We start from the raw sequence: 118,694 nt of genomic DNA on the forward strand, positions 1-118,694 counted from the left end.
TGGTGAGGGAAACAGAGAGAGGGAGTCAAGAAGACGGGAAGGGAGGAGCCCAGGAGTGGAGGAGACTGGGGACAGACAGGTTGATTTATTGGACCTTGTAGTTAAGGGAGCTCTCGGCACACACACATACACACACACACCTACTGCATCCAGCAAGAGCGATGAGTGGCGAGAGGTTGGTAATGCTCAATGATGCGTCCGCCGTTCAGTCTGAGAGTGTCCGTTTCTCCAGCCGTGCAGGCAATGGGTGATGTGCCCCGGCAGGCAGACTGAAACACAGCAAGAGAGGCCACAAATTGGGTCAATAAGTCTGGTTCATAAGCAGAGCAGAGCCTTCGTAACAGGCCGCGGAAAATGCTAAATTCAGCACCCACGCTGGAAGGACTCCTGCTGGGGGCAAACATACATATGCAAACAAAGACAGACGCCCCTGAATATGCAATAACTAGATTTATTAAGTTATACAGCAGAACAAATAAATGCAGAATCACATATACCAATAAAAACAATAATAGCTCTGACATGATAAAACAGCATCAAGTAGGGGATATGAAACTGAACGCTGCCCCTGCAATAAGATTACAGCCCATCAGCCCTCAGAAGGTTTGCCGGCGGGAGTCCCCAGTATAATAAAATCAGATTAAAGGACAATCATATTTATTTCTCGTATATACAATATATCACAGTTGCACTGCAGCACTTATTGTGATAGGCTGCAAAAAGGCAAGCATCTGTGTGCTCTTCTACCTCTGAAGTTGACGTTAGGCTGTGTTTAATGAGCTCCCGGTGTCAAGGAGTTGGGAATGTTACAGGAAGTGTTGGCGAGGCTTATTGATTTATTGTTTTCCAAAGAACTTTTTGTGCTTTTGATATTGCCAGCCTGCCACTGGTAATGTCATTCCTCAAATTCTTCCGAGTGAATAAAAGATGGATTGGACTGTTAGTGCGCCATTGCTCTGCAAAAGAATTAAATATGAGGGAATAAAATGAGTTGGAAAGACACTGAAAACGTAAAGCCACCTTGACCTGTCCAACCTGCTAGTTTTTAGTATTACATATACCACCGATCAACACTGCTGGTACGGAAATATTTTCATATAAAATCACACCCAGAGCTGCAATAGAAACATCATTCATCACACATAATGGTATTTATTTCAGAAGTGTGTTCCAAACTGATGGTAGCCTTTCAGGTCACACTGTGGCCTTGAAGTAGCTTGCACTTGCAGGTTGGTTAGCAGGTCGATATATACACTTGCATGAGCTCCCCCTGTTGACATCCACCATTGAACAACTCTGCTCTGTGAGACTGTGAGTCTTGACTCCTACCTGCTGATCCAAGCATGGTAATGGCAGTGGCAGGCCGTGCATTTTACACCTAGGCCTGATAGAGACACAGAGGGGAATGTTTTGTGACTCACTGAAATGGTGACAGCAAAAACGCCAGTTTTTAATCATGAGGAGTAAACCTGTCTCCAAACAGCCGCAGGCAGTCTGCTCATGTGTCCAGTCGGAATCTGCTACTGGAACCATCAACGGACTTCAGCCATTATATGATATTTGTTCCGGGATTTTTCCGTGATTAACATCCAGGAAAACCGACACGTTCAAGACCACCTCTTGGATGGTTCCACTGTGTTTTAATACGTTTGATCATGTGAGATTTCGTCATTAAAAGGAGATCAGTTCTCTGGTGGCTCTGATGGTGGCTCTCATGTAAGCCGTGCCGCACCTCCAGGCTAGTTTATACGTGGCGGAAGCCCTGTTGCACACTCATTTGCCAAGTCTCAGTATCGTATTTGAAAGACAACAAGCATGTCAGAGTAGAATCACACAGCTGCACCAGTGAACAGAACAAAATAAATATCTCAAACATTTGCACTCATCAAGCGCTAAGCCTGCGGTAGCTGCTTGACTGGAGGTGGACAACTTTCTCTGCCTGGTTATCTCGCCGGCGTGGCTGTAGATTTTGAGAAATGCAGCGGCGGAGAACTACACAACACACGCTGGAATCCCACCAACTGTGGTTTCATTGCACTGTAGCTAGTTTGCCCATAAAATCTGTATATGTTTAAGCCACAGGGTTCCGAGAGCGAGACATGATGGTATGAGTATCCAATCACAGGACACATACAAGTCACGTTCAACATGAGGCCAGCTGGAAGGCCTTGCTGTCCCCAACTTGTGATCTGATCGGCTATCGCAACTATCCATCAACTATATGTGCCCGTTCACTCTGAGGGCACCTGCGCCTGCACTGTTGCTGCTGAAGGTCTTAACTGATTTCACCCAACATGACAACATAAGCTTGCTGAATTCTTCATCGAGACCACGAAAGAATCTCAGACAGGAGAGAATCCTGTCAGTCACATGACCAAAGGCATGCTCTTCAGAAAGCAATAGAGAAATAAAACAAACTTAGGTGCCGTTTTTTGTGGCGTTTCCGTCAGATGGCTACGTTCTGCACAGTAGACAAAAGTCGTTATTGCATATTTTTCAGCAAATGTCCAGACCCATGAAAGAATCTGGGTCAAAACGAAAAAAACTAAGCATCATATACATAAACCGAGCTGAAAATATGAAAATAAAGAGCACATTTGTCACTAGAAATGATCAAAACTCAACAAAAGCTTTTAATTGGTTCAACATCTTACAATTGAGAGCAAAAATAGAATGGATGTACGCCTTTTTTTTTTGTTGAGACAGGAGAAACACCTATCACGTGACCAAGAGGGTGCCCTACAGAGTGCAATAGAGAAATAAAACAAACCTAGGTGATGGTTTTTGAGGCGTTTCACTCAAATGGATACGTTCTGCATGGTGGACAAACTTTGTTATTGCGCGTTTTTCAGTGAGACTGGGTTGAAATTTCCTATATTCTCCGAAAAGAATCTGCTGAACACTAAAACTTGAAAACTGTGATCTACATGGATCAGAACATCGAAATGATGTAGTTCTTGATTCAAATGTTTCAGGCATGTCCCACTTGGAGGCCCTGGGTCTGAGCCAGGGCAACAAGATTATCTCGCCACCAGCTGGACAGAAGAGAGGGGAAACCTTCTACTGCTGCTGCCCCTGAGACCTGCTGCTGGGTCTTCAACATTACAGCTAATAAAAGCACTTGTCTACATGTTGTCTCATTTCTGTAGGGCAATATTAGGTTGCAAAACAAGAGATAGGAATTATGGCGTCCACAAGCAAGTCAGTCCGTTCAGCGGCAGAGCTGCAAATGTCGGTATTTTGTACTGTTCATTAACTTTTCGGCTGCTGTCAACATTTGTGATATTTGCACATCCAGAGGGGAAACACCTGTGATTTGCCAGTATTGCGCTCACATAACCAGTGTTATCTTCTGCTTGGTGATCCTGTCCAAGGACAGCAACTGTCTAAACACCTCGTCCCTTAATAATCAGAGCTGGATAATAGATATCCATTTATATATCCAGATTTACCAAATACAGATTCAAAGCCTTTTTGGTGCTGTCAGGAAATCAGGTTTGTCAAACAATCATCATGCGTAGGTTTGATGTTCTCACTCTCTCTTCAGGATATTTTATGTTAATGGTCTTCACTGTTTCCGCCTCAATGAGGGGCTTTTGTTTGTTGTCAAATTTATATTAGTGAAGAATGTGCCACTATGAGTAACTGCTTTCATGGAACGTAGGTGTGATCGGTCGTGGTTGGCGAGGATCTCCCCCCCTCCATCTCAAATTTGTTCAGTGAATTCAGACATTTAGACCAATCACAAGTGACTTTTACAGAAAGACGTAGTTAAAATGCGTGTGTGACCACGGTGTAACTCGCTTTCTTCACAGTAATCCACGTCACAAGTTCAGGTGATTTAGCGATTCCATGAGTCACACTTCCCTTCTGTTCAGCAACTGACGTCTCAAAGCAACGAGTTAAACTGACTTCTTGTATCACAAGAACTTACTCAGGTGTGCAGAACGCGACGATGCTGACAGGTATGTCATCTCCAACAGTCCATCAGTGATCAATCAGATCAGTGGGATGTGTGATTGATTCCATGAGTAAGACTAGTGCATATTATGTATGTCACTGGAAAACTGAGGCAACGGTGAATTGCAATTTCACCTTGTCCATGTATGAGGATTCACAGTGAGTCTCACCTTGTGATACGAGGACATGGTGGGACTCGCTTGGGTTTGTGCAGTTCCATGAGTCAGGCATGCTTCCTATATAAGAATTTCAACTCACTCAGATGTACATTCTGAAGCAATCCCACACCACGAACAAAGGATTCCTGACTCACATTATAATGTGTAGAGGGATCCATGAAAAGATGGACACCTCACACACTGAAAAGGCACACTTCACACTAAACCTAAGAATGTTTCCCTGGTGTCTACTACTAAAGGCAAATTGTTTCTCAGTAACATTGTTTCGGAAAGAGGATGATGGCAGGATGGGAAATCTCGGCCGTCGTACAACACCAGACGCATGATCCGTTCTCTCAAATGTCACACAATTATTAGAGACCGCAGGTTTGGCCGGCCAAGATTGTCAGGCACTGTTGAGGACAGAAATTGCCTATGTGGGTGCATAAGCATTTGTGTGTGTTTGAGCTGGTGTATGCGGTGTGAACAGAGAAGTCATCTTATTTACCCACCTTGGTGTTAGGGGCGGCCATCACCCACCCAGTTAAATGCCATGCAAATGCTGCGGCCGCCGTCTGGCTGCCAATCATGCCGCAGTTGGCATTCACCGCACACAGGCAAAGCGTTTACAGCGTTTGTGATCTTTACTAAATGAGAAATAACCCTGGCCTGTCCATGCCGGGCCCACGTTTACAACAATGCTTTCATCAAATTCCCGCCGGTGGAGCGGCGCCACGTCAAGACATGGTATCGTGTCAGGGAAATGATAAAAAAAAAAAACAAAGGGGAAGAGGGGGCAGTGTGTGGATGGGTGGGTGTCTGCAGAGGGAGGGGTCTAGTCCCACAGAACAGCCTCATTATGATGATGTGATTTACTGGAAAGGCAGCAGTGGCTCTCGTCACTAATACCAGCTCCCTGGAGCCTTGAAACACCGCTTTATTAAACTTTATGAAAGGCTTAGCTGTCCAATTTATGAGCCTGCCTGCTGAGGACATGAGCGTGGCGACGCAGAGGCAACATCAATGCGCTACATCAGATAAGATTACACAGAACAAAAAGTTTTACCCCTGACAGTAGTTTTCTCCCTTGCTGGAATGGCAAATGCAAACATAGAACATGGCTGTTATTCGAGTAATGAAATCATCTTAGCTGCCAACGACAATCGCTCATGACATTCAGAGTCCAGGTTTAATAAAAGAGTTCCAATCATCAGGTTCAAATAAGAATGAAATTAACATGTTGATTTACATGCTCACTTTTCATCATTCCTGCCAATCAAAAGCAGCCGGCTCATTCGAGTCCAAAACACAAGGGGAAGACAGTGAGCCGCAACTTTTCTGTTCCAACTCAAAACAAGTCACATTTCCTTCCCAATTCATCAGATATTTGTACTTCATAAGAAATGGCCCAAACCTTGCTGATCCCTGTGGGAAAACTAAAACTAGCATTACATTTTTTTTAGGCCTAACCTGAACTCATACAATGCTGAACATTTGACCCAGACTTCTTTCTAGTTTTCAGATGAAATCAGGTTGTGCTAGTATGGTCTGGAAAAAAAAAAATGTTTTGCAAACTGGCGTAGCATAATGCTCTTGTGAATCACTTGCTTAATCAATATTTCAGGACTTATGATTATGAAGATATGATGTGATATGAAGAGGAGTTTAAAAAATGGTTATAGTTAATAGCCAATGTGATTCTGAAATATAGCCCAAGGCTATGTTATCTGAGCCAGTAGTCTGTTGCTATTCTCCCCCATGCTTTGCAAAAACATCTTTCATCTGCCTCTAACACGGCATTTAGCACTAGCAAGAACCATGGCAGGGTTCTTGACCGTGGAATGAGTTTGCAGGACGGACTAGGCTTTCAGAGTCTCAGTCCAAAACAGAAACAGAACATGGTGTGCTGTAATCCTTGAGCAACTGCAAAACATGCATTGTCACCAGGTATAAAAAATTGAATTACAGCATCAAGAAGGCTTTTCAAGCAGCAGGAAGACATCCAGCAGTGAAAGAGCAACTGGTTCATGCTCAGGTAAAAGAAAAAAATCTATCTCCTGTTGCATGTCAAATTTTAGCATCAAATAAAAATAGATAACAAAGTGTGTTCTTGTAGCTGTATGAAGGAGCCATCAACCAGCGTTAAACATTAAATAAACTATTACACATTCGATCGTGGCTAAAAGTCATCACAAGTGTGACTCTGATGCTGAATACATTTCAGTCATCAAGAAGTTTAAATAGTGAATACAAGTCACCCCAGCTCATGCCGCAAAGACGTTGAACTTTATTGGACAAACAATGTATCTTCGCATCTGTGTTTGAAAGCAACATTAATGGTTAAAATACCTGTAGTGCAAAAAACATTCTGTGATTTGCCCAGCTATTTTTTTTTTTTCTCGCAGAGATCACCAAGATGACAGCTGTGATTACACGCTGCTTACAAAGCCGAGCCCATTCTACTCCTGATGGCAAAAAACACCTCATTAACTCCCATGTCTCGGTTGACATTCTGTTATCACAAACTGACAGACACGCGCAGATAAACATGAGCATTAAATATTCGCTAAAGTATTTGAGTTGGCAGAACAACAAGCAGACAAACAGGCATACACATTCCACGCTCGCACATCAACACTGATCAGAAGCAGCAATTAGTGCTGCTCTGAAAGAGAAGTCCCACACCTCCACACCGTCGCACTCTGGCTGCAAATCCATTCTATCTCCTTGCACCATCGCTGGTCCATCATCATACGAGAACATGTCAGGGTCACACACAAATACATGAAAATTAGAGCAGCCGATATATCAATAAATAAGTTGGACTTTAATTGTAAAAAAAATAAAAATAAATCAATTCATTATAGACAGCAAAATAAATTCAATGAATTGTATTTTAATCACATATTAATACTCGACCCAATCATTTATTTATTGTTCTTCCATGCTAAACGCAGTCTTGTGAGTCTCTTTCATCATCTTGTCTTTTCTCTTGTTATGGGACAAGATTTGGAGGGTCTGTTTTAAGTCAGCTCATGTAGGTTTTCATTTAAGAATGCAGGATAAACAGTCATTTGACTCAATGTCTTCCTCTCATTTGAGGTTTCAGTGAGTCTTCAGTCTAAACATGACTTCCAAAAGATATACTCTCCTACTCCACCAGGGGGCAACCATGAGGCATCCCGCTCAGTTGTACCAAATCCTCTCAACTCTGCACCATCATAACCACCTAAACCTTAACCACTTTTGTCTACATTTAATTCAAACAAAACAACTAACATGGAGAGTTAACTTCTGTGTCAACCAACGTCAACTTGGCTCTCAGATGTGACAATGCATTGGTAGCTGAGGACAGGCTTATACAGTAATGTAGATCTTGCATAACATCTTTCTTTTCAGCTCTCACAAAACCCCTACTGACCAATCTCACTTTACTACTCTCATAGTATCTCAGGCCCAGTGATCGCCTTTATTGACACTTCCCTCAAACATAAGCAAATATCTCATTGAATATCTGACCCAATATTATTATCTGATATTTATGTCTATTTAATTAAATATCTTTGATCACGCTGGGATAGATATTGGGAAAGCACGTGGGTCAGAAAAGAGCCAGTAGTTCGGGAGCTCTCTCCGTTCCAAGTATCTTTCAAAAATCTGTGGATCCAGATGGTAATCCCAAATATTCACCTCTACTCCACACCATGGAAATTTCCTGAGATTTTTGGATGAGTGCATAAGCTATAAAATAAACGGTCTCGACATCAATAAATCCTGTCCGAACAAAGTGGTGGACGGCCTGAGTGACGGAGGGCAGCCATGGCACAGTCATCTGAACGCAATAGCTTGACAAAAACAAGGTCGGTGACTCAGCATATCTGTGCACGTTGACATTGTCTCATGAATGGAGCAGAGTGTTGAATGCGCGCTGGCTAAATGACAACAGCGGTGAACACTCAAATCAATGGCGCTCTTCTGCTAATTAATGACAAGGCTAATCGCTACGACGGCTTGTTGCTCTTTGGTTCAGATAAATACTCCGACAAGTGAAGTGCTCTAATTATCCCCAGCGTGTTTGCGCTGGAGCGCGCACTGCCACCGCCGCTCCGAGCGCCTGCCGAAAGAGACAAGCTAATTAAGAGTGAGTTCCCCCCTGCACGCTCATTAATAACATAAGAGCAATTAAGAGGAGCCGGCAGAACATGGTGCATTTGATGCTAACAAGATTATCCTCTCCGAGCAGCCGCTTTATTAAGGAGAGAGAAGGGAGACAGAGGACATGTCAGGCAGGAGAGGGCTGTGTGGTATCTTGTAAAGACTTCTCCGGATTATAATAACAAACAGCGTAACGTTGAATATGAATATCCAAAATGAGAGTTTGCTATATGCGGGAGCAACAGAGGAACTCTGGTGACGTATGCCAGTTGTGAACAGCCAAACTCGACAATCCTCACCCCAAGTCCTGGACACAGGCGAGTGGTGAAATCAGCACTCTTTAAAGCGAATATGGTTTTTATCATGCCCACGCCATGGTGCAGCCTGAACTATCCTCAGAAATGGTGAAGAAACATTCATGGGTTTCCTCAAATCCAGGGCCCGGCAGAGAATGTACCACATGTGCCAAAAGAAGACGGACAATCCACAGTTGGTGCAGTTCAGCATTATGGGGTCTGTCTTCTGCACCTCTGTCACCTCTGGTTTGGACTACAACGCTGCAGAGATGACTATCTATACACAGGACTAACTAATGGACAGGGCAGGCGGCTTCACTCCACACTCCTCCGATCCATGGGCTCTTCCCCACAGTCCCCTCTGGTCAGCGCTGCAGAGCAATGAAGCCAACAGAGCATCATCACCAAAGCAATATGTGCTCTGAACAGTTTCAGTGCATTCTACCATTGCACACTCATAAATCTTGTCACATATCCAAAGTCAAAATGCTTCCTGGCGAGTCCTACTTGGCGAAAAAAGGTGGTTCTGGTAATTGCTGCAGAAGTATACAAGGACTGAAGGAAAGAAAACAACTCTGCCCTCCTATATCTTACAGTCCATGCTGTATCTATACAACACAGAAGCAATATGTGTGTGCATGTGTGCTTTGTTTATCCTACTTTGTGGGGACCAATTCTTGACGAAACACTATCCTTGTGAGGACTGTATGACATTGTCAGGACATTTGGCTGGTCCTCTCGAGGTTAAGCCTCAGTTTGAGGATGAAGACTGGGCCATTATAATTGGGTTTAAGTTTGGTTCAGAGTCATGGTTTAGGTGAGTCATTTGTTGTGGATGGTTAGGTTTAGGGAAAGAGGCTGGGAAAACCATTATGTCAATGAGAAACCTCACAATGTCCCCACAAGGATATAAAAACGTGTGTGTGTGTGTAACAAACTGTATAAAGGATGTCAGTCACGGTAACTTATCATGCTGCAAGCCTGGAGCTCTTGACAAGAGACTCAATCAGCAGCACTAATGCCTGCCTCTGCTTCCTCTGGCTCTGCCACCCTTCTTTGGTGTCGACTAATCTCCACTGTAGGATGTAGAGAAGCCATTTGATATTGTCTTCCCCGGTGTTTTTCATTATCACCGTCTTACTGCAGCCTGCCACTGGCATTACCTTGACATTAGTGGGCTTGACAGGATGAGAATCACCACAACTTCCCATCTCTGCAGCAACCCTACTCACATTTCAAAGCCTGCCTGTCTCTTTATCTTTCACTTTGTTTAGGTGGTGATGCAGCAGGGTCACGGCCAATGTTTTGTGCCGGAGTCGCTCAACGGCTGGGCGAGATAAAATTGCATTAAGTCTGTGATAAGAGCACTGACTTCGTGAAAGGTTGAAACCAATTTGACCTTTCACTTCTTGATTTGTTTGGTCTACCAAATAGTATTTGGAATTTAGAAACATGCCTGAACTGGTGGAGATTGCATTCAGTAGCCTGTTCACCATCTGCCTAGTTCAATTAGCCATTACCAGTTTTGACAGAAGTGAAGCAATGCAAGGCAAGATTCAACCACTGCTTGTACGGCAGCCCGTTGATGTATATGTCTCATGAGTGGGCAAATATGCGTATCAATTTGAAAATGTATTTCATAATGAAGTACACAACCTAAACTGCTTAGCCGAGAGGCAAACCACAAGCATCAGAGATCACACAACAATGTCATCACTGGCTAAACGCAATAGAATAATGCAAAAAAAAAAAGAGCTGGAAACCACCATACCTCCAGCAATAACCTTCAGAAACACTCCCAGAGGCCATTTCGAACACAAAATTAAACAAAAAACACTGACGATTCTCCTGACTCAAGGGTGATGTCCTGACCATTGTGACCTGACATCAGATCACAAAATAAATTGCATCAATATTGATGTGGAATAGAAATGTGACGACAGTGATGAGCTGTTTCAGGATCTCGCTATGCTGTTTAGCCTTGCTCTTATGAGTCATGGTAAGATTATTACAGGTGAACAATGGCGCTGCTCATCCACTGGAGTTGTAGATCAATTGAATTGAGTGTTTTCAAAAGCTCGCAGGTGAGTCACAGAGCCTTGCCATAGACAGCGAGACTCAGACAGGTCAGGTTGCCAAATCTGCTGGTGACCTGCTCCATTAAAAACTAACAATTCCAACACTATAATCTGCTTATGGTCTAGAATTTTGCCATCTGAATTTCACGAATGAAATTGTCCCGCTTGATATGCCTTTGGACTTCGTGGACTTTTTCACTTAAGTCCACTTCCAAAGGTTTTTTTTTTCCCAGTTTACTATTTTTCAGGACAGGGACCTGTTGTAAAAGGTGGAGTCACTGTATCAAGCTAGCCATTGACAACACTCTTCCTCTTTCTGTGACAACTATCTTCTCTTCCCTGCAACAGCATAGACATTGTGGAGTGTTTTTCATGCCCTTCCTACTATAAAGCGCTGTCCTTCCTAATATACACTTCAAATGTAAGAAACTATTTTAAATATGAAGGACGCTGGGACTGTGGGATGGAACGGTGGGCACAAAAGCTTCCGAGGGCTGTAGCAGTCAGGGCCATGATTTGTGGATTTATTAATTTGGAAGAGTCAGAGATGAAGATACTGAGTTGTCGCTGACAGCTCATATGGTGAGGTTGGTTGGTGAAGATGGTTTGGGAGCATCATGGACCAAGAATGTTGGTGAAGGTACCTGACAAAATGATTTAAAATGAATCCATTGTTTTAAAAAGAATGATAAAAGAATGAAACATATATTTATTTTTTATTTTTTTATTTTACCCATTGTTTTTGCGTGTCTGTCGACATCTTCTGTTGCCATGGCCTGTCATTTTAAACATAGTCTGTCTATAGCAACTGTGGAGCTTCAATGCAAACTCCAGGTCTGCCAGCTTCACTGCCGTCTCTCTGAGAAGTTCCATCCTTCAGTACACCTGCCGCACTTCCTGCCTCAGGGATCCAAAGTCAACAGCACCAGTCAGACTCTCCCCTGCTTTTGGTTCTGATATTTGCTAACAGCCAAAATTACTTTTTGGACAGAGCCGTTTGGGATGTCACTGAAAATAATAACTCCTGGATCTAATTTACCTTGTGTCCCGCTCCGAGAGGCAGTGATTTCTTTTCATTACATTTCAAAATGAAAGTCAGAACACAGTCCAAAAAAAGGCGGCGAGGATCTGAGCTCACCTGTGTTATAAATACCTTAGAAGAGCTGTATTAAATCTATAGAGTCAAACACCACTTGTACAAAATGGACTGCCGCATAATATAGATGCGCAGCCTGATAGTACGATGAAAGGCGAGCAGGTTAAATGGTTCAGGTCCCACTTATGACACAGATTCCTGCTCAGATAGCGTTTTGGAACATAAAAGCAGTGAAAGAAGAGAGCTACACTTATACTTCATTGCCCACTCCACCTGCAGTTTCTGTTTAACTGAGAGAATATTAAATACACTTTTGTGCAGATCTGCACATGAAGAAGAACAGTTGAACAGATTCAGTATTTTAGAGCAAAACCTGGTGGCCACTGGTGTTCATGTTCCATGGTTTATCGTAAGAATTTCTTATCTTCATACAGGGGTAGACTTCCAGGAGAAAGGTGGAATTGGAAGTGTATTATCCCAAACACCCATTTACTCAATTCCGAGTGTACTGAAGGATGATTTCAGTGTACAGCACTTCATGCCTGGTAACACGAGAGATGTGTGGCTAAACAAGCAGTTCTTTCCACCTGCATCAACTTCTCATTCTTTGACAGTTTCTAGATTTGTTGCCAGCTGTCTCTGATCGCTAGGAAACAGCTTGTGGAGTGGCAGGGCTTGAATACATTTTTATTGTTGGGTCACGATAACAAGCTTTGGAAGTTTTTAGTGCACTTTTAAATTTTCCTAAATTAAATCTTAAGCCATCTACATTCATTTATAGCACTTACAGGCCTCATAAAATGCCTTGTTGGGCCGCCATTTTTGTCAGGACAGTCAACTAGATGGAATTCATTTTCGTCCACTTATCTAAGTGGTTCTACTTTGAGCTTCCTCCAGATTTGCTGTATCATGGATTAGTTTTAGGAGAATGTGAGGAAGTTGTGTGTCTAATGGAGACGTGGGCTTCAGATATGCCTCACTGCCATGGATCACAACCACAAAAATAGTGATATGAGATGATGCTGCAAGACGCTTCGAAGCATTTGCGAATGGTTTCACGCAAGGATCGGCGCTCAGGGTCTCAAACTCCCAACCTGCAAGCCATCTGTGGCCAGCTGGATGCAGTTCCCCAGCCATGAGGTGTCCAAGTATAGAATGGGTGTGGCCCCAACAGGCCAGTCCCTCTTTGTCCAATGTGAGATGGCTAGAAAAGAGCGTATAAGTAAATTCCCAGAGGAGGAAAATGAGCTTGAGTGCAATTATAATTCTGCATTACAGGTGCAGATACCCATTGATATATTTGAATAGTTCTTTTGTTAAGTGGTAAGATATTACTACATAAGATGTTGACAATATGGTTAGACTGACACAGGAAAAAAATCCTGAAGGGCCGTTCAGTCGTGCAGTGCATGCTGGAAGAAGCCTCAAGACAGGAACATCAACCAACATGGTATTCAAGACTGGCACCATGAGCGCGATGCACATTTGTGGGGATGACTAGTGATCATGTGACACATGGTGTTCGAAACCCACTTTGTGTCATGTATCTGGTGCAGGCGATCTTTTGTAAAGCCTTTTGTTGGTCTTCAATTGGGCTGCATTTCAACATTTAAGTAATGTGAGATTTAAAACATCAGCATTTGTAATGTGCTTAAATGCGTACCATCCGGTAAGTGTCCAAAAATATCCAAAAAGCATCTATGATGTGCATCACTCCCCACGGTTTGTGGCCCAGGCTCACCGAGACTTTGCCTGTGGTGCCATCGTGTTTAGTGCCTGAGACATCATGTGGCTTCATGTGCCTGGTTTGAGGTCCCTGCTCTACAGCGTGCTTCATTTGCTCTATGGCACCACCAAGTGGACAATAAATCTATAACAGGTAGCAAGAACAGGGTTTTGGTGTGCAAAGCGTTCATTATGAGTGCATTTGCATTTTAAAAAAATTGTGATAGCGTCTCTGTTGGTACCGTCGAAATGTTAAGAACATTTTATCCCATCTTGTGTATTATGTTTTGCATGTTCTAATTTCATTTTTTGTGTTTCATTACTGATCACTTGAGAACAATGCGGTGACACAGTTTAAGTCTGCAAGGTCAGTTGGCCATGGCACACATCTGGCCAGATCTCTGACCTTTTGAGATATGGTTACTGGGAACCAGGAGGATGTGCAAGAAGAAGAAAAAAACTGAGAGAAAGAGAAGTTGTTGATTCCTGCTGTTGTCAAGTACAAATGTAATTTTCACACCACAAAATGTTTTCACTTTTGATGACAAAGATGAAGGCAGAACTATAATTTTATTATGACCGCAAGCCGAGATTAACGTCAGCCCAAGCACTGTGGAACATGAAACGCGGATATATTATTAGACAATATATGTATTCATGGACTGCTGAGCAGTTGCACAGAAATTTATTTATGTACGATATTTCGCTATTGGGGTTCATATGTGGATAGATACCAGCGAGAAGTGATTGTGACGCTACTCCACTTTAAGGAGAAAGAACCTGAGCCGCATTCGAAGGTCACAGCACCTTTGTCATCAAATAAAACGTCGAAGTGTGATGAAATTCTTGATGAAGACTTCCACCTAGTGGTTAGTGACAGTAAAACATATTGAAGCATTCAGCCTCTAGCCCTTAACTTCAGTCTGGAAAACACATGGCTAACCTTAACCAGGACTCCGAACCTTAAACCCAATTATAATGGCGGATTTATTTTGACGTTTTCAACTTTAAAACTCTATTGGTCCACACACACACGCACACAAACACACAAGTCATTAAAACAGAAATCTACTGACACCGGGCCTTACACCCACATCACTCCACTGCACGCACACTGACTCAAAAACATTTCAATACACTGCGCTACCAGACAAGACTAAAACACACCCACACTAAAGCGAGGCCCCACAAGGTCTGTCGTATGATATGATGACAAAGTGTCACAAGTGTAGTTGGGTCATTTTATTTCACTTCAGCGGCTTCAAATATAGGTGTCAAACATGGCCTGAACTGCCTTGAATTCAAACCCCAACTTGAAGGTGAAGCTAATAACTGTCCCTCAGCAGGGGAGCGGCACCAGGATGGCAGCTTCCAAACTTCCAGATGGAGGACGGACTCGCTCACCGTGAAGTCGTCCCGACACCCCGCTGGTGTTGACTTCCTACTCACAGCAGGAAGTGAAGTCATGTGAGGTGACGAGACCTTCAGCATTACCATTGAGCCGACAACAAAGCCTGAATACTTAGACCTGTTGTGTTGTTTCCATGAAAATCTCAGGTTTAAAAACAGAATGTCAATAAATTCTCCAGAGATTTACAGGAATGTAAACAAGAAATATTTCATATTTACAGTACCAAATCATGAAAACTTTGAGAGGACAGGACACAGAATTGGTATTAGAGACCATATAGGGGTTCAAGCGTCCAGATCCAACATATCCAAAATCTGAGATGGAAGGTGGCCCAGGATGCAGCTGCTCACTGGTGGTTCTTCTGGAATTCCTTCATGAACGCAGCCAGAGCTTCAGTGTCCTCAATCGTAACAGCATTGTAGAGAGACGCACGGATTCCACCGACTGATCTGCAGGGGGCAAAGGTGGAGGTTTGTGAGGGAGACAGCGGAGATACAAGAATTGACGTCCTCAACATGAACACACCTGTGTCCTTTCAGTGAAATCATTCCCAGCTTGGAGGCTCCATCCAGAAACTCCTTCTCCAGAGCTTCGTCTCCTTCTTTCTTGCCCACCCGAAATGGCACGTTCATTCTGCTGCGACACCCAGCCTCCACTGGACACCTGATGCATTACAGGATGGGGTCATTCAGAAACCTCAAAATTTGTAAACTTCAATTTTCTCTTGACACCAGCCCATCCATTTCTATGTGTCCTGTTTCCTGTTTTTTCAGCACACATGAGACATGCACACATGAATAAATTGCTGTATGAGAGGGGAAAAAAACTGAACAACACTGTGGGGGAGACATATCAATGACTGACAGATCATAGTCACATCCAGCCCAGTGTTGTGCTGCACTACTGATGAGAAAACTGATGGACGATACATTATTGCAATATACATAATGATCAGCCCCACTCCAAGTGAATAAGCAGCAGCTTTAAAAACAAACAAGAGTGGGTTGAGTTTAGTCTATAACCATAGCAGCGTTAGCCCAGCTGCATCTTTGTCATTGAGAAAAAAATATAGATTATAAATTGGATTAAAAAAAATTAAATTCAATTAAAATAAATAAGATACAATAATCTGAAGAAGTCCTTCATATTAATTATGAATTTTGCTTCCTTAATACACAGCTACAATGCTTCTGACTGTAAGGCAACGTCCTGGCTCGCCACTAGATGTCCCCATCCACACTTTTGTAAACTTACACATAGAAGTCTTCAGAAGTGTTGATGATGTCGTAGATCATGGAGGACTTCTGCTTGTTGAGTGTTTCCATGGCTGCGCTCCCGCCATTGTTCTTGATCCACTCAAGAACCAAACCCATGATGTAGATGCTGCACCAACACAAGTGATGAAGATGTTACATTTGTTTTGGCCCCTCAAAAGTTAAACTAGTTTCCAACCTAAAACAGGGCGGCGTGTTGTACAAAGAGTTCATCTCCGCCTGAACTTTGTAGTCCATGACGATGGGACACTCTTTGAGGGCGTGACCTAACAAATCCTGGCGAACAATCACCACCGTCACTCCGGCACAGCCCACGTTCTTCTGAGCGCCAGCATAGATCAGACCAAACTGCGCCGACAAAACAAGAGTTGGCACAGAAGAACCACACAACAGCTGACAGCTGAAATTCACCTTCGACACATCCACCGGCCTGGACAGGAAGTTGGAAGACATGTCGCTGACCAGTACAACTCCATTTGTTTCGGGGGTGAAGTTGAACTCGACGCCGTGGACAGTCTCGTTGCAGCAGTAGTAGACGTATGAGGCTGAGGGGTTCAGAGTCCAGCTGCTGGGGTCCGGGATCTCTGCAGCAACACCACATCTAGCTTAAACAAAAATACCCCTAACGCCAATCCCACAGCCCCAATGCCCCGACTATTGAAACACAACCATGTGGAAACTGAGATCCATTCAACAGGAGGCTATTGTGGTTACGTAACTGCCATGGAGGCAGCGGGGTAAAGTTGGGAATGATAAGGTCTGACAAAAGCAATAACTTCTCTGTGCCTTAATTGAACGTGAAAACTGAATAGAGGATGCCAAGTCAGGAATGAACTGCACATTGTATTAGATAAGAATGTGTTCTCACTTGTGTAAGCATCCAGTTTCGGGTGGATGACATTGACTTTGCCATATTTCTCAGCTTCCTTCGCAGCCTTCGCGGACCACGTGCCGGTCACAATGTAATCCGCACTCCTGTCCTCCCTCAGGCCGATGAGGTTAAGGGGGACCCCACTGAACTGCCCGGACCCACCCCCCTGCAGGAACATGATCTTGTAGTTGTCTGGGACATTTCTGAAGGTTGAGAAAAATGCAAACACGTTAAATAATTCATCCTCATGAGAAAAAGTCAGGCACAATTTTGACATTGAAGCTGCTGGCTAAGGAGTATAGAATGTGTCAATTCATTCGTAATATTGCACATTATTTACCCTAAAACGAGACCATACATTTTCCTATCAGATGTGCTACATGTCAACTAGTCGTGCAACACTCTTACCACTTCCACTTGCCGCTGACTTCAAATGATATGTAACATAGCATCAAGATTCAAATCCCACCTCTGCTGTTAAAACTTGAACTTGATTCAACTCAAAAACACTCACAGCAGCTCTCGGACCAGACTCTCTGTTTTATTCAGGATCTTATTGAAGTCTGACGATCTGTGGCTCATCTCTAGTGTCGGACGAACAAGAGGGCATGATTTAGGGACAGATCAGCTCAGCTCGCACATTGTGCCGGACACTTACCAAGGACACTGATGCCAAGTCCGCTGTAGCTGAGCAACTCTGCCTGAGCTTGAAGCAGCACCTGTAACATGGCACACAGCCAACATGGTGAGTGATGCAAGAGTGCGCACTAACTTCAGTTTAATTAAGAATTTCACATCCTAATCCTCCTCATCCTAACTTCCAGGGCTCTGAACACTGCAAACTAAGACAGATAGGTGTCCAGGGTTGTATGCCACGTGGAATAGAGTGGCATGTTTGACATATTAAAGGACAAAAGTGAATTATAATGTATGTTTGTGTGACTAAATGTTGAGGGTACGCAGTAAAACAGGGAAATACGTCCTGTCAAAAGCACGGCGTAATACGTGCAAAGAAAGCAACAAATAACCCAGTAATGTCCAGCTGACATTTATTTTGACCCTAAACCTAAAAATCCTAAAAATTCCATTGTTTTATAACCAAAGCAAAACGATTTACTGCCACCAAGCGCCGAGACCGGCGCGTAGCAGACACACAAAAGACGTTTTCGACTTGAATGAATGAGGCTGATGCAACTCGTCGCTGTGTTTTCAGTCCCGTTGATCAGTTAACAAACGCTGCCCTCACCAAACACCAAGCGACCCGAGTTCATAACAGCCACCAGAATAAAGAAGGTAACGCAGCGCATGCGAGTTCAATGAAGATATTTCACACACTGCCGAAATCGAAGTCGAAATCAAGAATCGAAAACGGTGTCTTGCACTGTTCGTGGTCGAACATGCAACCCAGAACGTGTTTCCTAATAATAATAATAATAATAATAATAACAACAACTAAAAATACGAATAACGAGAAGAAACAAATTATGTGACACCATCCGTTTGTGCAGAACATTGTGCGGGGTCGCTAACAAGATCCGCAAGCCAACTCACAGATTGTGGCAGTTTTGCAGGTCCGGCTCCGAAGTTGATGGTGCGTTTCGTGTTGTTGTGCTCCATTTTCAAAAACGGATGAATTTGTGAGCAGAAATTGCCTACAACAGTTGGCGTTGTGCTCGCGCTCCAGCTATGGTCTGCTCTCCTCCGACCTCAGCAAGCCAGTCCGGTACATGACGTGGTGCGTTCAAGGGTACGCGCGAAGCTCGACATTTTTCATACACGCTGCCAATAACGGGGTAAACGAGAGTTGTGCGGACGAACTCATACCTGACGAATAATTGTTTTACCATAGCAAAAGAAAAAACATTGTGATTTCTATAAAACGAAATATTCAAACCAAACATGCTATAATATGGTCGTGAAGAAAATTCGATCTAGGTGTATTTTGACCGATGCATTGTTTAAAATTTAAACAAGAAGCGCTCATCTTTATCCTGATGTCTTTGTATGAGGACGTGTTCATAATAACACTGTGTATGTAATCGTGTTTTAACTTCAACCGGCAGTGCCTTAACGCAGCACCAGGAACAAGCGTAGCGTGGATTTGATTGGCTGATGTCACATGCGTCTTAAAGGAACATTTTCATAAGCTTTTTAGGAAGCTTGCTTATTTGCTACAGAAGCAACCAACAAACACAAGCACACATGTTTGCATTGCTATCCCCGTGGAGACATTGTGAGGTTTCTCATTGCCATTATGCTTTCCCCAGTCTCTCACCCTGAACTTAACCCTCCAACCCTCACTCACGAAACTGTGCGAAGACTTTGGGGTAACATGGATTAACATGGACAAATGAGAAACTGAAAAACAAGGATCAGTATGTTACAATTTTATTCAACGGCATTTAATAACACAAAAGTCTATTGTATTAGGGGTTGGCCAGATGACAACTAAACACTACTTACACCTTAAAAGTCCAATAAAACCAGCTCTTGAGTCACTCTCAGACATAGGCTACAGACTCGCAAAGTTGTTTCAGGGCAGCGCAAGATATATCAGATTGTTTTCATGGACATCTTCTTCTCTACGTGTACGTGTAAATTAATATGACTGGTGGCATTGTGTGCGCTTGGATCCACCACCTGGACGACCAGTGTGTGTCCTCTCATCTCCAGAGCCAACAATAAATAGCAGCGACGTTCATACTGGCTCAGAACTCTCGACGTGACCTTTAGGATACAGATGAAAGAAAGTGCATCTCTGCTTCTGCTCTTGGACTCTGGTGATCCATCTCTCCTCTGTCCTCCGTGTCCATTTGTCTCACCCGGACCCTGCGATCAGGACGCCACAGAAGCGCAGCAGGGAACGCGTGTTTGAAGGCTTTTTTGAAGTTGTTGCCCATGAATGCGTAAACCAGTGGGTTGACGGAGGAGTTGCAGTACGACATGCAGTGACCCCAAATCTTCAGCTGGGAAACAGGTATATTAATGGTGATTTATTATTATTAAGCTCAAGCACCAGTCATACTCGGCAGTAATCATTGGCTTGGCGTAGCCAAAGGTTAATAAACATATGGTTAAAAATGCATTCAATCAATTCATAGAAAATGATCAAAATGAATTGAAAAATGAAGGAGGGATGGCAGTGGCACAAAGTGCACAAACACGACAGTATATGATCCCGATGAGCAGGACAAAGGTCATCCCGACAAAAATGATGGAGTCATTGTGATGGATTTGACATGAACTTCCACTTGTTTGCCTCAGCTGGACACTACCTTGTAGAGCATGTAACTGCGGTGGCCAAAGGTCTGGAGCAGGATGCAGATCTGGATGGGTCCCCAGCAGACAAGGAAGAGCACCACCATCACCACGACCATCCGGGACACTCTGGCTCTCACCGCTGCTGCCCGCTCTGTCTGAACCTGAACCTGGAGGAACTTGGTAATGAGACAAATGCGACTTGACAATTCTCAGCAAGTGGTCTCTTGCCTGGTAGCTGCTGTCCACCGGGTTGACGCTGGTCTGTCCCATGCGCTTTAGCATGAAGGCATAGCACACAGTGATGGTCAGCAGAGGTAGCAGGTAGACGGCCAGGAAGCTGTAGATGATGAAGACTCTCTGCAGATGGACTGTGGGGAAGACTTCACTGCAGTAGGTCTGAGGGCCAAACCAGTAACCCTCCTCCAGTCTTTGGTAGACAGCCACTGGGATGGACAGAAGAAGAGAACCTGGAGAGTCACAGCGAGGAAGGTCCAGATACTAGTTGGATGGATGGGTCATCAGACGGCTGTATTTGTGTATGTGTGTTTATTCTCCTTGTGGGTACTGTTTATTGACAAAACACTATCCTTATGAGGACCATATGACTTGAAGGGGACATTTGGCTGGAACCCAAGAGGTCCAAAGCTCAGTTTGAGGAGGAAGACTTCAAAATAATTAAGTTTAAGTTTGGTTCTGAGTGATGGTTAAAGTTAGCCATGTGTTTTGGATGGTTAGGTTTAGGGGGAGAGACTTTGGAAGACATTATGTCAATGACAAACCTCGCAATATCCCCACAAGGATAGAAACACAGGTGTGTGTGCAAGTGTGTGTGTGTGTGTTTGTCACCTATCCAGATGGACACAGAGACAGCCAGGGCCATGCGTGAGGTCCTGTGTCTCAGCGACTGAAGAGGATAAACGGTCACATAGCAACGATCAACACTCATGGCTGACAGAGTGATGCACGTAGCCTGCGCAGTCACCTTTAACACACAAACACAAGGAGACCATGGAACAGTGGTGATAACAAAATCACAAGTACATTTGACTTCAAGGATGAAGATGGCAGCATGAGAGATGAATGGCTATTTAGGAAAATGGTGTTCGTGGTCCATTTGAGTCAGTTACTTTGAAAAAATGGGCAGATGAAGGATGATGAAGGACTGACATTCGATGAGTGAAAAGATTAAGATATGAAGAGATGGATGGGGTGGACATGTTGGACTGGAGGAAGAGAGAAGTGAATGGACGGATGGATGAATACATAGGTGGCAGAAGAATGGAATATGTAGATTGATGGATGGGCAAATGAGTCATGGATGGATGAACCAATACTCGTAGATATACCAACATTAATGTGGAATAGTTGCTTGTCTGTGGATAGCATGTACAGGTGTACCCAAGTTGGTATTGACACAGAACAAGTGCACATGAATGATGAATGGCCAAACACAGCTTGTGGTAGCACATATGGTTTAGCAGAATCTCCTGGACAGTTCAGTTACTTGCTGAAGGTAGTTGACCAGTCGGCACATGAAGTCTCCAAAGATCCAGCTGGGCAGCGGGTACAAGGAGGCAGTGAAGGGAACGCAGCAGACCAGGAATAGGATGTCAGTCGTGGCCAAGTTCACTGAAACAAGCAGCATTGATATACTCGAAATTGAATACTCAAGTGTAGTGGCACAGATAGGATTGATGTCTCTTGTTTGTAAATAACTTTCTCTATTTAATTTCATCAAATTAATACTGTGATGAGCATGAGAAATCATGGCAGCAAGTTGACTGAAGAAGTCCAGCTAAGCAGACAAAAGAGAGTGGGAAAAACAGCAATGCATTGTGGGCTTTTCTGTCAACTGAGAAGTTGTTTTTTACAACAGTCGCCAGCTCTCTGCACTGTTTGTGCTTGTCTTCATGGCAGCTGCTAAGGCTGCCTGTCATACCATAGCAATTTCACCAGAGACCGTGGTCAAGTGTGGATGGCTCTTTGGGCAGCAGAGCCCACAGGATGGTGGGAATCCACGTGCAGGTGAGGCAGCAGATGATGCTGCGAGCCGGTAGCACCCGGCACTTGATGCTGGTGAGGACTGTCATGGCACCTCCAAACCTAAAGGTGTTGCTGTGGGCTGATGTCATTCTTCTGCCTGTCAGCTTGAGCTTGTATCATCTGACCAGGTCGTTGCTGACCTTGTATCCCTCAGCTGCACTTTGAGGGGTGTTAACTCCCTGCTCAGTTGACGTCTGGAGGTCTTCAGTCATTTAAAATGAACAGTTCCAGCCCAGCCTGCCAGTCACAGTGGCTGATCATTTCAATATGAATCATCAGCATTTTCAGTTCTATAATAATACTTGCATCTGAATTTACGGAAAAATCTTTCTTTTAAAATTATGAGGAAAGTAAAATAATACTGTCACATATAGATTATATTTCCTGTGTTTCACACCATTTCTAACAATCCCATATAAAACATTCGTTGACTATATCAAATCATTCAGTCTCCGCAGGCACACAGATAGATTATTTCATAAGACAAGAGAACATCATTACCGATGTAGAAGTTGGTGACCGTCTTCATCTGCTGGTGTTTGGTGACCACGTGAATTACCAGCGAGTTTCCAATCAAGCCCACCAGCATGATGAGAGCGAAGAAGGTTGGGACCAGCCAGGCGTCCACCAACAACGGTGGTCCCTGACCCTGTCGACCCAAAGAGCTGTTACATGTGGACTCACAGTCTGCACCAGGATTGAGGTAAAGGTCCTCCATCGCCCCTCAGAATAACACCTGAATGGGAGAAGAAAGAGCGAATGTTGGAATCACTGCGAAGTGCCACTCACTCACCGTATCCCTCCGGCCTTTGTTCCGGACGTCCTGGTGTGACAGTGAGATGAAAGGATGGTGCCATGTGTGCAGAGTAGACCCGCATGTGAGAGACTGGGAGATGAGGAGAGGAGGGTGAGATATTGAAGCCAGCTTCATCATTCACTATCCAGGACTAACATATGATGACATGCAACACTTGCATATACTTAGACAAAAACAGGACAGGGGTGACAGAACCGATTTTGATCATCAACGTCTTATGTAAAAGACACTGAGAATAAATCAGTGCTAAATTCGCCAAAGTGTTCCGATTGTACAGTAATATATGTAACCTAAAAACAACAAGTGTAGAAAATTAACCGACTCAAGCAACAACAACAATTAGTTATACTTTAACATTATAATTTCATTAAAATATTTCCTCAAAGAAGTACATTTATTTATTTACAATTATTTATTTTCACTTTTCAAAGTACACTAAACAGTTCCTTAATTATATAATGTTATAAGAATCTATTTTTTATTTATTCATACATCCAGCCAGTCAGATAAAATTGAACACCTAAAGTATATAAATATATTAAAGCTGATGCACATGAATCACTGACAGGTGTGAAAATGTCAAACAAACTTTAAGTTCACAAAATAAATCAATAAACAGAACATCTAAGGCTTTTCTGGAAGGGGCAGCGTGATGACTTTTATCGCTTTACTTCATGAGGGCTGCCAAACTACAGAGCACCTGGAAAACCCACAATAGTCTCAGAGATATGTTTACAACGGGAAACTACATTAATATACTCAAAACTGTAGAATAAGATGAAGCAACACTAAAGAGTCATCTGTTTTGTTGAGAGAACTAATTGCCTTTATGCTGTTACTGATGGTTAAGTTGGCAGAACAGGTCGATCCGTAACGTCATTCTGTCATTATGCACATCAGTTTGGAGCTGTGAACAGTCCTAGTACCACAGTCTGACCTCAGATGACACCAAGTACAGGTGTTCTTCAGAACCAGGAAAGACAAGTTTTCTTTTCAGAGTATAAATAATGTTTGAGTGGGATCCAAAAATGCAATAATGTGCCCACACGGCTGACACATCACCAAGAAGAAATCCTTTACTGTCCTCATGCTACTGCAGTTCATGCTACATCATTCATATGTCAACACTACCCAGCATCTTATTAGAAATCTGTTTATCTTACCAAGATAAATAAGGAATTACTGACGTTCGCTTGCTACATCCAGCTAGTCCAGTTCAGGCACAACGCTGCCACCCTTGTGCTTCTTCAATGCTATGTTTACAATTAGTTCCACTGTTTCTGCTGCGGTTAGAACATCCTGTCCATCTCTCACACTACTATTAAGTGCCACTTGTTTTTACTACTTTTACTCTTGTTGGTGAGCAGTGGCAGCAGAATTTGTTTGCTAGTACAGTAGTTGTAGCAGTGGCGACAGCAGGGTGGGCTATGTACTGTAGTAGCAGCAACAGGCAATTGAAGACAGTCATTCCTGCATATTTTTTTTATTAAATACACAGCCATATTACACATCTCACATTTCTACAATCTGTACACTCTTCCGCTGAAGCAAAAATGACCCAAAATAAAAATCACACCTGACAATCCTTTTGTGCGTCTCTGTGTGTGCGTGGTTCAAACGTTGATATAGATATATGTATACACAAGCATAAATATTTAGAGTCATATGTGAATGACGTAATAAACTGAAAAGTAGTTTCAGGACTCTCAAGCTTCACCGTGACAGCTGGATAACTCACTGACATACAGTGCTCATAAACATCTGGTTAAAATGAGTCTAAAATAAACTTCCTCCTGATCTCTGGCTGGTTCTGGAACTCTACCTCCTGCAGTCAGTGCAGCGTTTGGCAGTGAAGCAGGAAGGTAAAATGCGCAACTTTATTAAAAACACTTCAGTTCAAAAGTCCTTCAGGGTCGGATACAGAATAAAAGATGCATTTATCGCTGTCTCATGTTAAAATCAAAACGCGGGGACGAAGAGGTAAAATCTGGACCAAAGCATGATCAACAGTGTGCAAGGAAGAGCAGTAGTCAGAAGAGAGGAGCTTCCATTCGTCTGGTTCAGGCCCACTTGTTGGTGCAGCGTTTGGGACATTGGTTCAGATATTGAAGCTCTCGCCGCAGCCGCATGTGCCCTTGATGTTAGGGTTGTTGAAGACAAACTCGCTGGACAACATGGACTCTACAAAGTCCATCTCAGTTCCCAAAAGAGTGAGCTGGGCCTTCTTCTCGATGAACACCCTCACACCTAGGAGAGCAGAAACACCATCACTGAATGAAGCTCTAATGCAGGTCACAGATTCATAACACATCGTATTGCATTATGATAACTGTGACTTGAACACTGATAATCAGTGACAACATTCAACAGTAGTTCAACATCCCAATAATGAGATCAGGCATCATGCTTTTTTCTTGCAACTTGCCAACAGTGCCAACTTTAATAGAAAGCAAGTCCTGTTGCTTGCTCCTGAATTGAAGTTTCACGTGGACTCTCATAATCTGTTAAAGTAAACACTATAATCACATAGCCATTCAACAGAAAGGATGGATGGGATTAAGTGAACTCCACATTGATCAGAGCCGGACCTCTGATCGGTTGTCAGCACTATAATTTCATCTAAACCTGCTTAAAGATTGTAATTATGCTTCAAATATGCCTATGAAGTCACTTTACTGATTATGCATGAAAACTAAAGAACCAAAAAAATTGTTGGTAGTGAGAATAACTTGAGTAGTGCATTACCATCTTCATCAGTCAAACAGAGAATAGACGTGAAAACATAAGCTCGCAACTTTATACAAGTAATCCAATTTACGACCAGGATGGGTTCCGACCAACCGGTTGTAAGTCAGATTGGACGCAAGTCCAATGCCATTCAAAATAGCTGAAGCGAGGGTTATAGGTGCTACTGTAATGGTAGATGGCTGTGTGAGAGTGAGATGCTGGGATACTGTGCTGCCGTACGCGATGCTGGGCTGCTACGTGCTGCGGTGCCAGACGTTGAATGGAAAAATACATAAATATAAGCACCTGCTGCCCTCTGCTGGCCGTGGTTGTAAGTACGGGTGGACGTAAGTCGAGCAGGTCGTAAGTCGGATGTTACTTGTATGTGCGCCTTAAACAAAATAAATAAACGAAGGACCAGCATATAGCTGGAATTCTGATTTAATGTGGAATATACCTGCCTGAATATACTTCAAAACTTCTACCTGTATTTTGGTTCAATTTGACTCACAGCGCAACAAAGGTGTATTTATTTACAGATGACATTTGATCTGTCAGACTGCCCCACTGCATCTAGCCCCCCCCTGCTTTACTGTGGTATGTGTCCAGGGCTCAACTGTGGGCCAAAAGAATACTGTTTACATAGCATACCATACATACCGCGCACCTCGAGCTGACACCTGGGCAGCCTTTAACCCAGCCTTACCTTAAGACTGAAAAGCAGAGAAGGAAACTGAGCTCACCGTCCTGTACCACTTCCTCATCAGATTTGTCCTTCTCCTTGGTGTAGTCCAGAGTGTAGGTCAGACCATTGCAGCCACGGGTTCTGACCCCAACCTTTAAACCAATCTGAAAGAAACAGTGACCATATCGAAAACTGGATTTCCTTTCATAAGCTGCACAAGAGACTACACATGATTTTTTAAGAACATACATTTACAATGCAAAGACAGGTTTGCAGTGCAACCAATGTATTTCATTTAATAATTTCTGATTCATTGTAAAAATGACAGAAGAGTAGTGAACCTCGAAGAACATTAAATTTCCCTAATAAGCAGACAGGGCATCTACATATGTGATAAAAATCTTTGTCCATCCTAGCTATTCCCTATGAAACCCTGATCTTCAGCTCTACTTCAACAGAAAACATCAATACGCTCAAATTTGGCAATACTTGATAGCACAATATTTTATGCCAAAGTATCACAATACTTGATTGCGTGATCCTGTCTTTATTTTGTCGCCTATATCAATATTTATTACATACATACTGTACTTGGATATGCTGCAGCATTTGTGACACGTTTAATCCTTGCGGAACACTTTCTTTTTGTACGCTGGAGTTATTTGGTTGATGCATGGAGCGATTCACTCTGTTGGAATGCGAAACTTCACTGAAAGTCTAGCTGCACTGACGGCTGCACTGACGTCATAACAATAAACTGCTTTCACTCGCATAATATGGTACTGCATTATCTGATTTTCCCCCTGAAATGATGGCTATCTTGTGCCATATTGTTGGAATGAAATATTCTAAACAACTTACATATTCTGGCTTGTTCTGTAACAAAGTCCTAATCTTGTTGACAGCAGCAGGAGTCTGAGAAGGGGAAAAAGAGAAAACATGTCTTGAGAAAGTATCTTGCTGTGATGTCGGGATTAGAAGCTTTGAAGTTTACTTTTGTAGGACCCATGGCTGATTACATATTTTCCAATCAACGTTCACGAGTGAATGTTCTCCACGAAAAGTTTTTTAAAAAATGGACATTGCTTTATCAGGAGGGCACCACCCGCCCACCTGCTTTATCTCACAACAGCACTTAAAAGACCAATTTTAGGCTGATAAGGTCCTCACAGCACTCAACCACTAAGACAGAAAACGCATTCTATAATATTTCCCAGGCCTCTAGAATGAAAACCATCTAACGCGTTGTTATGAACTGGAACTGTCAGACCTGGATATATTGAGATGGAACTCTTGTGAAGAGTACAGTTTTGATGATGGTCCTTATCCAATACTGTGTCACGTTCGCTGGACGAAACAATCCAAAGCTAACTTTGTCTTAGCAAAGAGATTGAGAATGTTTGAGGTCTGTCATTTAAAAAGATGCTACATTAGTCATTGCAAAAACCACAAAACAACTTATCCCAATAAAATGAAACATTAGTTTGCTATATATACAAGATACATGAGATGGAAGCCTATATAAGTTGACGTCACAGCTAGTGAGTTAGCAGGACAATCCGTTCAGCAACACTTAAGATGACGTAAGCATGACAATTACAACAAACGTATCAGAATTTTAAATGCAAAAAGAAGAATCCAGTAACAATCGCTCACTTACTAGTGTCAGCGCGGCTCTAGTTGCGAGTATTTTCCGTTTGCTGACCGCTCGGACGGTCGCTCGCACCATGGACGCAGACATGTTGCTAACAGTTGAAAACAAACTGGCCCACGCATGCGCATGGAAAAGGACAGGGAACCGCCCATTATGCCATTCTTGACCAATGACAGCAGCGAAACGCTTGATAGCCATGCCAGTCAACCAATTATAGTTGTTCTGTCACAGAGACGCTTATGTAGTCACCCCGCTTGTTGCGCAACACATTAAGAACAAGATGTAAATGTCTAATTTCGTTTTCTAATTTGCCACTCATGTAAAAAAATGTACCGATCAAATATTGTCATGGGTGCACCAGGTGTTATTCATCTTCAGTATTAGTAAAGGCAATTCCACACATATATATAACATTCAGAGGCCAATGTCAGTGACGTCATCTCTATCTAATGATGGAAGAAGGCCAGTTAAGTGTATACTGTATTCGTAGTATCCTGCACATACTATTGTCATTGCATGTTTACCACCAGGCATTGTGGGGACTGTTTGATGTGACCAGGAGTCAGGAGAAGAACAAAACAGCTTTTGCGATTTGACTGGCGGTTTAATGACTCCTTTAGAGACGTTACAAATGGCAACAAACCATTTCTATCGCTTCTATAACTCACAAACTCAGGTTTCGTTTACGTCAAAAAGAAGGAAATGCAGTGGAGGGGCATTAAATGGAGACTTTTTTTAAAAAACATGATTACATCAAGAACACAAACCTTTAAAATCATATTAAGACATCACAAATGCCAGAGACTCCATGTTTGAAAACCGATTTGTGTAGCTTCCTTCTAGACAAAAACTAGCAGCGACTTCATTGGAGGGTGCGGACACTTACAGTGCAACTACCACGTGGCACGACTCCAACCAAAGACAAATAATACATAAGCAGTAAGTAAAGGTAAGAAATCAGGTTGGCAATTCAACACAAATTCAGTCGTTAGTTCTAATAAAAGAGTCAGTGTTCCAGAATCCTGTTGATGGGGTGAACCTGAGTGCAAGGACAAGCACATAGGGGCATCGCAACAAAATACACTGCCACCACGATTTATAAGCAGATTTAAATACAGATTAAACTGCTTAAAATGGACTAGTTAAAAAAACCGGTGGACGATTGTTGGTAAACATACAACTGGCAATGTGCATTGCCTTTTTAAAACAAATGGTTTAAAAATCTCATGGAAAAGGAACAAAACAAAAAATGAAACACATAAAAGGCCTATGTGGCTTCAAGTCATCATGTCGTGGCTTTGGCTTTTTAAGCAGGCTTCTAATGGCCTGGCAGTCCCAGTCAGACTTGGGGGTTTCTGGACCCACGCGCCAGTCCAGGCACGAGCAAAGCCTCTTGTGTGACATCTGTGCGTCCAAGATGGGTCCTGCTCATTCGGCTGGGCTCTTTCTGTGAACGGGGCGTTCCAGATTCCGGCAGGCCAAACTCCCTAAGGTACACATGGAAGCAATTTATCCCATGTTAATGATCCCAACTCAACATGAAATACAGAGGAAGAGAGAATGGCAACACTCACTCTCTCAGCCACACAAAGAATTCAATTAACAAATTGCAGATGGTATCTCAGTCAACACAGGTGCTGTGTGATATCTTTTAAATTAGGATTCAATTAAAGTATTTCCTGATTGTAGAAGTCCAATTACAGGTTAGCCTGGCAACAAGTATCAGTATTATAGGATCTTGCGTCAAAATGAAGTACGAATCAAAGCCTTTCCAAAAAACATGAAACGCATCAAACAGATGCTGTCACAAAGTTAAGAATTCCCAATTTAGCAGCACTTAGAAACAACTACATCAATTTGAAGGGTCCTCAAATGCAAACTTTTTCAGTGTTACTTTAAGCACACTTGACCCGATTCAATTGGATGTGGCGTCAGATTGTTGTGTACCTGCTTGTGGCCCCAACTTCACATTCTGCTGTTGCCTCCTATTTTTGTCCTCTTGAGAGGGTGAACCCTGGAGGACAAAAATGACGCTTAGGAAAACTCAGAAAAGACTTGTGTGTCCAAAAGTTCTCACCCTTGGCCTTATGATTCTCATGGGAGCTGAGGAAGTAGAAGGGAAACCATCCAACTTCAGATTTCCTGCCAAGAGAAGGCATAAAAAGAAAACTGATGCCTTGACTCATAGGTTAGATGATCAGTCCGAATTTCAGAGGAAAGAATCTCCAACTGACCAGCAGGACCTCTGTACAGCTCACAGTCTCTCTTTATATGGGCAGTCGAGCCACACAGGAAGCAGCAACGCTTCTCAAGTGTATCTCTCATCCTCCAGGGGTTTTCAGAGTTCTCAGAGTCCCTCCTCTGCTTGGACCTGCACCAAAGTCACAGAGAAGTCATTGTTGAGGAGCTAGAAGAATTTGGGTGCAACTGCACCTGAATATTCACCGCAAGCGTTTAAACAGGTAGCACAGGCACAAGTCAAAGGTTCGAACACACATTCTCACTGAATGTTTTTTCCTTATTTTCAGGATCCCATGACAGTTTACACGAGAGCATCAGAGCTATGAATGAGCACATATCGATAGTGTAGTAAACAAAAAAAAGCCTGAAATTACTCAAAGCACGTTTCATATTTCAGATTCTTCAAAACAGCTTCATGAGGTTGTCACCTGAAATGGCTTTCCAACGGGTGACTCCATCATGCAGCTCATGAAGAAAGCTGTGGGTTTGCAGTGCTGCCAACAAAGCTAATGAAAGCTACTTTAAGTCGTCAAAAATATAAAACCTATTTAAAATTCTCTCTTTTTTTTGTCTTTGCAACATAACCCCATGTATCCTGCTTCATATCTCTCGTCTTCAATATGTATCTACAGAGTAAATAGTAGTCAAAATAAAGAATAGAAGACTGAATCGAAAGGCAGGCCCAAATTTAAATATCTTAAATATCATGTCGAAGACTGAATGACTGGTTATTTCAAACTCCTGAAATCCAATCCAATTACCTTTGCATGACTTACATTTCTCTGCATGATATAACATTGCTTCCGATGAATCAGTCAACGTTTCTTCTTCAATTCAGAGATTGAAAAATACCAGGAGATTAAATCTCTTCAATAGATTACATGTCATGGCCACAAGCATGCACGGCACCTGCGAGATCATAACTGAGCTAATCTGTTGTTGAAAAAAACTCACTTCTTGCGCAATGGACAGTCCTTAATGAAGTGACCGATCTTCCCACAGACACGACAGCATCGATCATTAGGAACCACTTCTCCCTCAGTTAAGAGGTCTGGGTCAAAGAAATACTCCTGGAACAAGCGACAACAATAAACAAGGTGAAACAGGAGCGACTGCACTCACAGCTATTTACGCTTCAGCAGCGCTGCAATTACACTACTGTGATGATGGGTGGTGCCAGAGCGCTGGCTATTGTGAAGCTCAGCCACAGTTTTGTTTATCCAAAGAGAAAAAATAATGGATTCAAATATGACGGCGAAGAATTTTAGTCCAGATTTTATCTTCTTACCTAGTGAAAACACGACTAGATATGACTCTCCTTAGGACTTAACTCATCCGAAGAGGCATCAAAAACGAAGTTCTCAAGCCAGTACTCTGATAGGAATACAGCTATTGTGTTTCAACCGCCTCAAAGAAATGTAAGAAACAGAGATGGCAAACCACAGGCAAACCAAGTTCCTTAACCTTGTCTCAGGTCAAATGTGTGTCTAGCTGCGCAGATACCATGTGAGTGGGGTACTCCTGAGGAAAGACTTCAATGGGTGCTCCGAACACTGATCTGGCATTGATGAAAGCCTTCATGATGAAGTTTGTCACTGTGTTGACGAAATAGGGAAAAAGAGTAAGAAGCAAGACTCGAAACAAAAAAAAAGTGGCATTCAATAAATTAGCGTACTTTTCCTCGATAGACCAGCCCCAAGATTATGATTCAGGTCAAACGGATCTGAAACATCAAAACAGTTTGTTTTCCAAACGCATGATTTGGTAATATAAGCATCCATGCAACATACACTTGTCAGGTTTGCAGTTATTTCACATGTAGCTCACCTCCATGAAAGCCATACCTTCAATCACGATGCATTTGGAGGTCCACTGCTTGTGGAAGGTGGTCAGACAAGCGTGCTGTCGGATGCAGATAACATGCTCACGGAAGTTAAAGTCTTCGGTGTAGAAGCGGAGCAATCCAAGCCACAGCTCTCCCACCGTCTCCCTATTCTGTCCAAAACTGGGCCAGCGGCTTGGCTGTCCAGTCAGATAATTATTATTATTATTATTAAAATGTGAATGAGCAGGGACAGAGAGAGAAAACACCTACAAGGGATTTCAAATCGTCAAAGAAATACACGTTCCAACCGTCAACCAACACCTCTGGTTTCTTTCCATCGTGAATCTGCAAAGGAAAACCAAAAACATACATTGTTTATATATATATATATATATATATATATCTTCAAAATATGAGCGATGATTTTGAATACCTCCTGCAACACTGGAATAACTGGAGGGTTTCTCTGCTGAAGGAAGTAGAGCACCATCAGTGTGTACGCATAGGATGACAGACTACCACGTGAAGCATCACGAATGTCGCACATCTGCAAAAAAGAAAAAAAAGTGTCGATACAAGATGACAGTTTCACAATGTGTTTAGAGATGAGCTAGAACGATGGCAATCACCTTAGCAAACACCTTCATGACATAGCACAGAATCTTCACCCTCTGGTCAATGGCAGCGTACAATGCCAGCAGGTTTGTGTTGTGCAACGCCTTCAACAAAAACGTGTGGTCAAACGACAATGCAGTTTCTGACTCTGTAGTTTGTAATCCATCATTCTTAAATTGAAGTCGCAAATGTAGTTTTTAGAAATCTACAGTCCAGATTATCTCACACATACAGGCCTAAACCTCAATGCAAAGCAGATAGGATGGTGGCAGAATATGTTCTTTTATATGAGAGCAACAACGAAAGACAAAGCTAATTCCAACGGAGAGTACCAGAGTGTTGTAGAGGCTGATGTCTCCCTCTAGACCAGTGTCCATGTGCAAGAACTTCACTATAGGCACTTTGGCAGTTGTGATTGGCAGGATGTTCTTTAGGTCTGTTGGAATTGATTGAAAATCATTTATTTTTATAAAGTCCAGCTTAAGAGTAAATGTTGTTCTCACCTGGGTGTCTTCGAAGGAGCTTTGCAAGATTCTTTATGATATTGATGCAGTCAACATCCTATTACAAATGTAAGCCATATGACATAATTAAATTAAGTACATCTAACAGCCTTCTTTATGCATTTGTCTCAACAGGAAAGAATCATCTCACTTCCATGGTCTCCTGACCCTCCAGCACCATGCAGATGTCCAGGTCACTCTGTCTGAAACCAAAGCCATTTTTGGAAGACCCAAAAAGTTTGAGTCTGGCACCTGCATGCAAAACAAAAAAAAAACAGTCATGTCTCAACCCGTGTATCATAGTTTGTAAAACACTTTACCAGAAAATTGCCGTCTGACAAACTTCTCCAGATCTTGGATGATGTGTTCCCTTACTCCTAGCTCCAGTTCGTCCGGAGCAAAATCCACTGCAGAGAAAGCAGAAAACAGAACGCCAGTGTCAGTCAAACCATTTTGCACTGAGGACAATCAAGGATGTGTATGAATCTCGCAACAGTGTTTTAATTCGACTATACAAAGAAATGGAGGGTCCACAGAATGCTATCTTCTTTGCGGGAAAAATAGCCTACACTATACTGCAAATTTGCTTGACTTGATAAAATGGTGACATAAATGTCAATTGAGAAATAACATTTTTCTCTCCTAACACGTGGCACCAGCATATGGAGGTTGCAGGATCAGAGGCCCAGAACAAGGGTGTATAAAATGAAACTTCAACAGGAAGCAACAGTATGAGGAGGTAGTAAAGTATTAGCTCAAGTAAGAGAAAGATAGAATGTGGAGTACCTCAAGGCTCAGTTCTAGAACTCAAATACTAATAGTTCATACTAGATCATGATGTCTGAACCACGGGCTGTTTGCAGGCAAATCTCATTGTATCAACAGTGGAGAGGGTTTTTTTGACAAAACTGAAAAGGAAATGGAAAAAATGGTCTATTCAAGCGGCCTGACATCACAGACTGAACAGATCAAATAAGGGTAGAGTAATGGGCAGGCTTATTTCTAGAACTAAATTGCTCAGAAATAGATGATCTCTCCAACTCCAACAACAAACATTGACTAGACTTTAGGTGACATATTAAAAACCTATCAATGTTATTTAATGGTCATAAAAATGTCAAGTGTACGAAAGAGAAAGTAAAAGAAGAGATTGAAGTCAACATCCACTCATTCATTCATAATTGTAGAACTGGTGGGTGGTGGCACTGGTACTCACTGAAACACTGTTCACAAACACTGTCAATCGTGGAGAGAAAGCTGGGCGTCATTGCTGGCAAGGGTTCCAGTTGAACCTTCTTGAAGTCGTCCGGGCAGTCTTTCCTCAGATGTCCATCACGCTTGCAAATGCTGCAGACCACCATCCGAGGCTGAGAGACATCAAGACATTGAAGCACCATCTTATGGGCTCAGCTCAGTAACTGTATTGTTGGTGCTGGCCCACCTTCCCTCTTGTCAGTGCGTGTAAAGTGAACTCAAACGACCGCTGGGCTGGTTCTTTTGCTGTAACTTCATTTTTGTCAGCATCAACCACAGAGGAAGGCGACACACTAACAGGGACTAACTCCTCTTCCTCCTCATCTTCATCCACAGAACCATGCGTGTCAGCTTCGGCACCCTCCTTGTCTGACAGTCTTGAGAGCTCATCCACCGGGAAAATCTCTTCTTCCGTGTTGACACTATCCAGGTGTTCTCGGGTACAAGTTTCCAGAACCTTGTCAATCTCGTCTTCAGACAGCATCATGTGGTTGTCCGTTCCCATCTCTCCATCACAGTCACTATCCTCCTCCACCTCTTCTTCAATAATACAGTCAGAGTCTTCAGGACCGTTTTCAGTGGCAGAGATCACCTCAGTCGAGTCGGCCTTCAGTGACAGTTGTTGCTGTGAATCACTTTTGTTGCTGACGGCTGAGGAGTTGAGCGGCAACGCAAAATACTTATACGAGGTTTTCAGGCAGTGGAGGACGTAGTCATACATCTGCTGACTGTTGAGGGTTCGAGCCACATTCCTCTTTACAGCAAAAGGGTCTAGACACAAAAGCCAAAAAATATTTTCATTGTGACATTGAAAAATGACCTGTAAAAACCTTAAAGGGGCCCTGTTATGCTTTCCCATGGTTCAAACATTATCTACTGTTGATCATTTTAACATCTTCATCTCTTTCTCTTTTTTCAAGTTTGTCACACTTAAACATCGCAGATCACAAAACAACGTAACATGAAAGGGGGGTGCTCCAATCAATTGGTAAATCGAAAATACAAAACTGCGCTGATTTTAGAATTTAACCCACAGAGCTTTTGTAGTGTGATTTTTAGGCAAATGCACATTCCTCTCTGTCATAACCAAAATCAGTGTGAGGGAGATTAGCATGTATTTGCCTTTCCAGACTCCGCCACGATAGCTCAGTGGACTAACAGACAACTCAGCAAACATTTCCCAGTAAACAACTTCACAGACATGACCTACATTCCAGGTCCATCACACAGTTTCAAATCCATGTGCTGAACTGCAAGAAACATTCCTCGGCCAAGTGCTAAGATTTATGACCCCCTGAGATCTCTGGAGTTCATCTCAACATGTACAGTAGTCAAGTGGGACTCGCAATGACAGCTCTATCTAGTCGTCAATCGAGGAGGACTGTTAGCCTTAAGGAACACTTTGAAGGAGGACTGTTACCAACGTTCAGAAACAAAATTTTGGGGAGAACCCTCTTCTTACTGTCAGACACCTAAGTTGGTTTCATTCGGAGAGATGCTCATAAGTCTCTTTTTGCAAGTCCAAGTCAAGTCTCAGGTATTTGATCATGAGTCCAAGTTCAGTGTCAACCTATTGACAAACATTCAAACAGCTGTTACGTTTTGTTTTGTTTGTTTTAAATGTGTGGATGTCGCTAAGAGGTTTTCATGTCTGTGTTCAAAACAACCCTTGACTGTTCACTGTAATGGGAGACTAGCTGAAAATATTGTGTTAACAGTTACAATAAGCACAACAGCTGTCGTACAAGTAGCAACAGTCTGTAATCCACCATTATGTTGTGAGGTTTACGGGAGAGTCAAGACCGACGGGTTGTTTTGATTAAGTTGTTGATCAGAAGTCCGATTTCTGAAACTGTGAATGAAAACGCTGGATCTGTCTTATTTGGATGAAGAGCTCAATGCAGCATCTTTGATTCCACACTAGCTGACGTTGCAGTTGGCTACTCCATTAGTCGCCTCTATAGTGCGCTAAGAATGACCCTCGGGGGAACTGAACATAATGTTCAAAGTCTCAAGTCACTAATAGGTGCGACTGAAGTGAGACTCCAGCAAAGTCCCCCGGAGGAACACAAACAATGAGGTTCATGGATGAAGAAGGACAGTTTTACCTAGATCATGATGGGTTTGTCACGTATTTCAAAACATGAAAAATATGAATGCAACACACAGAACAAGTCAAAGTCAGCAATCTCACTGCCTTCGCAAACTGTCAACACGTTCTAATCCTTCATGATATGATATGATCAACATATCACATCCCCTTAAATTATAACAAGAACAATTATGGCTTACCCTCCACAGCAATACGTGTTTTGGGCCAGTCTTTAATCTCTCTGGTAAGGATGGCTCCAGTCCGCACGCTTATCACATTATCGGCTATGATGAACTCCAGTGAGTAGAAGCGGAGCATTTCAGTCCAGAGAAGACCAACTTCCACTGAGGGCAGAGCTTTCGGAAAGACCAGGGGAACCTGCGAATCATCAGGAACCACTCAGTGAATTATATTGAATCAAAGACGCCTGTGGAAAAACACATCCTGAACCTTTGTTTTATTTCAGGGGTAGTTGTTACCTTTCCCTTTGCACTCGTAGCTTCCAGTGTTTGAGATGACTCAGTGGGAGTGTAAGTCCAGTGCATGTGTCCGTCCTCTACATGAGTGAGACTAAAATCTTGCAGCTTGCCAAGTGAAAATATCTTCATCTAAAATGAAGCAAAATAAGATTACAAAGCGCAATTTGGAGAACATACGTTTTACATGCTCAAGATAAGGGTCACACACCTCTTTGTTCAGATAGGAGGGCAGAATAGGCTTCTTGCGTTGTTGCAGGAAGAAAATAACCATGAGGGCAAAGACGTATGGTGGCAGACCCCCTTCATCAGACCGGTCAATCTGACAGATCTAAACCAGGATGGATCACAAATTATACACGTTTATACAATATAACTGATTGATATATTTTGTGGTTTGGAGAAACAGGTCCAAATATTTTGGAGACTATGGGAGCAAGAAATGAGGGTGTCAAATGGGATGTTATGTGTTGGTAGGTTAGGTGGTGGTTGAGCACTAAGAGGAATAAAGTGGAACACAACATGTTTACTGAAACCAGACCTAATTGGTCTACAGCAGGCTGCCATGGTCTCTTCATTGTGAGGAGAACACTGACGCAATTGTGAACTTACTCTGGCCCAGTGTCTGAATCCCAGAACCAGAGGATGAAGGAGTGGCTCCCGACTGGCCAGCGCAGAAAGGTACGCTGTGGTTTGGAATGCATTTTCATTCCCTGCACTGACTTTGCAGACGAGGCCACTGCGGAGAGGAAATATCCCAGAAAGAGCCAATTAGAATGAAAGTAGTTGAGACCTTTACCTCCGATTATCTGACTAGAACTGCACAACTCCAACTTCCAACTTAATTAACAAGACAAAAAGAAAGATGAGCACCTCTGTCTCTCCCTGCAGATGATGACGGGCACCCGAGCATGAAAATCATCTTCCACATCAACAAAGAGAGCTGTGAGAGGAACACTGCCATCAGATCAAATGCAACGAGAACTTCCCTGAATGAATGACTCACGGGACAAAGCGAGGCTCTCTTTCACCAACAACAAGACATCAGGCTGGTGCATCTGTGAACACATACCATTTCAAAGCATTCATATAACATAGATATAAAGTAAAAGAGCATATGGTTAAAAACAGCACTGGAAGAAGTCATGATTTGTTGGCTATGATACTCGTAGAGGGGGTTGACAAAAATTAAATACGTGCCCTAATACTTATTATAATATTGGTTTGAGCATGCGTTGCTTCAAGAGTGCAAAACCATTGTGGGATTGTAGTAGGAGCAGCAACTTGACCCGCCTTCTCATTCATCCACTGTCACTCACTCACTAAACTTCACTGAGCAGCACTGCAGTGCCACTGTGCCTCACTGCAACACAGTCTCGCTCCTAAGGCATCACATAAGCCACTTATATAGTCGATCAACATTACCGGCATCAGTGGATCAAACATGGTCATTTAACGGATCATCTTGTGTCAAAAACCTATACAGCAACAGAGGCGGTATTTATTGGCATTGGCTCCATAGTAACCGGCCAATGCATCCCACTATTATCACCTAAATGTTCCTGTTATCTGCGTTGATTCTGTCACACAAACAGATTAAATTCATCTTATTAGATCGAGTTTCACTTCTGTCCAGTTGTAAATTGTGTTCTCTTAGTTCAGTTCCAGCAGAGTCAGATCGATCCAGAGTCTGCGTGTGGCTTGGTGCCAGTTGTAAAAGGGTATTTTTAGGATCAATGAAGAAATATTGATAGCTGTCAAGTGGACTTTGCCATTTCATGGTGATGTCAGCCTTCGGCGTTACTTTGGCCGAACCAACAATGGGCAATTTCACCGCAACATGACACGGCAGCTGCACACGAACCAACATCGCGACTTCTACATCTACTCCCCATACAAAAACACCATGTCAGCCCTAACTGAGAAATTTTATCAACCACAAAGTCAGTCATCACTCTCATCAATCTTATAAACTCCTAGAGTCAATGTTTCCACAGGCCAACATCACCTCTGCATCCGCAAGATAATTTGTTAGGCGTAAGAGCCATTAGGGATAAACGTCACATACAGGAGGAGCCTCCAAAAAGAGAAACACATTCCCAACCGTCCCATGTGTGGAAACAGGGAACACTCCCTCAAGCAGAGTACAGAAGTTACAAAACTGTCAAGAGAGAAGCTCACCAAGTGGCTTAAGGCCACCTAAAAGTGCAGGCACTGTGGGAAAGGACCATCTTTAGTTTCGTCCTTCGCAAACTAAGTCTTACCGTCTGTGCCAAAGGACACATACAGCAACGGTATTCAACTGGGTCCTCCACGATGGTGTTGGTTTTTTGTCCAGCCAGTGAAGCATAAATTAATTCACGATACCTCTCAATACAATAAAAAAAATATTTCAATTTATGTGAGAAACATTAGTTCATGGTAAATAAACCACACTCATCAGCACCCACATACTCATGGGACTTCTAAGTTCATTGCCGATACAGTTCAACACGACTGACTGAAACTCTAAGTAACAGGAATCAAACAAAAGATCACTGCCTTTGTTTATCCTGTCCAGTCAGACATTCAGGGGGCTATGCTGCTGGTTTAAATGTCTGATGATAATGGAGCCCTGTGGAACACTGCTGTATTCGTTTTTGCACAAAATGCTATGCATTTTTTATATAATGACATTAAAAATGCACATAAGCCTGCCCAGTCACGCCCACTCTGCTATGACTGGTCAGGAGTTCAGCCTAGAAACAACAAGCCGTCGCTGATGACATGACAGCATGCTGAGACACACACAATTGTGAGCGAGGAGGCAGCAATGATTATGTTTTTCCAGAATAATTCTCAAAAATCAATAAATAATGCTTTTGTGATTAAAAAAATTACTCAGGTCTGTGTCTCTCTTGAGCTTGGGACAAGATCATTTCATGTAGCACTGTGAGTGTGTTGCACATACACACAGAGCACATGCTAAGTAAGATAATAATGTGAAATGCCAAGCAAACATAAATCATTGATTGCTGACCTGCTCTAACACAGATACGTCACAGTCTAATAAGGAGGTAGGCAAGTTCAGAGCTGCGCTGGAGATGTGATGTAATGTCACTGTACTATAAACCTCGTCTTTCCGACAGATACAAAGATTCATATGGCATTTTTATTTCATGCAGACAATAAATGACCCATGAATCTCATATAGGACTACTCACATGTGGTGGAAACTGAATGTCAATGTTGACATCAGAATCCTTAAATCCAAACTTGGTGCAGGATGATCCATACAGCCTGAGCCTGATTTCTGCAGACACGAGGAATGGCATTAATGACAGATTCTTGACACGCAGACGGTGATGCCAAGCCATTGCAGCCAGGATTGATTGGAGTCACGCCAGACTCGCGGATAGTTTACCCGGCAAGACGGACATCAGGAGGTCTTGCATGACTGAGACAACACAGCATCTGTTCTCCACGTCTTGGTCAGTCATCCCGTGATTCTGGACAACACGTTCCAGTGCATCATTCAGGGCAATTATGTGCTCCTGGTCAGGCGGCTGGATCTCAGTCAGCATCTTTAGCTCTTTTTTCTCCTATGAAAAGCAGTTAGTCATCAGCCAACAAGGAAAAATGTTCCTTTTTGTGATCGACATAACAGTCAAAGGATTGTTGCATTCATAATCATAATAAACGTAAAAATACAGGAAAGTATGAATTGATGTCATTGTTGCATTGAACCTTACATCTGAGGTGGAGTCTCATTTAACTGACCTGGAAATAATGACTGATAGTCTGAACAGAACATGACAGCAGTCGTGGACGCTCATTTTAGATAATATTCTCAGTGGCATGCCACAGATATCACCTTAAAGCAGCCAGTTGAATGGTGTTCTTCAAACTCTATTCTTCCAACCCACTCATTTCTGAAGCATCAAACAGCGACTCAGTGAGTTTTGCGTCCTGTGTTGACGATGTAGTGAGCATTACACATTGCATGTTGAAGTATAGGTGTTTCAATGGAGTGAAAAAGTGACAATAAAATATACAGAACAAAATGCAACCTCTGTCTTCCGTTGCATGGCATCAGGTTATGGAGAAGCTGCGTACATACATCTTCCGTTAACCACCGCTTAGACCTGGTCAGGGTTGCGGGGAGTGCTGGAGTCTATCCCAGGGGTCATTGGGTGAGAGGGAGGAATACACCCAGGACAGGTCACCAGTCCATCTCAGGACACACACACCATTTCACGCATGTCCAATTAACCTACTTTAGGCTGCAGGAGGAATCCAGAGTACCTGGCAAACATGCAAACTCCACCCAGAGAGGTCCAAGGCTGGAGTCGAACCCTGAACCTTCTTGCTGAGGGTCAGCAGTGTTATCCATTGAACTGCAGGGTTTGAATCACTAATACATTCAGTTGTGAGCCAACCACACTTATATAAAGCTCAGTATAAAATTGGTTGGAAGGCTTTGGCCTATGGTTCACTGTGCGCAGGTCAGAGATTGACAGCAGCTATGGTTTGCTCAAAAACGAAACATTATGCACAGGGCAAAATGTGAGCAACATGTGAGCAAAGGTGTATGGCACAATTATCATTCTTCCAAAGGCCAAATATCGCTTTTTTTGGCAGTATTCGGCAGCATATGTTCAGCTGAATATTGTGTGCATCCCAACTTCTGACGGTAATGTTTAAGGGTTAAAATGGAAACACAAGTGTCAAACATTTAAACAACAAACTGCAGATTTGCATCACCTGGAGACCCTTCCAAAAGGAAGCAGTTTCTGTAAACTAAGATTCATTTTCTAGTCAAGATGTAATACTTGTAACTGTCGTTAGTTGTCATCTCTTGTTTCTTTCTGAAGAAGCAACTATGACTGTTTTAAAGAAAAAGCAAAAACTAAAGACTTTGTAGTGAAATGAGAGCAAATCAAGTCTTTCAAGAGTTTCAGCAACCTTTGTTCTGTCATGAAGTGTAGTTAGGCAAAAAAAGCATATTTTACCTTGCCAATTGTACAGCCTGTTGTTACCTTGTCATGAGTGCCTTTGTGATGGTAAGATGACATCCAAATTATTCTACTTTATATGCATTTTCTCACCTTGGCCCTTCTCCGGTGTCGTCGGTTTCGGGTGTGTGCACGAGCATCTGGCACATTGTCCAGTAGAATATCACACAACATGCAGGTAAATAGTGCGTTTGGGTTTTTGTGTGACCTCTGTGGCAGAGTGAAGCAAAGAAAGTGCAACGATCAGTGTTATCACATACAGGAAACAATGACATTATACAGTTTACATAACAAAGTAGAGTTTTTATCAAAAAACGTTTGTACCTTTTTTAGGTAGAAGATTTCATCTTTTTTAAGCTCTTTCTCTGCAAGCAGAATCCTTTGCAGCTCCATCGGTGAGAGGGTGGGCTCTTCACCGACATGGCTGCAGGCCTCTTCAAAATAAGAGCTGCGCTTGTTTTGGTTTCGCCATCCTTTTCCTTTAGGGCCACAAAATGAATAATCAGCACGTCCGAAAAATATTATCCATAAAAATGATTTTAACATGGACTGAATTCTTTCCAAGGTCATAATGCTGCACTGTTGCTGGGTTTACATGAAATGAAAGAGAACACTGGACTGTTTGGATAACTATAGCTGCGTGATAAAGGACATCCCTATACAAGACAAAAAATGGACAACAAAGGCAAACAAATGTAGTTATGGAAATAGTAATAGTACTGGATGTAAAATAAAATAGTTAAGACAGAGAATTTGACATCAAATATAAAAGTATTTTATATTATTTGAGTATTATTTTGAACACCCAACGCCCAAACTTCGAAAGAAAAATAAAACTAAAGACTTGAGAGTAATAAAAAAGGTTTTTGCAGGTCAGTGTTATTTTCATATGTGGAGATGAAATATCCCCAGTATGTAGTATAGTTCATGAAGATGAAAGTGCGTTGCTTTTAAAACCATTTCAGACATCATACAGATGGATGGTATTTCTAATCATCAATTCATTTTCCACCACTAATTCCTTGTGGCAAGTGTTGAACATGAAAATCTTTCCCACCTGATTTATGATCACAGTCCTCATGGCCTCCTCTTCTCCACTGTTCTCTTTCTTCATTCTGACCTTCCCCTAGGTTCCCCTTTCTCCAGCTGGGCTGTTGCAGCTGCGGCCCCTCTCTCCAGTGGTCCCCTTGACTTGTCTCCTGATTAGAAAACCAGTGATTGTCTCTTTGTGAGGGGCTGTGGCCCCCTCTGAATCCTCCAGCGGAAAACGGGCCCAGTCCTCCTCTTCTGGGGCTCACCTGAAAGAGGCCACATTGGTTCCTCTGTTGGCCACCATCAGACCTAAAGGCCTGGCCCCTGTTGTGATCCTGGTTTCTCCAGCTGTCCTGCGTATCAGCTCCACGTTCCCTGTTGCCATGTTTTTGCCGGTAAGATCTACCAGAGTTTTCCATAGTGATCTTGTCAAAACTGTGAAAATAAATGGAAGTTAATGTACAAACACAACTCCCAAATTACGCATGGCAAGAAGAGAAAGCGATATAAACAGCAGTCTTCTTTCATGCATTTAATACAACTAATATTTTTTTGATCCAAGGTTTCTTCATCTGTCAAAGTGACTTAACTTACATTCAGATTATTTGAGGTGAAGCATGGCATATTCGCTCATGGAAAAAACGGGACATACCACTGAAAATATTGGTACCAGTCTTGCAAAGCACCAACTACAGTTTAATTTTGGCTTCTGTGAACGCAAACATTCTGGGTTGCAGCTCATGTTACCCGAACTGGGAGCTTGTTATGACTCGGGGTTAGCATATGCTATCATCATAGCTTTACTTTCCAATGGTGTTGTTCGCCCACGTTCACGGGCAAAATCATCTTCCTAACAATATGGGGTCATCATATTAAAACACTGTCCGCAAAAAAAAACATTGAATGCCGTTTGACGTGTCTAGAACTTTGGTATCTCTCTTCTGTTTCCAGTGTAAGCGACGGCTACAGCTCAGCTAACTCGCCGCTAATGGCTAGCTTTATCCCGAATTTGGGTTCTCAAAATGAACCGTCATGGGAGATTATTTGGAAGTAGTGTACCGAGAAGTTCAAATACCTTCAGTTGGAGGACGGTGGGCATAACGGGAAGCTTGATCAAGTCTGACTCCGCATGATTGACTCTCTCACAGGGAGTTTGAATGGTGACGTATTTACGGAAACCCGGAAGAGTCATATTAAGTGCTTGACCTGAGCTCCTTAAAGGACGGATTTATGAAGCACTCCATGATAAAAGCTTGATGAAAACTCTCCTGATGAAGTTAGCGTGATCCCTTTTCCCAAGATGATCGTACATTCTGATTCAGCTTCCATTAAAAGATGAAGGAATCTATTAAAGATAGCGCCTCCTGGTGGGCGTGCATGAGAATGCAAATTGAAGTGATCATTACAAATGATAGGGATAAAGACAAATGAATGACTAGTATGACAGGCAATATGCTACTGTAATGTTGCTGTTTACACACGGGTTTGAAATACTTGACAATTCATTCCACGTTTATTGTATGTCATCTAATACACTTACATTTGGGCTCAGGATGTTTAGTAACGTTCATGAATTTATTTAACTATCCTAATACGCTTTTTTTATTTCATGGTCGTAAATTTCCGTCACATATGGTCATTTCGGGGATAATTGGGACTAATAATTGGTTGTCCTCGGTAACCAAGGAAACCGCTGATACAGGAGCGGGGAAGACCCCGGGAATATTGCGTCACACAGTGAACCCCGCCCACCTTTCTATTCGGCTTCATGTGAGGGGCCAAATCTGTGTTTACTACTTGGCTATGCAGCTGAAGTGGCTGCATAAGCGCCCGGTTCCCAGTTAATGATGACGGACGAGGGTCGGTCCGAGTCAGATGAAGCTGTAGAACCGACCCAGCAGCGAAGCAGGAAGCAGAAACTCATCATCAGAATGAATGATTCTGGTTTCGAAGAAGATTTGGGCTCACCTCCAGAACCGCCTGGCCTCCGGGTACGTTTAAAAGAACAGTTTCATTCTGGGGGTCAGTTTTCTAGTTGGTATCGTCAGTACGGAACCATCGGCTACAGACTTCAGAGAGAGAAAGAGGCGACCTTCCACCCCTGCAGAAGTCTGGCCCGACAACCGCAAGTAGGCTTTTTAGCTTTGTTCGTTTAATGGCAAAACATAAGTAGAGATTGAGTAATATTTGGTCCTCATGTTTCGCCCCGTAATTCAATTCAAATGTCAGTAGTGGTGACGTTGTCCTCTGTCGCAGCTGACGTCCGAGTCCCGCTGCAAACTTATCAGCTGGCTGATTCCTGTGCACAAACATTTCCGGCTGTCCTTTGAGTGCTGCTGCCTGGCGGTGAACATCATTGACAGGTTCCTGGAAACTACACCCGTCGCTCCTGACTGCTTCCAGCTTGTCGGTGTCACTGCTCTTCTCCTGGCCAGCAAAAAGGTGAAACAATCAAAGCAGTGGGGAAAATTTGCTCACATCATTGCGACAAACCTTTTATTAGTGTAAAGTTTATATTTTTAACAACTCTCAGTAGCAACTTTGGTTACAGATTGTATGATGAATATTTAATTTTGTCAAATTGGTCAGATGATAACTGAGATCTGCTCTTCCTCTCCCCCATCAGGTGGAGGTGTGTTCCCCCAGAATCACGCATCTTTTGTCTCTTTGCTGTGATGTCTTCACTCGTGAGCAGCTTTGCAACCTGGAGTGTCTGATTCTAATGCGCCTGGATTTCCACCTGAGCTCCCCGACTCTTGCCTTCTTCCTGGACTACTACACCAGGAGTGTGGAAGAGGTGGAAAGAGACTCAGAGATGACCCAGAGAAATCACTTCTGTGATGTTGCTCAGTTGGTGTGTGAATTAAGCCTTGCCGACTATGCCTTCAACAAATATCCACCATCTTTAATAGCTCGCTGTGCACTGAGGCTGGTCAGTGAAATGACTATGACAGAACACAGACTTTTAGAACCTATCGCACACCCTTTGTTTCGATCAGATGGTGATGAAACAGATAACATTTGGGAGAATATTGCTGAACACTCCATCAGAGATGGTACTTGTCCCATGAAGGAGAACCACAGTCTGGCACAGGAATGCAAAGACAACCTGAAGCTGTTGGTGTCGCTTAATCAGGAGTCGCTCAATTTATTGCTGAAAATGTAATGTGATGTTTAAATAACTGCTGTTGTAATTGTAATCCACTTTGAAGATGCAACGTGGCCGATGCACAATGATACTCGGGGTTTACAACCAATGTTTGTTTTTGCAGCAATATTTTACCTTTATAAATGCACTGCTACTTTACAAATGACTTGTTGCTGTTTTACTTCAATGTATGAGAGCTGTTTTTAAAACAAGACAAGAAAAACAATGTGTACAAAGTTCTTTTCAATGCAGTTGGTTATCAATAAAGCTGGAAAAAATATCATCACATTGTGAGGCAAAAGGAATACTTTGGTTTTAAACACTATGACACATCTTTAAGGTAAAGAGGTTCTTAAATTGGAACAAGAAAAGCATGTAATTGAGGTAATAAAGCTGGTTAAGAAGTAACACAACACGCTACAACATAGTATTATGTAACTGTGATAAAATAATAAAACTACGTTGAATTACTTTTAAATCCAAGGTAATCGAATATGATATAATAATATGATCCAGAGGGCAACAGTGAATATACTGTAGCTGGCATCACAGTAACAGGACAGTAACATGAGGAACACACTGTTTTATAATTCCTCACTCCTTTGACAGAAAATAAGTCAAAATAGAATGTATTATCAATCTCCATTTGTTTCAGAATAAAGTAGTCTCCTTGAGGTAGATATATGCTGCTTTTAAAGGAGTTTAAGGAGTTCCCAGTATTACAGTGAACATTTATCATCTTCACGGAAAACTTCTAACCAGAAGTTCACACCATATACTCGTGGAGAAGACAGTAGCGGACAGTCAAGAGAGTCCTGTTCGGGGCAGAGCAGAAGATGGGACGATTCCAGAGGGTTAGGAAGTGAATAAATGGCTATAAAAGCTATTGGAGGATTGGTGACATCAAAAGATGATTCTATATGATAAAATAATTGCAAGGGGGTGTAAGATGTTACAGGAAGGACAATGTTTAATTCGTTTATAGACAGGACTGGTTATACACCATAAGTCACAGCAATAACATTTATGTTAAAAATGAATAAGAAAAAAAACGGAAAACCTGAAAATAATTGATGTTTTTAAAGGTGGGATCACATATTCTGTCAATACCAACTGAAATGACCTGCCACATGATCTCACTCCTCGGTGAGCGGCTGAAAACACCGCGTGAGAACTCCTTAAATCTGTTCCTATTGTCCCGGCTTTTGTTGCGGCCACAGCCCATTGAGCCGGGGGTCAGTTTACTTAGGCCATCACTAACCGTTGCAGTATTTCAGGACACTGAGCTGTGACAACACAGGCCGCTCCACTCAGGGTCTTTATCTGATAATCCATTACGCGTGGCAGCTCGACCTGCTGACACGGTGTCGACCACACAGGTGCATTCAGCGTTAAGGACCGAGAAGACGCACTTGTGTTTGTTTACGAATGGAGGCATTTGTCATGTGTGTTGTCTGACCTGTCTGTTGTTATCGCCCCTTTTCCTTTTCCACTCTGCTCTGTGTATGTGACGTGGGTGATGGCCTTGACCTTATTTACGCACGGCGTTTCCGGAATTTATTGGGCGCAATGAGGCAGTTTAATATGCGCCTATCTAATGACCATTATGGATGGTCAATATGGATGACCATTATAGTGTTCCTCGAATTCTATTTTGCGCGATTTAACACTATTTCTTTCGTCGTAAAAACACAATAAATGATTGGTCGTTCATTTTACCCACTCGCCTGTTAAGTGGAGAGACAGAAGGAGTCATGGCAGGGTATTTATCCACATGTTAAGGCGGCGTTTGTGCGCGGCACCACTTCCCACCGCCACAAAAACGTTAATCTCCACCAATTTAATCTCCCAGGACGCTGTCATTCCCTGGAGACGGTGGCAGAAGTGCATTTGATTGGACCAGGGCGACGATTTCCGCGCCACGCAGAGGAACAAACCGGGAGAATGTGGACTATATCTGCTAGGAGGGAAACCAAGAACCTTAAAAAGAAAGCGATGCTGCAAAAGGGAAGACAGGTATATGGCTTTTTATTCCGACCTAACTATTAAACCGAACTGCGGCGGCAACTGCTGGAGACACCATGGTATGAGTGTTCCGTGATTTTTAAACTTAGCATGAAGTTAATTTTTCTTCTTTAATTAAATGGCAGGAACTGATGCCAAGAAGCAGCAGCCCGGTCACTGTGTATGTGGAGCTTCCATGCATTATTGAGCAAGGTGAGAACCCGTGACCCGAGGAAAGGCACGCTTCTTCCGTTTTGGAGCAATGTAGACGTGTGCTGAATGACCGTAACACGCAATTTACGATGCTTTTGATCGCAGCTTTTTCATCCGTAGCCTATGACAATGCAGCGCGCATGGAGAGAGACACACTCGAATCTCAGGTGAGCGCAAATTAATTCAGTCATTTTTGTAACGCGCGACAGCATTCAAAATGTCTCACTTCCTAAGATAGAACGTTTCCCATATGTTTCGAACATTTCCAAGGTTAAAAGTCGAAAGAAAATGTGGATGGCTGGGTAAATCTGAGCCTGGTTAATGTTTGACGCGATGCGCTGGAATCCTCCGCGAATGGCATCCTAGTTTACTCATGACACTGCAGGCAGAATACTTGGCTGCAGTGTGCCTTCAAACTGTAGCGAAAGACTGGCTTTTGCTCACACCTATTGACAATGAACACTGCCTTAGAACCACAATGCAGCACTTGGCCCTGGTGGGATTTTCAGGTATTGAATTGAAGCCTAATAGTTTATGAACACTTCATGAGAACTTCCTTCCACACAGGTGAACGATTCTGGTGTTGATGATCAAGATTTTGGAGACTATGCCAAGGACTTCATTGCAGGTGTGAGATCCCAGACATGATTTTTGCATAGACATATGGTGTAATTTCCGGCAACTAATGGACACACGTTCTTCTGTCAGATTCTCCTGCCAGTCTGGAGAACAGCCTCTCTCCAACTGCACTTGTTCCTTTTGAGGGCTGCATCATTCCTCCCTTGACTCCACAGAGGTTCTTCAGTCCAGAAGAGAGTCTGGGGGATCATTCTGCTGAATACCCCCAAGTCCACTATGAAGCACCCTGGAAAGTCATCAGCCACTGCCAGGACAGGGTGTTCGAACATTCCCTGGAGGTCAACCGGCAGGTAAACATATCTATAGCTCCTGTACCAGCTGTTACTTACAGTACTTGATCCAAGTTTATTGAATCTATTTTGTCTAGTTGATACTAAAACAGGTACATGTTTAAAGTGCATGCAAATGCGGGTTACACGCAACATTTGCCATAATCGTTGCTCAGACACAGTCATGTTTTTATGTTTTGTTAGGGCATTTCATTGACTTTCATGCTTTCCCCAGCTTCTCACCCGAAACCTAACCATCTAAAACAAATGGCTAACCTTAACCAGGACCTAAAGCAAACTTAAATCCAATTATAATGACCCAGTTATTTGGAAGTTGTAATCCTCAAATTGAGTCTTAACCTCATGGGGACCGGCAAAATGTTTAGCTACAGCTGGTGATAAACACAAAGCCTTATCGCTATTCCTTCCATGCAGCTTCATGAGACGCTGCAACAAAGACAAGAGGAGATCTACTCTCTCCAGGAGAGAAACAGTCACCTGAGACAACTTGCCAGCAGAGCCAAACATCTGGCCTCTGTACTCGAGGTGAGTGAGTGATTGACCCAAAAGCTTGCCATTTGTTTTTACTTCTTTTAACATGAAAAAAGTGACGTAAACATAAATATTTTCTCTGAATGAAATATTGATCAGCAAGTGGACAGATAGATGGATGAACCAGGTGCGAGAATGAATGACTGGGTAGATGGATACTTTGGTGGACAACAGGATAATAATGTAGCAGTAAGAATGACCATAGTGTCTGTTATTTGGTTGTGAACGGCTGGATGCATGTATGCATGAAAGAAAGGTGAACAAGATTCAGTGCTCCCTTTGGAGTGGATATCTTTGGATGGATGGATGAACGGATGGGTGGGTGGGCTGTTGTCTGCTGTTAGGTGGACGAAATAATAATTGGACGGATAGATGCCATTCATTGTGATTAGGCTTGAGTTTGCGTAAATAAACAATTAACATATTGCCAGGCATGGCCACATCAATCAAACCATTGACTAATGATCCTCATGCATATGTCCATCAGAAGCTGACAACGTCCACGGAGTCAAGTGTTGGCGAGCAGACAAGTCCCAGCAAACGCCGTCGGGTCACAGCAGGATGTGAACCAGAGACGTCTGTCGATGATGTGGAGGACATGCTGAGGGACATCAGCACGCGCTGCAACGCTGTCCTCCACAGCACGTCAGGCGGAAATAGACCGGAGCAGGAGGCGGAGTCTATACGCATGTTCGGATCGTTCTCCGGCCTGCAGACTTGTGTTGGGATGGTCAGCACCGTGAAGACAGATGGAGATGCTGCCGGAGAAGGCGTGTCTTCTTTTAAAACGTCCATCAGAGAACATGGGACCATCAGGACTAAAGTGTTTCCACATGGTCACGTCTTTACCTCCGGTACTCAACACGGCGGGTGCAGATTCCGTTGGGTCCCCAACCAGAGCTAAGACCACAAAGACCCCATCTTTACAGACTGTTGGTGTGTGTCCTCAGATGAGGCCTGCTGAGATGAGGGCAGCTTGTGGGTGGGCGACTAATGCTTAACTTATAATCTGCGGCCATATCAGTAAATGATTACATGATGTCTTCCTCAGGTAGCATGTAAGCTAATCACTCAAGGGTGGTGTCCCAAAAAGGAAGCAGCACTGCCCAATCTTTTGTTTACACTGTGTTTGTGTTTACATGCCTTAAATCAAAACTTGTATTGCCAAACCAAGAGACATGCCAATGTCAATATGAGCTGTTCTACACACTAATGATTAACTTGCTTGCAAATAAAAGTATTTACAGTTTTGTCAGACCCAGTGACATTTTATTTTAGGGGAAAAAAAGATCCATTTAGCGTCAATGTAAATAGATGAATGAGACTGATGTGTATTTTCGATGTTTGAGGAGCAACACCAATTTGAACCCATGACCCTCTGTAAGCAGCAGATACTTCCTCCACTAGACGGCAAGGGTGTTTGGCCTGACCCAGGTGTCTTCATCCTGATGGATTGTTTGCATAACTTTTTCTTAATGCAAACTCTTTCAAGACTCCAATCCTCAGACAGTTCTCAATCCCATCCACCCCTGTGGAATGTTTTCATCCCCAAATGAATTTGACATTCGACTTTCATGGGTTCAGAATCAGACACACCTGTTGAAAGAGTGCAACTATAGCATGACATCTACCGCAACCACTGCAAACACTATTAAGTCTCATACACTTCCTGTATGTACCAGGATTGTACCTTTTCTGGGAATATTGGATAGGTTCATTCACGGCCTCTTCATTTTCGGTGTGACTATGATCCTTGTTTTACTCCTTTATTGATGTATTGACACACAGGTTTATGAATGAATAATTGCATGTTAACACCTACATTAAAAATGTGTAAAGAATGATAGAATTTTCAGGTGTGATAATTCAAAACCGTTCATGCAAAATTGCGCCTAAATGCTCCGAAATTGGTGTCCACTTTCTTTGTAGCATGCGCAGTCCTTTGGGACACCAGCCCTGTATGGACACAGTCACACATAAGTGTGGTACGTAACAAGATGCACCACCACTAGGATTGCTTTTACCTCCACTTTAACACTGATCATTCAGTAGAACACAGCGTTCACACATGAAGTGGTCATTCATTTTGGTTGAGATGGATTAGTTTTATGTTGGATTTTAGATTTAAATAAACTTGTATTCTATTTTATTTAAGCTTAAACTACACTAATAGCTACCATCACTATTAATAACTCCACTATCATATCCTCCACTGTAAGCCACCATCATTATGAAAATGTTTTGCATTTTAGGTAGCATGCCTGCTCCGTCCATCTCGATCTATATTTTACTTCTAAGCTCACAGTAGTTGGATTGTACCACAACTATGCAGAAAATGAGAAAATGAGGTGACATTTCCAAATATTGACCCCGATGTGTCACCAACAGGGACTCACAAGCTGATGTGTCTCTCTTTTGCTAGCATCTGTATAAACACGTCCTCCCCACTCAAGAGTCAGGGAAGGCGGGTTCACAGATGGGCTGAAGTGTGAGACTTGGTGTGACCACCCCTGTTGGTGTAGGCATAAGCTTTGAGGGCTGTATGTGTGCCTGCAGCCGTTTTTTTTTTTTTTTTTTTAGGAGAATGAAGAATCTCAAGTCACACACCTGTTTAAACCTCCCAAATCTGTTGACTTTGAGCACCATCACTGTAGCAGTTGAAGGCAAGTGGTAACTGAAACACAACATATGTGGTCGTTAAAAAATAAACAAGAAATTTACCTTTTTAACATGTTTTGGTACATTTATTTATTTAATCAACGAAATAAAAAAATCAATTCATACACACACACATATTTTTTTCAAATGCCCTATTTTTTACTTTATTTTTTTGTATTTTGACTTTCCACAAAATGTATATTTTTCTTTTGCTCTTGCAATGTACTTGAATTCACATATATCTTTTCATGTTTTTTTTTCCAGATGTAAGACTTTAAACAAAAAAATATATATACTTGGCAATCTCTATGGCGACTCATTGCCTGACTGTAATCCTTTATTCTGTGTGTAGAATTTCAGATCGATGACTCTTAATTTACGTATTATATTCCAACAATTTCCAACATTTATTCATTTATTTCCAATGCTTCCCCCCTTTTGGTTTTGCTTTGTTACACCCCCCACCGACTCTCCTGGACGCTCGCCTGCAGCCACTTTCCCTGCGAACACATGTTGGTCATTGACCAGAGAGAGTCCGGCTTTGTTCGAGCTGCCAGTGACACATTTGACCGGTTAAGCTACCGCCAAACTGCGGGTGCGGGGGTCGAAAGAAAACACTCACACAAAGAGTTTCTAAGGAGACCAGAGACAAACTCGCGCGGAGGGAGCGAACCAGCTCGAGTCCCGCGGGAAGCACCAGGGTGACTCTTTAATTTTAATTATAGAGGGGAGTTAAAGAGGTGAGGGCTTTAAGCTAACAAGTCAGAAACACGTCCTGCTGCTTGTTTGCTTTTCATTGTCCGGGTCACTTTGAACATGGATCACCATTCACTTCCACTATTTACACGCCGGTAACGTGTCAAAGTTCTTTCACAATGATGATGTAGTTTTCTATTAAATCAGAAGCGAAGTCACAGCTTTGGAATCGCGGTGATCTACCTTGTTAGGGTTACTTTTTTCCTTTCTTTTCTTGCCTTCATATAGGGGGAAACACTATTGTTGAAAACGTATGTAATAAATGTTAAATGAAATGCATGTATAATTTGTTATTTTGAAAAGCAAGGATGACAGTTTTCCGTTAAAGGCACAATGTTGTGTTATTTATTCAGGATTAATTTGCTCTATGATATTTAAAGTTCATGTGGAGGTGACGATTGATTACCTCCTTACAAATGTGAGCAATGTCTGGCACGAGGGCCACTTTTCTGTTTTTGGACATCGACCCTTACATTTTGTAAATAATTAATTCACAAAACTTTCATATTGTAGCAATAATAAATGTAATTATATTATTATTATTATTGTTATTGTTATTATTATTATTATTATTATTATTATTATTATTATTATTATTATTATTATACGTGCGTTACGTGAGTGTGTGTCAGCAGGAGTGAGCGCGCACCTGTCGCGCGGCTGCTAACTGGAGCTTTGGTCGCAGATGGAGGTGACAGGTGGCGGGAACGCGGTTCGCTCGAGCTCTTCTCGCGATTTACCGCCACGGGGAACAAAACTGAAATTCAGAAATGCAATTTCAAAAGTGGAATTATCAGAATGATATGGATTAATTAATGTTTATTTCAATCCCCTCAAATACATTTCAAACGTGTTACGTGACAGCTATTGTATCACATAGCTTCTTCTTAAATGATGAGACTGAAAAGGAGCAGAGTAAAGAACAGTTCTATCATTTCTGTGTCTTTATTCCCACGTTCCCTATTTTTCGGAACTGGTTGTGTATAGCTGAGTGTAAACTTATTTGTTTTAGTCATTTGTGTATTGCTATAAAAATCGAATTCTTATTTTACAATTAATTACTGTTTAGTAATAATAATGATATACATGTGAATAGTGTAAAGCTGGGTGTATCATGCATAGTTCAGTGAAACTTTAACCCAAAATGTGTAGGTCGCAGTGAGGGGTCAAAGGATTTGAACTGTGATGGCGTCAACTTCTAAATAAACTAACAGCATCCATGTGAGTCCACTTGTCTCCCTTAGAGATAAACAGGGCGCTGTGGGTGCCCCGGTGATTCCTTCAAACAAAACATACACAACCGCCAATAGATGAGCGGATGAAGGTGCTTCCCGCGTCTGGATCCGCCCGGGGGAGTATTTAGGGTGCGAGGTCCGACCTGCAGCCACAACAGGTGCAGCAGGCAGGAGGGTCCGGCCAGCAGGAGCACCAGAGGGCATCTAATGCTGCAAATCTGGAACCCTGGAGGATCTAATCAGAGGGTGAGAAATAACCAGAATATGATATTTTAATCATATAGGGCGGTAATGACCTGCTGCTGGTGTTACCGTGGCAACCACCTTAAACAGCTGAGACTTTTCCGTCGGATTTAACATCGGACGGGATAATTACATAGATTTGACTGCGCTAAGAGCATTAAAGGTGTGCAATTATTAACACAGCATTTATTCACAGCACTATGGACAGAGTTGCGGGAGAGATTTTGGGGAAAAGACGTCATCGCTTCTTTGAGGTACAGCACGTTTTTGATTTTGTTGGATAGTCCTTTGGAAGGCCGCAGATTTAGAAACGTCTCGCAGTTGACTTTTCAACAGGCAGTCAATGTTATCCACGAAGTTAAACTGAAAGCGACTAAATCGATTCCCATTAATGACTCGCATTTATTTTGAACTGATAGAAACCTTTGCATTTCTGTGCGGGATAATAAATCTCTTCATACCCCAAGCTGCACAAGAAATTGCATACACTAAAAGTGTATAAAGTCAACTGACGATAGCAAAGAGTATCAGACGTAACTTCATTTGAAGAAGCCCGCATTCATGAGTCCTTGCAGTTAAATTATATTAAACCCAACAATCGGAGTCGTTACTAAGTAGCGCCATCTAGTGGAGAAAATGTCTGTAACTAAAATGACTTTTGTGTTGTATTGAAAACATTCCCTGATGAGGTCACGCCAAGTCAGTAATTTAGTGAGGCGATGATGGGGGTCTCATCTGCGAGTGATGTTACTGCGGGACCACATCTGAGATTCTTGTGGCTGGTTGGGTGGCAGTGTAATGTTAGCTGTTGTGCCTGCTGGCAGCTCACACTGCTCTGCTGCCCAAAAAGTCGACTATTGACACTTTTCCCAGAGAACTCTGAGCTCTCTGTGCTGCTGCTGTGGTCAGCTGGGAGGCAGTGTCTTGTTAGCTGGTGGGGTCCGCACGGACCAGCTTACCTGCTGCTGCCCCTTAACTGTCCACTGAGTCTACGGCAGCACTCGCAAATGTTATGTCGACAACTTTTACTGTGGAGTTATTTTGTCAGAGTTTTAGTTTGCAGAGCAAATTGCTGCATTACCGTACAACAGCAAAGGAATAAATTGTAATACTGTGCATAAAAAACTGCGTGAACATTTGTTTTGCATCATTGGAGGAAAATTGTTTTAATGCAAGCAGTGGATGTCAAATACAAAAATACTTCCTTCAGTGGTCATTTAGAGTAAAGTTTGTCACCACAGCATCATGCCTGCACTCTCTCCCACACACATGGGTCCGCACACACACACATGTACTACAGGTGAGAGATGTTAAGAGTCAGCATCAGCTTCCTGTCTGCAGGGGACAGTTATGCCAGGCCATCCTGGCAGCCAATGCTCAGGGCAGAAGGCTTGTCAGTCCACTCTCTTGGTCATCATAGCTCCCCACGTTTTTTCAGGATGATATCGCGTACAAGCGCCGCAGCTTCTTGCCGGACGCTCTCCATGGGCTCGTCTGTCCGCCAGAACCGCACCACTTTGCCCTCTGGGTTCACCAGGAACTTCCAGAAGTTCCACTTGGGAATTTTCTGCACCGAATCTGGAGGACAGAATAAAATATGACATGAGTCCTGCACGACTCTTTGAATTGAGTAACTTGTAGAGACAAGCGACTCGCTGGATTTGAGGACTTCAGATTGTGGATGTAAAGATAGTGACTTGTTTCTAAATCAAGCGAATCACAATGTTGCTTTCTTTTACTGAAATCTTAAGCCACTTGCAATTGCATTCACTGATTCATTCTCATGTGTGGTGACTCACTCTCATTTGAAGTGACTCAGTTGTGAGTTTAGTGCATCCATTTCAGGTTGAGCGGCCCATTCGTAGGGGTTACTGACTCACTGTGTTAGGTAGCATGATCACATGTTCATGTGTTCGCCTGCATTTGGGTTAAGCGACATGTCATTGTGTTTAGCTACATGTTATTGCATGAAGTGATTTATTTGCATTAGTTTATTGATTTAAACAAATTGATCTTGTGTTCGTGTCTCACTCAATTGTGCAATGAGTCGTGCAATAAGAGACTAAATATTGTTTTCATTGACTTGTCTGTGTTCTTTTAATTGCATCAAACAATTTGTTCCTGTGATTCGTTTGGTATTTTGTGAGCAAACTTGTTAGTAAGCTGCTTGTTTTTCTGTTCAGTCTTTTGTGAATGTCATCTTTTTTGTTTTGATATGTTTGTTGACCTGTTCCATGGCTGGTATTGAGTTATTTTCACCTTTACTGTGGGAGTCCATCTTGGGCTCTCTAGTTTGTGGCATGGTTGTTGCTGTTTGAAGAATTATTTCTGGGTTCAGACTCCTTCCCAAGTGTTGGTTTAGTGATGATGGTGTGTTCGCTTAAAGAGCTTGGGGGTTGGGTGCTCTGAACGCCAGAATGTTACCTGTCAGGAACTTGAAGGCTGGTTCTGCCTCTGAGCCCATGATTCGGATTTTGCTGAAGAAAGGGAAAGTAACTCCGAAAGTGGACTTGGCGAGGCTTTCGACGTCTCGACTGGTTCCGGGCTCGGTGTCGCCGAACTGTCCGCAGGGGAAGGCCAGTACGTTGAAGTGAGAGGTTCCAAGCTCCCGGTGGAGCTCCTGCAGAGACCTGTAGTTCAACTCCGTCTGCTCGCTGTAACTCGCCACGTTTACAACCAGAGAAGCCTGATGGAGACGCGCAGACCACAACGATTTAACAGCTCAGAACTTTATTCGCCGGTCAACAACCGGATGATTTGTTTCTGTCAACTCCGGATCTGCGCGGACACGAGTGATGATGTGGACTTACTTTTCCTCGGTACTTCTCCAGAGACACGGTCCTCCCCTTCGCGTCCTTCACCTCGAACGAGTAGAAATCTTCGGGTTTTCTGGGTTTGACCAGTTGGGTCTGCAGCAGAAACAGACAGCCGACGCCCACCGTCATGCTTAAGAGCACCGTCAGCCTCTTGACTTTGGGGCCGGAGGTCCTTGTCGGGTAGCCCCCTAGCGCCTCCATCTTGGAGGGGTATGGATGTTCGCAGAGGCGGGGGGAAACGGGGCGTCAAGCATAGAAAACAACACTATCCTAACAGGAAGCGATGCAGGGCCCCTTCACGATAAACACCCGGAAGTTTCCCGAGACGAAAATAGACGGTTTGAAAATGTATTTAGCTTTTTTTCTACTTTCCTCGCTTGCAGGTATAGGGTCTCGATTGTGGCTGCAATACTGATTTACACTCTTATTTGCGAAACACAGGAAAGAAAAGATCATTATAAAAATGGCATTATTTAATTGGGGGTTGGGGTTTTTGTATGAGAATTCTTCCGTGGCCTTTAGCGCCAATAACGACGATGAATTAACCACTAAATTACGGCGTAATTTTGAGTCAAATAACACAATGTTCAAGCTTAATTAATTGATGCGTGCTTTTTTTAGGAAAAGGCTGACGACCCTCAATTGTCTTACAAGAGATTCAGACGGTGGATCTACCAAAGGAGCCTCTGCGTACCCCCTGCTGCTAGCACGCCTTTGGCCGCAGGGTGGCGCTTGGACCATAGATTTGAGTTGGACGACGTCTGCCAGAGACTGGACCTTGATTCCTCTTCAAATCTTTTGGAAGCACATCAGATGAAACTGAATACGAACACAGGTAATGGAGTGTAACGTAATGTACTGATGAGCTCTAGTATAACCATCAAAATTTAAGGACACATTTTGGCTAGATAGTGCTTTAATATTTAATATTTCAATGACAAGTGCTGAACGTGGATCTGTGATAAACACACAAAAAAAGATTCCAGTCATTTTTCGGTACTCTCCATTGGTCAATTAAGGGCTTCATTAGGTCTGGCGAATACATTTTAGAATCTCTCAATGAAAATCATGAGGCAACACGTAAGCTTGTCCTGAACATCAATAATTCACTTAACCCCAGACACTTGCTCAGGTGACTTTATTGACATCAAGAAGTCATGATTTATTTCGTATTTTCAATGGTCTCTTTAATCCATGCAAGTCGCTCTCCGGAGAGATAGGCGAACACGCCGGGTCTGAGTGGTTTCCCAAAAGAAGTCACACCAACCAGAGCTTTGTTGCACAAGAGTGGCCCTCCGGAGTCACCCTGCAGAGGACAGTGAGCACAGTTAGCTGGCACCCCAGAACAATGCCTTCCAGAAAAACAGGAACAATCAAGCATGACAAATGGCAAGACAAGCCAGCACTAGAGAACACATTTTACAACTTGGTAGATGCTAAGCACTAAGATGCTGTATGACAGTAAAGAATAGAGAAAATAAAATAAGATTCAAAACAACAAATCCAGGACGCAGATAACATGACATAAAAGGCGACCTACAAAATGAAATGAAATGTGTTTTTAAGACATTTACAACAATGTTTTATATTCTCAGCCACTCTTATCTCCTCGGTCAGACTGTTCCAAAGTGTTCTGACGGAAAAGGTGTCTGTCTTTGATTTCAGCCTAAACTTCAAAGGGATCTGCCTGAGGATCTACTGTGAGAGTGCAAGCTGGCTCATAGGTGGAAAACATATCTGAAATATAGCTTGGCCCATGGGCCAAAAGTTACGAGTTAAATTTTAAGATCAATTCTAATATATGCAGGAAGCCAGCGCAGAGAAGCTAAAACTGGAGTGATGTGTTGTCTGTTAAAACCAATAAAAAGCCTAGCTGCTGAGTTGAGGGAGTTGAAGGGAATGAGCATTGGTTTGATTTTTTTTTTAATGATCGCTGTAGGTTTTGTGTTGTTTGTTAAGTGAGTTGAATTTGGATGGAAGATGATGGTTTCTGATTTTCCTCTGTATAACTGGGCTGTCCAATTGGTCACATCAAACTAGACAGGCAAAAACACCAGCTGGGCTTTGGGAGTCTTCAGAGGGCAGTATGTCTGGTTGTTGTCCACATAAAAATGAAACGTTGCGTTGTGAAGAATTAAAATCTGACTGAGGGGGAAAATGAAATGGGACTTGAAACCCACAGGGGAAATTTGCTGTCGAGGATGAGTGCTCTCTCATGGTTTACTGACCTTCCAGACGCCACCCTGGTTCTTGCCAACAAAGCCAGCACATATCATTCCTTTTGTGATAAATGGCCATTCACCATACTGCTTGCACAAGGTCCTGTCAATCACAGTGACAGGGGCTGACAGCAGCACATCAGACCCGGCCCCATTGAAGTAGCGAGTTTGGCCCCATCCAGCTACCAGACAGCTCATGCCGTTTTTGGGGTAATTGCCTTTTTCCCCCAAGATGAGCCAGTTAACTGCCTTTGTCTTCTTCACGGGTTGGTCCAGCTTGAAGACACCAGAAGAACATGGTCTTAAACACAACTCTGAGTGATGGCAGAGGCAAAATACCATTACTAGATGAAAAGTATGAGTGCGACTCACCTCCAGCAGCATGAGGTCATTGATGGCCAGGTCCGTGTTGAAGCAGGGATGGATCACCTGGCGCGCCACTTTTCTCTCCTCTTTGAAATCCTCCTCCGTGTTCTTGAGAGAGTGAAGCCCTAAAATCACTTTCTTAACTGGGCCAGAGCTGAAGCAAGGAAATACGCAGTGGAATAAGATGAATTGTATTTGAACATTAATAACTGTATTGCGGGTTTATCTTCACTGTATGGCACTTTACAGCACTCAACACATATTATATGTAGATTATATCTTGCTGTATGATTTGTATGATTTTAAAATAGAGAATGAATATTTAGCAGTTAATAAAGCAGGCTGTTCTCAGGCTTGTTAAATTGTTTGTGAACCAGAATCTGAAAGAAGTCTGAAATGTGACTAGGATCTGCTGAGTACTTCCTTCATGAAAAAAATATTAGATTCAATACCATCACCTATGTACAACAACAAGTACATTTCTACTCATTAAATATATATGCATATATAAATTGCCTTCTGTAACTGCATTCTTTTTCAAATTGAAATTTATAGAATGTTCATTTTTGTAGACAGACATAAAAGATAAATTATCTTACCGAGCACAATGGGCAGCAGTCAGAACCCATTTTGGATGGATCAGTGTTCCTCCGCAGTAAGTTTGGTCACTCTGCACCAGAGCCATGAAAGGGAGTGTGTGTGGCTTCACCTCTGTACCTCCAATTATTTCAGCACCCTGACCTGAAACAGCAGCAATGACAGAGCATAAATCCATTGGATGTATGCTGGATGAAACAAAGTGTTACTCACTTGGGTTGGTATTCACTAAGAGCAGAAAAGAGAGAAGAGCAATGAAGATCATGGTTTTCTTGGTGATACGTTGACTGCATTTGAAACCCACCCTGAAACTGCCTTTATAGGTGTCAAGTGAAGGAAGTGCCCTGCAGGAAATGCATCATCAGTCTGCCAAGAACATGAGTCTAATATTAACACCTAAAGTCATTTATAAATTCATTTCAGTTTGTTTTTCGGTGATTTATCTGAGGATGCCTTTTCTTTTTTCAGCCTCAACACTTGAAGATGACTGGGATGAAACTAGCACCAGAAGGCTCATCCAAGAAGCTGGCAGAGTTCAGGTTTGTCTTCTTTTAGGTTCCTCAGTGCCACAGCAACATTCCCCGCCCTCCCTCTAAGCATGGATAAGATCATTAAAGCACTGTTTTAACTGGATTCTCATTTACAGCCACTGCTGTGGAGATTTGTTTCTGGACAAAAAACACAGGACCCACAAACAGGTACTACTTTTATTTGCTCGCATCTTTTGGGTTAAATGATTATGTACTAGTGATTGGCAACATAGGTTATAGGATAATGGTTTCTGTGTAGCACTTTGGGTGTCTTGAAACGCGCCATATAAACTTAAGCCATTATTAATATGTTTATCATGTGAGGCATTGCATTAATATTCAGCTGTGCTACACTGAGAAATCATTACTGGGAGGCGTGACAGGAAACCCCAGTCTGCCACCCAGTCACCCCAGACTTTCCCTCTGTGGCCCCTTAAGTAAATAAAGATTAAGACATTTGTACTAAAAAGGGATACATTTTTAATGACATGAGATGCTTGCCTGGTTTTTAAAGATTCTCTCCATCATGTTTTATAGAGTGGAGTAAGATCAACCTGCAGCCGTTTAGTCTTCTGAGTGAAGTTCCGGTGAGTCCACATGGAAAGACGGTACTCAAGTTTGCGGCACCGGCAGTGACGAATGACTACTGTAAGATTGACATTCACTTTGATTCATTGTCTGAGAACTGAAACTGAGTTATTGATATTATTCATATGTCAAATCGGTTTTTCCTCATTGAATGAAGTATATGGACATGCCATTGATCTTTTTCAAAGAAATACTATCATAAAAAATATATTTTTAAAACATGGAAAACCTCTGTGCTCCATAGGCACTTACCCCTCTTTAACTTGTTGTGCATCATCCACTTCTTTTTCTCAGTACTGTCCTTGTGTTCACTGTCTTCACACCCATCCTGCTGCGATTGCTTTCTCACAACGGCAGTGACATCAGTCAGAAAGCCCTTCACTCTGCTTTATTAAAAAAAGGACCAAGAGTGTATAGACGTATATTTCCTTCTTCAGTAATTGAATTCCAAAAAAAGGTATTTACATAGCTACAAAATGGCCACCTTGCTCAAAAAGAACTTTGAATAAGCACCAGAAAAATGGCCGTGCCATTTAATGGATTAACATGGTTTGTTCACATCATAGTGCATGTGACAATTTGTCTTGCAAACACTGATGAAAACTCGACACATGGAAGGGACTGCTACAAGCGCTGAGCTTATGAACCTTCATGAAACAGTGTCCTCATTTTCAGAGCCCACTCTCTGCTCTAAACTTTTTGGATTCAGACAACCACTGCACTTAATTTTCACACCAACGGCACCATCTACGGAGTTCTAAAAGTGAGGTTTCATGATGTCTCATCATCCCACCACTAACAACTACTAGAACTACTATAATTTCTTAAAAACAAAATGCCTTTATAGTAATGGAACAGACTGTTGGGTGCGTTGGTTTCTTGAAGCCAGCTTTTTAAAATGAATGTATATGTTTACTTTGACAGCAATTCTGTCACGTGTTGAGTGAGTAAGAAGATTAGCCAGCTCTGACAAACAAATTTAAAAACTAATTTCACAATCATTTTTCAGATTGCGACCTTCTGGACGTAAGTTGTGATGGTATTCTGGCACTCGCTCTGGGCTCCTCTGTTTACCTCTGGAATTTAGAGACCCGGTCTTTGGTGGGATGTTTGGAGCCAAGTCTGAAACAAACACAGTCAGTCTGTTGCTCCGTAACATCTCTGTCCTGGAGCAGAGACGGTCGAACACTGTGTCTAGGCACCCGGCGAGGAGACATACAGGTACACACCTAAAGACGACTCTCGCAGATGCAAGAAGTGTGAAAAATAAACTGACGTGTCAGTAAAAATAGGACAGAGAAGTAGAACACTGTGGTTTGTGGTCATCTGATTGTCTCTCATTGGCTCTTCAGTTGTGGGACGTTGAACAGAGGCAGAATTTGAGGTTTCTCACTTCACACCTCACTGCTGTGAGGGCACTTTCATGGAAACAACAACTTCTTAGCAGGCAAGTGCAGTAATACAATTTTTATATCCACAAGGCCACTTGTGTATCTTGAACATTTCCAGTTAACTCATCACATTTACAAAATATGCTGTCAATATTTGTTTGAATTTCCACTCTATGTTCTTTTTCTTTTTCCCTTGGAGCTTGAAAAATAATGAAAAATGGCATTTTAGCTTCACAGGTCATCACCCCCCCTGTTGGAACTACAGATGTGGCAGTATCTGACATTATATTTACTCACTTTCAACGCAAATGCGAAAATTCTTGCATTAGTTAAATGAAATATAGCGTTCATGATGAAATAAATATACATATATATATATATATTTATACTCTGTACTTGATTTCCCAGTGGCTCTGTGCTTGGGCATGTGTATCACCATGACCCGCGGTCTCCGGCGCCTCTCCTCTCCCAGACTGTTGTAGAGCACCTGTGTAGTCTGCGGTGGTCACCCTCTGAACACCGACTGGCCAGCGGCTCCACGGATGGCCAACTGCACATCTGGGGTTCTGATGTCACAATGCTCGCAAAACCATGTCAACCACTGGTGACGATGAAACAGCCGACGGCTGTTAAGGTGAGTGTTGCACTGACCAACACACACTCCAGGACCGACACACAACAACAAAAATAACACAGGCCATGGAGGCCCGTGTTATGAGCCGCTAATTTCCACCCATGTAGTGATTTTCATCAAAGTTATTGTCCTGCAGTATTTATTTTGGAGGCCAATTGTGGATATGTGAGACAGTGAGTGTGAATGAGAGAGCATGACTGAGTGCTCTGAGATGTCACCTGTTGCCATTGTCGAGATGTGACGTGTTATTGATTTATTTTGCGGAAGAATGTAGTCAAGGCAGTTGTTTTGCTGGCTCAGTGCCTATCGTGCTGTGGGAAACCCTGAATTAGACTTGGGAAATCATTTCACCCTGATGATGTTCCTCTGCAGGCGGTGGGTTGGTGTCCGTGGACGACTGACGTGATAGCCACTGGAGGTGGGTGGAACGACGGAAAGATCAGAATATGGGACACGAACTCGGGAAGTTGTATGACTTCTGTTGACACACACTCGCAGGTGTTTGGGGCTGTTGCTTTGCAAAGAACTTGGGTGGGAGAGACACTGACTGTGCTACTGTTCCAGATCTGTGCTCTGCGCTGGGATGATGTAAACAAAGGTCTGGTCAGTGGTCATGGGCGCCCAGACCACCAGGTCATCTTCTGGGACTGGAAGCCTCCATCACTGGAACTCAAGTTTCAGCTTTCAGGTGATGCTGAACTCACGATTATCTGAAGTATTCTGATCCATGGCATGTGGTAGCATGATGGGGCAGGAGAAACTTGTAGTGTGGTGTGGCAGCCTCACATTTTACTGTGTATATCAAAACATTTTGCATCAAAAGGTATGGTTTTAACACTGATCATTTTCCAGGTCATTCTGAGAGAGTCCTTCACTTGGCCCTCAGCCCAGATGGAGACAAGATTTTTTCTGCAGGAGCGGATGACTTCTTCATGGTGTGGAGTCTTTAATCTGGTCACAACCTGAACAGAAATCTGCTGAGGAGAGAATGTGAACAAGGTTTTTGCAGCAAGGTTGAGCAGAGACCAGAACACTCATCACACTGCAGATTTTATCTGATGGCCCACTTTGATCAACTGCAAGGATGGATCTGCTCCTCACCACACTGAGACAAACTGAACACAATATTAACAGACAAAGGTACCAAGCAAATGCATTCAGGTAAAAGCAAACAAATCTAGCAGCATTATGATCTCCATTGTCATTGGCAGTCATTGTTTATACTCTGCTTCTACTAATATGGCTACACTTCACTCTCATCTATAAAGCATTGCATTGTAGCATTATCTCTTAACACCTTATGAATGCTGTATGATGTCTTATGAATACTAATAATGCAATACAGATGAGACCTTCAAATAAAGCATTACCAAAAATATTTATACATCGGAAATGTTTCAATACATTTATCATTTTCACAAGTCATTTGTTTCAGTGTTGAATGTTATGGTGCGATGATTTCTATTCTGTTGCCGCTTGCTAGCCAAACATAATCAGACAGTGATGGCGAGTGCCAGCACCAGAAGTTACAGGGCAGGTTCTACTTCCCTGTTTGTCTGAGGAAGGAAAAAAAAAATGCTCCATCCTACTTCATTTAAGACTGCTGGATTTACATTTTTGTAACTGCTGTTTTGACTTACTTCTTGTTCTTCATGAGCGTACAGTTCTCCTCCAGTACTTCAGATGATATGGACTGGTGACAGTGGCATTTTAACACACATGAAAAGATATGCTTATGACTAAAAAATGAAAAGTTAAAAGACACAAAAAAGCTTACCAAGACCAATTAAAAAACAATCATCGATGAGAGCATACTTTTCAGGTTAGGTTCACTTAATTAAGAATGAAGTGAAAAAGAAAATAGGGGAAAACACATTTTCTGCTGCATTTTCTGTTTCTGTTCTGCATTAAATATGGTCGAAATGATTGCTATAACTTTTAAAAATACACTACACTTCAATGTCATTGAGATGGTCTTTGAAGAAGCGTAGGAACGAGGACTGGTGACTATCACCAAACCTGCTGTAACATTACATGGTGTCAAAATAAGTCTACTTACTGTACTGATTGACCTGGGACCCTGGGGTTTGCTGCAAGAATGGCAAAAGTTTCGGCTGTTCCAGAGACAGAAAATCAGGAAAGCTCCAAGTGAAGGCATCTTTCCACCATTTTTAGGCACTTCTTCAACACATCTCTGTCGATAGTCGCCTCCAGCTTCAAATGTTTCACCATCAACCCAATCCAGACAGAGCTAAATGATGACAGGACAGTCACTCTGACATCTGCAGTTAAGTCCTTACATTAGTGACATGGGACCCTAGGTTTTGCTGGAAGTGTGGTCGAAGTTGAACTGGATCAACTGGATCAATGTGGCCCTCACTCATTCAGCTGCTCCTTGCATCATGGAAACCTGGCTCGGCAACTCCATCCCGGACAGTGGACTCACCGACCGTGCCAGAGTATGGACAGAGAAATCAAAAGGAAATATGCTTCAACATAATCAACACATGAATTCAGACCAGTTGAAGCGAGGCTATGCAGAAGATGACTGAACACATCACACATAAAGAACAGGAACACACAAACTCTATGCTCATCTTTGGAAGAACCCTTTCATTGAACAAAACTCCACCATGAACTGCCAAAATACAGAGAACCATGCCTCCAGATCAGCACAGGGAAAGTTCAAGTTGGCTGTTCCAGAGACAGAAAATCAGGAAAGCTCCAAGTAAATGCATCTTTCCACCATCTTTAGTCACCTCCTAATCACATCTCTGGTGATGGTCCCTTCCAGCTTCAACTGTTTCACCATTCCTAGGCATGACCATCTCCCACATTGTTGATGGGTGACACAGTACAAGACTAAATAAATCACATCAGTTATACATATGTATTTATTTCCGTATTCATTTATGTCCAGCACATTTTCTACATAGATGTTGCAGTCGTAGCGAGTGGTCCTATTGGGCACGTCACTCCAAAGGTCAGGGTCAGTCGCATCTATGAATGTTTTGCCATTGAAGATGGTGAACTGGCATACAGGAGTTGCAATTTCCTGTTTTCAAAACCTTTCTTTTCCCTAATTCTATCAATTTGTTGTGATTTATTTTATTATTAGTTTTAACTGTGTCAAGCATATTGCAGTCAAACATTCTCATTCTGGTAACCCACATTTCTTTCAACAAGCGATTCTGCTACTTCAGTGTTTTTTTTTAATCATTATTATTGTTCTTTAATGGAAGCAGACTATTTATTCATCTGGTGTAGGCGCAGACTGGTCACTTCGGAGTATTTCAAAAAGTGTTGTAATGTTTGAAGACAACAAAAATACGGACCTTGTACACCACAGGGCGAGAGCATCATGGACACAAACATGATGAGATGATACTTCAGGCACATGTGTTTATTGTTCACAAAGTGCTCCAAAGAGCTGTCTATGAAACCTGGAACTGTAGTTTGATTATGCGTTATACCTTCAGCATCACAAATGAATAAGCAGCGTGGACATGGAGAACATGAAACAGGAACAGTAGCATTGAGACTCCATATCAGTCAACAAGGACACTGCTGAAGTCTGATGTGATTATCCGATGATATTACCAGTGTTGACAAGGTGTCAAAAGGAAGCAATTCATAGAATGGGAAATCCAAGTTTATACAAAGTTGAGTCCATGATTAGGACGTGTATTTATGACCAGTGAATGTGTGACCGGAGAAATGTGAGGTGAACACGGAGAGTCTTGTTAAAGCTGGCACCTTCAAACAAATAAAATCCAACTAATTTACAAATGTATATTCAGGGACAGGATCTTATGTGACAGAGCAATGGAAACATAATCTCTAGTTCATTCACTTATTTTTGATGTACATAAACATTTTCATTACATTTCCCTCTGATGCCACTTCTTATGTGCCTTTTAAAATGCAGCAGTGCTAGCTAGTAGTGGTGGTGCTGGTAGCAGTAGTAGTCATAGTAGTGTCTCCCACAGTGTCAACAGGAGTGAGGTTTTCCCCAATGTACCTTCTCACGCTCCTAATTACAGATTTCCAATGACAGGTCGATGTTTCTTATCCCTGTGAATGTGTATCACAAATTAAAAAAAAGTAGTTCAACAATTGACCTTGATACTCAAGTCATTAAAGCATTTTCTGCACTGCATGACAGAGAATCCTCTCCAGTGCGACTGCTCATGTGAGACTTAAGTTGATAGCTCCACTTAAAACATTGACCACACTGAAAGCAGCTGAAGGGTTTTTCACCAGTGTGAATTTTTGTATGTTTCTTCAAGCAAGATCTATGTGTGAAACATTTGCCACACTGAACACAAGTGAAGGGTTTTTCACCGGTGTGAATTCTCATGTGTTCTTTCAGACTCTCTTTTTGTGCAAAACATTTACCACAATTGGAGCAGATGAAAGGTTTTTCTCCAGTGTGAACTCTCACATGTTCTGACAGGGTCCATCTGTTCGCAAAACATTTATCACAATAAGAGCAGACAAAAGGCTTTTCTCCAGTGTGAATTCTCATGTGATTCTTCAGGCCAACTGCTTGCGAAAAACATTTATCGCACTCAGAGCAGCGGAAAGGTTTTTCTCCTGTGTGAACTCTCAGGTGTTTCTTCAAGCCATCCGCATGAGTAAAACATTTATTACACTCACAGCAGCGGAAAGGTTTTTCTCCACTGTGAATCCTCATGTGTTGCTCCAGAGTATGCCTCCATGTGAAACACTTTCCACACTGGGAGCAAGAGAATAGATTTTCTCCAGTGTGAATTTTCATGTGATGCGTCAGAAGAACTCGCTGCATAAAGCATTTACCACACTGGGAGCAGCTAAAAGGTTTTTCTCCAGTGTGAATTTTGATGTGTTCATTTAGATACTGTTTCTTTTCAAAACATTTTCCACAAAATGAACACGTCAGTGGTCCAAGGCAGGACTTCAAATGTCGAGTCAGCCCAGAAGTGGAAGAACATTTTCTCCCACATCTAGAGCAGACCAGTGTATTTTGATCAGCATCATCTTTCTTTTCACTAATGTCAGTTCTTGGATTCTCCACAGAGTTTGAGCCTGGTTGAGGGTCATTAGTTTCTCTCCAGTCTTCACTGTCATCAGTATCTAATTCAGATGAAAGTGACCTCTGGTGGTCCATCTTGAGAAAGGTATCTAAACAGCTGGTTGGTTCTGATCCAACAACAATGTCTCCCTCAGCCCCAGTTTTCATCAGTGGCATCAAGCTGCTGGTTGAAGGCTCCTTTTCATCATCGTCATCATCCTCACTCTTCACTTCAACCTGAATGAATGAGAACTTACAGACCTCTGCTTCTTTCTCTTCCTCTTTTATTTTGACTTCATCTCCATTTTCTTCTTTAAAAAGCTGAGGTTCTTGTACGTCCTGACCCAGACAAGAGATGAGCTTCTGCTGCTCAGCAGATACTTCTTCCCACGTCAGCAGCTGCTGGACATCTGCAGGGACACCAACACACCAAGTCACAATCAACAGTTGTGCTCAATGGATGACCTGAACCGTATTGACATCATCAACGGTTAAAAAAAAAAAACAGAGAAAATAATATTTTCATGTCCAATGTTCTGCTATTGAGGACTGTGCTTACTAAGGTTGTGCATTTCTTTTAAACTGGTTCAAAGTGTTGGAGATGCATCTACTGAAATCAAATATTAAGTGTTTGCAGGCTGAAGATACTAGAGACACAAAACTAGAGCAGCCAACTAAGGCAACTTTAAGCCAAATTTGGCAACCACCCACTTTAAACATTTGAGACGCGTTTATCCACATGCAGGTACTACACGCAAAGTGTATTAATCTCAGCGCACTTAAAAGGCTTCTGGACAGAATCTTTGCTGTGGCAGCTCATTCTACACATTCCGTTCAGCATTGTGTCCCACCACTAATAATAGAATTCTCTATTTTACATTAACATTTGCAGTTAAAAAAAATTGTGGATATTACATTCATAATTCATAATAAATCATCATAAATCAATCAAACAATCTCCTCCACCCACCGTCACTCGAATGATCGAAACTGTCAACTCTCAACTTAAGGACGACATAAGATTGTGTAATAAAGATGGTAAGATTTGCAGAGATTTGCAATAAATCAAACTTTTAACTACAGTTGTTTGTTTATCAATGTAACACATTATCATGTAATACATTAAAAATGATTTCCAAGTCTCACATTTTTTTTTCTCTGAACCACAGATTGTTTATTTTTTCAATTTTTAATTAATACTTTACATGTCTTCTCCAATGTGAGTATGTGGGTGGGTCTGACTCCTTCCACCTCTGCCAAAAGATTAGTAAAAGGCAAAACTCTATGACCACCTCTTGGAGGTTGTAGATTTCCAAGATCAATGCCATAAAGGGAGATGAGTAGATTTGAGTCAATTTTTACAGTTAAAATGGCAGATAATGCTTCGATCAAATATATATATATCAAATCAATGTAAATGTTACTGACATTCCAGAAATAGATGGTTGTGGAAAGGGTTTATCAAGGTCAACCCAACTAGAGCACTCCCTTTCCAAATGGTAGTGGACCCATTATGTAGCATGGTGAATATTAGATGCCCAATAATAATAATAACGGGAATTTGGAAGTGCCATAGTGCCCTTCTTTTTAGACATTTGGAGGAAATCCCTGGCCAAGCAGGGTGTCTCACCATTCCATGTATATAACGTTAATTGAGTCTTATTTCTTAAAAAATGAACCACAAATACATATGAGTGAATACAGGAAAAAAAAAAGTTTTGGGAGAACAGCCATTTTAATTGTGTTGACTCAACCTGTCATGGAGATAAAAAGAGAAGAGCATTTAAATAGATCCTGTTGAGTTTGAATGATCAGTTCACTAAAGTTTTGCATAAATACGTCTTCAAACATCATTGTAATAATTATTTCCATTATTTTGTTGTTCCTTTCAATTGTTCAGGAGAGATTTTGAGATGCAGAAAGGTTGTCGTTGAGTGTAGCAGGGTCGAGATTTAGCAGGAACAATTCACTTTTGTGAATTTTTGTTTGTATCCAGATATTTCTCTAAATTCCATTAGCAGATTGAGAACTAAAGGAATTGTGGCTATGGATAGATATGCATTGCCACAAATTGTCTGCATAGAACAATATTTTACGTACTGTAGTACCTCGAAATAAGTAGTTCAACTCCAGTCTATCAAATGCCTGATGAATATTATTATTATTTAAGTAATTGACAAATATTGAAGAAAAGTCGATTTAGAGAAACAACATTCAAATGCAAATTGAAGTTCTCCTCATCCAGTTCCCATCTAATCTAAATAAAGCTAATCTAATCTAATAGAGCTCCATGAATTTACAGAACAACAGAACCACACCTGGGACGGCAGGCGATAAGAGATGGACAGGCTTTCTCTCAACAGAGCTGTGGCAATGTATGCGAAGTGCAAACTCATTTTTGTTGGACTTTCTGGTTCTTTTGGACTGTAATAACGACTCTCAGGCACATGCACACACACACGATTGTTTAGCTATTTTGGTGAGGACGTCTCATTGACATAGTGCTTTCCCCAGCCTCTCACCTTTACTTCCCAATCCAAAACACATTACTAACCATAACCAGGACTCTGAACCAAACTTGCGGCAAACTGTTTTTACTGACGTTTTAGACCTCACCAAGCAAAATATCCACACAAGAAGGTGGCATGTCCAGACTCAAAAGTATGACAAAACTTGCCCACACACCACAGATGGTTCTCAGGGTGGTGCGTCTATCTCCAGTTGCGGTTTTCCATTTCTGTAGGCTTTGTTGGAAGCTATTTTAAGCCAGTTAACCGTAAACTCTATCCTGGGATATACCCACTAAAACAAAACATTTTTGGTTCCAAGATGCACCAAGTGCAGATTTCATAATAACAAGGACATTTTACGTTTAGCCATATTCTTGGACATCATCTTGGACGGTTAGGTTTAGGATGAGAGGCTGGGGGAAGCATCATGGCAATAAGAAAACACAATGTCCTAACAAGGAGAGAAATACGAACGTGTGTGTGTGTGTGTGTGTACCTGGTGTCTTGGTCACCATCTCCAACCGCATTTGTTCCGTTTGCGGGACAGCACTGATGAGCCGCCTCTTGATGTCACTGGAGAATCCACACGACTGGGCAGCATCAGCGTTCTGGGAACGGAAAATGGAGATGTGAGCGGATCTATTTGTGTCTACGGTGGCACATCAATGAAGACATTAAATATCGAACAAGATTTTCAATAAACAAACCTGCATTTCAGGGGGAAAACATTCTGAAACCTGGAAGTACACCGGAAGTTACTGTCGAACAGGAAGGAGTCATCACTTGTAGAAAAGACGCTCGTTGCTGATTGGACGGAGTGATGGTTTAGTTGGTGCTGATTGGTTGTGGGTTGGCAAGAATGGGTCCTGATTGGATAGACGAAATGTCCGTCATGTTCCTCTTCAGCCAAATACAATAATAATAATAATAATAATAATAATAGCAATGTACTGTATCAGAGAGCGTGTTTCTCCCAGGAGATTTTTTTTCCCCTAAAGCGACTTCCACTTTCGTTCTTGTATTGCAAATAGTAAAGCAAATCAATTTCGAGTGAATTCCCTTTTTTCCCCTATTTTCTCTGTCATAAACTTCACTATATCTCTATATCTCTCCACCATACCCATACCCTTTGGACTTACTTCCTGATCTGTATCCAGTAGCAAAAAACGTTAGATTTCTTTTTTGCCATAATTTTGATGACTTGCTATTTTCTTTAAAGTTTCAGACAGTCTCTCCTTCAGTTTTTGGAAACAGTTGTGTCAGATTGTCCTGTCCATTTTTCCTCTTGTCGCTCCCATTAATGATCATATGAACCACACCACACCTTCCATCATGATCCTTCTCCTCATGATGCATCTTATCTCTCACTACATCTTTCTCAGGAAACATCGTCTCAATTGGAACTTGGATCTTCCTTAAACTGAACCACTCCTTCGTAACACTTGCTCCACACTGCCGACTAACTTACATTTCCTCTGGGGTGAAGCCTGGATGTCCTCACCAACAGCAATGTGTGATGGTCTTCAAGGCGCTCGACTGCATAAACTCTGCAAGGACCCTTGGCAGGAAACTTAGAGTCTGCAGTCAAATCAATACATTGATTCAAGTTCAAATTTCTTTTACGTGGAAATGTGTAAAGTGAAAACAGGGAAAGCGTTTTTTTTTTTTCTCAGGCCATTGTTTTACCTTTTTGTTTTCTTTGTGTTTCTTTGTCCTCTTTGTACTCATATGAAGCATGTTAACCAAGTGGAGGTGCTGTGAAGAATGTGTTTTTGATAAGATAAATGAAAGACTGAATGACTGTGGCACCACTGTTTGTTTATTCCTCCCCTCCTTTTGTGGTCTTCTCCCTCCACTTTTGCTGCGAAGCCTTCGATTCTCGTTATTGTGTGAAATTTGTGTTTTTTGTATTAACTTTGATTATTAACTTTAATCTCCTTGTCCGAGTCTTCTGTACATCAATAACAGCGCATGTTGTCTATGATCGCTGTTTCAACCTGGCAGTGGAGGTTGATTTACCGACGTTGCACCAATCAGCTTTCACGACGTCACCTTCTGTCCAATTGCCGACGTTTTGTGTCTCTCACAGCAACGACAAACCTCCGCATTGGAGTGCGCTGCGTTGTTTTGAGTTCAGTGAAATGTTAGTTTATTCCATGTGTATCTCTGCTGGATCCTCTGCACGTTTTCACGCCATATCCGAGAGATCTCTGCTGGAGATGACGACCAAGACACCAGGTGCACACGAACACTGCACTGCGCTGATGTTTATTAGAACGTGCGAATATAGGTAGCTGCCTACACTTACATGAAATTAGATGTTACATGAAATCGCGCGCAAAACAAGAATTCTTACCTTAATAGGCAAGAATAAGTCTCGCGCAGGAGCAATGTTGACCTGAAGGGAGTCGGCTACAGGGATGCTGAAGGCACGAGCTGCTAGCTAAGCTAAAAGCTAACCATCACTACAGGTCTCCTTGGATCAGTTGTCTATGGCCAGTGGACGGAGAGGCACGCTGTGACTGCGCTTTACAGGGTGGGATACCGTGTAGAGACTCAATTTATGGCTCTATCATGAGTATCTGTTCATTTCAAAGAACATCTAAAATCGCGATATACTGTACTGTGTTTGATAATTACATATATTAATATAATAATGAATATATACCATGTACCCTTAGATTTATTACACTTTATGCATTAAATTTCACCTGTAGAGGCTGAATAGCGAATTAATTTGAACTGTTAGAGATAATTTGTTCAGTTTGTTTTTCAGGACTACTACTTAAATGTCTGGTGTCTCAGTAAAGTAACTCCCACTGCTACAACACCAACAGGAGTTCATAAGTAGCACACATGTGACCTAAGTTTGCTTGTGTTCCTGCAGATGTCCAGCAGCTGCTTGCGAGTAAAGAGAAAGTTTCTACTGAGCAACAGGCTTACAGCTCTAATCTAGACCTGAAGGGACAAGAACACCATCACATTAAAGTTGAAGAAAACGGTGAGGACCGTATCAAAGAAGAGGCAGTGGAACAAGATGTCTGCAACCTGTCCTTTATTCGTGTTGAAGTGAAGAGGGAGTATGTGGGCGAGGAGGAGAAGCCTTCACCCAGCAGCTTGACTCAACACATAAAAACAGAAAATGATGGAGAGAACTGTGCATCATACCCAGCCAACTACTTGAATGAACTTAGTCATTCGAACCACCAGAGGTCACTCACGTCAGACTCTGACACTGATGACAGTGAAGACTGGACAGAAACCCGTAACTCTCTGCCAGGTTCAAACTCTGTGGAGAATCCAAAAGATTGTGTGGATGAGAAGAAAGACGATGCCGATCACAAATCATTGATATGCTCTGGATGTGGGAAAAATTGTTCTTCAAAGGCTGGACTAATGCGACATGTAAAATCATGCTCTCCTTTGTCTTGTTCAGCTTGTGGAAAATGTTTTGAAAAGAGACAAAATCTTGAGAATCACATGAGAAGTCACACAGGCGAAAAACCGTTCAGTTGTCCTCATTGTGAGAAATGTTTTCCACAAAGAGGCAACCTGAAAGAACACATCAGGATTCATACTGGTGAGAAACCTTTTGGTTGTTCACAGTGTAATGAACGTTTCAAGTGGCGTGTACAACTGAAAACACACATGATTATTCACACTGGAGTAATACCATTTATCTGCTCTCAATGTGGTATGCGGTTTACAAGGAGAGATCAGTTGGAGACACACATGATCACACATACTGGAGAAAAACCTTTCTGCTGCTCTCAATGTGGGAAATGTTTTATGCACAAAGGCAGCCTGAAGGAACACTTGAAACATCACATAGATGAAAAACCATTTAACTGCTCTCATTGTGGTAAATGTTTCACTGTCAGTGGGAGCTTGAAGGAGCATATAAGAATTCACACAGGTGAAAAACCTTTTGTTTGCTCTCAGTGTGGCAAGTGTTTTACACGACGTGAACAACTCAGAGTACACATGAGAATTCACACTGGAGAGGAACCATTCAGTTGCTCTCAGTGTGGTAAATGTTTCACACTGAAAGTAAACCTGAAGGAACACATGAGAATTCACACAGGTGAAAAACCATTTGTTTGTGCTCAATGTGGTAAATGTTATACACAAAACCGTAAACTGAAGGACCACATTAGAATTCATACTGGTGACAAACCTTTCAGCTGCACTCATTGTGGTAAAAGTTTTACACAGAGAAGGAGCCTGACGACCCACATCAGAATACACACTGGAGAAAAACCCTTTAGTTGCTCTCAATGTGATAAGTGTTTTTTGTCAGGGGATTATCTGAAGGCCCACATGAGAGTTCACACTGGAGAAAACCCCTTCAGCTGCTCTCAGTGTAGTAAGTGTTTTAAGTGGCGAGACCAACTTAAGAAACACATGAAAACTCACATTTGTAATGAAGTTGATCACAAAATTATTTGACTCATGTATAATTTGGAATATTTGGGCTTTTCTGAATAAAATTGAATATTCAGGGAAGACTTTTTTTCTGCCCATGTCTTGATGCACAAAACACATGTGAGACAATGATTTTTGGGTGGGGGCAGAATTGAATGGAATTATAGTCAACACAGTCCTGTGATGTGAATGCCATTCCTCTACACCAACCAGTCCAAATCATCTGCACATCCAAGTATTTGCGATTCACAACATGGCTGACATCAGCTTTGTTTTTTGTAACAGACATCAACAAAGACCTGAGGACCAACGGAGCATCTAGTTTTATGTACATACAACTTCACTATGATACATATCACAACGGTCATCTATTTCCACATAATTTAGTTTTTAAAATAAGCCTTCGGGCCTTCTCTCCATTTTCTTCTGACGTCACAAAAGCTCTTTTGTGTAACCCACACTATAAACGGTGCCACTGATAGACCTCATGTGATTTTGTGACAAAGTCATACCTTGCTATGACCAACACCAGCAGTATTTTTAAATGTTATGGGCCAGGTCACTTGAGTAAAGTTTACATGGCCTTTCTGTCTGTGCTTATCGTTCAGCGACTGGCTTTCAGGAAGGAGACCTGCAATCCCCAGAACAAACCCTAGGCAGAGGTTAATGAAATGGACAAAAGAAGGTGAGATGGACCCAGAGACGTTCGCTGAACAACTGATGGTGCATAACGAAGATAATTCAAAGTACTCTCTTAATGCTCTGCGTCAATAGTTAGCTTCTGCTGCTAGCCACATGAAGGTTTAGCTTGATCCACAGCCGATTCCTTTCTTCAAGAGCTTTCTGGTAGGAGAGAGCATGGCCACTGACAAGCCGACCCCCACAACCACATGCCCCCAGCTCATGGAGATCATCAACTTCTGGTGATGTGAATTCAGGTCTTCCCTGGCAGTAGGTCCCCCGGTCATCAGATACAGGACCTAATGTCAAATGGACAGCTTAAGGGTTCCCCCCCCTACAGATGTGATGAGAGATATTCTGATGACAGGAGCTATCACCAGTTCCCAACGTTCCACTTGAAACTCCACTCCTGCGTGTGTTTGCTGGAGACACCGAACTCAGGATATGGCCATACAGGGTGGCCACTTAAGGAATTCCGCCCAATTGCAACTCTGTCAGATGTGGCTGAAGAGAGCTGCGCTGACTAAGAAAGATAAAAAAAAAAAGGTCGGGTGGGGGCCTACTACTGAGAATATCTTCACTCCTGAGCTGTGTCAGATCGCAGCAGACAGAGCTAAAGCTAAGAAGTAACATGAAGAACATGTTGTCTTACCTGACAAGTCACCACCGACAACACTTACCACACCCACTCTAGACCTGCTCCTCCTCCAACCACTAACAAGGGTCCACATTCTATGTGATTAATGATATTTTACTTATGATCATCATAAGTAAACCTCATAATACTTAGTCTAATAAAAGATTTAATCCAACGGACGCTGTAATAATGGGTAAGATAACTTCAATTTGATGCAGCATGAGAGATGTGTGTATGATAAGGATAGTGTGGGAAATATTTGGGGATGGAAGAGTGAGTTATGAAAGGCAGGAGTCACCTAGTACGAGAGCCAAGGAGGAACAGAGGAGACATCCAACCCAGAACCAGTCCAAACAGCCTGATCTGACCCTGAGTTTGTGGAGAAAAGCACCTAACTACCCCCAAAGATAAAGAACAGCAATGGATGAGGAGGATGAATTATGGATCACAGAGCCAGGCAGAGCCAGGTAGAGACTGGAAGAGCCAGTCAACAAGCAGAAGTAGTAGAGTGGACCAGATTATCTGTTAACAGCTTCACACCAAAAAAGGACTGAAAATGGGCAACAACAAGAGGATTCATCATCATCCAAAAGCTCCAAACCAAGGGGAGTCGACACAAGATCTGGAATCTGGAACTATGGCAACCTGAACCTCAAGAGACCTGGACCAATCAGTGGCGACAACACCCCAAGATGAACTTAATGTGTATAAAGGAGTCGGGGCGAGAGATGTCCCTCTACACCACTTGAGCTAAGGCTAAGTCAGGCGTAGTTGTGGACTCAGAGCTCTGTCAGAGAATACATTCTTTTTGATTTTTACCTGTTGTTTTTTTGGTAGTCACTCTCACAAGTAAACGAACACGTGGAAGATACATTAAAGGTGTATATTCCTACAGTTCCAAATACCACCAGTGATCAGGTTGGCCGCTCGAATGACCAGCTGAGCACCAGCTGCTCCTCCTACAGACCAAGTAACCATGCAGCTAGCTGCGACATCTGGAGAGACCAGTCAGCTGCTCCTCCTGGTCCAGACAATTGTGGCAAGATGATTATTTTTTTCCAGGTGGTTCTGAAAAAAATAATAAATAAAAATAAAATTAAGAAGCCTTTTTCTGCTGTTCAGTCCATGCCTTTCTTTCCCTGAGAATGCTGACAGGGTCAATATCAGAGGTTCGCAGGAGCGTGTTCAGTGTAGCAGTGGTCTTCCTGACATTTCATCTCAGTCTGGTATAATCTGCCACTTGTCTTGAAAATGAAGCTGCAGGGCATCCACACACATTGCACGAGGGGTATAACATGTAGTGGCGTTTTCCGGAAGTCCTGGCACATCTTGGGTTTCAACCTCCACTTTCATCAGAGCTTACCTGTTTGATGCCTTTGCAACCACTCAAAGTATGTGAATTCTTTAATTTTTGGGTGAATGGGCTGACTTTTGCAGAAGGTACTCCTTAAACTGCTTATTCGTACTACTTTATCTCTGATCAGCAGAATAAAAAACTCATTCCCCAGAGGTGCGTTGTTAGCATGTTCTAAGAAACTAAAATTCTGGCTGCACCTGGTCAAGCCGACCCATCAGTTCTTGGGGCTCTAACATGAATTGTGCAGAGAAGGTCGGTACTGTTGGAGTATTGTACTCAAAGCATCTCTGGTCAGATACAAATCAATACAAGTTTGTGGTCACTACATCTCTCGTCTTACACTAAAACATGTTGGGCTTGAATATGTTGTGGCGAAAGTCAGAAACAAAAAAATGATGTGACTATAAACCTCAAGTTCAAGATGACAGCATTTAGGTTTATCATGGAACTGTTGCAATGTGCCCAAATGTTCAATAAAGTACTTATAGACACGGAAGTCATTGTACACAGTGTTTTAGTTCGTGAAAAAAATGCAGTCGATTAAGACACTGTTTATGCAAAGAAATCAAATGAAGTGCAATCTTTTTCTTCCTTCAAGTAAAATGTAAATTTAAGCATAGTACAATCAAATGTAAACATAATTGTAGTGCAGGTGTCTGCATTTAAAATGGTCGCTGTCGCTGTTGAGGATGAAGAAGCAGCTCCCACTATCACTGGGTGTGATGCTGCACAGTTATAACTGTAAGCCAGGTTTTAAAAAAAGAAAAAATACGGAAAGTGTTTATTATCTTGACACTATTTGGAGATAGATTATTGTTTTTTTTGCTTAACTGCCATATATGTACCGGAAGTCATGAATCTTGAAACATGCGCAGACTTGCGCGGCGCTCCTTTTGCAATCTGAGAGGAGTTCAACACACACCACAGCGTGCACGGAAGGTCATGCCTTACTGATATACATTGTTGAAAAATATAAAACAAAACGAGCGTTGGGAACCAAAAACTGACATTTTATTTATCTGATACTTAGTCACAACACCTACTAAACGTTTCATTTACAAATGCCCCACCTGTCCGGCAGCAGGAAATCCACCACATGCATCTAACAGTGAGGACCAAAACACTGACGTGAGGTGTGACCAAGTTCACTTGTTATTCACCATAAAGGCTCAAATCCAGTAGAACTATTCAATCATCTCAATTCAAACTAAGTAACAAGCAACTTCAGTGTTGTATGCACTCTGTTAGCAGAAAAATATGAGAATGAACTTTTGCTGCACACTCATTCCTAGGCTAGCCACCTGAGGGTCTTCAGAGGGACACTCACTTCATTTCAGTGTTCAGATCTGAAAGTGCCCAGAGTCAACAGTGACATTTCCCCATCCTCCAGGAATATACATGTGAATAAACTCCTCACCGACTGCTTTGGGCGCCTCCGACCAAAGAATCGCTGTACCTGTGTGCTGATACAGAGAAAGCTCACACCCTGATGGATCATCGGTTGCATTAGCCTGCTTACCCTTCTCACTCATGCATTACACACTTGGGACTCATACCGTAGCTGCAGCTCCTTCAGTAGCAGTTACAGCTACTTTTGATATGAAGATGAAATCTAGCGCATCACGTCAGTGTTAAGAGTAATGAAATATTTTCCCATCTGTGGTTCTATGTGGGCTGTGAAGAATAAAAGCTCACCGCAACATGCTGACTAAAATAACTAACCAGTCCATTTTTGGAACAATGAGCAAACATTTAACTGCGAAGAGCTATGAGTTATGAACAAACTAGTTCATTTAGAAATTTGTGAGCTCAACTTGGCTCTAGAAATGTAGAAAATGAACTTTCCCAACACTGCACCTCCCATCTCATCATCCTGTGACAACATACGTGTCGCCACCCCATATACACATCTCACAAGGATGGGCGTTTATTGTGCAAACATGCATGGGAATTTTTCTTTGAGGTTGATCCATCAGTCAGATATTGTCAAAAGGGGTGATGTCTTTTTGAGTTTGCTTCGCTCCAGTCTGACACTGGCCATGGTGACCCTAATGAGGTGATCCATGTTGCCATGTATGTACCTGACAAAACAACATGCACATAACATCTTTTTGTTTGAGAATATTGGGACCATCCTAGAGGAGGATAAATGATCTTTATTACTGTTGTTCGGTTTGTGGAACACTAATAAAATCTATTTTTACACCCAACACAGTGAATGGACACTATTGAAGCAGTCATACTACTTATTACTATATTATTAATATTAGATAGACAGATGGTCCAGAGTTTTAAAAAATGACCAGACATCACATTATCATTCTAAATAATGTGTTTTTGGAATCGATGTGAGCGAGTAGAACGTTAATCGGTCACCAAAATGTTTTGATAATCGTGATTTGTCCCAGATGGCTTGCCTTAAAACCACGTAAAACGAAAGTTTTTGAGACGTCGTCAAGACGCGCAGAACACACCGCACAGCAACGGCTTAAGCCTGGAGTGGAGGCAGACAACAGCTTCCCAGGCCGCTCGCGCCATGTCCGAAACCATGTGTCGTTTACTGACTTGCGCAGTTGTAGCACAGCTGCCAGCTTCCGAATAATTTTCAAATTAAAACACAACACGCAAATACATATCCCCAAAATTATAGTTTCCCCACTAAAAACTACACCAGAAATCGTAAAGTTGAAAATGCAAACGGAAAACATATGGTTGTTCTGTTTCCTTTTCTGAGTGAGTGTAATTCAGTATGCAAAATATATATTTTGAAAGGCTGGAAATGTTGCGGAAATCGTCACCAGCAAAACAGAATCATCGGCATGTGTGACTTTACCCTCATGGTTTCTGAATGCGAGACGGTATAAGGTAGTGATTCGCATTTGTTTTGTTTCAGTCGGATCCATTTTGCTACTGTAGTTGTGTGGTGTGTGACGCTGTGGTTTTGCTTGACTCTTCGGTAATCGATGTGCTATAGCGGGAATGAAACGTATTTTCTGGTGAATATCTGTTTAATGTTATGTGTTACTGTCTCAAGTTTCACTGAAAACTTTGTTCCGTTAACATTGGCTAGTGAGACAAATGTATCAAACACGAAATGTTGAAGACTTCGGAAGTTTGGTGGATAAGTCGAGTTTTCCTCTTTTTCACCAACAATGAAGATGGATCAGACGACAGAAGAGGTGAATGGGATCCAGGTTGAAGAGATGGAAGAGATCGCTGAGACGCCGCAGCAAGAAATGGTGATGGAAAACGAAGAACAGGCGCCTGTGAAGGAGACACTGGGGTCAAACGAGGCTCCGCCTTCTCTTGTGTGTGAGACGGCGTTTGATGATTCTGAAGACTCAGTCAGGTATTTGCAGACTGTCCGATCTTTAAGTCATAATTATAGAGAAAATTACAATCCCTTTGGTTTGTCCTATAGTGACAGCTCTTCTTCCTCATCGTCATCTTCATCGTCTTCGCCAGCCCACGTTCTGGAGGCTGATGATAATGATGACGAAGGCTTCAGTCAGCCTGCACCCATCAAAACTAAAGATGAAGTCCTGCTCGAGGTCAGCCTGTTGTCCATGAACGTGTGTCTAGTGTTGCGTTACTCAGCAAGATTATGGCATTGCAGATCTGTCACAAGTCAGAGCATTAATCTTGAATGTCTGCTAGCTGTCTTTTTTTAAATGCAGACCATGTGTTTATTGGAAACATGACTGTGATGTGTGAGTGACTGTGTGACCAATGTTTATTTGTACCAGCAGAGGAACAGCTTGTTATGTTTGTGTTGATGCTGACAGCCACTGAATGCCACTCGGCATTGCTGTCACCCAACACCCAACTTATTATTATTAATAATTTTTTTGGTATGCCCACATTTTCTATTGTGTCACCATTCCAGCAGGAGGTCACGACTTCAGCAGTCTCCATAAGTTACGTGTAATCTAAATGATGATATGAATATTTCTTATTAACAGAAAGTGTGTTGCAGGAGCTTCCGTCTGTGGAGGAAGTAAATGTGATTCTGCCAGATGAAGCAGAGCTGAGGCCAGCAGGAACTGTGTCCAGCGTTGTCCAACAGCTTGGTAAATGAAGTGACTTCACAATTGCTCCATGCAACATGTAAATGCTTATATTGTTTCTTCAGTGGTGGTCCAGTCTCACAAGGAAGCCCCTGCTTTGACTGAAGACAGCATTATCTTTCGTTCGGATCGGCTTGCATTGGGGAAGGTAGGTCAGAAAAAGACCTGAGTGAAGAGAATTGAGAGTCGTAATTATGCCTGAAGACACAGACCTGGTAGACAGTTCGTTGGTAGAAACCATCGTTCCGGTGGGCAGCCGGTGATGATTAAGCTCAGCACGGAGCTTTTCACACAATGGACAATGGAAGGGTTGGACAAATTAGTTTGATCCCAAAATGAGAAAAGATGGCAGCACTGTTGGATCACTGTCCAAAGTCAACACTTGGAAATGATCATGCCGAGTGAGTCGCTCAAGAAACAAAGACAATGACAAAACGGGTAGAAATGAAAATGCTGGAACATGAAAGGTTCTGGGCAGAAGCAACAACAGAACCAAACTGCTGCAGATTGGAGAGAGATTTTCACTTCAATATTTTCAGCTGTTTATTCTGCAAGAGTGCAATGTATTGTGTTTCAGGTGTTCGAGGTGTTTGGTCCAGTGTCCAGTCCACTGTACATCATGCGCTTTAACACGGCAGAGCAGATCACCAATAAAGGTCTCATCGAGGGTCTGGTGGTTTACTACGCACCAGACATTAAAGAGTACACTGGGTACATCCTCACACAGCAGCTTCAACTGTGAGTACACTCATAAAAGAAAATTGCTATTGGAACTATGAAAGCTTTTTTTGAATGTTTAGTAGGAATGAACGCAGCTCCCACAATGAGAATTTAACATGAACACACGAGCACTTTCAGCATTGGACTCTCATGTTACGCGCTCATTCTCCGTGTTCTCCGGCTCCAAACACTATGACAGTCCTAGGGAAAACTCTCAATAATGACAGGAGCTACTGAGTATCTGGATCAGTCTTTATTTTACATTGAGTGGTCCAAATAGATTTTCTGACTTGGTTCATGTCAACACATGCTGGGTCTCCCGCAGCGCTGCCGCCTTGGCAAAAGGCCACTGTGAGAATAGTAGCAGGACAGGCCTGGCCAACCCGCAGCTCTTGACCAAATGAGCTGCCGAACGGGCTGCGATTTTGGTCAAGTTGCTATTGAGATGATCGTTTATACAGGAAATACGAGACGAAAATGTAAGAGCAATTCCGGCTGTCAAAATATTGTTCAAAGACTTTGACTTGCGTTTAACTTTGAACGTTCAATGCTGATGTGAGTGGCGGTCCTAAGACTTGGACCGTCATCAGAACCACACATTTGCTGTACTTTTGTGACATTTGATTGATAAGGTGGTTCCTTGTGAATAAAATACCTGGCACATAGAAGGGGTGGTGGGATGGCTGGGCATGATGACCATGCAAATAAGTCAGCAGTTTAGTAAAGTCTTATCTAACCAGTTCACATTGGACAAAGATGGAGGGCCCAGGTGGTGCTGTACCTGTGCTACATTTGGACCCCTAATGGTGTAGTGCTGAGAATTTGAGACCGCTGGTCTAACCTAACCTAACCTAACCTAACCTAACCTAACCTAACCTAAGCACAAGTCCACTCTTGTATGAGGAGTCATATAGAGACTTGACTCTTCGACCAAGACACAAGTTGGTCGATGCAAACCAAAATGAATCCCACCAGTTTTATTTAAACTGTATTAATAAAAGGAAGTGAAAGCCTAGTTGAAATATTAAAATAATTTTGCTCTGCTCTTTTGTCCCTTTTTTTCCCCTGCAGTTTGAAAGGGTCAGATGCATCCTGGAAAAATGATCAAGAACCACCAGAAGAGGTAAGTGATCTTCTGCACTTGGCTCTGTTTTTTTGCTGATCTTACTGGGGTGTGACTGTTTCAGGCTTTGGACTATAGTGATGATGAGAAGGAGCAGGAAGCCAGGAGGAAAGTCAAAAACTCCAAAAAGAAAACCAAAGATGGTAATTCAATTTCAAACTCTTTTTCTCACATCTGCGTGCCTGTTATTTCCCTCTCTACTATGGACCCTTTCTCTATCCCTCGCCGCCTCCTCCGCTCTTCAGTGACGCTTTCATCCTCTTTTCCAGATAATCCTGCCAAGAAACAGCAGCACCCCTTTTACCAAGGTGCAGAGGGATACTCCAGACCTGCCGGCCCTCAGTTCAGACCTCAGCATTCATCAAACTCCCCCTCACTGTACAGACACTCAGTCCCACAACCTAGACACACCCCTCATGCTCCCATGTATCTCCCCCCTCCCTATATGTATCATCTGCCACCTCCTCCTACCCCCAACTTCCATGTTTATCCTCCTCCACCTCAGTCTTTCTTTAACCCTTCCTTCCATCATCCCTTCTGGCCTTCCAACTCAGGATCTCCCATCTCCGGCACCCACCTCCCGCCACCCCCGCCACCCCCAGCTGAGTGACGCCTGTCCGATACATAATGAAATTCCACCCACGTCATCACAAAGCGGACTAAACTGCGCATCCCTACAGTCTGATGGCTGTAAACCCCTCTCCGACATATGAGTTTGAAGCCATGATTTGCATACAGTGTATTTGAAAAGGTCACTTTAGATGTCATGATGGTGTTCAGCTATCACAAGAGGAGCCACATACACCTGTAGTGCTGACTTGTTTTCCCTTTTTGTAAATGACAATGTTCAATATATCTTGAATGCTCTATTGTTTTTGTTAGCCATGATGAATTCATTTCTTTATTATTAATAACTAATTGAAATAATGATGATGCAAAGTTAAAACTACTTTTCTGACTGACTACTGAATGGATTTCATTGGATGAAATATTTGGGTTGAAAACACCATCCATTATGGTGACTTTTTCTGGGTTGCGAACTGATGTTTCATCCAGTATGAGCTGCACTACCCTCTATGAGCTTTAGTGATGGGTAAACCAACCATTCATCTACACCTTTGTCTGTGCCATATTGGCGCCATCTGCTGGAATGAGTATAACTATATTGGATTTAAATTGACATTAGATCAACATTAGATGTCCTTTATTTTGTCCCACAGTGGGGAATTCTCAACCTGCTGCCAGGTTGTATAATAGCAACCAAACAAGCGCACACAGAGTTGTCAGCTGAAACATAGATTACTCTCCTGATTGGTGAAAAGGTGTCCTCTGAATTTCTTGGAACAAAAATCTGCGCTCTCTGCAGCCCTTTTGTTTGAGATCCCTGACTTCAGTTAACTGTTGCAAAATGATGAGAATTATTCTTCAACAGCTTCACAAACATGACTTTATTGGTGTCAAAAAGACAGACCTGCTGACAAACAAGTATCAAAACAATGCTTAATTTAGATAAATTACAGAAAATAAATATTTGTTGTCATAAATAAAGGGTGGCTGTAGTAACCATATTTGCTGTACTTGGTACATACACAACTACGCCTCTTGAGCTTTGCTGCGCTCTCTCAGCTTTGACGGTGGATGTGGAATGTCGTGTACCGGTCCACATTCTCCAGGCTCAGCGCCACAGGCTGGTGGTCCTCCTCTGCCGTGCTGATGTACCAATTGGGGTACTGGGCAGACATCAGCGTGCTGACGCTCCTACCCGCGTCCGTCCGGTGGAAGAGGAAACGCATCATATCACTCCCAGGGACGATGTTGGACAGAACAGATTTGTCTGCCACTTCCTGCCAGCAGAGGGACAAGTCATGAGGCTACTGATGAACTTGTAAATGTTCATAAATGTTCACATGTTCACATTTATCTCATCGGACTCTCTTCCGTATGTGGATCTAAATCGGATATGTAACCAATACGACTGCAGTATGAATGACCAGGTCACATTCATCCAACCTATACGTCAGTAACAAGCAAGAGAGCACGCGCTCACAAACGTACATAAAAGTTATTCTCTGTATAGTGAAGCAGAGACAGAAATGTTTCCTGGAAATCGGTACTGACGCCACTAGCTTTTTGCTTTACATTTTTACCTGGTCCATTTCGTTTTTCATCGTCTGACCTGCAGCCAGAACGATCATAAGCACTAGTTTGAGGCGGAGAAAAGACTGAAAACCATCCAACTAAAACGGAAGTGTTATTCCAGTGAAACCACCACCAGTGAAAACCAGTGTTTTAACTTGCTCCTTAAATCAAATATGTAGCGCATGTGCTGGCTCTGGTCGGGGGACAAATTGGTGGTCAATTTCATTAGAGATGTGAACGACCTTGCCGAAAAAACATCGTATTTATCTAAAAAACAAATTCGAATTGAGCATTAAGCCACGCAGTATGAACGTGATGGCAATGGTTGAGATGTCAGTTCAGAGGTCAAAGTGTAGGCCATGCAGTAGTAGTAGTAGTAGTAGTAGTAGCACCCAGTATCGGAGTCATGTTCTGAAGGTCTATGTGGAAACACACCTCCAGATGCAGCTTGGGTTTGCCGTCCTCCTGCTTGCACGTCAGGTACAGACTGGTGTTCTTAATCCCCAGAGCCACCGTCCTGGCATTGGTGCTGGGCGCCGGGTGGATGTAGGTGGACATGTTGAGGCAGACTGAGGAAAGAGAGTCCACGAGGCTTGTTATGTGCACATGAAAAGAACAGCGCAGAGTTGCTCCACCACTCGTCACTGACCTTTCCGACTCTCGTTCCCACCCTGCAGCAAGACCGAGTGCAGCTCCATGCTGTTCTCCACAAGGATCAGGCTCCTCTTCTGGGTGTCTGTCACTGAGCACTGGAACTCGTCATTCTTCAGGAACGGGGCGGGGGGAGCCGACATCAGCTCGAACACCACTTGTTCTGTTTGGAGAGAAAATCAACTGTGGTCAGTCAAACTGACAGTGGTGGAGTGATGGAGCTCTCTCTCTCTCTCACCTTCCACGATGCTGTCCAGCATGATGTCCAGCAGGTTCTCGTCTGTGAAGGCAGTACTGAGCACCGGCTCAGATTCACCATTCTTCAATCTCCCTACAGCAATGACAAGGTTGACCACACTCCTCAGGCTATGTGGGTGGCTTATAAGCTCCAGGTCCAAGCCCTCTGGTAAGTGTGGTCTCCACTGGTCACTCAAGGAGCGCTTCATCGAGAATTCCATCTTTGTTTGCTTCTTGGCCTGGAGGAATGGAGGCATCACATTTTCAATACTTAAAGCGACAGCAACAGATGCCCCACTCTGTCAGAGATGTAGGGGCGCAAGTGCTCCTCACAGTAGTATTTGTCATGTATGAAGTAGTAGAGTCAGCAACTGATTAAAAGAGGGAAAAAACTAATTCTGCATCAGAATTCTTGTAATGGGTAGTAGTAGAAGTATGGCATCCTAACTTGTTAGCACTTGCCGTCATGGCAGCTGTACGCCCAGTAACATTTCTTAGTTGAAGTATTGGTCACAACAGTAGCAATGCTCGTATCGTAGTATTAGTAGTAGCATTGAACTTAGATGTAATAAACAGTACTATTTATCACTACGAATATTTGCACTAGGTGGAGGATGAGCAGCACCAAAGAAACAGCAGTTCAGCAGTGAGAAAGAGTGAGACAGGTTACCTGCAGAGGTAAGAGAGAGATCTGTGTGTTCGTCTGCAGCTTCAGCCGGTGTGTGTCTGCCAGCCTTCAGCGTGGCCTGGCATTTATTGTCTGTCACAGTCACAGGGGGTTGGTTCTTACCGCGGTGATGAAATCCTGGTCTCTGACTCTCACACACGCAACTACACAAATCCCAGATCAGCAACACAGGGCCTTAATGGCTCATGCAGTCAGACAATTGGTGCCACGTGTTATTGTTTAACAGGTTTGTCATAATCCTTCATCGCGTCACTGTGGGCCCTTGATACTTCTTATGAGTAATAATAATTGAGTAGTTCAACAGTTGCCAGTACTGTTAGTGACTATTGGTATTAGCACTATTCTGTAGCAGCAATGAAAACACTAATATTCTTCCCAGTAGCCCAGACGTAGGACTAAAATAAGTGGCCCAAACACTTGTTGTTTCCAAGGTAGAAAATTCCACATGTGTCATTGAACCGCTTGCAATCAAGTCTTTTTTCTTTTGTTTCCAATTTTGGGAGATTTTCAAGACGTAAAAAAAAAAATCTGTCTGGCACTGTTGCGCCACTGACTTCCTCTCAGGAAGTGATGATGACGACAGTGATAATAGCGCTGGTCAGTGGTGAAAACATTCTTCAAACTCCCCTCACAGAGAATCTGGGACGCCACTCATTTTACACAATTTCTGTTCTTCTTTTAGATGTCACTTTAATTCACAGTGGATTTCCGTCAACAAGGCAAGGATTTTTTGTATATGGAGGTTAATGTATTTACAAAAATCAGATTATCATTTTTTTTCTTGCTTATTTTTGTCTTCCAGAATGGTGACAGATTTCCTTTTCTTTTCTTTTTTCCAGATGGATAATTTATCAGATTCTTTCTTTATGAAGTTGAGTTTTTAAAAATATTAGGACTTTCTTTTTCTTTTTTACTTTTTCTTCATGCTATCTGGTGCTGCATGCGTAGGTCCATCTTTGTCAATCGTTGGTGAAAACACGTGTTTCTCCTCAGACATCCTTCATGGGCTGTGTGGCTCACATTGACTGAGGAAAATAAAAAGATGGTTGAATTATCTACTGTCAGAAAAAGTGCTTTCTGATCTTGCCGGAAGCCGGTTGGGGGGGAAATTCCCAGTGAAAGAGTGGAAATTCCAGCAGAATGTGACGTCAGACTGAGAGAGTCTAACTTCCTTGTCACACCTTAATCTGCTGGGTGACTGACAGGAAGTCGGTTAGGTAATCATTTTTTTCTGTTCAATTATCTATATCTATTTTTCAATTTTTAAGATGTTAACATTTACATTTGCTCTGTTTTTTTTCTTTCTTTGCAACCAAAATGTATTTCATTCCGTCAATGCTAAATGCTAAAGGGAGGTAACTTGGCCCAGTTCCAAGGTGAAGAAAGGAATTTAAAAGAATCATAAACAAATAAATGAAACCTGAGCAGCTATAATGCTAAAGTATCGCAAGTGCCAGCATCACACAGTCAGTAGAGAATATCTCATTTATTAATTCATTGTCTTCATCGTCAAAACTCATTGAGACGGAATTAAAAAAAAAACCAATATATACAACTTGTTTCTGCTTGAACAAGGAAAAAGTACCACAGTCTATTTTCTTCTCATTTCTGTGGCAACTTCCCAAATCACACTCCATCACGATCCAACGATTGAATTTAAAAATAATAAAATAAAAATCAACGTCTTTCTGCAGGTACAGTAAAACTCACTGGCTCATGCACGCACACGGGGGGGCGCTCAGAATATGAGTGGCAGCGGAACAAAATACAAGCGGAGTACCATGAAAGCAGCATCAAAAACTTTTTGTAAAATTTTGGAGAACAGCTGGTGTAAACGCTATCTTTCCTAGTTAAAGTGCACTTTTTATTAGGTCGGGCAAAATGACAAACCGTAGAACCAGGAATTGAAGCAACTACAATTGGAGTCTGAACAAAACAGTGTGCTATTCCAACATTTAACTGCTGCGACACTACCTATAAAATGAAATAGCGCAAAATCTGCATTTGTACGGAGAGCCATTAACTAAAATAATAATAAAAAAAAATCATTACCTTTAAAATCCAAATTTATTTTGGGAATGACAATAATTAACTGTTCTTATCACATGATACCGTTCCTTAAGCAAATGTATAATGTTACAGTGATTAAACATGGATAGAATTATTGATAAAAAGAATTTTTTACTCCAATTAATCACATCTTGCAAGTTACATGAGCAGTTAATATAACTACAAAATTGCTAATTTATCTCCACTAGTTTTAAAACATTCTTCATTTATTACTTATTAATTGTTCTGACAGTGTTGCCTTCATGACTAGGTGGATCTCATTCAGCATCAGTGGATTCCTCATTGAGACATACACTCACCAGCAGTTTAAGGTAACGTCTGTAGATCAATGAATGTGTGGATTTATTTGTGTTTTAAGAGTCTGGCGTGCATTTGGGTACTTTGGGTTTGTGTAAATTTGTTGACATATCGTTCAGACGCAGAAATATGGGTCGGCTTATTTTCTGAGAACAATGTGCCGGGAACTGTCAAGTGTCACTGCATTTTTGCAACAATAAAGCTCGGAACCTCTATACAACCAAACGTTGGTGTTTTAGCAGTCACAAGGACAGATTTGGTTACTTGATGTTGCCGACTCAAGCCCACCACAACACAACACAACACAACAGTCTTTAAAGAAACATTTGAGCACAAGTGAAACAGGTTTGGTTGTCGTGACAGGGAGTGTCGAAGATTTCCACTCCTGGTTCCTGTTCCGCTAGGGTTTGGTTAACAGCTTATTTGGTCGAACACTCTGACAAAGGCATTTTGCTGATTGTCATCACAGTGATGCAACATTGCTGGATCTCCCTTTCAATATTTTGAATGCTTCCGAAGATAATCACATCCCTCGCTCACGCATGTACAATTATGCAAGAAAAATCCAAACCTCAACCACAAACATATTGTTCTTTGTTTCAAACTTTGTGTGTGTGTGTGAGCGACTGCACTACAGAAATTACAGCAATAATTTTGGAAAGAATGGAGATTGATCAACGACTGACTGACTCATGACGCTCAGCAACAAGCTTCAAGCTAGAATCAACAAAATGCTGCAACATCAACACGATAGTGTTAGCACTCGTAAGTCTCAGTCAAAGTTGGAAGAGGTGGAAACATGAAAAGGCCAACACCAGCGAATTAACTTCTTTGGTTGTCATTGCAATGTGCTATCACTGAAATCAAGTTAGCAAATTAGTAAAAATGACTCATAAAAAAGTCATTTTTACCACAGTAGTGACCCAAAGAAAAGTGACTAAAGCTTCAATGGTGGACAATGTGACAGTGTTTGTAAAGCTTAGCAGAGCTGTTGCTGTAACTAGCTGTGCCCATGTTAGCAAAGAGCTTGCTATCCAGAAGTTGCTGGCTAACAAGTTGAACAAAAGTGCACACACAAGTTCAAAACATGATTACGACGCCTGGTCAGTTGATACCAACTATTGAGCAGTGTGTGTTTTTAGACCCTGTGACAAGGTAAAGAGGTGTTTGACAAATCACTACATGATTTTGGACCATAATTTAAGGAGAGGGCACAGTCTCCCTGAGTCTCTTGCTTAGAGGGGTCTGTCGAGCGACACCTCTAAATCTGATTATACTTAGGAATCAAGAGGAGGAAACACAAACCATCACACAAATAAAAATGACCTACAATGATCAAGGAGTTGTTGCAAGTCTTCATGAAAAATGGAAGGAGAGAGTTCCCACAGTTCACTTTGGCATATGAGTGCATGCATTTCTCAGAATGACACACACCCTCGACCCTTGGAAACGTCCCAGAGTAGTAGTGCAGGTGTGCAAGAAAGGGGGGTTGGTTGGAGGTCAAATGCTGTTCTCCAGCGAGCTGTGGTGGTTGTGTGAGGAGTTCTGCTCATTGAGGAGGAGGAACGTGGTCTCGTCGGGTCCATTGTCTGTCGAGGACTCCGTGTTTGGCTTCATGACGGCAGTGCCTGGAGTGAGGTCCAGTTGTGTGTGACTGTGGGAGCTCTCCGGGGACTGGGGTGTGCTGTCCAGGCGGGATGCCATCAGAGCATTGTGATACTGGGACCGTGTGATCTGTGGGAGAGATGGAGCCCTTTCACTTACACGTGAAGGTTAGTGCAATGCTAGCATGCCACACGTACTGAGCGTAATGCATGTAATGAGTAAGCAGACAAGCCGGGCCTGGGTTAAGAATAAGCATAAGAAGAGAACGAGTAAAAGATCTTTTCCCCTCACCTTAACAAACTGCAGGTCGGTCAGCGCACGAACATAGAAGTCCGGTGTGTACTGCTGCATGGGGATGATACTGTTGAGCTGGCTGTTGCTGCCACTGATTGACAGGGACTCTGTCCGGTCTGCTCCACTCAGGGAGGCAGTGCGATTCAACCCGCTGAGGTGGGACGGAGATCGGAACTCTGAAAACATGGGGCACACATGACCTGTCAGTGGACGTGAGAAAGTCAAAACATCCTCAACGGCTGGCCCACTGGTCTACGACCATGAGGTGAAAAATACATCAGCACTCACAGCTGCACATGCTACTGGACGTAGAAGATGCATTAAAACTAGAGCAGAAATCGGCGACTCTGATGAGATTGCCAGAAAACCAAAGTCAAACACAGAGCTGACCACTGATCGACTACAAACAGAGTCAGGCGTGAGCAGATCATTTGAGAGAGAGATCTACATGAAAGGTAATTTTGCCAAAAGATGAAGGATTTTCATGCCTGGAAGTGACTTTTGTAACCGATGTTTACACCTGGGTCAACCAACGATCGGAAGAGCTCTTCACTATATCACTTCAGATGTCACTTGGCATAAATAGTACCTTATGTGGCTCTCCTGCTGTCCCTCACTGATGGTGCCGTAGAATTCACCGTGACTCAAACACGCAGCTGTTTGAGGTGCTTTATGTATGTACGTAATGCACGATAGTACACATAGTGAAAGGACTGGCATCCCATGGTCAAGCCTGACCTCAGTCAACCCACGGTGTCCGGATATGCCACTGACTGTGCATTGTGTGCTTCAATTGGTTAACACTTAATACAAATGTGTAGAAAGTCACTTTTGACACATTGGAAGTGAGAAAGTGTTTAACAGCACCTTGACATTGACATTGATAAGCTATCCAACCTAGTTGTGTTGCACCACCACTCAGTTTCTCAATTGATTTCCTTGTAAATGATGCTGACAAATAATAACTAGCCTGAACTTTAACTGCAAATGTGAATAAACCGTCTATGATGGGCATAAAATAACTTGTATTTAATATGATACTAATACGATAATACCAATAAGGAAATAGCTTATGCCGTAGCGGTCATTTGTCTGACAAAACAAATCCAATGATGTCCACATCATCACAACTTCAACAAGATGCCATGCCATCTTCACTGTTGCACTCCTTCATAGATTTCTGACTTGTTTATGTTAAGTGCCTCAAACACAAAACTAAACCAGCCAAAACAATACAAGTAGTGTGATAAACAAAAATTCACACAGAATTCTACAAATTATTCAAAATAAATAGTAATGGCTTATATTTTATGTTCATGAAATCAGTACCAATACAAATGTATTGCACGATGATCCATTTGAATTTGGTCAACGGTAATTTCAAATTCTATGATTTAAGAACTTGGGACCCAAGCATGGAAGAACGTATGGTGTGGAATTCGATTTGGCTCCTCACTCTTGCCCAATTTATGAAAAGTATCATGCAGAAAACATTCTTGCGTTTTTCTTTTCTTTCCACAGACTCACAGCAAAGTAATGTTAGTGAGTAAAGTGTCATCTCCATATGGGCTTCATCATGACGAGCATGCAATTCAAATACAAAAAAGAACTGAAACAAGACAAAATTTCAGGCTTAATCACTGCATCAGCAAATAACGACATGAAAAAAAACAAGATATAAAGAACTGCTTGCTTTCCTTGTACTCCACAGCTGACTTTTAGTTGCTATTTCCTACTTTGAATAGTAGCGCGAGAAGAGAAACAACAGTGCTGCTTTCAGAGATACCTTGAATATATGGAACAAACGCCTCTCAACCAAATCTCCACACACAATCAAAGGAATAGTTAAAAGTGCACTGACTGCAGCATGTAATGATAGATATCGATGATATGTATTGGACCGATACCAATATCGGTCCAATACTGTACCGGCGTGAGTACTCGTAATCGTACTCATAGAATGGCCACTGTTACCACGAAACCGATACCATTTTATGGCAGTGCGCATTTTTTTGAATGTGAATATGACAATTGTAAAATTTGTGTCTGTACTGCAGTGAAAGATGTGACCGAGGATTTTGGTTCAAATAATTATATATATATTGAAAAAAAAAAAAACTCAATGTAACTTTGTGTGTAATGGCGTAATGGCATTGCAAATACATTTTACAGTAACCACTACGAGACACTGGCGACCTGGCGCATGCTCAGTGTGTTCCACTTTAGTGACCCCCTAGGGCCCCAAGATACACCGCCATATAATGACCATGTGTAGGACGTCATCACTAATTGCTGCCTTAGGTGACCCTTGGTGCCAGCTCCGTATAAATGCAGTTTTCAATAAGTGTGACACCAGCACTGTGTAAACACATCCCTAGCTAGTTATGAGCGTCCAACTCACTGTTAGTACCTTTCCACCATTGCCTAAGATGAACAAAACTTCCATGACTCCACAACCTATTGGGCAATGCACACACACATACACATACACACACAAAACATACTCCAGACAACGTAGTGGATTGTTACCGTTTGGGGTGAGTCGTCCAGTAGGGGGCCGCAGTGAGTCATAGGAAACAGTTTTACCTAGACATGCCAAGTGTGTTATCAATGGCTGTAGGTGTTTGTAAGACACAAGAAGGAACAGGACGAACCTCATGAAACAAAAGACATTTGTATCTGAACTTGGCTAAATGGGGGCACACACATCATAAAGGATCTTCGAAATCTTGGATTTTCATTTGTCTGAAACCCAAGAGATGAATATCATGTTTGTGGTGTGGACAGAAAGCGATAAATAATAATAATTCACATTATTGTGAATATCGCGAATTTACATCGAAAGTCAAACGATATTTCACTTTAGAGCCCGGATGCTAAGGCACAGTATGTGTTTCATCAATGTGGATCCCTTCCATGACGTGAGTGAGGGGATGAAAAGTGATCAAAAATGTCCTGACAGATGTCAATGAAACACTACAGAAACATGCAGGTAAACCAAAATGTTTCCTTCTATACCACTCATGTCATTTACAGTATGTGCACTGCATCACCTCCAGAGGGGCACAGATCACAGTGACCCATGCTCTGTGCCCATGAGGCTCGACAACGGAGCTTTGCAACATCACAGGAACGCTTGTTTTGTTGCCATGTCATGCTGAACTGACTGTCTGATTGATTTGTTGAAGGAATTAGTTTCACTATAATGTGCCACAATTTAAATTCTTTGTAGGGATTGCACCGACACCCATATCGGTCTGATACCGTACCAACTTGAGTACTCATAATCGTACTCATAGAACGGCCACTGATAACACAAAACCGGGGCCATTTTATGGCAATGAGCAGTTTTTGAAAGTCAGTTTATGACAATTTTGTAAAATTTGTGTTTGGACTGCAGTGAAACGTGACTGTCATCCATGTACTAGAAAAACATACAGAGGAATTTTGTTCAAATAATGATATATGTGAAAAAAAAAAAAGGAAGAAACTTTGTGTGTAATTGCGCAAGTACTCAATATCAGTGAGTACTCAAATGCAAATAGTCGTACACTACTTGTTTTGGAAAAAAACTGGTATTGTCGATTTCTTTGTTTTTTAAAATAAATACTTTTCATATGTTCTGTGAAATGGGCAGCATCTAAGCATTTCACTCATGACTCACTTTCACAAATTCTCACAGCAAGTTTATGTGATGTGCCCGAGGTAGCGGAAGCACTCTTTTGTTTACACGCACTGTCTGTAAATGAGGCTGCAGGAGAGGACAGTTGCAAATTGGTTGTAATGATTGAAAGTATTTTTTAAATCAATTCAATAAATGTATGACCTCTCCACCTTTTGCTTCCTTGTTTCCTTCTCGAGTATCCACATAATGTGAAAATAAAATTTTCAGTACGAAAGGAAATGAATAAACTTGTGTTGTTTCAAAATCTATTTACAAATTCTAACCTCTAAGAATTAAAAGCTGATGTCTCAGAAATGGTGTTGGGGGCGTGTCCTTGTACCAGGGGCGAGGCTGAATCAGGACGGACAACACTCCGTGGCATGAACAGTGATGTTTTCAGGCAACAAATATTGTGACATTGACATTGTGTTTAGAGATAAATTAATACGTGGATTAGTCACATGAACTTGTCCTGAGTCGATTTATCAGGACAAATTCACGCTAAACACACTCTCAACAAGGATTTTTTTATACGATAATATTATTAGAGGCGTTTACCGTCCTTGGTCGGGAGGAGCAAAATCAGGACAAAAAGATTATCATTTATGTGAGTGGCCCCCCCTAAGGCTCCACTTAGTGAGAAAGAAGAACAATGAACCCAACTCCGAATGTCGACCCTGACAATCACCTGAACAATGCCATTGCTGTTTTCCATTATTTTGGAATTGAGCAAAGATGGAAAAGGCTAAATGATATAAAACAAAAGAAGTATCAAAACTAAGAAAACTTGCACCTTTAAACCCAAGTAAGCATTAGTAATTCCATGCAAATATGAAGCTTATATGTATTAAATTTTTTCCTCATCATGTCATGAGTTTGACGATTAAAAAAATAAAATAAAATAACCAACTGTATACTTGAGCAGCCAACTCATTGGTGTTAAACAGGCCAGACATGCTGACGGTTACCTGGCAACCGAGAGAACAGAGACAACCTCTTAAAGGGGAGGTGACGAGGGCGAGGAGCAGTCACTGAGAGGAGAGAAGAAGGAGGTGATGCAGAGAACAGAGACAGTGGGAGACAGATACAGTACAACGTCCACTTCTTGATGAGATGACTGCATGCAAGGCAAAGACATTACCACAGATCTGAACCAAATTGTCATTTTGAAGCCTCTCCCTTTATCTTCATGCTGTTTATTTCTTTTGCCACAGTCTACTTTTTGCATAATATTTTTATCACGTATACACATTGATATTTTATTTTATTTTATTTCTGTCTCATTCATTTGAATGTTCAGAAAATCAATTATTTGCCTGAGGCACGTGGGACACGCGCCAAGTGATGCAGCAGTGGGGAGGCAGAACCTTAGTCAGAACTTAGCCGACTTCATTTTTGATCATTGATCAGTGTTGAAACTGGACCCCTGTAATCAACGATTTAATCATCACATAGCACGTAGACAGGGATGGAAATGTGTTATGAGTTGAAGAAAATGTGAGAGAAAGATGTAAGGAGTACTTCAGGGAAACGATGAATGAAGATAATGACCGGGGGGAGTTGAGGAAATTGAAATGGTCCTTGCTGCAGAAACAATGGGTGGGTTTTGCAGCAGGATCAAACCCCGGTCCCAGGTTCAATCCCACCGCAGCCCCACTTAAAATTTTCACCGGAAGTGTAACTGTAACTGCAGCGTGGTTTTCAAGAAAATGTGTCGAAAAGTGTCGACATTAGGAGGCTTTCACACCGTGGATTCTGTCGCTGGACACCCCCACAACAGGTCCTTTTCCTCAGACTTGAGCTCACCTGGAGAGGTGGATTTCCACTAACGGCGTACTCAGGAAAAGACGTAAGCACTATAACCTCACTAAACAGAATGTCTATTTGGGCAGATGCCGTAGTACACAAATAACTCAATAGAACACACATATTTTCACCCTCTGTCCATTGTAAGTTGACAGAGTACAACCTCACTTGGAGAGGCAAAACAGAAGAGAGCAGGGGGTGAAGAAGAAGAAGAAGAAAAAGAAGAAGACACACACTGAGAAAGTCGTAAACTTACCCAGTGTGGGGGCACTGAGTGCCATGACACCATAGAATGAGAAAGGACCTGTCTCGAACTTCATATTCTCGTTGCCAGCTTCTACCTCCACCCGGCCCTGGAGATGAGAAACATTTTAGATTTATCATGCAGAAGACATAAACGGAGAGGTCTCAGTAACACAGAAAGATAAGAAGGCGACCACCACAGCATTAACTCAAAACAACTAAAACCTGACCCTAGCACCATTCCTATACAGTGCTGCCCTCTCCTGACACAAGATGGCATGACTGCTTACTGGGAACATTAGATTTTACTGATATACACTGAGTGGGTTTGAGGAAAAATTCTCTACTTACGCACCAGAGATGCATCTAGTGGAAACTGGCCTGTCAAGGTTGGACACACAGCTGAAATGCAACGAATATGCATCCAGTGGACATGATGGTAGAGACAAGGTTGGCCAATGGTTGGCATCAAAATATTCAATCTTAATGTTATCACAAACCTCCAACGATCACCCTGCTTCAGTCTGGCATTAATTCCTGTCATACCTGGAAGATCACCTTGGGCTCAAGAAAAAGCAGACAATGACTTCTTGGCGCCTGTATCCAGTTGGTAGAGACCCAAAGACAAGACCACTCAAGTAAACTGACCATAAGTGTCACAGGTTAAGAAAGGTTGATACTTCTTCACTGTGAGAGGAAGGAAATGTCTCTGGATCTCTCCCCTCTGACGACAAAGGAGACATCCAGGCCGACCATGATCCACATCTACTCACTTTTATGGAACATGAAAGAGAACATGGTAGAAGTATAATGTCTGATCCTCTTAAATGAGATGGCGCTGCAACACCCTAGGCCTGGATAAGATGATGGATGGACTAATATGCATTTTTTGGTGAGTTCACGCCTGCCCTAAATGCATGCACTTGTCCTGTAGGTGGAAGTATTGTCAAAGGAAACATCACTGTGCGTGTCCTGTCATGCCACCGCTATTAGAGTAAGGGTTAAAGGCAGCAGGAGTGAGGATGGAGAAGGTGGAGTGGGGGAGGGTTCTGTGCCAGACACAGTTCTGGAAAGGCAACAACAGCTAAGCCTCTTTTACTTATGGAAACAGAACAGGTGGTGAAATACAAGAGAAAGCAAACAAAGAGGGCAAACAAGTCATTACGCTTCGCTGCCACCTTATTGAATATATGGTTGCTGGTGAAATGAGCCGAAGCAGAAAGAAAGGGGAACGTAATTTGTTCGCACTTCAGCTTACTCACTTACCGTGATTTGTAAAATCAATCTGAAATATGGCTCTTTAATCCTGTCACCACCTTAGACTTTCACAATCCTGTGTGACTGACACAAACTAATGTGACCCTCATCTTGGGGCTTAAAATCAGCAGCTTGAGTCCGTCAGCAAGTTTGACAGTAATCTAGTCCTCACACTCCACATAAGGAATACTTTCTGCTCCATGTGGATCCACATCATAGCATGGTTGGATCATGTTCAGAAGGGAGGAGGAAGGGTAGGGGTGAATGTGAAAAAAACAAGGAGAGGACATTGGAGGGTGACTCTTCAACACCCAAACCTGTTTAGCCAGATATGAGGTTAAACTAGCCCGCAGGTGAAAACCACAGTTGTAGTTGACATGACAGTTGTCATAATAGGTCGCACACAACACTGGTCCACTGAACAGAATTTGGTAGAGAATAGTAAACCAGATTTTTGAGATGTCATCACATCATTGACCCCAATCAGCCATGACCTTGTGGCCATCTGGCCAATATGGTCATGAGCAATATGGTTATGTCCCCAGTAGATTAGAGACAGAGATATCCATCACCTGAGTGATGGACAGAGATGAAGAAGTGCGCAGGCACGGTAGAGACGACTGTGACATCAGAGTACCTCTACTGAACATTAGAGGGCACTGCCATGAGGTGCAGCACTGGTCAGCAATAGCTGTGTTCCCAAGCAACAACATATAAACAGGGGACCTTTAATTACAAAGCACTATGGGAAACCTTAAACCTGCGCACAGATACATGGAGGTAGTTTAGTCCTCCGACTATGTCTAAAGTGATAGTTTTCACAATCATATCTTGCAGTTGTTTACTACAGTTTCTATCTTACGAGCGACGTAATCTACTTCTCCTAACTTGCATCTGCTACAAATGTTCATGGTAAGAAAGGAATGTTCGGCAGCCCACTTTGATGTTATATTTATCATATAGCTTTAATTCCATCTACCACTATTTCCACATTTTTGTTTTTGTACATTCCCACTAAGCAGTGTTTTGTTTTGGTGACGCCTCCAACACGGACCTTGAACGGACGTGCTGTCACTAAAAGCAGAAGCTGCGTCACTTTCACTATTGCTGCATCACTAACACCTTCACCTGAGGTCCACAAACATTGCTCAGATTGAAGTTAGAGGGGTCACCATCAGCAAGTGTAACTATAGCAGTAACTATATTGCTTTCCATATATGCAGCTTAGCTTGTTTAAATGCCGTCATATTGCCTGTTGCAATTTTGCAGCATTTTGCATATTGCAACAATGGCACCTGAAGGGTTTACAGTCGACTAGTGCTTGCATCTTTAGATTATTCGATTAAACATGTGACAGTCAAGATCAATGTTTAGAGACAATTGTCTGACTTGGCTCAGATCAGTGATCAGCACATGATTTAAGTTACTTATTTCAGTTTTTCACATTGACTGACATTGACCGGTTTCTCACTAGAGTGCATGCTATCACCATGCTGTCTACAGCACGTCACTGAAGAGAAGTTGAAGATTTTGTGAATAAGCTAAACGCTGTCGCCGAAACCAGTAGATTCGTGGATAGAGCAGGACATGAAGGTGTGACTAGAGGATGTTGATGATAGGTGAAGGTGGTACAACCACTTGTTGTAGCTGATGGGAAATGATAGATGAAGATCAGTATTAACAGCTGTAGCTAAACAGGAACATGGATGGAAACACTGGTGAGACTCACCAGCACCTCTGAAGATGGAATGTTTATTAACACAACTCCTGTGTTGGCTATTGACTGTGAAAATGTTGCAGCACAAATATTTATGTTGAAATGGAACGGACAAAAGTGTTTATTGTAAAACAATTACAATCTTGGGATGATGTTTAGAAAAACTCAGACCTCAATATAAATATTAATTCCCGCCTTTAGAACTCCCTCTGGTGCAGAGGATCCCTACAAGGGTGTTTTACTATTTTACTTTGTTTACTCGTTGGACAACATGTTAGTCACTATAAAGCAGGAAACAGAAGTGTTTTTAAGTTGTAGCTCATCTGTCGGTGGACCCTGAGCAAAGTTCCAGTTTATGACTAAACAGGGGAGTTTACGATGTAAGTCTCATAAATTATCTACTACTACTCAGAAATATCTTTAAAGTCATTTGTGGCTCACTTATCAGATTAAAGGTGGAAGTCACAGCGGCACCATCCGATTTATCTAAATAAATAAAATAAACAGCTTAAATTGTTCAAAAAATTTAAGACAATCATTAACTTCTCAGCTTCAAGTAACAGAAACAAACTTTAACCTCATAACCTTAAACAATGCAGCGGTTCATGTCAATGTGTCATAACCAGAGTGGCTGAGTCCTGTAAATGGTTGTTGTCAGAAATTGTGTATTTATGACGCACGCACAGAAACACAGTCCATGAGTATTTCCATTCATCATGCACATGAAAGCTATTGAGTGAAGACATGTAAAACAACTCAACAATAAATAAACAATATAAACAGGACTATTCACTTCATTCCTGAACAGTGACATCGCAAGCGGTCATCGTCAAAACAGGCAAGACTTGCACTATATTCACACTATGATACTGAATTTTATGGGAATATTTAAATGACGTGTCATTTAAACAGTCGAGTAAAACCTCCACGTACTGTATGTGGTAACCAACTAAACAAATGCAAGTGTGTTATCTGTAGGTAAGACTCCCATTTTTTCATAGTATTAACACAAGAGGAACATGATCAACCACAAAGAAATTCTGAGACGTTTTGTTTGAATGCGTTCCTGTGCTCCTTCCTGGAACATTCTGCGCAACCAAAAGGTGGCAGATGTGAAGAGTCTGCCACTCTAACCGACTGCAGATGATAAAATGCCATTTGCCATGTGTGGGGTCCTCGACACCCGGCTTCCTGGGAATACACAGGGCTGGGGATTACCGGATCTCCGGATTACAGGGATGGATACTGATGACTGTTTGTGGAAAGTGACATAACCAAAGTGTGAGAATTCGATCAGTGTAAACTGGCAAGACATTGACACAGGGTTTCCCCACCCTTGAGCATTTTCACAACATATGACCAACAATAAAGTGTCCACCCTTTTCAACTCCCAGTGGGGTTGATTAACAAAATTCATATTCCTGTCTTGTCCTGTCCAAGGTCACAGCTGTCTGAAACCTCAGAACACCGACACCCCTCATGTCATACCCAATCAAGACGACAGAGCAACAGATGAGTCAGAGGAAGAAGCACTGAGTCCATGAACAAAGGTTTGAAAATCCTCATGGGGATGGTGACCATCCTTCTGAGACGGCCGGACTAGCACTCATCCGCATTGAACAGCAGTGAGGAGGCTAGTCAGACAATGCATTGATTTGGATTGATGATTTGGATCATGAAAAACGATGAACTCGTATTCAATAAGGCTTCTTCCACGACTGTTCTTGAGGGTTCCTGGGAGTATGACCAACCCGTCTACATGTGCTTTGTAGACTTGGAGAAGGCGTATGACCGGGTGCCCAGGGATTGGTTGTGGGAGGTGCTTCGAGAGTATGGGGTCAGTTGTTCTCTACTGAGGGCTGTTCAGTCTTTGTATTCCCGGGGGGGGGAGTTGTGTTCGTATACTTGGAATCAAGTCCGATGTATTCCCAGTGAGGGTTGGTCTTCGTCAGGGTTGTGCTTTGTCCCCAATCCTGTTCTTGGTCTACATGGACAGGATTTTGAGGCGCAGCTCTGGTGAGGAGGGTTTGCAGTTTGGTGGCCTGATGATCCAGTTTCTGCTCTTTGCAGATGATTTGGTTCTGATGGCTTCATCATCGGATCGGTTTGCGTCTGAGTGTGAAGCGGCTGGGATGAGGATCAGCACCTCTAAGTCCGAGACCATGGTTCTCAACCGGAAACAGATGGATTCCGGGTAGGGACTGAGATCTTGCCTCAAGTGGAGAAGTTTAAGTATCTCGGGGTGTTGTTCTCATGTGAGGGGATTAGGGATTTGGAGATTGGTCGGCAAATTGGGGCAGCAGGGGCGGTATTGCAATCCCTTTACTGCACTGTTGTCCATAAGAGAGAGCTGAGCCAGAAGGCAAAGCTCTCTATATACCGATCAATCTTCGTCCTGACCCTCACCTATGGACATGAGCATTGGGTCATGACCGAGAGAGCAAGGTCCCGGATACAAGCGGCTGAAATGGGTTTTCTCCGAAGGGTGGCAGGCGTCTCCCTTAGAGATAGGGTGAGAAGTTCTGCCACTCGGGAGAGGCTCGGAGTAGAGCCGCTGCTTCTCCACATTGAGAGGAGTCAGTTGAGGTGGTTCGGACATCTCATCAGGATGCCCATTGGACGCCTCCCTTTGGAGGTGTTCCAGACACGTCCAGCTGGGAGGAGACCGAGGGGTCGACCCAGGACCAGGTGGAGAGATTATATCTCTACACTGGCCTGGGAGCGTCTCGGGATCCCCCAGTCGGAGCTGGTGGATGTCGCTCGGGAGAAGGGCGTTTGGCGTGACCTCCTGAAGCTGCTGCCCCCGCGACCCGGAAACGGATAAGCGGACGACGATGGATGGATGGAAGAACAGGATAGAAGTTGTGGATCAAGTCTTTCAAACTAGTACTATTGAACATGAAGCTCTTGGGTCTCATTTATAAACGCTAGGTACACAGCATGTAACAACATGCAAAGGCCACTTTCTAAACACCCTCTGAGCCTGTGTTACCAGCATACGTTAACCATACTATGCTTTCCTAAGAATATTTTTATAAATGAGGCCTGTGGAGGAACCTGAACTACTCCATTCACAGAAATGAAAACGTGTCAAGTAAACCAGTGCATTAATTTGGCCATGATTTCATTGAATCAATCAGTCCAACACTCTGAGGTCATGTTGTGGTTGGGATCTCCTCAGAAAACTCATTTAGGACAAGTGAGACTTGATGTCTGCAGCATGTCCTGAGTCTGCCCCACGACTTCCTCCTATTATGTCACATGTGGTGACATAATAGGTGTCACGTGTGGTAGTTTTGGCTGCTGGGTGGCCATAGAAAGACAAGGAAAGAAGTTGCTCGACAGCTGATTCAAAGATGCGCCTGTCTAAATCACCAATTTCTGTGTCGACAAGTAGTTGATCTATGGTCTAAAGAGTTTAGTGGAGTACATAGAATCACTGATGGCACTTAAACCATTATGTTAAGAGGCATTTATAATGGAAAATGTAAAAGATCGTTGTTATGTGACATAAGATGCTTGATTTGTGTCATGGCTTGTGCCATTGTTTTTAATCTGTGTCTGATCTTTTCATGAGGAGAGTTGATTCAAACACATAGCATGTCAAAGTCAATACCCGATCTCTGTCTCCACATAGAAATATGTTGCAAGAAGAGTGATTGTTCGTTCTTTCTGAGTCTGCAACACAAAACATCACCCTAATTTGCCGTGTCAACACATTTCAGAATCTGCAAATGTCAATGCTAAGCATATTTTGCAATCTGTTCAAGCATTCACGTCTGAATGAAGCTTTAGTACCAGAAAGATCCCTCACATCAATTGAAGAGCGCACCTGACAGGTAAAGATGACGAGGCGCTGAGATGAGGGCGACATCCATCCAATTATTAAACTGGAGTTTCTTAAATTGATTTAACACTAGGGATTCGAGACAAAGTCTGTCATGCTCAAAAGTCAGAGATGTGAACACAGACAACCCAGGTTTTGGTCACAGATTTGATCCCACCCGAAGAGCTGCACCTCATATCTGGTAGTGATCCGCATGGGGTGAGATTTTTGCCTCAGGCAACTAAGCCCTCGATGCCCCAGAAACTATATATGCAGTGTGACTCCGTATCCAGCGCAACTCCACGTCAGAAGGAGCGTGTTGCCACGTAGAAACCTGTGCAAGACTGGAATACTTCAGGTTTGCCAACAGCTTGTGCGGAACTGTGACATGCAATAAGCTGAGTGAAGGCACAGCATGCAAAAATATAATCGCACAGCGTGGCATTGTGATTGCGATTAGACAAATCATGGAGCCCTCATGTACAGGGTGCTACCATTTAAAAAAATACATCACAAAGGCAATTGACATCTAGACATGTAGGCTAGCAAGTACCTCTCAATCGCTACATGCTAATCTATAACTATAAACATAGTTCAAGGATGATTTGGTATCCGTCAAGTCTATATTATAGAATAATATTATATGAATACATCTTAGATGCAAATATAAGCAAAATGATGCTCATCTTAAAACCCAGAATCCACTAGCGTATACATAAACACTATTAATCCACCAGTGTTTTTCTGAAACGCGCTATCAGACTCATTAAATACATGAGAAGCATGCTTGATGGCTTCCTTCATTTACCCACAAGGTCACATGTTCCACAAGGTGAGGTGCCACTTTATAATACATTTTATGGGATTTCTCAGAGCCAGATTCCACCTCAGACCAAGTTGAGCCACAATTATAAATTGTGATGTTAGTGAGATGACAGAGATGATGTCATACCTGCAGGATAAGAACGAAGAAATCCACCGGCTTGCCCCGCTGGTAGACGTAGTGATGTGGTGAGCGCTTGTCGTTTTCGAGGAACTTGATCTCTTGGATCACATCATGATGACGCAGAATCCGCAGCAGGATCTTGTCTGAGATCAGAGATGGACTAAACAGGCTCACCTCTGCACAAGACAAAATCTTTATTTTAAAGGACATAGAAAGACACAGCATTGTCAAGAGAGGTCATCAAATGTTGGTTAATTATCCAACATTATGGAGGCAAACATTTAATGGAATTACTGTTTTCAGCTTAGAAATAAAGAGATCTCTGAAAAAAGTTTTAATGAAATAAATGAATTTGGATTGAGGTATGACCGGTCAGGGTTTGCAGGAATTCAATTATTAATTTTTCTATGGAAGTGAGTCCATCAACTACAAAGCGATACACTGTATAAGTTGATGCCTGATGGGTGCAAATGGACCGCCTTAACATTCAAGGTCTCCACCTAGGCAGGGAACAAAAGAGCCAGCAAAGTGAGGGGCGAGGCGTGTATGTTCAACTGCATCAATCAACTCAAAGACAAACAAACCCTAACAAACACGGCATCAAGAAAAAATGTCAACAAGCTCAGTCGAGATTGTGACTGTAGTTAAACTTTAACCAGGTTATTAAACATCCACTTCCAAGATCATCAGAGAAGTTGTAACTTTGAGAACCCAGCCTCAATAACAGTCCAGAGAAAGGGACATTGTTAAAATAATATACAGGACATGTCCTGACACAGGCTTTCAGAAAGTGCGATGTCATGCTAGTGCTAGCAGTTTGGGTGTGTCAGCCTACACACTAACCAGACTTATTTCAACACATTTGTTTGTAACGGGGCAGACTAAAGGCCACATGTCAAGGAGAAGAGAACGCAATGCTAACGTGAGTGCCGTTGCTACATGACACATTTACAGATGCACAATACGTTATCACTGTAATCATACTGTAAATAGTTGCTGAAGGTACATGATAGTCATCGTACCATAGGCTGATTGATTATAATATTTTTATTTTACAAAAATGTGTTTGGTCCTCTAGTGTCGGTCCAAGAATTTCAACTCGAGCAACACAATAGTTTTTCCTGGATGTCTAATGTTCACGGGGGCCACATAAGATAACTTGAAAGGCTGGCTTTGGCCATGTGGCCACAAATTTGACTAGTGATGTATGCCATTTGTTAATAAACAACTGAATTCAGATGATATTCTTGTGCATTCCCCACCTGTGGCCAGGAATCGATGAGCAGCGAGCAGCAGCTGAGGAGAAACTTTGACCTTTGATTCACTCTCATGTTTAAAAGCAGAGAAATCTCTCTTGTTCTTGTTGTGAGCCACCTTCTTCCGGGTGCGGTTGTCAGCTGTGGACCCACGACACAAGTGGAGACATGAAGCGGTGTCATGAAACTAACATTGTGAATTGTAAGTCTGACAATGATTGTCCTACTCACTGTAAAGGTCAGACTCGTCCAGAATCTCTGACTTGATGATTTCTTCGATCACATCCTCCAGAGTAACGAGACCCACCACTTCATAGAAAGGGTCTCCCTCACCCTCGCTGTTCACCATCTGCACAATGGCCAAGTGGGATTTCCCTAAAACAAGATAGAGCAAATTAACATTGTAAGAGTAAGTTCCCCTTCTGAACAACTGTTTACTAATGTCGTAAAATCATGTTTTCCCTATGGCGGAGAGATACTGAATGTTGATTCACTTTTGCTAAGGTACTGACACATCATACAGAACACACACAATGCGCACATTAATAACAGGGATGGTAGAATACAAGATCATGGAGGACAACACACACATCATTGGCGGCCTGACCCCAGACCTTGACAGATAACCTTTGAAGGCAATGAACTACCTCCATGTGTGACTAACAGGCAACCTTCCAGCCACTGGGCGTGAACCCTAACCCTAACCCTGAACTTGTTGGTGAGAATAGTCCGACAGATGACCCTTTCTATTAGCCTCATTACCTAAGGGGAGGGGTGACAGTCAATAAAACCAGCGCAGGTGTGCCCCTGCACTCTTTTCTGTAACTTATCAATTTGACAATTTGTGAGCTCCTGCACAGGTCGCTGTCATCATTGAATGTTGAACACATGTGAGGTACAGAATGGAGAAAATATTAAATATTCAGTGAAGGAATTAAGGAATAAAAATCCACGCCCAAAAACTGGTATAAGTAATTTTATTGGTCTTTTATCCGTAGGTTTTTTTTGTCACGCGTTTTCTAACGCCACTGGAGTCGAAATGATTCACACTGCATTCAACACTTGTTCAGCGCCTCACAGATCTTGTAAATCATATAGGCACAATGGAAGTGGGTAGTTCTGAGCAAAGTCTACATCACCTCCTGATACAGATTTTATCTCCTCCAGAGCCAAGAGCCAAGCAGGGTGCGAACTATACCATGGCCTCTGGGAGGGAGGGCATTTCATGTTATTATATTGGATTAAATTAAGCAAACACTTGTGCCATGTAATCTGCATATTATTAATCATTGATTACTGTGGACTCATTTTTAGTCAATGAAGCAAAGGGTCAACTTGAGCTAGGGCAATAAAAGAAGTGTCCTTATGACATTGAAAGCTGACACAGAGAAACACTATGTCTAGGTGTACCTAAAATGTAAAAAAAAAAAAAAGTTATGCACAGAGGTGCAACAAATCAAAGCAAAAAAGCAAAGCAAAAAAACAAGGCAAACCAAAATAGGAGAGGTTCAAGGACTGCCAGGTGGAACTTAATATTAATCAATATTTCGAGGAAGCAGCACTGCAGGGGTCATATAAGCTGTATTAACTGGAGTCCCATGAGGCTTTATCCTCTCCTCCAGCGCCTACAAACAAGCCGGCACAAGCTGCAGGTTGTCTGATCGGGACTGCAGCAATCACGCACAGCTCTGTGACAGTGTTTTTGAAAAATGCCAGCCTTGTCACACAAGCTCTATTTGTCGTGAAACACACAGCCGGGTGACACAAACTACTGAGCAACAGGTTCTTAAACACATAGATGGATCAATCAAGACTAACCCAAGCTTGTGCAAGAATATAGCCCATTCTTTAGACACTGCTGTACCTTCTTTCACCTAAAATAAAGTGCAACATGGTTCCAGTATGAAAACAGGTAACAGCCAAAACACCAGGCCCTCACAGCAATAACCCCACAGGTCCCACGTACACATATGTACAGATTTCATTTTTCTCTTTCACTGCCATGGTACTTTTTTTTAACATTGATCAATTGATGACAGCATTGTGAATAATAATTGTCCACAAACAAGGTCATTCGCACTTGCAAAAACAAGTACGTTCCTATTCAACCAAAAAAAAAAAAAAAAAAAAAAAGAACAGAAAAACATTTATTTAAATGAAAACGTACACTAGCAGAGATCTGGCAAGGAATCGCAAGTGGAACATACATCCCTTGTCGCACACAGCGGGGCTCCAAGTAAAAGAGGTTCAGGTTGCAAACTGGACATCACACAGCATATAAAAGTTCCACGCAGGAGACATGTTTGTGTAGTTTGCCACTGTGCAGTGCTCACCAGTGCAGTGTTATAGAGGAGGGGGCACTAGGCACCACACAGAGCCTCAAGAGAAGAGGAATGAAAGTTAGCTGGAGACAGAATTTGCCAAGTGCATTTGTGTGTAATGATTATAGTACACACATATTCCCAGTGTGACACCTGACATCCATCACCAGTGTGCGTGGTGATACACCGCTAACAAAAAAGACGAGAGGGCTAAATATTTCTGTGTGAGAAAGGAATTCCAACCGCATACCACTCATGGACAAACGCAGCCGGCTGGTCACATAGAAGCATTACTGACACCCGCTGCTATGAGCAAAACATTGGGATGAGACAAAAATGTGCAAATTTGCAAGAGCACTACTGTTTGTGGTGAGGGGGAATTGAGATCTTCATTCCTGACTGTCCAGCAGGGGGATTGTGATGCATCAAATGTTACTGAGTGCTCCTTTCACACTCACGAAGACCACTGCTTTGTATTTGTACTTCCACCACGCTGACAAATGTCAATACAAAGGTGTGAGGAATACAATTGAAGTACTGCCACATTATCACATCATGGAGCATTAAGAACCAAATGAAGTAGACAAAACGGTTACAGCAGCAGATTAAAGGACTATTTCTCAGGTCAACCATCAAATATTCCCTTCTCTAACCTGTCATCTGTACTCAAAAGACCTCACAAGACCTAGACGCCATCTGACTACTCCACAGAATGCCCCAGCGGCTTTTAAAGATCCCCATAAAACCCTTTTGTTTGTTATGGTGCCCTCAGCTGAGTAGGTGAATACCAAACACATGAGGTCATATTTCAGATGAATCATAAGGTGGCAAAGACATATTTACCATGAAGTTAACTTCAAATATGCAAAATTGTACAAAAGTGTGCACTTGTGTTTGTTTCATTGGCAACAGTAAAGTAAATGGAGGTGAAATTATAGAGAGATGACAAGTTGTTGAATCACTGAAACGCTGCCATTTTCTTCAAATTAATGTTGTCACTCAGCTCTCAGTCTACTTTCTTAGCCAAATCAGGTCAGAAGGGTTTGCAGTTAGCTACATTTGACACAACTGTCCCCAATAATCTTTACATTGTCCTGGATATTGGCAACAGTGTCTCAAATTTTAACTGTTGTGGCAAAACACACAGCTCATTTAGTTTAAAATTGAGTTTTTATTTAGTCGAAACAAAACAAAATACGTTCATCAAGGACCCTTTTTCCAATAGCGAAGACAAGATGGCACCAAAGTCATAAGAACACTGATGTGATTTGTAGCTGACAAACAAAAACAAGACTTATATGTTTTGCAAAAATAAACAAAAACTCCCTCGCAGTTTTCATTTACTTCACAAGAAGAAGCGCAACACATTTATGATGGCAGACGGATCAGATGTGTGTCCACTTGCTGCACCCCGTAGCATCAAACAAAACTGCAAGCAAGAGGATAATGGCAAACGGACCATTTTAGGGCTGCAGTCGGTCTGCTATTTCAGGGTTTCCGCAAAAATTGTGGCACAGCTCCACTGCTTAAATGTGAGCCACCATGCCTTCAGAATAATGATCTCTTCATTAAAGATGAAATCAAACGTCGAAACATAATGCACCAGGGGGAGGTGGACATAATCATGGCCATTATCAACGTCTTTTGAACGGAAAAATCCAAAAGAAGCATAATGAAATGAGAGTAATGCATCCACAGCTCACGGAACTAAAGTCACGCATCCTGCCGAACATATTAAGAGATGGATCGGGTGAGGACAGCTGCAGATAGGAGAGAGACTAACTTCTCATGATTAAAAACTAGAGTTTTTGTTGTCACCTCTTCATTAAAAAATGTCAAAACTTCACTTTGGGTCTCAGTTGGCTTCTTTCCATTTTGGTTTTATTTATTTGAGGGGTTAAAAAAAAATCCTGCTTTTTTTATTACTTAAACCTGTTGATGCTCAACTATAAAAGTCTAGCTCTAAAGGTTGTATTTGATTAAACACCACTGTTTATTTTTATTTTGTAGGTGCTTCTAATAAATATAAAACATGAACAACTGAACAAGTGTATCATTTATGAATGCTTTATCAGTCAAAAATCATAACACTAACAGAAAGGTTGCATCGAACATTCTTTCATTCAGTTTATTCGAGCTGCTTGCTATTCCAAAAATGTAACTTTGGCAACAACGACTGAGTTATTTGACTTAAAGTTACTTTTTGTACAAATAGATGTTTATAGTTTCTTTCAAAGCAACTTGTCACTCGATGACCTGGTGTCTTGGGAGGGGAGTGAGGGCGGGGTTATGGACTGGAGGTGTGGCTTTGGACACCCAGTTTCAAAATCCTCAGGTTATAGGTTTCTCTCTCGACACACCAATCTGTACAGCTGGGTTTTAGAGGACAGTGGAGACAGGAGACAATATTTTGAGCTAAGGTTTTGTAGGTGATGATGATGTAGGCTGTAATTTCAAATTCCATGCATTTTCAGTCTTTTTTCATGTGATCGAAAGAGAAGAGGTCACTCCTTTGATTATAAAACTTGCACTTTGAGCACTCATCTTTACAGTGTGATTAATGAGAAGGAGCGCTTGATTTCATCACCACTGTCTCAGGCTGAGCACGAGCGATTGTTCTTATGCATTTATCTAATTCCAAATAATCATTGGTTTTTGAAACAACAGCTGTCACTGATGTTGTGATTCAGACCACGGCGTCTGCTCCTCGGAAGTTCTGATGCTGAAAACCATGCCGCAGTTGTACGTTGACTGTGTCGGGAGCTAACAGTGCCCTGTTTCAAAATCCTAGCTACAAGTCTGCCTCCACAGAATCACTGTACACTTTGTCCTTCTTCCGGTTAATGTGGTCATTGATAAAATGAAATAATGTGTAAATCCTGAGTTTCTTCTTGAAGTCCCTTTTAAGAACAGTTTGAGAACAGTTGGTCACACTTTACATTAGGGAACATTTGTTACCTAAATAAACTACTTATTCTTATGTGTTTTTGCAACATATTAACCGTAATTCATCATTATGGAGCATTGATTAATGTCCTGTTCAGACAAAATTTTACCCTGGGATAGTCACAGAAGGATCATACTGAACATAATACACACCATAATTAGTAATTAGTATTAACCATAAACAATCAAGTAATTATTCATTAACAGTTAATCTGTGTTCCCAAATCTAAAGTGAGACTGAACAGTTTCCTGTTTCACACTGGTAAAATACAAGTACAAGAACAAAAATCATGTGATCTAGGGAAAAAAAAAAGAGAAGACCAAATGGTGTTACTCAACCATTGACCTGCAATGCTGCACATGCAAGGGCCTTTTTTATTTGACTACAAAAGGTTTTGATGTAAATGTCAGTGTGTAAATATATAGTAAATATATTTTGTATTTTCATGCGTGCATGAAAAATTAAGTTATTATTATTCATAGATAAAAAGACGCTGTGTCAGATGCATCATTGGATTTTACAGGGCTGTCAGCTGTCACGCAAATGAGGCTCACTGGCTCACTGTCAGTGACTGCAGGTCTGCAGGTGTCTTTGCAGCATCACACCAATTAGCATGAGGGACGTGGCAAAGCAGCTGTGCACAGATCTGCCACTGTTAGCAAGAGAGCTCACCCCTTGTTTATAGAAAGTGGGGGATGTAAGTATTATCCACCATTAAGTGGCCAGCAGATAGAAACAGCTTACAGGGCACAGACATATACGCACAACCAACGATCATTCACCGTTTTTTATCTGACTGAGTACATTACTGTTGATAACATTTTCTGTTTTGGCTGTTTTTGGCACTTCTACCAGAGAAGATTAGTTTTTTCCACATATATTTGTACATCTCTGTCTTGTTTAGCTCTGTGATCTTTATGCAGATGTCAGTACTCTGTTCTTGACACTTATCATAATTTAAGTAATCTGTACGTAAATGAATTTATATAAATTTATATGGTGCAGCTGGGCTAGAAAATCTTAAATTAAACCCTGCAACTGCAGTACCTTCTTGTATTTCTGGTGTGACTGGAGGATTGAGCCCTCTTCTACAGTATATAGCCATTGTGGCGTCAGGCAGAACCGGTTGCCAGGTAACAATTTATGTATGGTGGACTGCAGCAACTTCACCCAGTGTACACTTCCTGCAGAACATGTCGCCCAACAGAAATCTCAGGTCAGTTTCGCTGCGAGTCCACTCGTGGTGGAAACCTGGGTTATACTGACCAAACAATGACAACTTAACAGGAATCAAAGAGAGAATAAAGATGACAAAGAATGGAAGAAGGAACTCAATCTATACAAATAATATATACTTATGATATATTTATAGGAATTATTGAAAATCTTATGACAATCATTGCACACTTGTTGCGTTTTAAGTCAGATATCGCAAGTAGGCATGGATCACTAGATGCAAACAGAATGCAATGTAAGAAGAAAAATCACTTCAGGGACCACTTGAACAAAAACACTGAAGAGAAACTTTTTTTTTTTAAATGTTACACTAAATACAGGTACAAATAGTGGGTAAATGGAAAACTGGAGTGGGAGAAGGAGCATGAGATTTAGTTTAAAAGCAGGATGCAAAGATTGCTATTTAATTCTCTATTATCTGTCACGGCTACATACTATTGAGTGCTGGAACCATTTAACACATTTTTTGAGATGCAATATGCAGCTAAGTTCCAAGTAACGCAATAGAAATTGTTGTAATACCTTATATCAGGGGTTCTTAACCTTTATGATCCCGTGGTCCTCCATTTACAGAACAAATGGGTCCGGGGCCCATTCAAGGAACAGGACTGATTTATTACTGTGATTACTGATTTTGGATTTCAGAATTACTGATTTCATTTGTGTTCAATAACCACAGATGTAAACAAACCAAAACCTTGTGAAATGACATGAAACCATGTGATCAGCGCCAAGATATATTACTGCCACCATACATGGCAAGTAAAACAAAAACTGTGTGTCTCACGGCCCAGAGGTGTGAACCAAAAAACTTTAACAGGCCCTAATAACTAATAATAATAACTGTGATTATAAAGTGTGACATAACATAACAACAAAATAGACCTGATTATAATTTTGGCCATAATCATGCACTTCTTTACATAAGCACGATATTATTTTTGTAGATTTTGTATGTGTAATGACAGAAAATAAGGTACTTTTCTATGTGAAATTATCAGCTGGTAGCTGGTCCGGCAATTTAAATAAATCACTTTACTTAATTTTAATTAAGTAACAGTTGACTGCTGGTGTCATCGATTGAGTATTTTAAAAAAAATAGAAAAAATTCATGTGTTATGTTGATCACTGAAATTGTAGAATTAAAACCCGAAATGGAAGTGTGATCGTGTGGTCATGCAGATGTCAAAAATGTATATTTGACTGAAAGGTTTGTGCCGTTAAACCGCCTCTTCCATAGTATGTATAACATATCTCAACAACTGCTGCGACATGATAGCAAGCCAAGTGAGAGGAGAAATCGTCACTAACCTTTCTTGAATTCCGCCAGCATGGAGTCCAGCTTGGTATCATGAAATACAAAGTGCACTGGATGGTTGTAGAACTTTGTAACGGTCTTGAGGGTGGTGCAGTCGTCCGGATCGACGAAGGCTAAATCTTTGACAAACAGGATGTCCACAATGTTGGACCGCTCACCCTCGTAGACAGGTATCCTGGTGTACCCACTCTCCATGATCTCAGACATGGTGTTGAAGTCTAAGACAGCATCGCTATGAATCATGAAGCAGTTGTTGAGGGACGTCATTACATCCTCCACCGTCTTCGTCCGAAGCTCTAGAGCACCCTGGATCATATTGAGCTCTTCTTTAACCAAGTCATTGTAGGGTTCTGTAACTTTCAGCATTTCGACTAACTTCTCCCGGTTGTAGACAGTGCCGATCTCCTGGCCAAGAACACAGTCTAGAATTTTGCTGATGGGCCAGGAGAGAGGAAACGTCAACAGCATGAACAGCTTGGTGACCATGATGGTGTTTGCACCAACTGCCAAACCGTGTCTTGAACATAATGCCTGGGGGACAATTTCACCAAATATGACAATCCCGACTGTGGATGCAACCACAGCTCCAATCCCAGAATTTGTGAGGTCGTCCAGGAGGATGGTCAAGGTGGTGTTGACCAGGACGTTGCCTAGGAGCAGCGAACACAACAGGTAGTTTCCCTTTCTGCGGATGGGTTCGATCTTTCTGGCGTACTTCTTCTCTTTCTCGGTGCCACAGCTCTGCACAATGCGCAGCTCCATGGGGTCCAGAGCCATCAGACCCAAATTGAGTCCACTGAACATCCCTGATAGCACCAGCAAGAAGGAGATGAGTATGATCTGCAGCCAGATGGGCAGCAGAGACTTCTTCACCTCCACAACACGCAGTCTGCCGTCTTTCTCGTCCAACAGGTGCCACTGCTCCTCGTCCACCTGCGTGTCCCGGACGCACAAACCGAACACCTTCACGACTTCACTCTTCCTCAGCTGCTTGACCGTCACGTTCACCACTCCTGAGGTCTGGAAGTTGCTAACCTCCATCACCCCCTTAACCACTAAATCCTTCGTGTGCTCGGGACAAGTCCTGTTAAGTTGCACCACGACAGCTCCGTGGTCATCGTCCTCCGTGTCGCTGGAGTAGAGTTCCGCAAACCTGATGAGCTCCGAGCTAATGGGCAACAAGTGGAGCCCGTAAAACCTGATGAGGATGTTGCTACCTTCGGTCACCTGAATAACACCCTTTTCTGTGATCTCTGCCGGCGTGTCGCTCCTCTCCACCTTCATGCCGAGTATCCGAGTGGTCCCTCCCGTGAGAGCGACGGACGTCTTGTTAGTCTGGACGGCCACGACCCACGACAAAACGAGTAAAGTTATCGAGAGTCTTCCTCCACTCCTGTCAACCGCCATATTTGTTTCGCTGTCTGTGAACGGGGGAACTTACGTCACCCAGTTCCTCCGAAGACCCGCCCTTCATTATCATATGTCAATATTCAGCCAACCAGCACTCATGACGTCCTATGTAAACATGAACGACCCCTTCAGGTCAACATGCCAATCTGAATGTGGGCTTTTATTTTTCTTTTAAATTAGTGTGATAAGCCCATTGTATTTTTTTAAAGACTCATTTTCTCAAGTCCATAAAGGTTTTTTTTCTTCACTGTTTTGTTTGTTTTGTTATTGTCTGACACAAAAACATTCCCAAAAAGAAACGTGTGATGTCAGGATCTTCTTAGACTAAACAACAGTGACATCTCGTGGTGTAATGTATTTAGTGTTTGTGATTTGGGTACTTCTGTCATTACGTGCAACTAGTCGAAACATGGCACAACACGTTGTTTTACTCCATTGATAGGCTCCATCAATTCACATTGCAATTTAATGCACTCCAATTTATTATATATTTGATAGTACTGGCTTACAATACTCAAATGCAAATTCTGTGGGCTCTAATGGGGTGTTGAATGTTTGATGGGTGAAGCCATGTCCTTTCAGATGTGGTCCCAAAACGCCTCCATCTTGGGACAAGTGGTCACAGGCCTCTTCCTTTTCTTGGTAGAGAGTTTGTGGATCGAGCAAGACGTGTCCGTCTTCTCAGGGGGTCCATGTCCTTCCAGGGCTACATACGCACATGTTCCATATCCACGACGCACAGCTCCAGCATGTTGTCCAGGGGAAAACGCCTAGCAAGGGCCAACCGCCTTGTCGCTTCCTGCCAAACGCCGTCCTCATGGTGTGCAGGATCTCTGAAAGAGCAGCATAGGGTCCTCCCGACCAGGCCACTGATCTATTGGTGTAGTGCACTGTGTCTCCATTGTTCTTCAGCCGGTAGAACGGCACAAGCAGCGCAGGAGTCAAGCTCCAAGATGTGCCTGACCCAAACAGGAGAGGCACAGATTGTGCGCGTCTCCCTCTGTCATGCGTTCCTTGCAACTTGAAAAAGTAACATCCATGGCACCCAATGGTGATAGTATCCAAATAGCAAAGTACAATCCTCAAGGCTGAGTTACAAAAAGGAGCAGAGTGGCGTGTAACAAGGGGCTTTATAGGGGGAGGTGGAGTCTACCTGGGTGGAGAGTCAATTCAATAATTTTCTCAAGCACAAGGTGGAGCCTTGGAGTGGATAAACCAATTCTGAAGGCCGTTAGAGGGCGAAGCACGTATGACATAGAACTGGCATCCACTCGTCTGATGGCCGTGCTGTCAGCGAGAGTCGAGGAAGATCACCAGGTATTGTGCGAAAGTCATGGGACGCAGGCTAAACTCTTTTGGAGTTTGACGGTGAAACCCAGTCCACTGAGCTATTACAAAAGACTATTACAATTAGACGATTTTTAGACCAACAAACACTCGGCTCCATCTATTATTGGCAACAAACATACATTAAAAGAAAATGAAAGGTGTCAAAATTCAATCAGACTGTCATAAATAAACCTGTGATCCTTACCTTGATGTAGTTCCAAGATGTATCAATTTATTAATGTTGTTTTTTCCCCCCTTTTAAAATAGGTTTCACTAACACTCATTGTCAATTAAACACTGTACATGTAGGATGTACATGGTTTCTAATGACTTGACTCGATAGGCATTGTCCTCCAATTAGAAATGATCAATGGAGTCAACATCATGGAATTACTCAGGGATTATTCAAAGTTGGATTCAAGGCCTCAGATTTTTCAATTTCTTCAGACATCATGTCCAAAGCCTGTCCACTGGCTTCGCCGTCTTCCCTGGAGTTGAGGCCTTTCGACTCATCTAGAATGGCCATGAGGGTTTTCACAACTAGTTTCTGAAACTCTGAGGAAAAAAAAAAGTACGAGAGAAATTACATTTTAAATTAGTTTAATCTATTAACATAAAACCTTCTTTCTCACTTTTCTCTGTCATAGGGTAGCTGTGCACCCTCTTCTTAGCTGTTCAAAAATTAAACAAATGTTCGTTGAAAGTTAACCACTTTGCAATGGACTATATCTTCCGGGTAAGCCCGTCCATCATCCCCCCTCAC

The 118,694-nt window shown here is 42.3% G+C and overlaps 14 protein-coding genes across 18 annotated transcripts; 5 read left to right on the forward strand and 9 right to left on the reverse strand.

Annotated features, from left to right (window-relative positions):
• Positions 1 to 14,688: 14,688 nt before the first annotated feature.
• On the reverse strand, positions 14,689 to 18,727 carry psat1 (phosphoserine aminotransferase 1). Its single transcript, XM_053871240.1, has 9 exons — positions 18,576 to 18,727; positions 17,683 to 17,743; positions 17,539 to 17,608; positions 17,022 to 17,227; positions 16,565 to 16,737; positions 16,332 to 16,501; positions 16,134 to 16,262; positions 15,405 to 15,542; positions 14,689 to 15,328 (listed from the first exon to the last, which is right to left on the reverse strand). The coding sequence occupies exons 1-9, from the start codon at positions 18,639 to 18,641 to the stop codon at positions 15,226 to 15,228; spliced, it is 1,116 nt and encodes a 371-aa protein (XP_053727215.1). The 5' UTR covers positions 18,642 to 18,727; the 3' UTR covers positions 14,689 to 15,225.
• A 700-nt stretch (positions 18,728 to 19,427) lies between these two features.
• Positions 19,428 to 23,046, reverse strand: kiss1rb (KISS1 receptor b). The gene is made up of 6 exons (XM_053870467.1): positions 22,830 to 23,046; positions 21,790 to 21,914; positions 21,132 to 21,267; positions 20,514 to 20,752; positions 20,300 to 20,452; positions 19,428 to 19,990 (listed from the first exon to the last, which is right to left on the reverse strand). The coding sequence occupies exons 1-6, from the start codon at positions 23,044 to 23,046 to the stop codon at positions 19,754 to 19,756; spliced, it is 1,107 nt and encodes a 368-aa protein (XP_053726442.1). The 3' UTR covers positions 19,428 to 19,753.
• A 1,570-nt stretch (positions 23,047 to 24,616) lies between these two features.
• Positions 24,617 to 28,567, reverse strand: isca1 (iron-sulfur cluster assembly 1). Its single transcript, XM_053869961.1, has 4 exons — positions 28,218 to 28,567; positions 27,419 to 27,472; positions 26,616 to 26,721; positions 24,617 to 25,392 (listed from the first exon to the last, which is right to left on the reverse strand). Exons 1-4 carry the CDS (start codon positions 28,407 to 28,409, stop codon positions 25,244 to 25,246), a joined length of 501 nt encoding a protein of 166 aa, XP_053725936.1. The 5' UTR covers positions 28,410 to 28,567; the 3' UTR covers positions 24,617 to 25,243.
• A 233-nt stretch (positions 28,568 to 28,800) lies between these two features.
• Positions 28,801 to 44,593, reverse strand: tut7 (terminal uridylyl transferase 7). The gene is made up of 29 exons (XM_053869962.1): positions 44,319 to 44,593; positions 43,269 to 43,678; positions 42,536 to 42,690; positions 42,305 to 42,421; positions 40,621 to 40,798; positions 40,421 to 40,509; positions 38,224 to 38,275; positions 38,091 to 38,160; positions 37,830 to 37,956; positions 37,429 to 37,548; positions 37,221 to 37,349; positions 36,942 to 37,119; positions 34,837 to 35,420; positions 34,612 to 34,762; positions 33,716 to 33,802; positions 33,547 to 33,647; positions 33,396 to 33,453; positions 33,225 to 33,328; positions 32,907 to 32,996; positions 32,711 to 32,824; positions 32,548 to 32,622; positions 32,297 to 32,474; positions 32,128 to 32,175; positions 31,956 to 32,047; positions 31,407 to 31,522; positions 30,446 to 30,582; positions 30,289 to 30,353; positions 30,159 to 30,225; positions 28,801 to 29,698 (listed from the first exon to the last, which is right to left on the reverse strand). The coding sequence occupies exons 2-29, from the start codon at positions 43,660 to 43,662 to the stop codon at positions 29,640 to 29,642; spliced, it is 3,735 nt and encodes a 1,244-aa protein (XP_053725937.1). The 5' UTR covers positions 43,663 to 43,678; positions 44,319 to 44,593; the 3' UTR covers positions 28,801 to 29,639.
• On the forward strand, positions 42,311 to 46,656 carry LOC128762098 (cyclin-O protein B). The gene is made up of 4 exons (XM_053869960.1): positions 42,311 to 42,389; positions 43,342 to 45,372; positions 45,500 to 45,685; positions 45,870 to 46,656. The coding sequence occupies exons 2-4, from the start codon at positions 45,088 to 45,090 to the stop codon at positions 46,407 to 46,409; spliced, it is 1,011 nt and encodes a 336-aa protein (XP_053725935.1). The 5' UTR covers positions 42,311 to 42,389; positions 43,342 to 45,087; the 3' UTR covers positions 46,410 to 46,656.
• Positions 46,657 to 48,022: 1,366 nt separating this feature from the next.
• On the forward strand, positions 48,023 to 51,232 carry LOC128762895 (multicilin). The gene is made up of 8 exons (XM_053871457.1): positions 48,023 to 48,153; positions 48,244 to 48,407; positions 48,542 to 48,608; positions 48,714 to 48,775; positions 49,176 to 49,236; positions 49,317 to 49,537; positions 49,952 to 50,062; positions 50,556 to 51,232. The coding sequence occupies exons 2-8, from the start codon at positions 48,336 to 48,338 to the stop codon at positions 50,970 to 50,972; spliced, it is 1,011 nt and encodes a 336-aa protein (XP_053727432.1). The 5' UTR covers positions 48,023 to 48,153; positions 48,244 to 48,335; the 3' UTR covers positions 50,973 to 51,232.
• Positions 51,233 to 56,110: 4,878 nt separating this feature from the next.
• Positions 56,111 to 58,027, reverse strand: gpx8 (glutathione peroxidase 8 (putative)). The gene is made up of 3 exons (XM_053870556.1): positions 57,771 to 58,027; positions 57,385 to 57,646; positions 56,111 to 56,538 (listed from the first exon to the last, which is right to left on the reverse strand). The coding sequence occupies exons 1-3, from the start codon at positions 57,975 to 57,977 to the stop codon at positions 56,375 to 56,377; spliced, it is 633 nt and encodes a 210-aa protein (XP_053726531.1). The 5' UTR covers positions 57,978 to 58,027; the 3' UTR covers positions 56,111 to 56,374.
• A 777-nt stretch (positions 58,028 to 58,804) lies between these two features.
• On the reverse strand, positions 58,805 to 61,235 carry LOC128762350 (granzyme A-like). Its single transcript, XM_053870555.1, has 5 exons — positions 61,172 to 61,235; positions 60,961 to 61,102; positions 60,368 to 60,515; positions 60,005 to 60,271; positions 58,805 to 59,082 (listed from the first exon to the last, which is right to left on the reverse strand). Exons 1-5 carry the CDS (start codon positions 61,221 to 61,223, stop codon positions 58,939 to 58,941), a joined length of 753 nt encoding a protein of 250 aa, XP_053726530.1. The 5' UTR covers positions 61,224 to 61,235; the 3' UTR covers positions 58,805 to 58,938.
• A 2,580-nt stretch (positions 61,236 to 63,815) lies between these two features.
• On the forward strand, positions 63,816 to 65,387 carry LOC128762352 (cell division cycle protein 20 homolog). The gene is made up of 4 exons (XM_053870557.1): positions 63,816 to 64,101; positions 64,474 to 64,599; positions 64,666 to 64,789; positions 64,954 to 65,387. Exons 1-4 carry the CDS (start codon positions 64,045 to 64,047, stop codon positions 65,049 to 65,051), a joined length of 405 nt encoding a protein of 134 aa, XP_053726532.1. The 5' UTR covers positions 63,816 to 64,044; the 3' UTR covers positions 65,052 to 65,387.
• A 1,403-nt stretch (positions 65,388 to 66,790) lies between these two features.
• Positions 66,791 to 72,494, reverse strand: LOC128762652 (zinc finger protein 501-like). 2 transcript variants are annotated; one of them, XM_053871063.1, is made up of 4 exons: positions 72,372 to 72,494; positions 72,161 to 72,272; positions 69,416 to 69,564; positions 66,791 to 66,915 (listed from the first exon to the last, which is right to left on the reverse strand). In XM_053871063.1, the coding sequence occupies exons 1-4, from the start codon at positions 72,375 to 72,377 to the stop codon at positions 66,907 to 66,909; spliced, it is 276 nt and encodes a 91-aa protein (XP_053727038.1). In that variant the 5' UTR covers positions 72,378 to 72,494; the 3' UTR covers positions 66,791 to 66,906. The 2 variants fall into 2 exon arrangements, with proteins under 2 accessions (XP_053727038.1, XP_053727037.1); XM_053871062.1 differs by lacking the exon at positions 66,791 to 66,915 and having other exon boundaries at positions 67,209 to 69,564.
• A 1,268-nt stretch (positions 72,495 to 73,762) lies between these two features.
• Positions 73,763 to 76,786, forward strand: LOC128762647 (gastrula zinc finger protein XlCGF26.1-like). 2 transcript variants are annotated; one of them, XM_053871056.1, is made up of 3 exons: positions 73,763 to 73,902; positions 74,552 to 75,244; positions 76,698 to 76,786. In XM_053871056.1, the coding sequence occupies exons 1-3, from the start codon at positions 73,806 to 73,808 to the stop codon at positions 76,754 to 76,756; spliced, it is 849 nt and encodes a 282-aa protein (XP_053727031.1). In that variant the 5' UTR covers positions 73,763 to 73,805; the 3' UTR covers positions 76,757 to 76,786. The 2 variants fall into 2 exon arrangements, with proteins under 2 accessions (XP_053727031.1, XP_053727030.1); XM_053871055.1 differs by lacking the exon at positions 76,698 to 76,786 and having other exon boundaries at positions 74,552 to 76,186.
• A 4,776-nt stretch (positions 76,787 to 81,562) lies between these two features.
• On the forward strand, positions 81,563 to 86,227 carry naf1 (nuclear assembly factor 1 homolog (S. cerevisiae)). Of its 2 annotated transcripts, none has more exons than XM_053871072.1 (9): positions 81,563 to 81,629; positions 81,923 to 82,113; positions 82,186 to 82,315; positions 82,741 to 82,834; positions 82,897 to 82,979; positions 83,409 to 83,569; positions 84,623 to 84,674; positions 84,739 to 84,817; positions 84,944 to 86,227. In XM_053871072.1, exons 2-9 carry the CDS (start codon positions 81,923 to 81,925, stop codon positions 85,282 to 85,284), a joined length of 1,131 nt encoding a protein of 376 aa, XP_053727047.1. In that variant the 5' UTR covers positions 81,563 to 81,629; the 3' UTR covers positions 85,285 to 86,227. The 2 variants fall into 2 exon arrangements, with proteins under 2 accessions (XP_053727047.1, XP_053727046.1); XM_053871071.1 differs by lacking the exon at positions 81,563 to 81,629 and adding an exon at positions 81,647 to 81,760.
• On the reverse strand, positions 86,115 to 88,404 carry il1b (interleukin 1, beta). 2 transcript variants are annotated; one of them, XM_053871081.1, is made up of 5 exons: positions 88,372 to 88,404; positions 87,703 to 87,940; positions 87,463 to 87,627; positions 87,249 to 87,382; positions 86,115 to 86,518 (listed from the first exon to the last, which is right to left on the reverse strand). In XM_053871081.1, the coding sequence occupies exons 2-5, from the start codon at positions 87,920 to 87,922 to the stop codon at positions 86,297 to 86,299; spliced, it is 741 nt and encodes a 246-aa protein (XP_053727056.1). In that variant the 5' UTR covers positions 87,923 to 87,940; positions 88,372 to 88,404; the 3' UTR covers positions 86,115 to 86,296. The 2 variants fall into 2 exon arrangements, with proteins under 2 accessions (XP_053727056.1, XP_053727055.1); XM_053871080.1 differs by lacking the exon at positions 88,372 to 88,404 and having other exon boundaries at positions 87,703 to 88,352.
• A 1,492-nt stretch (positions 88,405 to 89,896) lies between these two features.
• LOC128762643 (metal transporter CNNM4-like) lies at positions 89,897 to 116,609 on the reverse strand. Its single transcript, XM_053871042.1, has 7 exons — positions 115,186 to 116,609; positions 107,602 to 107,745; positions 107,377 to 107,511; positions 106,121 to 106,290; positions 98,382 to 98,478; positions 92,653 to 92,831; positions 89,897 to 92,490 (listed from the first exon to the last, which is right to left on the reverse strand). The coding sequence occupies exons 1-7, from the start codon at positions 116,597 to 116,599 to the stop codon at positions 92,257 to 92,259; spliced, it is 2,373 nt and encodes a 790-aa protein (XP_053727017.1). The 5' UTR covers positions 116,600 to 116,609; the 3' UTR covers positions 89,897 to 92,256.
• Positions 116,610 to 118,694: the final 2,085 nt, after the last annotated feature.

Source organism: Synchiropus splendidus, chromosome 7 (assembly GCF_027744825.2).
Source record: "Synchiropus splendidus isolate RoL2022-P1 chromosome 7, RoL_Sspl_1.0, whole genome shotgun sequence".
NCBI lineage: Eukaryota > Metazoa > Chordata > Actinopteri > Syngnathiformes > Callionymidae > Synchiropus > Synchiropus splendidus.

Excerpts from the sequence above, each read along its gene's own strand:
- LOC128762098 (XM_053869960.1), top strand. The coding sequence starts at position 45,088 with ATGATGACGGACGAGGGTCGGTCCGAGTCAGATGAAGCTGTAGAACCG. Across the intron at positions 45,373-45,499 it reads GTCTGGCCCGACAACCGCAA|CTGACGTCCGAGTCCCGCTG; the intron begins GTAGGCTTTTTA and ends CCTCTGTCGCAG. Across the intron at positions 45,686-45,869 it reads TTCTCCTGGCCAGCAAAAAG|GTGGAGGTGTGTTCCCCCAG; the intron begins GTGAAACAATCA and ends CTCCCCCATCAG.
- tut7 (XM_053869962.1), bottom strand. The coding sequence starts at position 43,662 with ATGGAAAACTCTGGTAGATCTTACCGGCAAAAACATGGCAACAGGGAA. Across the intron at positions 33,329-33,395 it reads GCTCCTTCGAAGACACCCAG|ACCTAAAGAACATCCTGCCA; the intron begins GTGAGAACAACA and ends CAATTCCAACAG. Across the intron at positions 30,226-30,288 it reads TGAGAATCATAAGGCCAAGG|GGTTCACCCTCTCAAGAGGA; the intron begins GTGAGAACTTTT and ends TTTGTCCTCCAG.
- LOC128762647 (XM_053871055.1), top strand. The coding sequence starts at position 73,806 with ATGTTAGTTTATTCCATGTGTATCTCTGCTGGATCCTCTGCACGTTTT. Across the intron at positions 73,903-74,551 it reads GATGACGACCAAGACACCAG|ATGTCCAGCAGCTGCTTGCG; the intron begins GTGCACACGAAC and ends GTGTTCCTGCAG.
- kiss1rb (XM_053870467.1), bottom strand. The coding sequence starts at position 23,046 with ATGGAGGACCTTTACCTCAATCCTGGTGCAGACTGTGAGTCCACATGT. Across the intron at positions 21,268-21,789 it reads TGGTCAACTACCTTCAGCAA|GTGACTGCGCAGGCTACGTG; the intron begins GTAACTGAACTG and ends TGTGTGTTAAAG. Across the intron at positions 20,753-21,131 it reads CTCTGTGTCCATCTGGATAG|GTTCTCTTCTTCTGTCCATC; the intron begins GTGACAAACACA and ends GTGACTCTCCAG.
- gpx8 (XM_053870556.1), bottom strand. The coding sequence starts at position 57,977 with ATGGAGGCGCTAGGGGGCTACCCGACAAGGACCTCCGGCCCCAAAGTC. Across the intron at positions 57,647-57,770 it reads TGGAGAAGTACCGAGGAAAA|GCTTCTCTGGTTGTAAACGT; the intron begins GTAAGTCCACAT and ends CGTCTCCATCAG. Across the intron at positions 56,539-57,384 it reads AGCCTTCAAGTTCCTGACAG|ATTCGGTGCAGAAAATTCCC; the intron begins GTAACATTCTGG and ends TCTGTCCTCCAG.
- LOC128762652 (XM_053871062.1), bottom strand. Across the intron at positions 69,565-72,160 it reads GATGGTGACCAAGACACCAG|ATGTCCAGCAGCTGCTGACG; the intron begins GTACACACACAC and ends GTGTCCCTGCAG.
- LOC128762352 (XM_053870557.1), top strand. The coding sequence starts at position 64,045 with ATGCTCGCAAAACCATGTCAACCACTGGTGACGATGAAACAGCCGACG. Across the intron at positions 64,102-64,473 it reads AACAGCCGACGGCTGTTAAG|GCGGTGGGTTGGTGTCCGTG; the intron begins GTGAGTGTTGCA and ends GTTCCTCTGCAG. Across the intron at positions 64,790-64,953 it reads ACTCAAGTTTCAGCTTTCAG|GTCATTCTGAGAGAGTCCTT; the intron begins GTGATGCTGAAC and ends ATCATTTTCCAG.
- il1b (XM_053871080.1), bottom strand. The coding sequence starts at position 87,958 with ATGCCTCCATTCCTCCAGGCCAAGAAGCAAACAAAGATGGAATTCTCG. Across the intron at positions 87,383-87,462 it reads TGGGAACGAGAGTCGGAAAG|TCTGCCTCAACATGTCCACC; the intron begins GTCAGTGACGAG and ends CTCTTTCCTCAG. Across the intron at positions 86,519-87,248 it reads AACCCAAGCTGCATCTGGAG|GAAGTGGCAGACAAATCTGT; the intron begins GTGTGTTTCCAC and ends CTCTGCTGGCAG.
- LOC128762895 (XM_053871457.1), top strand. The coding sequence starts at position 48,336 with ATGTGGACTATATCTGCTAGGAGGGAAACCAAGAACCTTAAAAAGAAA. Across the intron at positions 48,776-49,175 it reads GAGACACACTCGAATCTCAG|GTGAACGATTCTGGTGTTGA; the intron begins GTGAGCGCAAAT and ends CCTTCCACACAG. Across the intron at positions 49,538-49,951 it reads CCCTGGAGGTCAACCGGCAG|CTTCATGAGACGCTGCAACA; the intron begins GTAAACATATCT and ends CCTTCCATGCAG.
- psat1 (XM_053871240.1), bottom strand. The coding sequence starts at position 18,641 with ATGGAGCACAACAACACGAAACGCACCATCAACTTCGGAGCCGGACCT. Across the intron at positions 17,744-18,575 it reads CTGCAAAACTGCCACAATCT|GTGCTGCTTCAAGCTCAGGC; the intron begins GTGAGTTGGCTT and ends GCCATGTTACAG. Across the intron at positions 17,609-17,682 it reads ACTTGGCATCAGTGTCCTTG|AGATGAGCCACAGATCGTCA; the intron begins GTAAGTGTCCGG and ends GTCCGACACTAG.
- naf1 (XM_053871071.1), top strand. The coding sequence starts at position 81,728 with ATGTGCTATAGCGGGAATGAAACGTATTTTCTG. Across the intron at positions 82,316-82,740 it reads AAGATGAAGTCCTGCTCGAG|GAGCTTCCGTCTGTGGAGGA; the intron begins GTCAGCCTGTTG and ends AGTGTGTTGCAG. Across the intron at positions 83,570-84,622 it reads CTCACACAGCAGCTTCAACT|TTTGAAAGGGTCAGATGCAT; the intron begins GTGAGTACACTC and ends TTTCCCCTGCAG.
- isca1 (XM_053869961.1), bottom strand. The coding sequence starts at position 28,409 with ATGGCTATCAAGCGTTTCGCTGCTGTCATTGGTCAAGAATGGCATAAT. Across the intron at positions 27,473-28,217 it reads CTAGAGCCGCGCTGACACTA|ACTCCTGCTGCTGTCAACAA; the intron begins GTAAGTGAGCGA and ends TCCCCTTCTCAG. Across the intron at positions 26,722-27,418 it reads TACAGAACAAGCCAGAATAT|ATTGGTTTAAAGGTTGGGGT; the intron begins GTAAGTTGTTTA and ends TGTTTCTTTCAG.
- LOC128762643 (XM_053871042.1), bottom strand. The coding sequence starts at position 116,599 with ATGGCGGTTGACAGGAGTGGAGGAAGACTCTCGATAACTTTACTCGTT. Across the intron at positions 107,512-107,601 it reads GGACGAGTCTGACCTTTACA|CTGACAACCGCACCCGGAAG; the intron begins GTGAGTAGGACA and ends GTGGGTCCACAG. Across the intron at positions 92,491-92,652 it reads CCGACCTGCAGTTTGTTAAG|ATCACACGGTCCCAGTATCA; the intron begins GTGAGGGGAAAA and ends TCTCTCCCACAG.
- LOC128762350 (XM_053870555.1), bottom strand. The coding sequence starts at position 61,223 with ATGATCTTCATTGCTCTTCTCTCTTTTCTGCTCTTAGTGAATACCAAC. Across the intron at positions 60,272-60,367 it reads ATGACCTCATGCTGCTGGAG|CTGGACCAACCCGTGAAGAA; the intron begins GTGAGTCGCACT and ends GGTGTCTTCAAG. Across the intron at positions 59,083-60,004 it reads ACCAGGGTGGCGTCTGGAAG|GGTGACTCCGGAGGGCCACT; the intron begins GTCAGTAAACCA and ends TGTCCTCTGCAG.